This window comes from Numenius arquata, chromosome 8, assembly GCF_964106895.1.
Source record: "Numenius arquata chromosome 8, bNumArq3.hap1.1, whole genome shotgun sequence".
In the NCBI taxonomy this organism is placed as follows: Eukaryota; Metazoa; Chordata; class Aves; order Charadriiformes; family Scolopacidae; genus Numenius; species Numenius arquata.
This window is the reverse complement of record NC_133583.1, coordinates 59,964,577-60,088,129: the sequence shown is the minus strand read 5'-3', so window position 1 is coordinate 60,088,129 and position 123,553 is coordinate 59,964,577. Positions and strand designations below refer to the sequence as shown.

The window sequence follows — 123,553 nt, the reverse complement described above, 5'->3', positions numbered from 1 at the left end:
TGACTCGACTTTCTCGGAGGTTGTTCCCTTTCTCTGGTTGTACTTACACCCTTGCCTTTCCTTGCCAGGTGGAGGGTGAGTGGAAAGATTCCTGCACTATGCTTTTCGGTCTAGTTTCCCTTCCTTGTTATCGCTATTTTCGTTCCATTAGTGGCAATAACAGCGGAGAGCACTTCTTCGGGCAGCGCTCCAAGAAGCTGGTGGTTTTGCCAGTGTCAGCTATAAAAACGTAGAATAAAATAGAACAAAACATAATTGTTACTGCTGGCTCCCAGCTTCTGAGAGCGGCACCATCTACTGCTGCCACTAATGAAACCAGCCCAGGGATAACCACAGTGAGGTTTTTCCGCGGCATTTAGACGAGGCCGTTAATGATTCATCTTGGAGCTGAAGGTGAAACTTCCAGCTCTAATCCACGTTCCACCTCTGCCGTCAAATTCCTGCTTCTCTTCTGCTCAGGCCATCGCTATTGCTATCGACTGCTGCTTTCTGATGGGCATAGAATTGCATTGTGTTTAACTGAAGCCTTGGTTAAACCAAGTAGGTCTGATTATTTGATGGAAACTCTTCTTTTACTTCGGACATTTATTTTCCCTTAACGTATTATTGATCAACTGTTTACTGATAATCTCACTGCAAGTTTGCAGAAGAGAGGTAGAAGTGATTAAGCCTGGAACGTAGCAGGCAACCGGTTGTGCAGGCAAAGTCAGTGACTCCCTTTGGAGACTCCAGTTCACCCACAGTGTTAGATACGCCCCGAATCTCCGCCACTTCAGGCTCCGTCCCGTTCCCAGGCAGAGGATCTGCGTCTCCCAGCCTCAAAAAGCACAGCCCAAAGCATAGCAACGGTGCAGGGGCAGGGAAGCATCGGGCTTTTCCAGGGAGATAAAGCTGGCGGTGTTTCTGCGCATGCGCTGGCGCACACGCCAATTATGTCTGGCACTTGACTAACGAGGCAGGGGCCGGAGGGCCGCACTCTTGGACTCCAGTGTCTAAATTCCACCGTAGCCTTGGCTTCGGCAACGTAAGCCCTTCTCTGGGCCAAGGTCCTCCCGTGACTCAGTTCAGAGGACATAAAGTAGAGGAAATAATTACCTCTCATCACGTAGAAGTGCTGCAAATAAGTAATAGGAAATACTTTATGGCACTTATATTGCTTTTTCATAGTTGGGGACCATGGCAAAAGGGGAATTGTACAGCAAAACAACCCCACAGTTTAGCAAAGAAAGTGCTGTAGGAATTAATATTCCAAACATCACTGGAAGCGTAGTGCAGGCTCCTTTGAAAATCCCAGCCGTAGCTGGAATTCTCTTTTAAAAACAAATGAAATGGGTAGCTAAGGGCTGGGAACGCTGCAAATTAATCTTTGCACTCGCGTACAGCCTTTTGGATTACCTGCACTCTCTTAACTTGATCCAGGTCTTCTGTATCCTATTTTTTCCCCACTTTTCCGTATTTGCTGCCAGCTCACTACCGTAACTTGTACTCTGACAAATCGACTTTCTATCCTCATCACCGGTTCTGGGTCACTTTACGGAATAAAGCCTCTGAAAGCGACAGGCCACATTTTGCCCAGTTATAGTCACAACTGCTGCGGCGCACGTGAACATCTCCTGAATTCTCATCTGTCTTCTCTCTTATCGCCAAGGGCAAGGGGAAAGATAGTATTTCATGGCTTAAGTGGCCTTATAAAATGCTCACGGGCAAGTTGTAACATACTCTTCTTTCCAAATCGCATTTTTTATCAAGGCAACAACGTAAACGAATTAAAAAATTGTCTCGATTAATTTTTGAGCAATATATTCTGAAGTTGTAAACGGCTTCTGTCTCTGGGCAGAGCAGCTGGAGAACCTGGTTGTTACATACAGGAAAAAATCAATGCACTTCACAGTTCTCAAATACCAAAAGCATTGAGTCAATTTAAGGTTAGTAAACACAAACCAAAGGCAACGCTTATTTTCATTTCCAAAGAACTTGTTCTGCAAGAACGACAGAAAACCTACAGGAAATTAATATAACTAAGTTTCAAAAATGAAACAAGTGGAAAATTAGTGGCCATAAAGTCTCGCGGTTATAGGTAAGGAGGACACGGGGTACGAGTCCAAGCCAGGCAGCGAACTGCTGCTTTTATGATCCTGCTCCTCAGTCAAGGCAGTAAAATAATCACGGGGAGGGAAGGCCATGGCAGCACCACCTGCAATAAAAACAGAAGAGCTGTCCTGCAGCTTCTTAGAAACCTGGATTACATCCAGGTTCCCTGCTGTATTTATCAGGGTTTTGTTTTAAATGAACAGGATTGTTACCAGCGTTATTTATTCCTGCTGGGCCGAGGTTAGCCGTCAGCATTTGAGGCTGGGATTTGGCACATCTCTTTATCTGTGTTTTTCCCATAATTATTCCTTAATAGCAAGAGCTTTGGCTCTTCTCATTACTTCTAGTATAAGCAAAGTTGTCCAGACCCCACGAAGCGAGAACAGTTTGTGCGCCCTGGAACAAAAGTGATGGAGCAGCAACGAGGTGCTGCTCTAGGAAAACTGTTAAAAGTTTTTAAAGGTGAAAGTTTTTAAAGGTAAAAGTTGCCGTGACTTTCTGCCAGCTGCTTAAAGAGAAGCGTAACGCAGGTATTTCTGGCAAGGCTGCAAGAGAGAACACTACAAGCAGCTTCTGCCTGGTGTGTAATTCTAAGAACAACAAAAAAATCCACTGAAAACAGCACTGTAGTCAGGAAAGTAATTAATATTATTGCGTTTCACAAGGGATGTGCTTATTCAAATAGCTTTCTGATACATTTTGAACAAAAATTATTTGTCCCAGTATGAAAAAGTAGTACAGAAAGTGCCAGTGTGGGTTAATGAATGTATACATACCTGTGTTTAACACTGCAGTTTAATTAAAGCTGGAATTAATGATGTGCTCCTCACTGCAGATGTGCTCCATAGCCTTACCTGGTGTAAATTAACCTCAGCACCCGAGCAGGCAAGTGCGGATCAAGCCGAAGGTGTGCTTTTCTTTATTCCTGTTTATATTACTTTATACGCAAGGAAACTATTTTAATGTTGCTTGACATAAAAACCCCTACAACTGGGGAGCAAATAATCGAGTTAAGGAACTTCTGCCGCATAACGAGCTTCCTTCGTACGTCTGCAGACGGGCAAAATACAATCTGAATTCCGCTTTAGGAGTCAGTGACTTCCAGAGCCGCTTTTGTCCTGTGGTAACAGCTTTTGGCTGAATTCCACCTTCTACACCTTACGCTCCCAGATTTGAACAAGTCACGTCCAAGCCAGAACTTCAAATCTGATTTACCTCTGAATTTTAGTGAGAACGCCTTCATGAGTTCAAGAAAAGCAACAAAGCATCTTGTTTGATGTTTTGTGCAAACCATTATTGAAACTTGCGTATAGTTGAACATACTGAAAGCTATTTTCCCTTCATGCTTAAAAATTCTGCTTCTTGGAGGGGCATGTTGTTCTTTAGTCTACCATTATTAACGATAACGCATTATTAAGATAACGCGTTTTCTTCTCCAGGCAAACCTGACAAAACAGCCCGTTTGTCCGTTACCCAACAACCAGCGTTACTTTGGATTCAAAATTAGAAATTCTAGCAAGTTGGGCCTATAAAAGGACACACAAACCGTTACAGGGCAGCAGACTCAGCCCTTTGAGAACATAAAGCAGCGCCTCATGGATTTCTACAGGTGCCTGGTCACCACCCCCTCCTCCCCCCCAGCCCATTCCTACCCCAACACAGCCGAACGGCAACTCCAGTGCAACCCAGTTTCCAGTAGCACGGAATCAAAAACCCAAGTGATGGGCTTTGGTGAGTCTACTCCGTGGCTGAGCACTTCCAGAAATGTTCATTTCCCACATAACGATCAACAGGCTAACAAAAAAAAAAAAAAAAATTTAAAACATATATCAATTCTGTTATTTATATGTAAAAATGAGATCTTTTGAGTGTTTATAAAAACAAGAGGAATCTGACCAAATGTTTCACTCCTGTTCACTCATTCAGCCAGAAAATGAAATTGAGACAGAATAATTTCAATCTAGCCAGTTATCCACAGAACTATACTTTATATACAGTTTATTTCACTAGAGATTTTAATTTTATACATAGTATAAAGGGGTATCCTGATATCACACATATAGTTATTTTACCGTACTGTTTAAGAACCAATTTTTTTTACATAATCCAGTATTAAGTACCATATTAATTAAAACAAGTGATTTTTTAAAAAAACCTACATATAAATGGATGTTTATCATATGCACAGTGCGAGAATGTTTTTATATCATTGTAATCACAAAATGTGAAGCTAAGATACAACACTGTGATTTAAAACTAATTCCTAATTGTGATGCTCCGTGTTGTAGAGAGATTGATTGCTCTTTGTTTGAATTACCAAGCAAAGTTAAATTCCAGACAAACAGCAGCAGCTTAAAATCATGATTTCAGAAAGACCTTCCACAGTAGCCCAAGTTTTACAAAACACTGGTTTATCCCTACTTCTGATCCTGACAGTGTCCTAAGGAAACAGGAGAATGGCACAGATTTCATTTGGAATTATCCAGTAACTAATGCTAAATAAATTCTTTATTACTTCCACACAGGAAACCTTTAAGGATGACCGAAGAGGTAAAAGACGGAGAGGTTTATGGGCAGAATTCTCAGAATTTTAGTAAGGCAGTACAGGATTTCTCCTCTGCAAATAGGAAGAAAACACTGTCATATAAATCAGGTTCTAATATTTAGAGAAAACAATTGTGGAAAAGAAAGCATTCATACTGTAAACACATCAGAAACGACTTCTTCATTTTCCCTTTTGCAGAGTGGGGCAGTGGATGAATATCAGCTAATAAGAACCAGATGTCTTCCTCGGAAGAACCACTTCACCAGCACAGAATATATGTGGCAGTCGTTGAGAATTGCTAACATGTTTTCTCCCTCCCTCCCTCCCCCTCCCAAAAGTTTCAAGTTCAATAAATAGTAGAAAAATAATCCTTTACTTAAAAATCTTGAGATGCATTGTCCCAGGTTCCAGACAGCAATTGTCGGAGCAGTGAACTTTCTACGCGTGAAACGAACTGCAGAGAAACCACCAGCCTTTCCCCCCCCTTCCCCGCCTCTATCTGGCACTTCTTTAGCCTTCAGCCGCACAGATTTCTGCTCTTCCAGTTAAGGAAACCGAATCATCGCTGGCTCTTTCAAGCTCGCTCTCTCTCTCCTCTTGGCTCAGCGTAACGAGGCTTCCAAAGCACCAGCTGCTGTATAAACTCGCATCCCCATTTCTGGAGGTCTAACGTGCCTCCTGCTCCATTTTCTTCAACGTTACGGCAGGTCCATTCATCAAGCACGTTTCCCTTCCATTTCAGAGCCGACCTTACATTTATAAAAACGTAAAGCTTTTTCTGCCTTACGCAGTTTACTCAGGAAGTGAGTTAAATCTGGTGAAAAGCACGGAAGCCGAGCTGCCCGTGGCTGCGTGGATCGTCATTCACTAGTTACGCTCCCATCGTCGTCGTCGTCCATTAGCACTCGGCGTCCACAGTGTGTACCGTGACCGCAGCCTGCAAGTGGTGGCTGTGGTGGAGCGTGGGGTGGTGCAGCCGGTAGTGGTGGAACTTGTGACTCAAGAGGGCAGCCGTCTGAGGCGGCGTGTCCAGGTCCAAGTCTTCGTCGTGGTTTCCAACGTCGACGCCAGCCGACAGCGGGTCGTTGTTGCACGGAGGGTTCTCGCTGTCTTCCTGAGGACTCATGGTGCTGTAGCCTGGAAAAGGAATTGGCAGGACCAACAATTAAAAGCCAGGCTAAAAAGGTCAGTCGGTGCCGGCTGCTGCACCCGTCAGGCAATCAGACACAGCCAGTGCTTTACGGAGAGTAAATTAATAGAATTAACTAATACTTTAATTAATAGAAAAAGGAAAAAAATAACCCAAACAAACCCATCCTCTCCTGCAGGCTCATAACAGATCCCTTTCCCTGTCACCACCTTTGTTTATAAACTTTGGGGTCAAATGGTCTGTGCCACCTTAAATAGTAAAAACCAATCATGCGTTCAAGCAGTCCTGAGTAGCATTCTCTAAGCAATCCTGCTTCAGCAGGGGAGTTGGACTAGATGATCTATACGGTCCCTTCCAACTCTAAAAAAATTCAGTGAAATTCAGTGAAACAGTTCCTTAGGGTGCAATTGCTCACTATGATTTGAAAAACAAAATGTAACAGAATTTTTCTTGGCAGTTGTATCTTTTAAGATATTACTTGGACTTTTACAGAGAGAAGAAATAGGTGGGATCCACCGTGACCTCTGGTCCCATCAAACCACATCTTTCCTAGGAAGGATCACCAGCTGCTGTATTTGGAAGCAGGAAAGCTTCTCACATCATCTTGTATAATCACAGTATTCTCTTTTTAAGGGGAAGAGAGCACTTCTTCACCTGTGAGAGTCTATTTACAACCCCCAAACACATGTTTTTAATGTGGGTGAGCTTCCCATACAGTTAAGTCTATTGAATCCACCTGGAAGCGTTTCACGCAGCAGGTCCATTAAGGCAAACAGCACTGACGCTTCCACAGCGCAATTAACTGGAGGCTCTGCTTGGGCTCCAATATCTGCTACCGGACTCTGAGAAGTTAAAAAACACCCCAGAGCAGCCGTCTATAGGAGTAACGAGACATTGCATTCTCCGGGATATCCGAGGAAATGATGTCACCAGGAAGCCAGCTAACGGCTAAACCCTCGCTGGATGAGATCGCGCTTTCTCAGGGAGATCTCCTGTCCCTCTCTTTAGAAGCAGGTGCCGGTAGTTACTGCGAGGTTTGGATTTCCCACTGAAACCAGCTGTTACCACTCAAAACCAGTTTGCAGCGCAAACAAAACCACCTCAGTCTTTCTAAATGCAAAACACACAAACAAAAATTTAAAAGGAAAAAGATCTTGCTTTAATTGGAAAAATAATCCATCTCGGAAAACTTTGGCTGAGAGCTGAAAAGCCACTAGCGCTTCTCTGAGCATCTCGGTCGGGTTTTCAGCTTGAGACACCTAAAAGAAGTGTGTTAAAAATCTGAGGCCAAATCCTCGCAGCTGGGTCTCATTTCCCATGCTCTGAGTCACGGTCTCTAGCTGGCAGAGGGGAACTGGGGAAGACGACTGGGCAGCCCTTTGAAGACGATGGAATTACAGAAAGTATAAATAGAAGCCCACGTTTCAGAAATAGGTAGAGAGTTCCCCTGACGTGGGGACTGGAAAGATGGGAAGGATTTGCTGGGATGACAAGAAATGGAGCAAAAAGAGCATTAGTGGAGTAAATCTGCTTCAGCACAGGTCATCCGGCCCCAAATCCAGGGTAATTCCTCCTCCAGCAAGATCGGCTCTCAGGCATCTGTTCATCCATGTTCCAAGGCTTTGGCCTTCAGATTTCCTGTCCCTCAGCAATTCCATTAGTGCAACCACCCTCTTAATAATTGAACCTGTCTGCTGTAACACCAGCCACTATGTCACACATCTGTGACACGGGGGACAGACTGCCTTGTCTGACCCTCCTCTTCATTCATATTAAGCCTCCTCACGAGTCAGCAGCACAACACCCTTCAAGAGTGAAGAAGACTCAGTCTCGGGGGGCGTATCATAATTCCCTGAACCTAAACAGGGTTGAAGTGTGTGTGGGGCAAACACACGGCTGAACACCCCTCATTGCTGTACGTGTACACAGTCAATGCTGTCATTATTCTCGTAAAGGTGACACAGATGTCCTCTGCGGTGATGGTACGGACTCAACGTCCACCAGAAAGGCTAAGGAGGCACCTGACTCCTTGGTCTCTGAATCTGTGCTTACTTTACCCCAGGTGTCCAGCACGTGTTGCTAATATTTTATGAAACACGTGCACGTCACATCAAAGAGACGAGCGGTCGAGATGCTGACTTGATTGCAAGGGTCTTCCTTTCTCTTGTTAAGTAGGAGAGGTCCGTTATCTCAACTGAACACGTGGATTATTCAGGTTGGCAATGGAGAAAGAGCGTGGTAAATGCAGTCCCGTTTCTGTCGGTCTGAATTCTGCTCCCGCAGTGAAGCTGGCAGGACCCCAAACCAGCCAGGGAGAGCAGAGCCTTTAGCTGCTGCTCTACCGCCTCTCTGAGAAAACCAGCTCCTCGCTGGGCACCATCAGCTGACGAGGGTCAAAACTCCTCAAGCGCGACGCAACAAGGAGCAAAGGTTTTTTGGTTTGGTTTGGCCGTGGCAGCTTTATCTGCAAGGGGCCAGACTTCTGAAGGAAACCCAGGAACCGCAATCATTAACCCGGGGCCAGGGCAGGGATTCAAGGTCTTACCGTGGTCGCTCTCCGTTCCCGATCGCCCCCAGTAGCGGCGTCTGCGTTCGGGGCTGTGGGCGTGACGCTCTATTACCGCCGCTATGAATCTGGTGTTACTGACTGGGGGGGAGAGAGAGAGAGAAACAGTTTTAAAGAAAGGGCTTTTACTGAACTGTTATCAGCGGGACAAATCAGGCACAGGGGAATAGGCTTTCTGCAAACTAATTCTTCTCAAATGCTACTTCTTTTAAGAAGATTGTCAAGTGACGGAGGAGTAGGAGTAAGGACCTGGAGAAGCAGTAGATGCAAACCACGAAGTTCAGATACACTTATTTTTCAGTCTTTGAGTGTTGACGCTCAAATCTTGGGTATTATTTTAGTTCTGGTTTGGTGAGGACCCAGGGAGAGGGATATGCTCTGATTCTGGAGCCCTCCCAGCGTTTAGGTGCACGGGCTCATCTTACAGGGCAGCGGTATGACATGCAAAATGCTGCCTTTACTGAACAGCAAAGAAGTCCAGACATCCCAAATCAATGCAAATAAGATTTACTGCCGCATTTGGTGAACATTCATGCCAGGCTTGGCCTCTGCTTTCCAAGGCTGAAGGAAGGGAGTAGTTTTCCATACCCTGTGCTGTCACAAGTGCAATTTTTTTAGCTGATCGGAGCTATTTCTGGAAGTGGTTATGATGGGGGGGGGGGAGGGGGGGGGCATGAGGGGCAAACCTCCTCCACGTATAATCGAATTTAGTCTTCTTAAAGTAAAGAAATGTAATTTTTCAGCATGAGACTAAAGGTGCGCTGGGTAAGTTAAAAATTGTCCTATCATTTTCTGCTGCTAATCAGCACAGGGGTTCCTCCTGTATTTTTTAATTCTAGCATATTAAGAAAACAAATAGCTCATTTACTCCTAAGATTTTTTTTTACGGCAAAGTGATTTGGTACTTACTGATGCCTCTGTCTTCGTGGCTGTCATCGTCTCTCTCGTCCCTATCATTTTCCAGGTTCGACATACGCACTGACATTTCTACACACCATTACAAACAGAAAAATGCAACTGTTAAGAGAAAAATTTTGGGTCATCTTACTAACGGCTGTCACCCTGGTAAGATCGTGGAAGCACTTTGCGTTACTGTGTGAAGAGATCTGAGGTCTGAGCTTGGTGTGCTCTTTGTCCAAGATAGATGGGGACAGGAATTCTAGGAATACGATACACCCCCACCTCCCTCTGCAAGGAACGGGCTCTAAAGTTTTGAAGACAGTGAAGTGATTCAAAATAGAGCCAGGGTGTAATCAAATATGGAGGTAATTAGCCCTGATCACACTTCTCCCCTCTTTCTACCAGTATCCTTTCTCCCAAACACAGTTTTGTCTCAGATTTCAATGGTTTTATCTAATCTATGAATAGATATTCCATGAACACATGACAGGGAACACAAGTGACGCTGGGCTTAGCGCTTTAGCTCTAGAAAAAGTGTAACTTCAGCTTCCTGACAAAGCTGCATCTTTTGGGGCAGTCTCCTCCGGCAGCAGCAGGTCTGGCTGCACCCAGGAGAGGGCAGCAATACACAAGCACCCTGGCCCAGACCTGGCTTTTACAAGGATCGTTAAAAAGGAAGTAAAATGGGGTGAAGCACTGAAACAAAACCAAGGAAAGAGGGTTTGGGGGGTTGTTGTTGGTCGGTTGGTTTGGTTTTGTGGAGTTTTTTGTTTGGGGCTTTTGGGTTGTTTTTTAATTCCCACCCTACTATTTCTCTCTCAAGAGTTATCAGCTCACCCTGGGCGGCCAGAGGTGACATGTGCTGGTGACTCCTCCGATGGATCTGGTGGCGGTAGGCGTACACTGCTAGGACAAGCACCATGATGCAGCCCATAATTCCTCCAGCCACTGGGCCCACCGGTGCGCTTTTGATCATGTTCAGAGTGATCACCTCATCTCCTAAATCAAAAGGGACAAAACAGGAAAAAAAACCCATAAATTCTCTGCAGAAAGGTTTAAATCAACATATCTTAAGTTTAGAGAAGATCTTGAAGGTTTTCTTGGTGTTTAAGTGCCCACCGGCAGGACAGGACACTTTAAATAGGAGAAGAAATTCAGAGAGGGCACATCTTAAAGATGGGAACGTATAGCTCGGCTACACATCTATATTTTCAAAACTGTGATACCCACAACAGGCCTGATGCTACTTCTTTACTGCTTGATGCACTATTTCTGCTAATTTACCTCCAGCGTAAGAGATAAACACGTGATGTGAAGGACGCTCCGGCACTGACAGTGCAGGTTATCCAACACAAGCAGTTCACTCAGCGTCTCTTCAGAGCGGCAGAGTTACCTATTGCTCCCAAGTCATCCACGTAGGGGCTCTTGGCTCCCACAATGCCACCGAAGCATTCCTTCTGAGGGGCACAGTAGGACTTATCCAGATGGGTCTTCCCGTCGCTGTCTACCATACACCACTCGCAGTCCAACACTCCAAAGCAATCCCTGAAAATCAAAACCGACAGAAGACCGTGTTTACTTTCAAGTTCAACACTTCCCCTTTGGCACAGCTCAGTCTTATTTTAGGACCGCGAGACAGAGGGAAGCCAAAATCATCCCTAAACCCTCACATAGGGAACGTTTGGCCACAAAAACCTTCTCATTAAAATTAAAAGTACCACAAGGGAACTTATACGGGGCAGCTGCAACTTCAGCACACGTCTTCCAAGTCTCTTTGCTTTGGTTTTTGCCTCCATCCCTCAGCCCGAGCAAAGGAAGAACTTCCTACTTGTAACTCCTCCAATAAGCCATTTCTCAGCACGGAGAAGTCCGACTCCGGTTCCACCCTCTTTCTGCAATCCTTTGGGAGACGGAAGAAAGGATTTGGAAATCCTGGTCTGAGCATGATGTGTTCTAGCAGTCTCAGTCCCCTGGAGACCGCTCCTAACAAGCACAAGCTAAATAAGCCCTCGAGCTCCTCTACATAATGCCAGGAGTAGAGCAGAGAAGCAGGAAACTGGGAGCCGATGGGCAGCTCCCATCTCCGATGGGACCCAAAGGCACCACCGCGACTGTACTGTCTACTTTCTGTCAACCCTTTCATCCACACCTCCCTCCAGAAGGCAGACAAACCCAGCGGCACTAGCCGTTTGGCCAAGAGGAAGAATTCCTTCTCCTTTCAATAGGAAATCTTCCACTTGCACAACCCTCGGTGCTCAGAGTCACAAGTGTGACGGGGAAGCCATGTGTTTGCTGTTAATGGTGTAAAGTGACTCCAACAGGAATACTGAGGTCTTCTTCTGCACTGCAGTGTAATATCACTGGTGTGTGCTACAACGCCTCATTCTGGCATCATACTGCTTTTTTTCTTTCAAACATGTAAGGAAGAGCTATTTTCACTTAATTATTTCAAGAACACGGTGTATTTAGAGGGACGGAGGACGCCGCTTTACCCGCTCTCTGTTCTCTGGTTGCACTGAGTGTTGATGCACTGCGGGAGCGCGTCCTGTAGGCTCGGGTCGATCGCCGTGAAAGTCATTGGCTCCTGATGAACTTCACAACTCGGATTCCTAAATTGGGGCAAAAAGTAAAGCCTTATAGAAGCAGTCAGAGCACAACCACTGAAAAACATCATGATCAAGGGACTGGAGCATCTCTCTGCTGAGGAAAGGCTGAGAGACCTGGGGCTGTTCAGCTGGAGAAGAGCAGACTGAGAGGGGATCTCAGCGATGCTGAGCAATAGCTAAAGGGCAGGTGGCAAGAGGATGGGGTCAGGCTCTTCTCAGTGGTGCCCGGGGACAGGACAAGGGGCAACGGACACAAACTGGAACACAGGAAAATCCTTCTCAACATGAGGAAAAACTTCTTTCCTGTGAGGGTGGCAGAGCCCTGGAACAGGCTGCCCATGGAGGTGGTGGAGTCTCCTTCTCTGGAGATTCCAAACCCGCCTGGACACGTTCCTGTGCAACCTGCTCTGGGTGGACCTGCTCTGGCAGGAGGTTGGAGGAGTTGACCTCCAGAGGTCCCTTCCAACCTCTACCATTCTGTGATTCCTTTTTACCTATTACATATAATCTGCTTAATTACACTAAAAATACTGTCTTATTCTCTCCTGTATCACCTGTAATTTAGCATAAACAATTAAGTAATTGTGTTAACTTCTGTCCAGTGCTGTTCCATCAGAGGAGGTGGGTTCTCACCTGCTTTCGGCGTTGGTGAGGTTGCCGGTACATTCATTTACCTCCAGAGGGCACTCGCAAGGGCACTCACATTCGTTCTGTTCCATTCTGCAGGGGCAGAAAACGCAGAGAAAACGCAATCAGAGATCGCGGGGTGATTTCAGCCCCACAGCGCGGCTCCCTAACAGGAGTTGGCCACAGGGAAGGGTGTTCAGAAACCTTTCTCCTTCCCCGGGGAGCACTGGGATTGCTCTATTCTGCTCTGGGACTGAGGACAATGTAGTAACGGAGCCTCTCTGATCTCTTACCCACCCCCTGAAATTTAAAAAGGAGACAACCCCTGGAGAAGTCTCAGATCTAGATGCAAGGATCCTTCTTGCCAGTGCAACAAACACCTGATGATGCCGGTGGAGGCGAAATCTGCAAGTGCCAGGGATCCCTCAATGAAAAATTATGCCAATCCACGTAAAATCGAGGGTCTGCGAGAACAAAGGGCCTGGTCCATTGATAGCTGTCCCCGAGAAACCGAATCTGTCGTGCTCTTTTAACTTTATCTACCCAAATGTGTCAATAACAAACTACCCTGTGCTTTTCTACAGTAAAAATATGGCGAAGGATTAGAGGTTTGCTAAATCGCCGCGCCTCTTACAAATAGCACAGGTAAAGTAACGATATTGTTTTCACTCAGCTTATAAAATAACCCTGTTTTTATAAACGCTGCGTCAAGAAGGCGGGAAGGCGGCAGTGCCCGGCCCAGCCCCTTGGTTCCCCACGCCCCGCTCACCGGTGGCAGTTGAGGCAGAGCCTGTCCACCATGCTGCAGGCACAGAAGGCCAGCGAGTCGCAGGTCTCGTTGACGATTCCCACGAAGGCGTTGGTGCCCGGGATTCTCGTCAGCCTGTACTTGGAGCAGTGGCTGCCATGCACCAGGTTTGTCAGATCCCCCTAGGTAAAAAAAACCAACCAGTAGTGTCAAAAGCGTAGCAAGAAACGCGTTGTTTTAGGGAGCTGAAGGCTTTGCCCCCATCCAAGGAAACCTACAGAGCTGAGGGAACACAAACACAGGAGGACGCCGCCTTCCCAAATAAAATTCTTCATCAACCTGTTGAGTTTTGCTTCCAAAGTCTTGGGCGGAAAGACTTCGCTCAAGATAGAAAAAAATAAGACTATCTTGTAAAGACTACGAGCTGTGGCAGCAGCGCTGAGCCCAATATCCCGCCGGCAGCAGGTTCCATTTCACTCCTTCACATCGCTCCCCGACCCCTCCCCACTGTCCCAGTCCTCGGTGACCTCCACAAAGAGGCTCCTCCTCCGGGAAGGCACCATCACGACTTGTTGAAAACTTCCTGGCACATGTACCATGAAAAAATATACAGGGCAGCACTGCACAGCTGTGACTTATTTAGTGGCCAGGCTCATTCCTGATGCCTATTTCCATGCCACGATCCTACAGTTTTGCTCCATCCTACGCCATTTCCTTTACAGGGACACATTTTTGATTTTGCATTTCAAGTGTGGGGAAAATATTTCAGCCTCCCTGACATAAACCAAGGTATTCTGACATAACTTTCAAATATTGTTTGACACTCGTTTCCCACCTTTTCCTCCCAGCAATAATTGAAAAGTATTCTTTAAAGAGCAGCTTCCCCCCCAGAGCTTAACATCTGTTGAATAATCCCGCAGGGACCTTGTGGAGGGTGGATCTGCGGCGCTGCAATCGGCATTCACGGCACAGGGAGAGACAACAGCCCCGGGCTTAGACCTCTCGGCTCAAGAGGAAGCTCACACAGGCCCCGCAGAGCACCCACATCTCCAAAGGCTCCACTCTGGCAAGTGATACTCTGCGAACGCTCATGCCAGTTGCACCAGTAAACGCATTTATTTGGCCACTCAGCTGAGAGGTAAGGTATTAGAGACCTCTGTGACCCGTGTAGCAGTGACACAGGTCAGAGTTGGAAGCCAAGGGTCAGGTCAGAGGATCCAAAGCAAAAAAAACATCTACGGCCGGAAAGCCCTCACGCAACAACCGAGAACTTCTTTTCATGAGGCTGGATGAGACTTTGCAGACACCAACCACAGTTGGCCAACGATCACATCCATAACCCCTCGTAAGTCCACTGCCTCCTCGCGCGAGCGCGGTCTGTGCAGGCCAGATCGCCGATTTGGTGTTTGGAGAGGGGGAACGGAGGCCAATCCACATGGAATTCTGGCTTCCAGCCTCCTCTGCTGAGCCTGGCAAGGATCCGCCTTTCCACCGAGAGAAACCCAACCCAACCAAAGTACATTCAAAAGCAAAATAAATCAGAAAAACACACTCACCACTAAGCTGGTATTAAATTTATAAAACCGCTGAACTGTTCTGTCACTGAAGCTGTTGCAGAGGTTTTTCTTGACGAAGTTTGGGTGGTTCAGAATGTCATTTGCTACCAGAGGCTCCTACGTGGAAAAAAAAAAAAAAGGAGGATTTTATGCCTTTAAAATCAGACACAAACAGCAGATTGCCTTACTGCCTCAGAAAAAAAGAAAAGGAAAAATGAAGAAAACTAAGAAAACCAAGAAAAAAAGGAGCCAGACCTTGTGCGTAATGTGCTGTTGCTCCACCGGCGCGTGTCCTTTGGGATCGATGAGGGTCGGGTGTGCCACGAGGTACCCTCTGTCCTCCATGATGAAGCACCTGCCCACAACGAACAACACAGAGAGCCCCCCGTTAGCCCTCCTCGGGCTTTAGAGAGATACGGCGAAATAAAACAGGATCTTAAATTTACAGCTAGAGGAAGAATTTTTCAAGGCTTCCATTTATTAAAATAACAGGGCCATTAAGCAAATTCACTGGAAAATGTCTCTGAAGAATGTATCGGGTATTTCCCTGGAGCTTTTAAGTCCGTTACTGGATTTAAAGCCTGGACTACAGAGAACTTGAAAACGGAACCGATTAGAAACAGAAAGGAAAACTGATCGGTGTCTTGTCTGATCGTGGAAGATCCAGAAATAAATTAAGCATAATGAACTCGGAAAGGTTTAACAGTTTATTAATCCACTGTGCTACTAATTAAACAGAGATTTCACACTCTCCTTTAACGACCTCCTGCCTCAGAATTCAATTTTAACGGGGAGATAAATCACTCCCGTTTCACTCTCAGCCTTCCCAGCCTTTCCTCTCCCTTTTCAGCTCTTCCCATTAAGTTTCCCGTGTGATCTCAGGGAATTGATGTCGGATCCGTGCCCCTGTCTAGAAACCAGAGCGCTGGGAGGTTTTAATCCGTCCTGTTTTCGGCACCTCCCGTTTCCATAGCCGCAGACAGCCGCGCTGGGGAAGGCGGAGGAGCCGGCGGCACCGGGGGGACGGCACAGCCTGCACCAACATCAAGAGAATCGGTGGCCACAGAAGGGAGACGGGAGGAGGTCAATGCGGCCGCTCAACACTCCCCAAGCGCCCAGCGGGGTGGCAGCCACGTCCTCCGGCCTCCTGCCACTCGGGGCGGCTTTAAACTCCACCATTCCCATGGCAGCCAGCAATGTAAAGCTCTACCTATACATCAGCTCTCGGAGGGAGAGAGAGGAGATAATTTACAGCAATCAGCACAGAACAGACGGGACTTTAGGTATATAACGGAGGCATGAAACTATAAGTTGGAATTTTTTTTTACTGCCTCAAACTGTTTGGGTCTTGCATTAGGAGTTCACGTTGCAATGTTGAATTCTCTCTTTTTTTTTCTCCTATAGGGAACAGGAGAACGAGTTGGCTGGTGATTTACCCCAAAATGACTGCAGAGAGAAAAAGCTTAGTGGAGATACATTAAAAAACCCCAAATGCCTCCCAGAAAGTTAGAACAGTCTCTCTTAGTACCCACGTGCGGTTACGCAGGGGCTCTGAGCATTAGATCCGGCTTCTACATAAGAATGGTCTAACACAGAATTTAACAATATGCTTGAAATTCCTCATTTAGGGAAGGTAGAAACAGAATCAAGCATCTGATCCCGTTGATTATTAATAGTTCTTAATTAGGGGAAAAGAAATGCCAAACCAGAAATCTTCGTTGGTTTTTTTTATACACCATAAAATATATAAAAAAACACCCAAATCCAAACCAGAAAAGATCTGGGAGGATGACAGAAAACCACTTCCCTCCCCAAATTTAAGGTTTAAAACCAAAGAAAGAAACAACAACAACGCCCAAACCACGTTCTCAAGTTACTCCGGATCCAACCCAGGGTGGAAAGCAGAGAACGCACACTGGAAGTAACAAAATCCTAGAATAAGTGAAGTTGGGAAGTACCTTGGGTCGTCTGATTAAAGGGAAAAAAAAAAGGCTTTAGATATTAACTGCACGGAAGGAACAGTTTACCTTATTTTGTTTCCCCCGTCCTGGTTACAAACTGGCAGCAGGTCCATGAGAACCTTGTAGAAGTATCGCAGGGTGAAGTCAATGCCCATCACCGCCACCGAATGGCCTGAAGACATCTGTGTGCTGCACAGAGGGGAGGAAAAAAGGGAAAATGGCTTTCATGGCTGTATTAATAATTAATATTTTAATTACTCAGTTCTCTGCTTGAAAGGGGGACTGGGTTCCTCGGCATATAAATGGCCAGCTCAAATCCACACCAAAGCTCAGTTCACCCTCTTGTGCTTAAATGAACAGTTAAGGCAGCTGGAAACGGGGAGAACAGTGTCTCAACAGCGTTAGTTCTTTGCTGCACATCCTGAAGTCTCTCCACATAAACTGCGCCTCGAAGAACCAGCACGTGGAGGAGACTGGAGACAGCCCAGGACCGGATCACACCCAGGAGCTGACACTTCTCCCCATGGGCTGTTCTCCCTCGGCTCTTACATACGCCCCTACCACCTACAGACATTTAGTATTTAGCAGCACAAATGAGGATTAAAAATTCCCCACCCGCACAAACGAACGCAGGACACAGATCCTGCATTTCCAGCAGGAGGTTCATGTTCTGCACAACTTCTCTTTGCTCGGCCCCCAGCGTCAGGAGCTGAACCTCTGCTGGGAGGACAGGCTGAGAGAGTTGGGGGGGTTCAGCCTGGAGAAGAGAAGGCTCCGGGGAGACCTTAGAGCCCCTTCCAGTCCCCCAGGGGGCTCCAGGAAAGCCAGGGAGGGACTCTGGATGAGGGAGGGGAGCCATAGGAGGAGGGGGAAGGGTTTGACACTGAAAGAGGGGAGATGGAGATGAGATGTGGGGAAGAACTTTGCTGTGAGGGTGGTGAGAGCCTGGCCCAGGTTGCCCAGAGAAGCTGTGGCTGCCCCATCCCTGGAGGGGTTCAAGGCCAGGTTGGAGGGGGCTTGGAGCAACCTGGTCTGGTGGGGGGTGTCCCTGCCCAGGGCAGGGGGTGGCACTGGATGGGCTTTAAGTTCCCTTCCAACTCAAACCATTCTATGGTTCTATGATACGAAGCTTCCATAGACATTTTGCTAAATCCCTAATATTCCGAAGTGTAGGAGTGAGTATGAATTTCAGCCAGAAAACAGAGCTGGCCAAGCTGCAGGCAGGAATGAGGTTACCCTGCAGCAGGTGGTGTTCGGGTGCTGGTTAACGAGCACCGTGTTAAATGCTTCCAATCCCATTCTACCAACAGGCCCGTGATCTGTGCCAGCGGGAATTACACAGGAGTAATTCACGTTAACCTGACACTGCCTCCCCCCGCCTGCGGAGCGCCAGGTGACATCTAAAACCATTTCACTTAAATGTTGTGATTCAGTATCTTTTCCCAATGTAGGGCAACCATAAACTAAATATTTAGGGATGGGGCAGGACCCAGACTCCCTGTGGATGCCCCAGCACCGGCACCAAGAGCTGCCGTGAATTGCAGTCTTTCGCCCGTACAGCGAATGTGCTTGTGTTCCTATTTTCACACACCAGTTCGGGGATATACACGGTTGCCTTAGCAACCAGTACATCAAAGACCAACAAAACAGGCTGATGTATGGAAGTGGATATTCTTACAGCTCTATAAAGGTAAGAAAGTGCTACTTTCCCTCAGCCATATCCTTTTAATTTTCCTCACCATCAGTGAAGCAACTGAAGAGCTCTCCTGGCCGAAGCAGAGTCTCGACATTTGGCTGAGACTGTCTGGATGCCGAAAGTTCCAAATAGAAATTATATTCTATTTACATTGTTATTTTTGTGAAACTTCCTGTCCTGGCAAATTCCCACCTTCCCCTCAGGGGAGACATCCAGGTACTCAAGACCTCCTGAATCAACACACTTGGACTAAGGTGCAAATCCCCACTGGGCAGCTGGGCATCAGGGCAGGGAGGTTCTGGAGCTAAACCCTTCTAACGTGATAACAGAGTTTAATCACTACTATTTATTACGGCAGGTTATGACGCGGCGGTGGGGGGCAGCCTGAGGCCGGGGTGGCACGGCCAGACCAAGCTCCCTCTCACCCCTGAAGGACACAAAATGATGGGCTCTTCCTCACATCACGGGGCATGCCATTTTGCACTTATGTGGGCTTGACGCTGATGAGAAAGGAGACGTGTTTGACTTGCTGCTTTTTAAATTTTACTCTCCAAAATAGGACTAAAAACGTTTAGAAAAAGAAGCTAACGGAGCGGCACAGCTGGACTATCCAAAGCAGAGGCTGCCGGTGACCCCCTGTCCATATAAAACCCCCTCCGTCCACTGGACTGAACTTCGTTTGCGTTTAAAGAGGTACAGTGAAGATGTAGTCAAACCGAATTTGTAGATTTATAAAAACTGATTCTGAAAACCTGCAGTTGATTTATTTTTCCCATTACCCCTTCCCTGGAGAAGGAATGGGCAAAGGGATGACAGGGAAGCAGCACAGACACGTTTAAGCGTATGCGACGAGGCATCAAGCTGTGAACTTGCTGCTCTGTCCTAACAGACTAAAAGCCATCAGGAACGCTGTAAATATTTTAGCTTCGTTTTGAAGCATTAAATCCTTCTGGTTGCTGGTGCAAGCTGGGTTAAATAACTTCTTGCATGGATCTTCTATTCCCAGCCTCCAAAAAAGAAATCAGATATATGTAAAATGGGAACGAGAGAGAGATAAGCGTCAGTTCCAGATAAACTAATGTTATTTAAACCCACAGAGCAGCTTCCAACGCGAGTCATGTCTACATTAACTCCACCGATTCCGCCCCCAGCCCTCTGTTTTGGTTTTTTTTTTAAAGTAAGACCTCTTTGGGGATTATAACCGCATGTGACTGTGAGCTTTAGAGGTCATATTTACCCAGGAATCACACTCCCATCTGCCAAACTTTGTTTAACCGTTCTTTAATCACGTTCTAATAACCCACGTGAGCTTTAAGTTCTTCAAACTAACCGAAGCGTCACTTGCTAGATAAAAATCTGAATTTTGATTAATTGCACTTCTCTTCTTACCAAAGTGCTTATTTCCCTGAAGTGAATTCCTCTGTGAGAAGCCCCACGCAGGCATCAGGCCTGATAATGCTCCTGCCAAAAAAGACAGGCAGATGTCCCGTGGTGGGAAATCCCAAACAAAGCCGAGACGTCTCCGAGGAGAGTAGAAAAGATGAGTCCTGAGCTCTGCTGGCTTTGGGGACTCTATTTCCCAGCGCAACTTTGTCCTGGTGGGGTCTTGGATGGAGCATGTGCAGAAGCCATATGGCTCAGCAAAAGTCTTGGAAAAGACTCCGTGTAAAAAAACAACTGAGTAACTATAATGTCTGAAACTTGGGCCTCCTTTAAACAGCCTACATCTCAACCCAACCTCAGCCTCGGGCTGGGGGCCTGGCCAGGAGGGACCCGAAACAAAGAAATTCTGGTCCTGGAGGAAAGGGTCACTTCAGCACTGACACAATGTTCCCAGAGAGACTGACGCCACTTATCCTGGTGGGAATATTCACTGTACTGAGAATAAAGGGAACACCTTCCAGTCCCTCAAGGGGCTCCAGGAAAGCTGGGGAGGGACTCTGGATGAGGGAGGGGAGCCATAGGAGGAGGGGGAAGGGTTTGACACTGAAAGAGGGGAGATGGAGATGAGATGTGGGGAAGAACTTCTTTGCTGTGAGGGTGGGGAGAGCCTGGCCCAGGTTGCCCAGAGAAGCTGTGGCTGCCCCATCCCTGGAGGGGTTCAAGGCCAGGTTGGAGGGGGCTTGGAGCAACCTGCTCTGGTGGGAGGTGTCCCTGCCCAGGGCAGGGGGTGGCACTGGGTGGGCTTTAAGGTCCCTTCCAACCTGAACCATTCTAGGATTCTATGATTCTCTTGATCAACTTTGAATGAAGATACATTAAAATTTCCCCTTTCCTTTTTTCAAGCCATAGAGGACTAATTAATAAAGAAAATGTTTCTTCCTATATGGCTATAATGTTCTTTTTGGTTTGATCCCAAAGGCACAGGCCGCTGTTTCCACCCCGATTTGTTTTCTGCAATCCTGTAAGGGCAGCTGAAGGTTTACAGGCTTCTCCTCAGTTCTTCTTACTCCTGAAAGTCCCTGACCAGAAGCACTGATTTCAAACAGCCCAGGCGAGGAGCTCCCCCAATTCCTGGAGTATGGACGGGGCTTTAATTAAAAGAGTCTTGCGGACTGACCTCCATTGGCAGTCAGGTAGATCCTCTTTCACCTCTTATTCCCTTCCAAACATCACCCTGGCACACAAAACTCCCGAAGTGTTACCTGTGAGTAACTTTAGGAAATGCAGAGATTTGCTGTCTTGGTGAAAAAGTCTTTGGCTACCGGTAGAGAGGGAATATTTCATCAAAAGCACTTTAAAAACGGGCTTGGTTTTCAGTTCTTGAACACACAGGAGTCGTTCAGCGTATTTCTCTCCTACCCAAAGCACATCTCAATAATCAAGAGTACTCTTGCTTGACACAAACCTCCAAAAGCCACAATTTACCTGGAAGAATGGACTGTGTGACTGATGGTGACGACGTAGCCAGCCCCTCCGACGTCTAAGTAGGGCCCAGTAAAGGTAATTAGTCCTGGATTAGCCACAGCATGCAAGTACCTAAGGGCAGCCAAAAGAAATACTCATAATTAGTGAAAAAGTGTTACTGTAAACTCTGAGACAGTAACCTTGATTTTGCAGAAACAAACATTGAATTCTGCACACAGTGAACAATGTGCAACCAAGTTACTATTTCTTAATATTAAACAAGTGCCTACGTATGATTAGGACCCAGACCTGAACCAGACTTGGCTCAATAAATGGTTCCTCACGACATACAACTGCATTAAAAAAGCTCAATTTACTTCTTTATAGGATGTGTTTAATGTCACTGTATGCATTCTTCCCCAGAAAAAACGCATGCCTTGGTGCCAGTTTGACTCAAAGCAAACACCGGCAAAACGATGATGCTGCAAAGGCAGGAGAAAGGACGCCCCACAGGCAGGATTCCAGTGAAAATCTGGAAAGATGTCAGAAAGTGATTACGAATTGCGATCTCTTTTAAAATTTACTGTCAACACAAAATGAGCCACGCCGTGTCAAACATCTTCCTACCCTCACAAGAAGGTTTATAAAACATTCCAACCGTTGGAAACGCTTTTGTGTATGAAAAAGCTATTTGCTTTCCAGCTATTTGCTTTTTAGTCCTCTGGAAGTGACTGAATTCTACTTTATTGCTAGTGATTTTTTGAATCTTCTTTCCAAAATATCGCCATTTGGCTTGATATAAAAAAACAAGGCGCCGTGGCACGCTGCCCACGGAGGCTTTGACAAACCCATGGCTTGAGAAAAACAGTCAAGTGTAAAAGCAAAAAAAAAAAAAAAAAAGAAAAAAGAAAAAACCCTCCCCAAAACTAGTAACGAAAATAATTTGAGAGCTTTTAAAACGGAGACGAGGGCTTGTAAAAGTGCCTTCAGTTCATTTAGAACACGAATGCACCCTCACTGCAAAAAAAAGAGCAAAATTCCATCATCTGTCAGTAAAAACATCAGGAAGAAAACCTGAAGCTAATTAGTAGCTACAGTAATGATTTTTTTTTCAGGGCAAACACGGGTCAGGAGAGGTAGTGCCAGCGCCAGGAGCAATCCTGAGCCTTCCTGGTACAGCCGGAGGGCTGGGACCCAGCGCTCCTCGTGCCTTTCCCGGTGTCACTGCCCGGCAGCACCTGGGTGACCCCTCAACAAAGCCCCCGCGTCAAAGCACGCTCCCGCGTCTCAGGCTCTCATTTGGAGTGTACACAAATATTTTCCCAAATCAGATCCCGCTGCATAATTAACAGGGCACAGCAGAGCCAGCAAATTCCTGCTCTAAATTAGCAAGAAAACCCGCTGTAAACAAACAAAAAGTCTGAAATATTAACAACCAAAAATGGCACAAGGAGCTGAAAACACCCCTGAATCGGCTCATCCCTAAAGGGGCTGCTCATTTTCGGAATATTTATATTCCCATCTGCCATAGCAGAGATAGGAAACAGAAACTATCAATTAAAATAAAAAGGGTTGGAATTAGAGCCAATCAGGGTTTTAACTGGCTGTATTTAAGCACCGAGCTTCTTAGCCGTGATGAAAATATTTCTAGTTAAATAGTTTAGAGCCGGCCATACCCCCCCCCCCCGCCCCGGGCTATGAAATCGATACCAAATATTTTCCTTATCGCCCTCCAAGATTATCCCAAAGCTTTGATAAACGGGACCCTAAAAACTCACCATTGTCTCCTGGTGGGATCAAATGCTTTGTCCATGAGGGAACCGGGGTAAATTCGGAGCACCCCATTGGGGGTTGCTATGTAACGCCGCACAATATAACTGTTCAGGCTACTAATTTCCATTTGGGTCATCCATTCATCTGTGACGTGACTGGTAGCCATTACTTCATTTCTGACAGAGAACTGCAAAACAAAGGCGGGACCTGGCAGGGTTCCTCTAAGACTTGCAGGAAAAGATAATAAGCCGCTGGCGGGGTTTCCTAAAGAGCCATCAGAGATCATCTAAACTCAATTACTTGTTTAAAGTCTTCTCACACCAGACGGATCTGGCACATTCCAAGCAAAGGAAAAGCTTATTATAATGAAATATTGTTGTCGTTATCTCTGCAGCTTTTGGAGTTTGCTTTTTTTACTTCACATAAATATAAGCAGTGCTTCGCTTTTTCTCATTCCTAAGAACACAAATTTCTCATTCCAAAGAACACAAAGATATTTCTGCTACGAATTTGCCGTAGCTTTAATTTTTCTGCGGTTTATTTCAATAGCTGCTGATCGACTTTTTTCCCCCCTCTCAGGGAGGAAGCCCTCTCCCTCCTCTCTCCACTCTTCTGGGCCTTGAAGCCCAGGGCCACCTCTCCAGGTGTGGGAACACTGCTCCAAACCACCACTCCAGAACCCTGTGAGATGGAACCATCAGGAGATGGATGGTTCAGGTAGTCCCCTCCTGGATGAAGGTGTTGGACGTGAGGACTCCAGGGTCTCTGGGTGTGCGATGTGAGAACACCAAGGACGTGAGGACACTAGGGTCTCCAGGGCTAACTAGAGCGGTTAGCACCGAGGACATACCTTAAGGCCGGGGTTGGCGATCAGGCGCGTGTTGTCGCTGAGGTACGCTGTGTAATGCTCCACCATCCGTTTGGTCTCGGGCTGGCTGAGATGTTCGTAGGGAGAGGAGAAGCTGCCCGCAGAGAGCATCACTGTAGGGCTTTCTAAAACAGCAAAATACAAGAAAGTTAAGGACAACGATTCGCACATATTGCACAGTAAACACACTCGGACCACGAAAGGGTTTCCTTTGCCTGTTCCTTCACTCGCCCACACATCAGAACGCGAAGCGCTCAGCTCCTTCAGGTCACGGGTGGAAGGACAAAAGGCAGGAAAGGTGAAGTTCTCCATGCAAACCAGAGCGCTCAGCAGCACAACTTCCCTCCCTGGGCACTGCCACAACTCAGGCTGCGCATGAGCTACCTTTCTTGCTTCAAAACACAGAAGGCCCAACGTTTGTCCAGTTATTTGGGAGACGTTAGCGCCCTTGTTCTCAAAGTCTAAACAATTTCTGAATTAGTACTTTTCAAAAGATTACAGGGGCTGTTTTCCCTTAAGAAGAGATTCTGTGCTAAAAAGGAAATTAATTATCCATGTTTATGTTAGATACAGCAGAGGAAAACAAAACCAAGTATTTTCAGTAACAGATAATGAACAAGTGGAGAATTACAAGTGCAGAAAAAGGAGTTATCTATAACAGCGTAGCTGTCTGGGGTGATTTTCAGAACAGAGCAGAAAGTAAACTTCCATTGTGCAGAAACTGCAATACCAGACAGCTTTGCCTTTTTTAAAAAAGAAAAATGATTCTGATGATGCAGGGCCGAAGGTTGCGAATGGCTTTTCTGAATATCTGACCCACGGAACCCAATTTCCCTATGAGTAATGGTCTCCAAAGGAAAAATTTTCCTGGAGTATGTGAAGTGTTCTGCTTTTATTCACATTCCTCTAAAACACATCACCATCCATCCAGCAGCCATATGTACTGCAGTCATCACTTCTGAACTTATATTACAGTCCTTCATCTGCTCCCCAGACCAAATATCCCGATGCGATTGCATTTTGCTTTGCATGAAGTTTTCCCACTCGTCAGCTTAGTACTGTGTTTTTTTGAATATTTTTCCATTTATATCTTGTCTTTCTGGATAGAAGATAATCAAGACTAGGCACCACATTAAAGAAAGAAAAAAAACCCCTGTATTTCAAACAACTGGCCAAGCAATTTCCATAGGGTTTATCAAGTTCCTCCGTAACTCCCCCAGTTTAATCTCACTTTGCTATTTGTGGGACTGCAATATAGCTACGAAAATATCACAACTGTGCCACTAATGCCCCCTGAGACTTTCAAACCTTGCTACAGACAAAAACACTTAATTCAGAACTTCTCACAGATTTTAGCAAAACCCCCAAGATTAATAGTTAAATATGAAAGCTTGCAACTTATGATGTAAGAAAACCTCTATGTGTTCTTAGCATATATTATGTTTTTAATGTTCTCTATCCTTTCCAAACAGTAGAATTTGTACTGCCACGGAGACTCTCCCTCTTCCCAGTAATGTTTGAGCAACTATGGAAATTAGTCAGGTAGAGTAGAACTGGTTTAGTTTATCAAAAGCAGGAATGCATCAGCAACCCGAGAATTCTTAAGCAGGTAAGGAAGGGTCTGGAAACCATCATGCCACAGGAGTTCTCAGTTTCCCCCAAAAGACGTAACTTCTGACTTCACCTGGATCGCTGGTATTAAATGCTTACGGCAACGAAAAACTTGCCTAAATCCAAAGAGCAGTCCTGCACGAGTGGCCTGGAATTCATCCTACTTATGTTATTTGTCAATAAGCTGCTTTACAGCCAGGAAAACAGAACTTGGTTTTAAGCTTGGTGAGACATCTCTCACTCTCTCCCTGCTCCACCTTCAGGGAAGTTGATCGAGGAAGACTCATGGTGCCTTTATCTCGTGCCCTGATGAGCAGCCCCCACTGCATTCACCCATCGAGCTGAGTAGCTATGATCAATGAAAAGCTGTAAGTATCATAGAATGGTTTGGGTTGGAAGGGACCTTAAAGATCATCTGGATCCAACCCCCCTGCCATGGGCAGGGACACCTCCCACCAGAGCAGGTTGCTCCAAGCCCCCTCCAACCTGGCCTTGAACCCCTCCAGGGATGGGGCAGCCAGAGCTTCCTGGGCAACCTGGGCCAGGCTCTCACCACCCTCACAGCAAAGAAGTTCTTCCTAATTTCTAATCTAAATCTCCCTCTTTCAGTGTCAAACCGTTCCCCCTCCTCCTATGGCTCCCTTCCCTGATCAGGAGTCCCTCCCCATCTCTCCTATAGGTCCCCTTTAGGGACTGAAAGAAGATAATAGCTGATTAGAAAATCAGCCTTGGAAATAAAAGCCTCTCAAGAGGAGAGTATTTCCAGTGTTTTGCATTTTCTGCTGCCACGCTCTACAGAATCACGCACGAGGTGGTGAGGAGGAACCGGGAGACAGCTTTACCTAAGGTAGCCAACTGCTTGAAGTGCAGGCAGGCGTTGGGCTGGCCCAGCAGGTCCAGTCGGTGGTACAAGAGCTTGCTGCTGGGGACCGTGTTGAGATTCTTCAGCTGTTTAACAGGTATTTCTGGCTGGATTACCACGACACACAGAATAAAGGATGTGTCCTGGACCTGAAAAACACAGCCAAGTCACCAAACAGAAAGAAGAAGGTGGAGGTGGCACGGAACTTATTTTCTATTTAGCATTTATTCTCTTGTCTTTAATTGCTCATCTCGTCCACTTCTGGAAGACAGCACCACACTTCATCATGCTCTCAAGGATCACAATTCCCACTCTCTCTAAAAACAGACAAATCCTTTCCAAAGAAGCTATTACGGACTCGCTCCTACAGAAAACAGAGAGAAGGACTGTGCAGATAAAACTTTCAAGCCCCATCAGTCTCTGATTACAGCAACTCAGATCCATACAGCCACATTCCAGCCTGTAACTACCCTGCATGTGTTGAAGCCCCTAAGTTGTACAAAGAATACTCTTCCACAGTCTATGCACAAAATAAAAAGATTTAGTTTGCAGGAAAAAAGATTGCATTAAGACCTTCATTTTATTCCTCAATTTGCACTAATTTCTAACACTGTTTCGTGGATAGTTTTTCAAGTGTCATTAACAGAGAAGAGGTTCACGGTTGATAATTCCCATTATGAAGAATACAGACAAATCAACTGTCAAAAATGAGATTTTATCATTACCACTCTTAAATGTGGGCTGCATGTGTCACATGCTTTACTGGTGTGTACATTTTAAGGATCCTATAGCACATCAGAGTATCAAAACCTGGAGTCGCCCAGCTGCTCTACAAGGCTGTTTGATATTTAATGTAGCATTACAACATCAGAAAATTAGCTCCAGACACCCTCCTATGTGAATTTCTGTTACACAATGACAGATTTAATTTCTTAAAACTGCTCGGCTTAATCTTTTAGGTTGGATTTAACTTAATACTGTGAAATGATCCACAAGTACCCTCCTAACTTTGTTGGCACAAAAAAGCAGCCAATTATTTCTGCCATCAGTGTAATTCACCTGGATTATATTTAACCTGAGATTCCCTTTTAATCCCTGGGTCAAGATCAGTGGTCAGATACGTTCAAAAGTTAAACTGAAGGAAGGGAGACAGCCGCGAGAAACTCTCCCGAAGCTCTTCCAAGTGGTAATAAAGCCTGTTGCATGCACGTTGTGCTCAGTTCCAACGAAAGCTTCCATAGAACTACCATGTGTAAGAAAAGTGTTCAGTTACAACAAACATCATCACTGGCTACTGATACAGTTCTGAAACAAGATAGTATCAGAAGGAAAAGCTGAAATTTTCCCCATTAATTACGTTAATTAATGGATTGCATTACTCTGCCCCCTAACATAACAACAGCATTAAGCAAAAGAATGACTTAATACCAAATGCTGCCTCAGCACTGTGGTCTCTGGTCGGTATTTACATGTCACCCGGTTGCGGTGTGACATCCAGACCAGTATAGATTTACTTCCACTGGGAAAGCAGGAGGATAATCTCTGTGTGACTGCACATTACAGATGTCTGATGAAATGGGTGCCTTCATGGAGAAAGAGCACACGTGTCCTACAGACACCTCTCTGAAGATGACACGGGAACAAACCTGATGTGGTAACTTCATTGGTTCTTCACTGTAACAAAAGGCCGGATGGATGGGCTGAGACCAGCAGGATGAGGTTCAACAAGGCCAAGTGCCGGGTCCTGCCCTTGGGTCACACCAACCCCACGCAGCGCTCCAGGCTGGGGGCAGAGTGGCTGGAGCTGCCTGGCAGAAAAGGACCTGGGGGTGTTGGTCGACTGTGGGCTGAACATGAGCCAGCAGTGTGCCCAGGTGGCCAAGAGGGCCACCAGCATCCTGGCCTGTATCAGGAACAGCGTGGGGAGTAGGACTCGAGAGGTGATCGTCCCCCCTGTACTGCTGCACACTGGTGAGGCCCCACCTCGAGTGCTGGGTCCAGTTTTGGGCCCCTCACCACAAAAAAGACACTGAGGGGCTGGAGCGGGTCCAGAGAAGGGCAACAGAGCTGGTGAGGGCTCTGGAGAATAAGTCTTAAGAGGAGCGGCTGAGGGAGCTGGGGGTGTTCAGCCTGGAGAAGAGTAGGCTGAGGGGAGACCTTCTCGCTCTCTACAACTCCCTGAAAGGAGGGTGTAGCCAGGGGGGGTCGGTCTCTTCTCCCAAGGAACAGGCGATGGGACAAGAGGAAATGGCCTCAAGTTGTGCTGGGGGAGGTTTAGGTTGGATATTAGGAAAAATTTCTTCACTGAAAGGGTTATCGAGCCTTGGAATGGGCTGCCCAGGGAAGTGGTTGAGGCACCATCCCTGGAGATATTCAAAAGACGAGTTGACAAGGAGCTCGAAAGTTTTTTTTTTCAAGGTTGGACTAGATGATCTTAAAGGTCCCTTCCAACCTATGCGATTCTGTGATTCTGTGAAAAACACTCTGCCTTCACGCAGGTTCTGAGTCATTCAAACCTTTCACACTTCAATATACAGCAATACTTCATGCTTAATTATAGTCAACGCATTAACGAACTCTTCAATATATGAACTTACTCTCTGCCATCCTGCCACAGCCTGGCTTTTATCCCTTACCATTTTCCAGGCGTAGCTGACGTTGTAGGCTTCTTTCCCAACTTCTCGCAGCTTGTTCAGATGCCAAGAGAGCGAGGAGTTCACAGGAACCGTAATGATCTGGCTGCCCAGGGGAATGCTGGATTGGCAAATACGACATACAGCATTTAATTAAACACTGAGGCAGCTCTTAAGCAAAACCCACCTACTGCACATTTATAAAAACATCATAAGATATGAAGAGATTAACTGTTACCTGTCCTAGGTGAAGGAAAAGCATACGTATGCTGAAAATGCACTCATGATCCACCACATTTTGAGTTAAAACACATACTCAGATAAGGCAAAGGATAAAGAAAAGCCCAGACCAAATGGTGGGAAATCTTCCTGACACGGAAGAGAGACATTACCAAGAGCATCCCCCAGACCAGCTGTGGAAGCCACTGCTCAGCACACCAAATGGTAAAATGGAGAAAGTTGGAGAAAAAAAAAAAACCAGAACTGTTCTGCATTTGGGGGGATAGAGGAGAATTCCATCCAAGTATCCAGATATTGCAGGAAAAGGAACTTTACCCTATTTTCTCTTAAAATTTCTCTAGAAATACTTCTAGTGCCCTAAGGACTGCTAACGTTTGGCCTTGCAGCTCTGATTCCTTACCTCAGGATGTTCTGTCGCACCAGCTCAAATTTAGGAATGTTCTCATAATGGATAATGTCCGTGTGAAGCGGCGGTTCGGAGAGCAGGTAGGGCCTGGTAAGGGAGGGGTGCATAAGGGTGTATCCTAAAAAATAAAGACATAAACCCATCCATTGAATGCATTACAACAACTGAGCCCAGGACGAATATTTATAGGGAAAAATAAAAGAATACAGTAACTACCACAGAGTTTTCGCAGAGACTTAACAAATGGCAGTGAACAAGCAATACTGGCGTTAAAGGAGCTGCAAATGAAGAACTAGTTGCAAGTGAAAGAGAGCTCGAAGAACCAAGCAATAAAAAGAGGTCGGGATCAGAGGAAAAGAGCTGAACACACATATAGAGCAGTTTTGCCTTTTGCCCTACACGTCTAGGAAACCTCGGATGTTACACAGAAAATCTCCGCAGCGAGTAAGTAATCCCACATCAAAACTCCACTACAGAAATTTCAAGTCATGAACCCACCTACAAACTCCAGTAACTCTACCCAAGTAACTCCAAAACTAACCAAACAACATGCAATCAATCTTTCAATAAATATAATCAACCATTACTACAGACTACATAGAGAAATGAGAATTAAGAGTTTCCTTTTGACGGTTAATGACCTCAGCGGGACTAGAAGAGATTATCTGAGCCAAAAAGTTACCTTTATTATCGATGAGGAAAGTGTAGGAGCCCAAGGAGTCTTGATAATAGGTGACATCTTCCAAGATGTATGCGAGATTAACGTCCACTCCAACAATCCCGAGCAGCAGGTTTCCAAAGTAACAGGGTTTACTTACAGTCATTATCAGGCCTTAGAATGAGAGAAATAAAATAAAACCATCAGCAATAATTTCTAGTTAATCATTTTTAGAGGAAAGAGAGCGTGAGCTTTGTCGTTTCAACATGTTATACCGTTAAATTTTATATAGCATTCCTTGCTGGAATATGGACAAAAACTGCCACAGCTACAGGGAAGCTGAGCAGGTTACCTGTCACATCTGGCTGTTCTTAGCCGCTCTCCCTAATTAGCTAATTTCTATGTTTCTGATAGTGACCTAAGGTACATTTAATCAATTTCTTAAAATACACACCACAATTAATGCTTTGGGGTGTTTGTCACTTTACAAGTGGATGCCTTCCAGATAAGAAATGTATTCGCCTTAAAAAAACAAACTAGTATTTGGTTCCTTTAACATCATTAAAGACAATTTAAAAAATAGGGGGAGGAGGGAGGAAGAGAATTTGTACTTGTAAAGCAGCAACAGGGATGAACTATATAATATATAGTCATATAATTGCATATTCAGAACATTGAACCTCTTCTGCCTAACTAAAGCAATACGGCCACCTGTACTGGGAATCACACCCCGAATTACACAACGGTTTGAGACACATCTTGTACCTGAAGTAAGAACTCCCAGTAATACCTTATTTCTCTTACTTTCTACACCACTGCTATTTGGAAACTCGGTGACTTTTTTCCCCCCAATCCAATATAAAACTCATTTGCATGTATAAGCTTTTAAGTACACTTTGATATTTATGTAAGACAAACCTCCTCTATTGCACCATTTCTAATCCTTGTGTTGCTCAAATTTTCCATTATGCCGGGATACAGCTTTGTGAGAGAGTAATAATACCGCTTAATTGCCGAGGTTAGGAAAGGCAGAAGCAGCGAGCAGTCTGACTCAGAGGACATTTGCTCAGGAACAGTCCGAGATTTGTTTTGGGACCCAACACAGAAGGCAAACGTTCAACCTGAACTCAGCAGCCCTTGAAAAGTATTCAGCGTAACCCTCAGCTGCTCCTACCTACCAGCCGAGACGAAGAATATGCCGAGTCCTGAGTGAAGAAATACAGAATTTGCTCAATTGTCACAGCAATATAAAGTCTCCGCTGTATTTCCAAACATCACTGTGACGGTCACATCTCCTTACAGAGCCCTGGAGCGGCACTAGAGGAATATCAGGTGAGGTGCCCAAGAACCCTCCAGCTCCAGCCCTCCAAGCGTGTACCCTGAGCTCTTGGAAGGGCACCAGATCCCAAAGGAAATGGACCAGCAGCACCTGCAGCTTGCAACGATGACGCCTGCAGGAGCAGGGCAGTGATGGTGCCTCTGGACTGGGCACTGGTGAGGCCTCACCTCGAGTGCTGTGCTCAGTTCTGGGCCCCTCACTACAGGAAGGACATTGAGCTGCTGGAGCGTGTCCAGAGGAGAGCCACCAAGCTGGTGAGGGGTCTGGAGAACAAGTCATACGAGGAGAGGCTGAGGGAACTGGGCATGTTTAGTTTGGAGAAGAGGAGGCTGAGGGGGGACCTCATTGCCCTCTACAGCTACCTGAAAGGAGGGTGTAGAGAGGTGGGTGTTGGCCTCTTCTCCCAAGGGAATAATGACAGGACCAGAGGAGATGGTCTGAAGTTGGGGCAGGGGAGGTTTAGATTAGATATTAGGAAGAATTACTTTACTGAGAGGGTGGTCAGGCACTGGAACAGCCTGCCCAGGGAGGTGGTGGGGTCGCCATCCCTGGAGGGATTTAAGGAACGTGTAGATGTGGCACTTCAGGGCATGCTCTAGTGCCCGAGACTGTTGGTTTGTGTCTGTTTGTGGGTGGGGTGGGGTGTGGTTGTGGGTGTTTGTTTTGGTTTGGTTTTGGTGTTTGGTGTTCTGGGATTTTGGGTTTTTTGGGGTTTTTTTTGTTTTTGTGGGGTTTTTTTTGTTTGTTTTTTGTTTTTGTTTTTGTTTTTGTTTTTGTTTTGGTGGGTGTTTTTGCTGGTTTTGGTTTTTTTTTGTTGGTTGGACTCGATGATCTCAAAGGTCCCATCCAACCAAAAATATTCTGTGATTCTGTGACGCTTGAGCAAGTGTTAGCTCCGGCTGTGGGACCCAGGGCCGGGCGTGTGTCCCTCTGCCAGCACTGTGAGAGCAGCCTAAGACCCATCCAAACCTCCAGAACCTGCCCCCAGCAAGAACCCAAAGCATCACCCTGCAGCGAACGCTTACCCCGAGCACAATTTAAACTAATTTCTGCATTTCCTACATGTGTGTCACCTCACACACATGGCTGGTATGTCCCAGAAGGCTCTATCGCTATCTACACCTCCGGTTTCTCCGTAAGAGGTGAGATCTGATCAAGGTGAACACACAGTTTTTGTTAATGTGGCATCTAATTGTAAGGTAAAAGGGCAGATCCATGCACCTTCCCACCACCACAGCGCAAATGAGGAACTGATGAGAGAACCAGACTGTGGACATCTGAGGCGTTAAGATAATTCTTCAGGATGCATTCACAGTCTGTGGAAAAACCATGACCAGGTTTCCACTAAATTCAGTGTATCCTTCACCCCAAACTGGCTGGGCCATCACCTCCCAGTTCAGGCTTCTCTCTGCCCAGCGCTGGGGTCACACCAAGTGTGCTGAAGCTAAAGGAAGAGCTAAGGATAGCAAATTCTGGACACTAATTAATAACATGTCTTCGCTGAAAACATACTCAGTTTAAAAAATGGTGCAATGGCGCAGCATGGTCACGGCTGTCATTTCAATGTGAGAAGATTGTTCTCCTCAAGTACAAAGGGCTTCTTGCCACAAATTAAATTCCAGATGCTGTATACACACACATATATAAGAATAAATTTCACCCCTAAGAATCCTACCTGAATCTATCTACTCCATGTCTTATTAGCACTTTTTCATAACTAGACCTTCTGCATATAAAAAACCTGCTGGCATAGAAGGTGAATTTTATACTCGCCTAGGGAACACATCTAAAAGCATCACCTTGTAAGACTACAGTAGATTTGAGAATATGTAAGCACAGGGAACGTTATCTCTTATGTTTTTGTATCTAAATTCGACATAAGCACTTACCATCTCCCATTTCATCCGAGAAAGGCAGACTGAAGACTGCCTCATCGATCATTCGGTTGGGGAGGTTGGTGTAGAAGCGGCCAACAGTGGTCTCCAGGTTACTCAACTGGTTTAGGACCATCATGCTTCCCTTGGTGACGGGCAGGGCCGTTCGGTCCGGCACCCCGTACTTCCCCGAGTTCTGCTCTGCCAGGTCCCGCAGAAAGGCCAGCTCCTTCAAACCCGTCACTCCCTCTGCAACAGAGACGGGAGAAATAGAAGGAAGGAGACAGAAGAACCTTAATTTCCATCAGGACTTTTGTACCTTACTCCAGAGAACTGTCAATAAAAGCAAAAATGATCCATACGCTATACTGTAGCACCGAATATAGTTATCTAAGCGATAAGTGCTGAAAGACTAGTCTGGTTTTAGGAAAAGTAATTAGCTAGTACAAATTCTAATGAGATTGCCTCTCACATACTGTTGCACGGTGCAGAAATTCAACATGCTGTTCACATCACCGCTTTAAACAAAGATCTTCTAACAAAGACTTATGTGACCCATAAATCCACAGGACAGCTCTTTGTTCTCCACCGGCGGCTACTCCACATGAAGGCCCAGGAGCATGTTCTATGCCCTTGGAGATAACGGGCTTTGTTCTTTAGCTTAAACATTAAAGTATCACATTTTACATAAGTCTTGGGCTCAATTCCTGTGGATGAATCAAAGACTTCTGTACATATTAGGTCTCAAATGAGTATTTAAATTTTCAGTCAAATAATATATTTGCTTAAGCATTCGCTTCCTTGGCTAGAGCCCGTGTGTTATTTTTGGTAATATAACATCAAGCTGCCTTATTGACAATGCTCTGCTGGAAAAAGCACAGACCATCAAACTTCCCCGTGTGTGATCTTCGTATTTAACTTCACTCTTAAGTTGGGTCCTAAGTTATTAAAGCACTTCAGATGACGTTTGATGTTACACTCATGCTCCCTGGCTAATGACTGAACCAGGAGTCATGAATACTCTCATTTTGCTGCACCAGGAACCACGGGCAGCATCAGGAAGGTTTACAGTTGCCAGAGTTATCAAATTTAATTCAGTCTGGTTGCCATTAGACAATTTAGGCAACGATACTTTATATCCTGAGCAGCTGCACTGTGATACATAAGCATATAGTGGCAGACAGGTTTATACACCAAAGAGGTAACATCTGGATGCAGCCTCCGGATTACACGGGCCAAAATCCATTAACAAACTGCTCCCAATAAGGCGTGGAATTACATTTGGACGAGCTTAATAAACCAGCTGCACAATGAAAGGGAATTTTCATCCATGGGAAATACAAAAAAACATTTCTCACCATTCATGAGCGCATAAGTGAGAATCATTACTGAGTTATTGAGGAAACTATTTTCTTCATTGATGACACGTAGAGTAGCTTTTTTATCATCTTCCGAAGAATCTTTTGATGTAATCCCAGCCGAGAGATAAATGATGACCATATCAGTATCTAGAAAGAATTAAATATATATATATATATATATATAAGTATCAGAGAATGCATTAGATTTTTAACTCAGGAAAGCCACGTGGTAAGAGTCTTTACATCTGCTTACAACCGTGTATTGCCAACAGTGACATCTGCAAGATTCATGGGAACCTATGATGGAAAAAACACCCTGCGGGCTTAGGAATTATACCCTGTGTTATTAAACTTCCATTTAACGAACACCTGCTTGATTCAGTGCCTACCAGTCACCCAGAAGCCCGGTGGCTTGTTTCTCCTGAGCAGACCCCACCGGCACCTTCTGTAACCAGGCATGAGGCCAGGATGCAGCGTTCTGCAGAAGCTGCTCTAACTCCACAGGGATTTTGTCTTAACAAAAGCAAAAAAACTGCAAGTTTTGTCTCCTGATGGACTGTTCTTCTCCTGTCCTGCAGTTCTAGAGAGTGGAAAAATCCACATGAAAAGCACACGGTGCTTTCCCAGCTGTTGCTGCTGCAAGAGCAGCGTAGGGGGCCCAGCATCGCTGTTGCTGCTCCTCATCCTCCCTTCCAGGAAGGTTTGGCAGAAGCACAGTGGTGGGCACCCCAACAAACGTAGGTGAGAAACTCAAAATCCCTGCAAAAGACCTTTTTCACCCACTACTGCTCCTTTGCACCTGCATTAGTGCTGCTGCAATTGAGTCCCTGACTCACAGCACGATGGCTGGAGGAGGCCACAGGCCTTCTAGCCCTCTACTCCGCTCTGGGGAGACCCCCCGCCCAGTGCTGCCTCCAGCTCTGGGGCCACCAACAGCAGAAGGACACAGACCTGTTGGAGTGGGGCCAGAAGAAGCCACGGAGATGCTGGGAGGGCTGGAGCCCCTCTGCTGGGAGGACAGGCTGAGAGAGTTGGGGGGATTCAGCCTGGAGAAGAGAAGGCTCCGGGGAGACCTTAGAGCCCCTTCCAGTCCCCCAGGGGGCTCCAGGAAAGCTGGGGAGGGACTCTGGATGAGGGAGGGGAGCCATAGGAGGAGGGGGAAGGGTTTGACACTGAAAGAGGGGAGATGGAGCTGAGATGTGGGGAAGAACTTCTTTGCTGTGAGGGTGGTGAGAGCCTGGCCCAGGTTGCCCAGAGAAGCTGTGGCTGCCCCATCCCTGGAGGGGTTCAAGGCCAGGTTGGAGGGGGCTTGGAGCAACCTGCTCTGGTGGGAGGTGTCCCTGCCCAGGGCAGGGGCGTGGAACTGGATGATCTTCAAGGTTCCTTCCAACCCAAACCATTCTATGACTTTATGAAAGGCACCCAACACGTTCATATGGTGTGGGTTAGAGCATAATGTTTGCAAAACGTGCTGCAACACCCCGCTGTTCCTCACCAGCTCCTTCTGCATGAGGTGGAACATGTTTTTCAAGCTGAGTATGCTCCCGGAGAATGGCCAGCCTCAAAGCCTTTGAACATGTAAATTCAAATCACCGCTCACACACTGTCCTGTTTCATCATATTATATCTTGGTATTAAAAGTATTTTATTAAGACACTCGCAGGGTTCATACACCACCACATAACCTGAAGCACATGAGGTTAGTTGGTTATATACCAGCTTTGTTGTCTCATCTGATTTTTTGTGGTTTTGATGTGTTTTTTTTTTAAATAGGTATGAATGCGTTGACTTGTACATTTTGTTACCGTGACTTGAAAAGCATTTCAAGCCAGAATTGGCTTTTGATACAAACAAGTTAAGAGGAGCTGTTAATTTGGGAGGAATTTCTGCATTTTTTAATAGAATCATGAATTGTCGAGGTTGGAAGGGACCTTAAAGATCATAGAGCCCAACCATCAACCCAGCACTGCCACCACTAACCCATGTCCCTCAGCACCACGTCTGCCCGGCTTTTAAACACCTCCAGGGATGGCGACTCCACCATTGACAACCCTTTTGGGGAAGAAATTTTTCCTGATATCCATCCTAAACTTCCCCTGGCACAACTTGAGGCCATTTCCTCATGTCCTATCAAGTTATTTAGAAGCTAAAACTAGGGGGAACAAAAGCAAAGCCAAGTATTAATACAGTTTTGGCTGTAATTTAAGGAAAATTGTTAGTGTGTTTCCCAGTCTATAGCACAGCTATTATACACTGCAGCCAGGTGTCATGCTGCAGCCTAGAAGCTTTGCAGTTCCTTACACTTTGGGATGAGGGTCTGCTGAGCAGGATTGCAGTAAGAACCGGCATAAGGCAGGAAATTCAGAAGTGTTCAAGGGCACAATTCCTCCATCTCAGACCAGCAGTTCCCTTCTAACTTTTCCAGTGCGAATTCAGGGGTGAGGCTGTATCTCAACAGCTTCCCCAACACACCCACGCATTGTTCTCCAGGAACAGGATGTTAGAAAATTAACAGTGAAATGAATGATACTTTTTTTTCTAGGTTTATTTTTCTTTTTTAAAAAGATGAAAAGATTATTTACAAGAAAATGAGACACGTTTTATAAACATCCTCTTCTCAAACCTATTGTGTCTCACCCTATGAATTCTGAAATTTCCTATATACACATTAGGTCTTCAAAATCTTTCACACGAGAAAACCTAAATCCAAAGCATTTGCCTTTTCTTCTAACTTTCTGTACTTGTGCCCCAAAATAATTGTTTGGTACAAAACCTAGTAAAATTACGTGTTTCCACATTAATGAAGAACATGCCAAAACCTTCTAATTGTAATATGCAAATAGTGCCAAACAGAAAAGATATGTAGGAGGATGCTGCAAGATCCTCCAGCTGATGTTCTTGGAATAAGTACTGATGCCTAATACATCTTATCCCAGCCATTTTGTATTTTTTTACAATACAAATGGGGGTTCAGCCTGGAGAAGAGAAGGCTCCAGGGAGACCTCAGAGCCCCTTCCAGTCCCTAAAGGGGCTCCAGGAAAGCTGGGGAGGGACTCTTGATAAGGGAGGGCAGCCATAGGACAAGGGGTAATGGTTTTAAACTGAAAGAGGGGAGATTTAGATTTGATGTCAGGAAGAAATTCTTTGCTGTGAGGGTGGTGAGACCCTGGCCCAGGTTGCCCAAAGAAGCTGTGGCTGCCCCATCCCTGGAAACATTCCAGTCAGGCTGGATAGGTCTCTGAGCAACCTGGTCTAGTTGAAGATGTCTCTGCTCATTGCAGGGGGATTGGACTAAATGACCTTTAAAGGTCCATTCCAACCCAAACTATTCCATGATTCTATGATCAAGTAAATGCTACTTAATAAAAACATGTGCTGCCTTTTTTTATTTTATTTAAATATTCAAGACTCTACTAGACTCCCTTGGCCTCTGTCGAAGTGCAAATCTCAACTAAAAAAAACATTTGCAAGGCTCATAAATACTCAGGATTGGACAACAAGGGACTTACTTCCTTGGAGTTTTGTGCCATTGTTTGTATTTCGTATCAACTGGAAAGCCTTTTGAAATCCCACCGCGTGCTGCGTAGGGCTGTCGGATGACTTTATGCTGCTAACGAAGGTGGACATCTTCCTTTTTGTCTCACTGGTGGCAGGAGACAGAAACGTCTTATAGCACTGATCCAGCGAGCAGGTCCTTACTGTGTCTGCCACGGTTAACACAGAGATCTTGGAAGAGAAGAAACTATATTGGATTACCTTACCATTTATAATTCCTTACGCACCAATACAGGAAACACAATGATAAGCCAACCGAAGAGATTCCGTGGATTTAAAATTCAATTGTTCAAAACTAAATGCTCAAGGCATAAATCCATCAAATTTGAAAAGGATTAGACTTATGGTATTTTCAAGAAAAAGAGACTTCAGTCTTTGTTTCTCAGGCGAAGTCAGCTTCACTCTGCTCCTACCTAACAGTTAATACACTGTTGCAGGCAGAAGCCTAAGTGAACTAGAGATAAATGAAAACAAAATCAGCAGAGAGCACTCTCAGGAGAGCCATGAGTGCCTATAGAAAAGTGGAGTGCATACAGAACATTAAAAAAAAAAACCAGCCCCAAAAACTCTAAGAATTTTTCACAGGCAAAGCCTTATGTTGTTTTAATGTTTCAGTCAAAGCGAGCCAAAGCTGCCATCAATTTTTATCCTGTAAATAAGTTAATGCATGTAATGGTATCACTTGCATTAATATAAACATAACATCCCAGTTTTATTAAATGAGTGTCAGACTTCATTATAAATTATGACTGATGCAAGGCAGTCATACAATTAAGCAGTAATTATATACCTGTATAACAGGTTTCATAACCACTGAGCTACTGACCAAGTTAATAAACATCGTAAATGTATTTTCTTCATTACAGGTCTATATTAAAACAAATACTTTTGACACTTAAATTAAAATACTATTAATTCTGCTTAACTATAAGGATTGCTTTACAGTATTAAAACTCTCTAAAAGCACAGAAGTGTTTTTTCCTGTACTATTAATGACAAGACAAGGCAAAGATTATAATCAGTTATTCTTCAACTTGATTTGACTGAAACTCCCTTCCTATTAAAAAAAAGACCCAAGCAGGAAGAACAATAAAGGTCTTACTAACAGAGAATTGTTGAAAGCAAAGACCAAACCGGGGACTGCAGAAGCACTTTGTGGGCCCCTGGTTGCAATCCCTACTTAAAAAAATTACAGGTTGAGGGACTCTCTCATTGTTGAGTAGAGTATCTGTGGCAGAGCAAGCAATAAAATCCAGATTTCTTGGCTTTATCCTTTCCCTGCTGGTATCACGATTGTCGGGGAATCTTCCAAACGCTAATTATGTTTCAGCTCACTCCAGTACAGCAGCAGAATAAATAATTTCCGTTTTCATAAGCAAAAAAGAGAGCCTCAGAGGTAAAATGAGTTGCTCAAAGCAATCTAGTACCTCAGAAGTTGTCAGGCTCGGAGAAAGGTTCTCCTAATTGCATACTGTACCACCCTGCTGACCATCACCTAAAGTCTCTGCCAAGATGAAGGAGTCTTTAAAGATTACTCAGAAACAAGATTTTGCCTTAGATCAGTGGTTTTCACTTTTTTTTTTCAGGCTGCGGATCCCCAGATGTTTCCCCTGCAGTAATACAGGCTTCCAAAAGCGCGTTCAAAGTCTTCATCACCCATTAGAGGTAAACCACAGATCCCCAGGAGTCCATGGACCACAAGTTAACCACTTTGGATGAAAATGGAAAACACCGAGCATGGTTGAAACCAATGAAAATATGCTCATGGCGTGGAGAGAGCTTACCTTGTCGTGTTCATCGATAGAGCTCAGAATAACCTGAGCAGCATCTTTGGCAATCTGAAGCTGCGTCTCCGTGACCGAAGCTCCGTGGTCCACAATGACAACGATATGCTTGGACTGAGGTCGAACAGTAGAAACGTAGACAGGCCTGAAGGAGAACAAAACCCAAACCACCGTCTTGAGTCATCTTGTCATTTCCACTAAAATGTTTACGAGTGAAAATAGTTGAGAATTCAAAACAAAAATATCCCACCAAGAAACAATGAATTATAACAGGTATTTTTGCCTTTACAGAATCACAGAATGGTTTGGGTTGGAAGGGACCTTAAAGATGACCCAGTTCCAACCCCCTGCCCTGGGCAGGGACACCTCCCTCCAGACCAGGTTGCTCCAAGCCCCCTCCAACCTGGCCTTGAAGCCCTCCAGGGATGGGGCAGCCACAGCTTCTCTGGGCAAAGGAAACTTTGACTAGGAAAGATGAGCAGAGAATCCGAACATACAGAAAAGGTCCTCTCTTTCCCTCTTTTTTTCAAATTTTTTAATGAAAATCAGGTGTTGGATCCTTCTCCCTCCGTCACAGGAACTGCTTTCAGTTAGGAATAAACAATTCTGCTTACAGAGCAGCAGTGTTTGGGATGACTGTTTGTAGCAGCTCACATCAAGTTCTCGATTAAGCGTTTGACAAGGAAGAAATGCCTGATGATAAATGCTGGGTGCCGGGAACCTTACTCACACGTGAAACTGCGTGTAACAGCGGGTATTTGCTGGTTACGCGACAAGTAAAAACCTGTGCAACTGCGTGGAGCTGCATTAGCATAAGGTGTTGGGTTTATCGTAATACGGGAAGGCTTCTGGCCAAGAACGGGTTTTCTCCTGGGGCCCTGGGATGCATTTTCACACGGGTCGTGCTCCACAACCCCTTGGGTCTGCGCAGTTTTAAACCCCGTGGCCAATCTGAGCTAACGCTGGTGAAGGCTCTTGGTGCTGCCGTGCGTCTATTTGTGCTAATATCAAAAAAACCATGTTTTCAGTGAAGCCGTGCTCAGATCCAGTTCAATATTGTGAGAGACGTGAGAAAGATTTCACAAGCTCTCGCACCAAGGTTTCAACCTGGAACAAATTAGGAAAACCTTCAGCAAGGAGGAAGAATTAAAAAAAGGACAGGACTCTCTTCCCTCTTTAGTCCAGACCCAAAACTAGTTTAGAGTCAAGTGAGAGTTTTATGATGTAAATTTTATTATATCAAAGGCAGCCAGAGAAATCTTATTAAGAGTAAAGGAAATGCAGAAGATTTTACACAAGGCACTGCAATAAACAACTGGCACAAATCAGTTCTTAATTGTAAAACAGCCTGCAGCTCTACACTGATATTAATACCTAGAACTTAAATAGGGCCTTTGATCTTCAAAGCACTTAAGTATTAACTAATTAATCCATCCAAACTACCCTCTGAAGTAAATACTAGCAAAAAGACATCCCTTATTTAGCCATGGAGAAACTGCGAGCGTGATGTAGCAATTTAGATGAAATCACCAATGGTTTCAGTGTCAAAATTCTGATCAAGAACTGGGGTACCCCCGGCTCTCGCGTCTGCAGACCCCACCTTTCCAAGACCGCAGAGAACTTCATCAAGCCCAGACGCTTCAAGCTTTGATGACACACGGAAGATAACATCTGTAAACATTCGATTGCTCAACAGGGACAGGGAACCAAACACTTTTTAGTCCCTGCACACTGGGCTACTGCCCTGGTTTCAGCTGGGACAGAGTTCATTTTCTTTCTACTGGTGGTTGCGTTTCAGATTTGGTATGAAAGGAATGTCAATAATACGTATTGTTTTAGTTGTTGCCAAGGACTTTTTTCCCACGGAAGCTGAGAAGAAGTCTATTCAGAACAATGGAATGGCAAATGGAATATTCTGTACCATAGCCCTTGTGCCCAGTATATAAATGGGATTAGCTGTGGGGTGGGTATCACCCCACACTCGGGATGGTGCCAATTCATCAGGCGGTGAGAGTGACTCGTGTCATCATTATTATTATTATTATTATTATTATTATTATTATTATTGTTATTGTTATTTTCCTTTTCTAATATTCTTCTATTAAACTGTCTTTATCTCAACAAATGAGATTTTTTTCCTTTCCTCTTCTTCCTCCCCTTCCTGGGGAGTCCCATAATACTGGCAGTCCCATAACATTGACAGCAAAAGCCAGCGGAAAAAATACTGCGCTGCCACTGCTCTGCTTCCTGCCTACAGAATAGAAATATTCCCCTCAGCAAAAAACCCCATGTCACCATTTTATCCTTTTTTCTACAGTTTTCTCAGTAGAAAGTAAAAGTTTCCACTGCTCTCCACAATGTGCCGCCTGAACCTTGGGTGGAGACTGGAAAAATGCTCCTACTTATGCCTTTTCCAGTATCCCATCCTTCCACCCCCCTCCCCAGAGCAATTCACCTGCCAAATCGGTAGAATACACATTCACTACTTTATTAATGGGGGTCAAGTATAAGTCAAATACAAGTCCAATTTTGCCTATGGGCTGACCTACAATTTACCAGTTACTGCTTATTTACATCTTATTTGATTTGAGAGAGGTGAGGAACCTGTATGTAATTTCCTTTTACTTCAAAAGCTTCTTAAATGGGAAAACTGGTGCTTTAAAAAACAAACCTAAGAAAACCCAAGGGGGCCCATTAAAAGTCACTCATGAATGTTGTCGCCTTGGCACAGCGTAACGCTGAAATGAAACCAGTGCTCGAGGAATCCAATTTTAGTGCTTTGCCCACTGGATGGCAAGGAGACACATCCTACCTGCTGCGGTGTTCATAGCTGCCTTTGCACCGGAACTTGTGGGCTGGGAAAACAGTGAAAATGCCTTCTTCCGAGCTGAAATACTGCCATTTAATTCCTGGGTTAGACTTCAGATTATCAGCAAGAACTGCAGGTTGGAGAGAAAAAGTAAGAAATAAAGTAGAGTTACAAAGGGAGATCAAATCTGGGAGGTTTGTTTATTCAAGGCCTCTCTCATATGCCCTTGGAGAAGAATAACCTGGGTCCCAACACCAACTGTAAGTAGCTCTATTTGAGGATTAATAGAGCTTCACGTCTGACTTGCAAACAATTAAAGGCTTTTGGAAACTTAACACTGGACTCGAAAGATTTTGTTTAATATGCGATGACAATTCCTGAATCTCTGAAGTATAACTGGGGCCAAGAAGCCTAGGCAGGAGCAAGGAAGGAAGAGATTAAGGCAATTATATATAATATGCATACATCCATACATACGTTTACATGTAGTGATCAACACATTGTCCACATGGAGTTTTCATAAAGAAAAACCCTAATGTTAAAAAAAGTTGTGTGTTCTTTACACTGAAATAACACCAAAATATTAAGTAAGTTTGCTGCTGTAACCCAATCTGTTCAACGTTACCTATTCTGACATCCGTTTAAAAATATCTACATGAACATTTAGTAAAAACAGTTTTACACACAAATGCGGGGCGAGGAAAAACTCACTGTACAGAAATAGTTGGAAAGGTTAAAAAAAGGGAGAATCTTTTGAATCTTTCTTCTTTGTCCATCGTGTTGTCATGTTTGTGTAAGGGTATATAGGTACAGCTCCCACTCTTGGGATTCAAGAATTTCTCCAGGTTTCTCATTATCCCTGCACCATAATTAACAAGGCCGTGGGCCCCTCAAGTCCTGCTTGTTAGGAGAAATAGCCACTTTTCAGGGAAAACACAGCCCTTCCCCTCAAAGGGTTATGCAGTGGTCACATTCCCCAAGCACTACCTGCTGGGTGGTGGCTCCATGCTGGTTCCACCCATCCTCACCAGGAGCATCTCCCTCAGGTTCCCATTTTCGAGCTCATAAAATTCAGGCAGAACGATAATAACAGTCCTCAGCAGCTACAGAGCAACTGTCCTCCAAGTCACTCAGAAGCTCCTCTCTGGCAGGTAATTATTAGTAGCTCATTGCATGGCCAAAAAGTGAAGAACAAAGAAGGTAAATGACATATTCCCAAGCTGTGTAGTCAAGCAGGAACCGAGGTCAGAATATAATCGCTGGGTACAGATCCCAAAACCTCCTGTAGTTTATAGACCACACTCATTCTGTCTAAAATATACCTGCTTTCCTATTAAAATAATCTTTAAGGAAGTGCTGCTTAACCCTAATAACTCAAAAGCTATAGCTTAGCAATATTAACAAAACTGACTACATATATATATAAAAATATATATATATAGTATTTTCTTGCCATTTCTCCTTCCATGTTCTTTGATTACAAAACCTGCCAGAACGAGCTCTGGCTTAGTGTGCTTCACCTTTGGCTGAGGCATTTCCCTTCCGATTGATACTGAAAATAGTTTCATCTCCCGAATCTCGGTCATCATCAAAAGATGCTAATATTTGGGTTGGAAATCACTGCAAGGCACATCTCAGCCCCCAGGCAGACATCCTACGACAAAATACCCACGTCGAGTAACAATTTGAGTTCAACATCCTCAACGGTTTAGCACTTTCTCGAGTTTCCCAGACTGGCTGCGGCCGCGATGTTCTCTCCGCATTCAGCTCAGCGTAATTACCCCGTAAAAACCACAATCTTGGGGTTTTTTTCTCTCCCTCTGCCTTTTGCCACTGTTTTTTTTTATATTTCCACAGTGTCTGAAAGTGCCAGTGGAAATGCTGGTTGCACCATGCTGGATTCTGTGCAAAGATGCAGCTTTGCACCACTGTGGATTTGAAGAATCTGGTGTCTCACTGCGTGAGATGAGGAGGAGGAGCGAGGAAGAAACAAGAGCAAGACATGAAATGGTTGATGAGAGGTTTCCCAGTGGGTTAATGACTGAGTCGGGGGCCAGCACTACACTCTGCTCACACCTCTCGCTTTCTTCTCCTTCTCCAAAAAATACCAACTCACTCCTAACAAGGACATCAAAGCTCCTTTCTCCCTCTCCCCTGTGCATCACCTCCAACCTGGTGATGCTCATGGGAGCAGGAATCTTTTTTTCTCAGGAATTTTCACACTTTCAAAGACACCACCCATGATCTCGCAACCAAAAGCCAAACAAATTTGCGAGTATTGTTTGTTTCACTCAAGCTCCCCCATAATTTCTCTTAGGTCCTTGCATTGTTTTTACACCTGATACGATACCAGTTTAGCAGCACCAATTCTGATTTGTACAAAGAGCAGGTTTCTTCAGTCAGGGACAATGGTTTCTGTGTAGCAGGGACACAAAGCAATGTGAAATTTTAATATTGGCAAAATTAGGCACTATGGAAAACTTTAGGCAAAAATCAGTTTCAATTAAAAACAAAATAAACTTAACACACACAGAGTTTCTAGCTTTTTTAACTAGGACTACCAGAAATTCCTCTCCTCAACCCCCACTGAAGCACCCAACCTCTTTTCCTCTATGAACTCTCATCTGGGAAAACCCAGATTTATTTCTGAACTCAGGGAGGGTCTGGCAGCCCCGACCCTCCAGAGACGGTGCAGCACCCGGTGCTCACAGCCCCCAGAAGTTCTCCTGCCCGGGAGCATGTTGCACGGCCACAGGTGTGGGAATCCAGGACAGTATTTGATAAACCTTTACAAAAAACTTAGAAAAAGGCTAATATAATCACACTTTCACAGAATCACAGAATCGCCTAGGTTGGAAGGGACCTTTAAGATCATCTAGTCCAACCTTGAAAAAAAAAAACCAAAACCCAACAACAACCAAACAAACCACCAACACTAAACCATATTCCCGAGCTCCATGTCAACTTGTCTTTTGAATATCTCCAGGGATGGTGCCTCAACCACTTCCCTGGGCAGCCCATTCCAAGGCTCGATAACCCTTTCAGTGAAGAAATTTTTCCTAATATCCAACCTAAACCTCCCCCAGCACAACTTGAGGCCATTTCCTCTTGTCCCATCGCCTGTGACTTGGGAGAAGAGACCGACCCCCCCTGGCTACACCCTCCTTTCAGGGAGTTGTAGAGAGCGAGAAGGTCTCCCCTCAGCCTACTCTTCTCCAGGCTGAACACACCCAGCTCCCTCAGCCGCTCCTCTTAAGACTTACTCTCCAGACCCCTCACCAGCTTCCTTGCCCTTCTCTGGACCCACTCCAGCTCCTCAATGTGTTTTTTGTGGTGAGGGGCCCAAAACTGGACCCAGCACTCGAGGTGGGGCCTCACCAGTGTGCAGCAGTACAGGGGGGACGATCACCTCTCGAGTCCTACTCCCCACGCTGTTCCTGATACAGGCCAGGATGCTGGTGGCCCTCTTGGCTACCTGGGCACACTGCTGGCTCATGTTCAGCCCACAGTCGACCAACACCCCCAGGTCCTTTTCTGCCAGGCAGCTCCAGCCGCTCTGCCCCCAGCCTGGAGCGCTGCAGGGGGTTGTTGTGACCCAAGGGTAGGACCCGGCACTTGGCCTTATTGAAACTCATCCCGTTGGTCTCAGCCCATCCAGCCAGCCTGTCTAGATCCCTCTGCAAGACCTTTCTACCCTCCAGCAGGTCGACACTCCCACCCAACTTGGTGTCAACTGTAAATTAACTGAGGGTGCACTCGATCCCCTCGTCCAGATCATTGATAAAGATGTTAAAGAGAACCGGCCCCAGTACCGAGCCCTGTGGGACACCACTCGTGACTTGCCACCAACTGGATTTAACTCCATTCACCACCACTCTCTGGGCCTGGCCCTACAGCCAGTTTTTAACCCAGTGGACAACTGGGTTTTAACATAACTGGGACATTAACTTTGACACAAATAAGGCCACCAAAGTCCAGGCACACCTTCCCTATGGCTGAGCTGCTGCTTCAGGTGATCGCGTTGCCTCACAGGAGGGAGAAGAGTATCGACCATTTAAATCCTTCTTTTTATGTCTAGCCCTCAGGTTTTCATAGTTCCTGGGGGTTAGCGTGGAGGCTGTTTTGCTTTGTATAAAGCGGTGGTATTTTTGGTATTTAAGTTTTTGTTATGGGTTACAGAACTTGAAAAATGTATATTTTTAAATCAAACATTTCAACACTCATTTAAAGCCTGGATGAAACAACTTGCCCAGTTTAATTTCATCAACAGCATTAAAATAAATGAGTTTATAATTAAAAGGAGTGGGTTTTTCTTAAAATCATTGCTATAGTAAAGATAAACTTCTCATTCCCACAAGACCATGATTTGTATTTATTTCTCCACGAGAGTATCTAGATTTAAAAGTGTTCGTTTTCCCCATAAAATAATTGGTTTTGAACCTCAAACTAACTCCTTACAGCCTTGGTGCCCCTCTCTGCTATTCCTCCTTTTCACGAAGTTCTGCTCATGTTTTCCTTCAGCTACTATGTTAGTTCAGTAATACCCTCCCCTGAGACTACCAATTTAATCGTAACTTTGCTTTTTTTCCCCCTTTTTTCTTTTTCCTGTGACCACAGTAGACAATCTCACAGCAGATAAGCCCTGGCTGAAAAAGACATACTTTTTAAGTGCACTTTTCTTTTCCATCCACTAAACCTGTAGAACGCCTGCAAGAACGTCCTCACTTCTTGGTCCCTGCCAGGACACCCAGAACATGCTCTTTTTTAGCCCAACCTCCCTTACCCCCAACTTCCCACTCCATCGGTTCCTTGCCTGTACTTTATTCTCAGCTCCTCCTCCCAGCAAAGCCAGTCTCAGGACAGTTACACAATCAGAAGACCCCCAAAAAACCATACTGTAAGGCGGGTTGCCTTATAGCCTATAGCTAAAGGCTAAACTTGTCAAAATTACCCCCTTGGCAGCACCAGCAGAAACGTGTGCAGGGCATCTCACTGGTACTCAACTTTTCAGGCTCTGTATGTTTGACCTGTAGTTCCCATTTAAACTCAAAAAGTAATTTATTTTTTTCATTTTCTGGTCAGGTTAAAGTGATTTTTGCAAGGATAAGAAGGTAACCATCCCACTGTTCTTATACAAATTATTAAGTATTTTGTATTACTGAGTACACGTAATGATTTTGCTCTTCTAAAATGAGCATCACCACTAAACAAACACCCACCCTTGATAATCACGCTACTTGGAAGAGGAAGCCAAGAGTCCAAATCTTCTAAAGGCAGAAATCTTAGTGGAATGCCTTCATTCCAGACACAAACTGGGGATATAAATGGCCACCTGGGAGTGGCATTGCCTAGCCACACCAAAACCTCTGTCCCCTCCACTCACGATGCAGCGCTATCTGACCCCAAATTCTGCTGCAGACAAAGTCGGAAGGTATTAACAGGAGAGTATTTGAAATGATCGTTCTCTCCAATTATAAATATCTCACAAGGCAAAAAGGACTTTTAGAAAGAAAGCCTTACGTGATAGAGTTTATAAAACTTCAAAGGGAATGCGATATGATAACACTTAGCACTTCTAGATACCACTTTACATCTTCAAAGCGTAGCCAAATCATTAACTAATTAATCTTCAAAGAACAGCACAAACAGTCAGTGAGAAAAAAAAAAAGGAACTATTGAACATAATTGCTCATTATAAGAGAGTTTCTTCCAGTCCTCCTCTTTAGCATGACATTTATTGAGCCGCAGACATCACAGTTCTCGCTTCGCAAAAAAAGGAAAGTTTAATTTTCTGTGCAACACCCGGACTGCAGTTCTTCTCGGACACGTACCTCCGTTAACAATCATCATCATGAAGATACTTCAGCGTTACACACAAACACCAGCAGAAAGCAAACGTGTTTATTGTACAAGTAAAGACATTCTTTAACTCTCCAGACCTACGAATCCGATCCAGGATTTTCTGAGTCAAACTGTATTCTGGCCCGGGCATTTTCACCAGAAATAAAAGGCCCTGCAGCTCAAACCCAATTAAAATTCTGCTGATGGCACAAGCCAGGAGGGAGCCCAGCTCAATCCTTGGGAGCTCTTTTGACTCTGAAGGGCAAAGAAGTAAGAAAAACCTTTCATTTTAAGGAATGAGCCCAACTTCCTTGATTAAAACGATTTGGAAGGGGGGGTATTAACTCATCTGCTCAAATACTTCCCAACTATTTAAATTCACCTGAGCTATCAAAGTATAAGCAATGTCAGGAACATGACCAAGTTACTCCACATTTTAAATCATCAACACCTTGAATAAGGCACAGACAAAATTTATTGAGCAACTTGGTACCATCTCTGCACATTGCTGGGGAGCAGCACTTTGCTAAAGCTGCCCGACTCCAAACAGGCGTTTCGGCGCTTTGAAGGATGAGAAGAAGAGAGATTTACTGGTTCCTTGCTTATTAAAAAAGAAAAAAAAAACCACCCCGGAATCTTGATAACATAATGCACTGGGCTCTGGGTAAGATTTTGTTGTCTAATAAATAAAGGACTATTCATACTAGCCAAGACAGATCTCTTAATCTAACTAACCGAAGCCTGTGATTCCATCTGAAGAATAAAGCCTCTCTCCTTATCTATTTTGTAGTAATGGCTAAAAGTAATCCAAACGGAAAACTCCAGCCAAGATAAAACAAAACCTTTTCAAGACATTAAAAAAAAAGTCATCTAGTATCAAGGAAAAAAAAAAGGGCAAATCATTATTGTTAAGGGTTGAGAAGAGAGAAGTGTATCTTTTTTCTTCCTCTTTTTCCCAAGATTAATGTGGGGTTTCTTCTCTTTATATTATAAAAATTCAATAGAAAACTGGAAAAAAAAAAGCGTTCTTTATTTTTGAAAGTTCCTTGAGCTCCATTTCCCTTTTCAGCCCGTTGTTCAGAGCAGAAGCCGAGGCTGCCGTCTGCGCCCAGGGCTCTCCCAGGCTCCGCTCCTGTGGCTCGCCCGGAGTCTGCGGTGCAAATTCCAATCCCTTCCAACACCTCCCACCTCACCACTTGGATCCCACTTTCTTACGCTGGGCGCAGAGCAGGCCAAGAGTAACATTGAAAGAGTTGAGATGCGAGGGCAAACACGGCAGAGTTTAAATTTATGTTTTGCTGAGAGCTTTTTATAGGCCGGATTACTTAAACTGCAAAATTCATGTGGGAAAACAGAGATACTCATGGGATATGTTTATTTTTTTTTATATTAAGAATGAAATGATCAACCCATTTGGGAAGAGGACCTGGCTGATGGACAGACCAGGCTGGTTTTGGAAACTGTGGGCAAACTAGAGAAGAGTAGAGGAGGTCCTGCTGCTGGGCTGGAGGAGCAGGGGGCTTCCAAACCCTTTCTCAAGACGCTGATGCGCTTGGGGACCCCCGCAACGTGCTGCATCCAGTGGGAAAGCCTGTATAAGGTGATTTTTGGGAAGCTTCCCATCCTCCCTGGAAGTCTAAATGAGCAAAGCAAGGCAGGAGAGAAAAAACACCATCAAAATAGCCAGATGTACTAATAACTCTCAAGCTTTTTAGCGCAGAAAAGTAATTCAGGCTGAGGTAGAGTCTGAATCCAAAGTGCGACAGTGATTCCTCACTAGCGCTACGTGAGGACATTTCTAAGAGAAGTAAGAAAAATATGAGATTAGAGGAACTTCTTTCTTGTTTGATCTTTATCCTCTTTCAAAGGCGGTTTTAGTTTAGAATAATGAATACACACACGGAGATTTACTGAGAAACAGCTCCTCTGCAGACCAAGTGCTCTGTCCTAAACGTAAGCGGTTTCACAGAAATAGGTCACTGCAGAAATAAGAAAAAATTAAGAGTTTCAAGAGACAGATGACACTAAGTAAGTACTTTTAAGAACCATTTCTAACCTGACAGCCATCTCCACAGCTGTAAGGATGCTGGTGTGCTGACAGCACTCTGTCCTTCTGACCAAAACTGCTCCCCAGTCTGTTTATATCCCCAATCTGTTTATATCCCCCATCGGTCTCAAGACAACTATTGTCTTAGACCATGGATTCCTGTGGGCAGAGACTGCTTTTTTGGCACAACAGGTCATGGCCCATGGCTACATAAGCAAGCGCTAGAGATACCACCACCACAATACCCTCCACTTGCAAAACAAGCTCCCAGCCTCCTGCCCCTGAGCCTTCCCACATCCAGTTCATTCCAAACCCCAAGTAATTCTGCGGTGATCCAGGGATGCTGTTTTGGACATAGGCGATGTCCAGCTTCACACCAGTGTTATTCTCCTCGATCCCAGCAGCAACCCTTCCCTGAAGCCACACCAGTGTCCCATTCCGTGGCCACGGTGGTGGAGCTCATATGGTTTAGATATTCTCAGCTGAGGACCAGGGAAGGGAAGGTGGGAACTGTCACCTCACAGACTTTCAAACACCTTTGCACAAGGTGTCCAGGACTAAGGGTATTCCTTGTAGCTTAATTCCTCATTTCACTAGGTGTGTACCCACTACCAACTTTTGTTTCTCAGATAAATTAGATGGAAACAGGTTTTTCTGCATCAATCCACTCTCTCCACTCCAGTTCTCTCCTACAGGCGTTTTCTCACTAATAAAAAGCCTCCCCCCAAAGGCTGTGTTTCTGAGAGCTGCTGACAGGGAAGCCGGAGGAGAGTCTGCTGTCAATAAATCCTGAAGCTCTTCCCCATTCTTACGATCACTCCAATTCCCTCTTCTCTTCTGCTGCCCTTTTCTGCCAATGCCACTTTTTGAAGCTGCTCCTTTCATCAGGGAGCTTTCAAGCCAGAGGCAAGGGAAGCGGAGACACTCCAGTCTTACTGCCGAGCCAGGGCAGCAAGAAGCTTGAACACGCGCTCGCTTTGTTTCTGTGAGAATTCAAACCAGACATTTAAAAAATGTTTAAGGGAAAATATAGCTTATTTGTCTTCCATCACTCAAGAAGGAGGAATACTTCTTTAATACTTTCTTACATGTATTCTACTTAAATAAAAAAAATACTAAGTGATTCATTTAATGCTTTGCTGTTATATCAGTGAGAGAAAACTTTCAAAAATTATTTTGATTAATCAATAACTGCATGTGATTTTAATAAGTTGTTTGTATGGGTTTCTTTAAAAATAAAGAGATAGCTCATGAGTAAAACAAAGCCCAGTGAAGCATAAGTGAACAAAGACTGCCTGTCTTCAGGATGGAAAATGCTACACAAATTATGGTGATGAGACGCGTGTCAGGAAATTAGCCTGTCTGGCCAGCACCTGCAGTCAAGATGTGGTATATAATGGATAGGATGGAAAGGAACCTATGGGGACTGTTCATTTTGCTTTTGGCTTTTATTTTTTCTTTTTAGATTTCATTAAGATAGCAATTAACCAGAAACACTGCAAAGGTCTAAGAAGGGACACATAAGAGAGGCTACATGGAAATTTGGGGTTCTTTCATCCTGTTTATTGAAAGATATGCAAATGCTCGGTGCATGGTGAAGGTGGGATGGTGGGTCTGCCACTTCATCACTCAAGTTAAAAAAATAAATCAGTATTTTATTCCAAAAGACACTTGAGAATTAAAATTAAACCCCCACATTATCTCAAGTCTGCATCACTTGTCAAAAAACCAAACCCAAAGCCAAAAACTTTACGTTAAACGAAATTCAAAGCCTACAGTGTTCTCTAATTTAGAGCATCATAAAAAGTTGAAAACCAAGATGGAACAGCTGGAAAAAACTATGATTAAAAACCTGAAATCTACATATTATTTCAAATCCACCAGGATGCAAAAAAAAAAAAAGAAAACCTTACTGCACCGGAGGACCAAAAGCTGAATTTTTCAAGGATAAGACGTATGTATTTTGGTTCTAAGCATATTTCTAGCTCTTTAAGCGTGTCAGGCAAATGTACTGACTGTCAAGATGGAAAAGCCCTGACAAGACAAAGAAAGGAAATATTTTAGGATGTCCTTATATTTCATAGCTTTTGCATATCACTGCAAACGCAGCCTCACATCAGCTGAACTCAGCTGAGAAGATCAGAGAAACTTCTTTGCATGGCCCCTTCAGCAGCTGACACTACTGATGCCAAAGCAGACAGGCCTAGGAAGGAAAATGCCTTGGAAAAAAGCAATAAAAAGAAATAAAAAGTGCATAAACCACAACAAAATTATCCATGGTAGGCTGGAATAAAATCTTCATGACATTTTTATAAAGTACTTAGACTAAAGGCATTACTTTAGGTATCATCTTTCAATCATGAAATCTCAAATTAAGAGCAGTGTGACAGTTTTCAAGGGGAAATAAAAGCTTGTTGCTATGGCAATCAATGCTAATTCTCTATGCCAAGGAAATGTTACAGTCTAATGGGGAAAAAAACCAGCCCTACAACAGAAGGAAAATACCCCAAACTATACTACTTACCAGAATTTAAGTCCCGTCCAGGATTGAAGGCTCTGCTGTTGACAGTGGTAGACAGTCTGTCGCAGCTGATCGTTCTAGAAACGTTGGTGTTAAAATTTCCATCGAATCTGAAATGAGAACAGCAGGATTGGGACTCTACCACCACCTATCACACCTGCACAGCATTTACAACAGAAACGCATCTTTTTGCAATTTCAGTAATTATTTTGGAAACTCCAACATCATACATATTTTAAGAGTCCAAGAAAAACCGTGAAACCCAAAATTAGGGGGGGATAAGGTCATCAAGGCTGGATTGCGTCTGCTCTCTATGATGATATGGCATTTGCCTTCACAATATTCCTTGAAAGATGGGATGATAAGAGAGCTCTCCAGCTTGGGAAACGTGCGTAGCATCCAGACATGCCATAAGAAGTGTTTCCTCCAGTTGTCGAACCAAATTTTTCCTTGCTTGAGGCTCCTTCCCCAGGACTATTATTTCATCTTTCACTTTGAAAAGATTTATTCCAAGCGTCTTGCGTGAAGAGGATTTCCTCTTTGTGTCTTTATGAAAAAGCTCTAGTGGAGCAATGGTAAACCTGTTCTCTGTACCCAAACTTGAGGATTTGCATTCAAATAGCGGAAGGAACTTGAGGTTCTGTGACATTTTGGTTAGGTTAAATAATTCAAATACATTCATAACTCTAATGCCAAAAGTATTCTAGTGCATAGATCTCATGACAATAAAATATAATTAAACCAATGCCTTAAGAAAATTTAAAGGGTTTTAAAGGGTTATAAATAACTGGAAACACTTCTGAAGCTTTCGAGGACTTCAATGCAGTTTTGTATCATTTACACAGGCCAATTTTATTTCTTAACATTTTTGTGACCTTGAACATTTTGATGACATTTGACTTACAGTGTGATTTTTCTAGTATTTCAAAAAGCTATTTACTTCCTATCAAAGAATTTTTGTACCATCAACCTGTTCCAAAGAAATGACAATAAACCACAAGCGATGACTGTGTAACATCCCCTTGTGGATGAAAAGCCTCGACCAGCCTTTCTGGCATGAAAGCTGGTAGGACACGAGTCTTGGGAGAGAAACTGGGCAGAGCAGGGGTTTGCTCAATACTGTCCAGATTAAACCAGGAAATTACACTCCCAAAAAGCTACATCAAAAGATATCAACCAACTTAATTAATATTAACGGCACATCAATCACTGGCTTAGATCTATGCACCACCCACCCAGTGCCATTCTAATCACAGACTGATATGGGGTTGGAAGGGACCTCTGGAGATCATCTAGTCCAACCCCCTGCCAAAGCAGGTCCACCCAGAGCAGGTCCCACAGGAACGTGTCCAGGCGGGTTTGAATGTCTCCAGAGAAGGAGACTCCACCACCTCTCTGGGCAGCCTCTTCCAGGGCTCTGCCACCCTCACAGGAAAGAAGTTCCTCCTCATGTTTAGATGGAACTTCTTATGTTCAAGTTTGTGTTCGTTATCTCTTGTCCTGTCCCCGGGCACCACTGAAAAAAGACTGGCCCCATCCTCCTGACACCCACCCTTGAAGTATTTATAGGTGTTGATCAGGTCTCTCTGTCAGTCTTCTCCAGACTAAAAAGACCCAAATCCCTCAGCCTCTCCTCGTAAGAGAGATGTTCTAGTCCCTTCATCATCTTTGTAGCCCTTTGCTGTCCCCTCTCCAGCAGTTCCCTCTCCTTCTTGAACTGGGGAGCTTTCCATGCTCCATTTAGCTCAATGCACACTATGTTTGTGCTTGAAGTTCTTTATATTCATTCTGTCAAACGCACAGAATTGTTTAAATTAATGTTACATTTTTTCACCACACACACACATATATATGTATACATACCAACACACCCACGTATATACACTATCACATAGCGGAGGCCCAAAACGTTGCATGATAAACAAGCACCGTTCTCCTGGTTGAAGAGTTTAATTAAGAACTTGAAATCCAGTAAATTGTAACTACTTCAACAACCATGGAGCCTGGTAAGAATGGAAAGGCACTGAGTTTCTGGTTCTTTCCTTACAGAGCGCTCCCTGTAAGGGCTGGGGCTCGTAGACGCAAACAGACAATAAAACAATGCACTTCTAAATCATCCCCTTAAAATAACAATTAGCAGAAACAAAAGCCGCAGACAGATGGAATCGGTTACCACAAGGAAATTTCAAGTTATGAGCACAGGAAGCCAGTCTTTTTAAGCAAACTAAGACTCTCCTAATCCGATATATTTTCTTTCAGCCCGATTCCAAATAATACCATTCTACAGAAGGCAGCCCCAAGCCAGGCAGATGCAGGATTCGCCGAGAGTCTCCACCGCTTGGTTTATGGGGTCCTCACACACGGGGCGTAAGAAAACCTTTTCTGACTTAGAAGCGAAAAGTAAGAAAAAGGAAGGTATCTGTTAGTAGGCTTAAGATCACCACCTCTGTACGCGACTGGATCCACTTTCAGAACTTTTAGCATTACAAAACCAGGCAAATGCTCCTGGGAGGAGCGTGGGGCTCACCACGAGCAGCTCTGCCGTTGCCTACACAGGCCACGAGTTTGCCTTTTTGTTCAGGATTCATCCCAGTACAACCATTAAGGTTGGGCTGATTTTTTTTTTTTATTATTTTTTTGCTTAAAGCAGAGATTGAACTTCTGAGCGAAGAGCACAGCACAGCCTTCTCACAAGTTTGGAAATTTGCCCTTCTAGCATAGAAGTCACTTCCTGAGAACTTACTATTAAACTCCTTAATGGTTTTTCTGAATTATAAATAAGTAAAATAGCCTTTTATGCAAATGCATAACAAAACCTTAGACACTGGTTTCTTCGGTCTTAACACCAGATTAAATTTTATGATTCTAGTAGAGTCACGAGAAGTCCCATTTTACAAAGTTAGAGCTCATCAGACTAGAGGTTCTACTTAAGAAGCTCTAATCAAACTGAATTTCTGAATATGCAAAACCTGATCGTTATTGACTACTAACTGCTTGATTTTAATATCTTCACTGCCACGTAGAAATATCAATGAAAACATTGTCTCCTTAAATGTGCATGGCTTAAAATTAGGTGAATCTATATCCATAACCACTACCAGTGTTATTCCTAAAGGAGATGAGGGCGGTTACCAGGGAACAGGTAGAGCTATGGAGGCACCAACATCTTTTGATCCCTTCTCAAACTCAGACTTGAAGAAAAAAAACCCCAAAAACCAAAACAAGGGAGTCATATTTATTCGGAAATAATTCACTGCCCTCCACACACTTTATGTAGAATAAATGCAGTTTAAACATAGATCTATCAATTTTGGTCAATATTGTTAATATATGTAAGTACTGGGGAAAAAAAAAAATATATATTTTTAAGTTGCAAACCTTCTACTGTACAAATGCAAACGTACATGGAGAGCGCAAGTTTTTGTGTCAGGGAGTCCCAGAGCAGTCCGTACCCAAATTCTATCTCTTTACCAATATTTTACATCCCTCAGTCTTTTGACACAGTGGCATTACCATACATAAACACAAACGTTTAACTCCGCTCGCCCTCCTCCATCCCCACCTCACACACGTAATTATGAACTTGCTCGTCACTGGAACACCTTTAATTGTGGCGTCTGCTTAATGCATCAGTACCACTCAGTGAAAAACGCTGTCTGCAGCAGGAACAAGACCAGGCAGGTGGTCCGAGCACTCCTTGCTCTACAAAAAATACAGCGGGTTCCTTATTGGACCCAGATGTTTGGGGCTTTTTGGTATTTTATGCAAAACAGTATAATCAACAGCACTCCATGGGCGCTGGTGTTTTGATTCAAGGCGCAGATGAGGCAAAGAGGTTTTGATGACCTTCTGCATTGTCCTCGCTCTTCACAGCAGACAGATATGGATGGACAGACAGACAGAAAGGTCTCCTGTCCTCCTGATGGGACCCTGCGCCCATAAGGCTGTAAGATCAAGAAGGGATGCTGTGTCAGACACCGAAAGCAGCCAAACCGTGGAGTTCTGCACGGGCTCATCCGCTCTGCCAGGAGCTGCTTGGTGAAATTATTGGCAACCTGCTCTCAGAAAACTCCCCAAAGTCCTCTCCATCAAGGAAAAGACTTGACATTTCACAGGAACATCATTCTTGGATCAATGCTGTGGCTTTTCCTATCCCCATTAAAACGTAACCACTTCAAAAAATCACAGCTTCTACCAAGCAAGCAAAAATGTTGTTAATTTTTTTGTTGGCTAAAGACTCTCCAGATTAAGATTGACTGATAAAGGATGGCTTTTGCAAAAACCATGTTTATCTTTGGGCAAAACCAGATGGAGAAGAGCTAGAGACTGCAAATTAAATATCTCCATGCTAAAGGAATATTTCCGAGGAATACTAAAGAACAAACTCTTAGGGAAAGATAATGACTTTTCAGGATGTTAGTTAATTGTCCCAGTGCTCCCATCAAAATCTATTAGTGATGGCAACAGGACACCTTGTTAGCAACTAACATTATTCATGTCTGAGAACACAGGCGGTAAATGCCGGGGTTTAATTCCAAAGCATCTGGAATCTTCCTCTCCGTTTTATTTTATGCCAAAAGTCACCGCTCACACTCACTCAAAGTGACAAGCGCATTCTGACACGCGGTTCTCAGACTACGACTCGCTTTAAATTACCTGGCGGCGAAGCTGTACGTATCTTGATTCAAAAAGTTGAGCGTGTTGCTACGTCGCTTCTCAGAACACACAGAGCTGCCAAACTGAACTTCAGGTCTCTCAGTCACGATAAGATATTAACAGGGGGTTTCGAGCGGATGAATCCTGCCTTCTAGGAAGGCAAAAATAAAGTTATCGCCCTCAACCGCCCCACCATGGGTGCTCCTGCAGCCCCAAACCCATCGCCACGGGCCAAGGAGATCAGCATTTCGGCTATAAACACCCCGTTTACACCGCACTTTCTCTGTTGAAGCACTTTAATGCAAAAAACCAACAAATTCCCTCAGCTTTTCTCGGTAAGCAAGTTTTATGTTACCCATCAGGAAAATGAAGACATAGATGCTGAAATAGTCTGCAGCAGAGCTGGAAAAGGAAAGCAAGAAATTACTGCAGCCCAGCCCTCCCTTCCTTTCTCCTGCTCCAGCACACAAGGAGCAAAAAAAGAATACAGTTAATGGGAAAACGATATAAATAAAATATGCAGAAGAACAATTGCTTTAAACTCCATAAATTAAAGACCAGCCCTCAGACAGACCTGTCATCCTAGAAAAAAGGAGTGTTCCAGACTGAACTACGTGGGGTACCTACCTCATATCTCTTTTTTGGGTGCAGTTTGCCTTAAAACTGACTTTTTGCACCTTGCAATGGAGGGTATTTTTAAAGGGTGACTGGTTCCATGATACAAGGACCTCGAGAAGAGACCAGCTCCCATCGCAAATGTACGTCCTCAGAAAACCAAGACCAGAAACCGGACAAATTTATATTTTGCAACCATTTTAACGGCATTGGAGAATTTTCCATGTGCTTCTTCTGGGTCCCTCCAAGTCGTTTCAATTAAGAATGCGCTATTAACCTATTTGGCAACCTTTAACATTAAAGTAACAATTAAAACTAAAGCCTCAACCCTGCTATGTGGCATTTACAGTAAATGTTTATATGCTTGGCCACAATCACTGGTTTTACCTTTCCTATGACATATTTATACCTTCCACGTTTTCCACACGAGTTTCAAACTGTACAACTCTTCCCATCCCTTGTTTTGGAAGAAGTTAAAAACCCAGAAACTTTAATATTTTAAGATTTGCAGACAAGCATCGATCACCACCCCTTCTCTGCACAAAGCTGACTCAATTTTTACCACTGCCTCCCACTTTTCCCAGCACCAAGACCAGGAGGTGGCCAGTAACAGGGATAGCTGGTCGGGTTCTCCGCTGAGATTTGGCCCCAGATGTCCTAGGTGGTGCCACCACAGCCAACACTTAGGAAGTTCTCCAAAATCCTTACCAGAAAAACAGGCCAAAATCTAGATTTAGACGTAATTAGGTTTTGTACTTACTTAAACGAGAGGAAAAGGCATTGGCTGAAATTCAGTTTCAAGACGGGCCCGCATCCCCCACCCCCCCTTTTCCCTCTAAAAAGCCCTTCCTTCTGGATTCACTTTAATGAAACAACCGATCGAAACGGCATCCCGAGGGAGCAAACAGAGCCGCGACTCCCACTTTGATCTCTTCCCCACGGAGAAACGCGCTCCCTGCCCAGCTTGCAAGATGTTCAGTTGATTGACGTCCGCTCTGATGTGCAAAACTGCTTTGAACTTCAGACATTAAATTCCCATCAGGGCTGCGCTCATTTTTATTCTCCTTCAACAGGATTTACAAGCAGGAGATCAGCAAGTGGAGGAGATAAAATAAATTTGCAGCGGCTTTGAATCTTACATCAAAACAGGGCTCGAGTGAGCTCCAATTGGATTTTGTTTGGCCTGAATTTCCAGTGTAAATCAACCTCTTTTTTACAATTTCAGTTTAGGGGGGAAAATGAGGGAGCTGCGCATGAAAAAGACGCTGGAGCAGCTTCTGAGGGGTTCTCATTGTTTTAAGACCCATTTTTGTCCCTCCTTTTCCGTCCATACGAATTTCGAGTTGATTTTAGTGTGCAAATGAAATTACATAGGTTCAATGAAAATTCAGCATTTCCTTTGAAATTCACGACTAGGCCTGTTTCCCTGATGGTAAAGCAGGATTATCACTCATACTTTACATAGTTAAATATATGTTTTCCCACTGCATCTACACAGAACGCTGGAAAACAATGTTTTTTATGAATAAATTCAACCAAAAAAAAAGCAGCTACTGATGATTCCGTTAACAAGTTTCTTCTGGCAAGGCACAGAAGTTGTTCCAATTATTTCAACTGCTGCTTGAAGGAGTCAAAGTATCCTTGCTCTCAGATGTAAAGGAAGCGTATTATTGGAAGGAGGACTGAAACCCAGTAACACAAACTATTCCAAAACCCACTTTTTCATGAGAAACTCAGCCACATTTATGAAGTAAGAGCAATAATCTAAGAGAGCAATTTCCTAAATACCTGCTACACTTTATGGACAACTCAAGGTCACGCCAAGACCAGCACCATGCACATCCCTACATTTTCTAGAAACCCACAAGCATTACTGTAGTCTGATACTCTGCAAGAACAGCAAATACATCTTAAATTTCATTTATTGTGGCCCACCCAGTTCTCCTTTGGAAGCGCAGCTCTTCAGATATTGCAGCAACTGAATGGGATTCCCGTTATCTCCCACTTGACTGCTGGGGAGTGGAAAGATAAACACTGAGAGAGCCGTGATAAAATTGTAATGCATTAGCAAATATTTAACCATCTGTTTAAAAAACAAAAAAACCTAGACCACTTCTGAAGGCGCTATCGCAGTCAGGGAGTAAATGATTTTCAAAAATAGGTTTGTAAACTCACTTATGCAAACAGCTCTATTAATGTTTGTAACGCAACGCTGCCAAGTGCTATGTTTTACCAACAGATATTTCTCCATTCCATCTCCTTTCACAAATTTAGATAAATGCATTCCCTGAGCTCTTACCGGCACGGGTAAATAAAGAACAAAAATAGATTTCCAGCTGCCTTGAAACATATATAGATGTATATTATATGGATGTTAGGGTAGGTCTCAGGAAGAAGTTTCCTGTCAGAGTGGTGAGACCCTGGCCCAGGTTGCCCAGAGAAGCTGTGGCTGCCCCATCCCTGGAGGGGTTCAAGGCCAGGTTGGCCTTGAACCTTTGAGCAACCTGGTCTGGTGGGAGGTGTCCCTGCCCAGGGCAGGGGGTGGCACTGGATGGGCTTTAAGGTCCTTTCCAACCCAAACCATTCTGTGATTCTATGATCTGTGAGCAGCAGAAGCAAGAGCATTAATGAATGGCAACGCACCTCTAAACATATGGTTTTTGGAGACCTGTGACAACTTTCCATAAAAGCCAGCAGTGGAATTCATTTCAGTCCTCCAGGGTAGAAGCACAGAGAATGAGGGATGTTTCCACCAGCACACGTGTGTATTCATGTCCCATCTGCAGGTGGCATCATGCGGGGCACCTTCCTTCCCATCTGCAGGTGGCATCATGCGGGATACCTTCCTTCCCATCTGCAGGCCACATCATGCGGGATACCTTCCTTCCCATCTGCAGGTGACACCATGTGGGGCACCTTCCTGGCACTGCGACTCTGCCCTTCCCTCCCCGCTCAGGTCCCAGTCGCAGGGAACTCAAGGAAACCATTTCCCACCTTCTCTCACAGACACACGAGGATATGAAACGTTGCAGCACGGCAGAGTGTGACAGGTCTTAAAACTGGGCAGGAGTGGAGGGGGATCGAGATTGGGTTAGGGAAGAGTTTTTGACTCCCTTTCAGAGAATCATCTCTGCTTTTTTGTTAGAGAAGCTGCACAGGCAGCTGTGTGTTTCCTCGCAAACGCACCTGAATAAGAAGTTATAGCCCCTTTTTACTTTTGGAAGGTGATCTTACTGCAGCTAAGCAGGGCTTTGCTATGTCAAGAAAACCACTGGAGTGTACCCCATGGCACCAGTTCCGTAAAGTACATACTTGGAACTGCATCTTCACGTGTACTTATCGTGCGACTATAACCTTCACTTACCGGGCAAAAGTGGGACTATATAAAGCTATTTCTGAAAGTTTCCTCCAAGAGCCCAGCTAGCAACAATCACAGCTTCTCCTGAAAAAGGCATTTTGAATACTCAAATATTACACAAATTATCAGACATATTCTTTCTTTCTGTGTGGAAAGACTTTGATTTTCTTTTATCTGCAAATATTCAATATAAACCACCTATTTGATCTACAAGTTGCCACCCAGTCCAACACTATCTCTATGAAGAAAGCTATTATTTCAGCTGTCATTGTCAAGTCCAACCACACGGACTTGCGGAGTTACAACCCCACACAAACCTAATGCTTCCAAACCTGTTTCCCAAAACTCATTTCTTAAGTCCCTATTTAAACACTTTTCACAAGTGACATGTACCCTGTAAATTCCCACCGAAGGTGCAGGGAAGCTGCAGGTGCTCAGAACTTCTGATAAATAAACACTATTAATTCTTTCCCCTGCCCTCTTGCTGACACTGTGCTATAGCCCCATCTGCACCCCCTGCACATCAGGCCACTTCAGTTACAAGACTTCCCAACAACCTAAGGAGGGCTTTCTCGGGAATGAAGCATCTCGGGCATGACAAACAGGAGACACGGTCTTGTACACAAAGGTATTTATCCTCTTAAGAAGGAAGATACTTCAATTAAACACTGTCTGGTAAGTAACCACCCAATTCCCAATCGTGATAGGGAATGTCTGGAGACAGAATGAACCTGTTTCTCATGGCTTCTTCAGCAGCTTTTATTGGTGAGGAAACACAAAGCCTTATTTTTCCAGCAGGGATTTCTTCAAGGATTAGAAGACGCGTGACACTTGACATCCATTTTCCTTATCTCCCATCAGTTTACCCATCCGTTTTGCTAAAAGCCCGGAGCACTTTATCCGTATTAACTCTGTCTGGTTGGAGGGATGCCATGGGCTGCCTCTTCTCAGCTGCTGCAGGCACTTTCTCAACGTGGCACAGCTCTGGGAAAAGGAGCAAGGCTCCAGGCTCTGACTCCACCGACATAAATATTGCCCGGATGGTCGGGCAGAGACGGGGTCTTCGTACCATCCTCTTCAGAGCTTGTCTGAAAGCTGTGCTCTGTGGTTGCTCTTCTCAACTGTTGTCTCTCCCCTCCATTGCCATCATGGCTTTTTCCATTCCCAACCCTTGAGTAAGCAAGAACTGAAAGTGCAAACAGCTGAATCTTAAGCAAGGAACAGCAAAAGCTAAAGAAAAGGACATAACGCCTGCTCTGTCGCTCCAATTTAGCAGTCCACCTCTACTCAGCAGTACCTGCATATATACTCAAGCCAATGATTAATTTCCATTGACACAAGCACGTGTTTAAACGCTTTGGTAAACCAGATGAGCACAAGCATATGATTAAATGTTTGTTGAATCAAAAAAAATCCCTTGGAAAAGCCCCTCGCCAGAACCATTCAATAGCCACCAACTGCGCTGCCTCGTCAAGTTGATTTTGCATATTCTAATTTATTTATTTTCCCCACTTTCCAAACCAAGGCAGTTCCAATGCACAAACCTACCTTGGTGGGGAGAAGAAATACATGATTTTAAGTACTTAGCACTAGTTAGCTCAGTAGATGTTGGGTACAATATAGCAACCGAAAGCACAGCCAGGCTGTTAATTTGAATTCAGAACTAGTCGCTACGGACTGGAATCACAGTCACATGGAAACTCACTCTTTGGGAAACTTTGGGCTCTTCACTGTAAAAGCCAACACCACATAATGGCAATAAAATACTGTTTTCCTTGGCACATCTCACTACTCAACTAAATGAGTAATTTAAATGCTATGTTCAATTTCTATCCCAGTTTGTGCTTTCTTAGTCCTGTTTCACATCATTTATTTATACTCCCCAGGTGTGGTATTCTCACAGTTTATCTCAAGAAACACAGCAACTGCCGTCTAAGCCAATGCTCAGCTTTTCAAGATAAATACAAGCAAATACAAGGCCAACCGTGGCTAATTTTGTTAATGCTAACAACAAATATAAACTCAATAAAGATACCAAGCCATTACAAAACCCTCAAAATAAATCCTCTCTCTCCACAACAGTTCATCATCTCTACTTTACACAGATAGTGTAAATACCTTCCCACGTAATTTTTCCAACACAAACCCATTCCTAAAGCGATGTCACTGAGCAAGAGAGCGGCGTCAAAGGCTGATGGAGGAATCGCTTGACAACATGAAGTGCCCCCATCTAGAAATGTCATTGTGCTTTTAAAGGCTGAACACCGTGCAATAAACAACCTTAAATATTGAGGGACAAGCCTTCAAATCTACTTTAAAAATATACCCTGAAGATAACACGCTTCTGACACTGTTCTTGCACCTCATGTTTACTCACATAAAGAGGCCACATGATGAAACACCTCCCTACACCAAGAAGAAGAATACACAGAGTTAAGCAGTTGGAACACAAATATTTCACAATCTTCCTGAAAGAAAAAACATAGCCCTAAGGACACACATATTTTCAAGGTACAATCTAAAGCAAAGTATCTCCTCAAAACAGAAAATACCACAGACAAATCTGTGTATTTTTCAATGCGACCTTTTCTGTAGCAGCAGCTAATAAATGCTCTAAACCAAACTATTCTAATTAGCGTTGCTCTAACTCCAGCACTCCTGCCCAACACTAACATACATTTTATAAGCGTCAAGGAAAAGCTGTCACCACCAAAAGCACACCTAACGTAACCTCTCACAAGTGCATAGCTGGACCAAATTAGTCCAGAAATTAAAAGCGGAAGAGTTCAAGTAAATCAGTAGCCTCCAAAATATGATCCCAGTATCCAGGTGGGAGATAACTGTGTCCTGTGTTTCAAAAATTAAGTCCCAAATCCACATTCAAACACTGATACGTGTGTTCCAGTTCCCCCAAATCTGACCATTAAGTCAGGTATCTTGACGTTTAGTGTTTTCTGTCAAAAATCTCAGTCTATGTATTTCTCTGGACAACAGAAAAAAAAGCTACTGGTGGTTTCTGATCCAGCAAAGACACTTGCCCCGCTCGCCGTTTCCTCCCTTTGAACCAGGCCTAGAAGTGACCAAGGGAGAGAAACGGGGATGCTAACGAGCAAGCAATCTTTTAATTTTTATGGAAAGCTTCTGCTTAAAAAGAAAGTTACCTCATCTGGGCGTTTCTACTAAAAATGAATCTCTCTCCCGGAGAGGCAGGGAGACAAGGACAGGTTCTGAGGCAGCTGTCGAGGCCGAGCAGGGGAACGGCGTGAGGTGCCCTCCTGGCATTTCAGGAACAAACCCTCCTGCCCCTGGGAACTGTTTTACTTTCCCCTTTACAGGCTTGTGACAAACGTAAGACCTAATAATGCCACCCTGGATATCTGCGTTAGCTTTTTTCCTCTGATATTTTTAACCGAAATGGGGAATCTCCCAGAAGGGAGATGCCATAGAGATGGCAAATGAAAAAAAAGCAGCAGGAGAGGCAGAAGGGGAGAAATGACAACCAAAATGAGGGCAGAAGCATTTAGACAATTGGGCAATTAACATAGCATGGCACCAATAACAACTCTGAAGTTAAGTTTCACAAGAAAAACATGGTTTTACATTCCTTCTTTGTATGACTTGCAGACAATTTCTGAGAGACAGCAGTGTTCCGATAAGCCACCATCCTTCAACCATAAATACCCGACCACGTCTTACCGAAGCGCTGTCTGGAAGGTCCTGCAGCCTGAGAGACTGGTAACCACTTAATATTTAATATTATCAAGCCAAATAACTAAATAACGAGAATCGTATTCATAGATTCATAGATTGGTCCAGGCCGGAAGGGACCTCCAAAGGTCATCTAGTCCAATCTCCCCGCAGTCAGCAGGGACACCCCCAACTAGACCAGGTTGCCCAGGGCCTCATCGAGCTTCACCTTGAATATCTCAATTTCTGTATTGAAAATACAGAAATACAGAAAAATCTGTATTGTACAGCCTGAACGAGGAGCTCTGCAAATCGAATGTTCACCTCTCTGCTTTGCCAGCTGTAAGTAAGTGGCTTTTTAAACCACTTACTGTGAAGGATCCTTATGCAAGTCCACTGCGGGTAAAGACATTTCTACACGACTTCCACCCTAAGTGATTTTGGAGGACACAGATTCATACCACCTATTTCAACACAGCACACACTTTACGTCTTTATATAAACAAAGGTTAATGCCATACTTCAGAAAAGGTGAAGGCTTTCATGAAGAGAAGAGCTGTCTTGTAGTTAAATTGCAGCAAATGTTTTCAATATTTATCACCCACATTACCTTCCTCTCTAAAAAATGTTTTAAAATCAGACTGAGACATAAACAACGAAAATATACTCTGTAATCAAGGTTTGCATTGTATAATAAACTGAGAGAAAGTTACTCTTGTTCTTCTCTAGCACAGATGGGAGTGTTTAAGATGTTGATTGTATAAAAGAAATTATTACACTGTTATTGGAAAAATCAGAATTTTTAATCACACCTTCCTACAAATTAGGAAACCCAAAGAAGTCTCTGCATAATACAACATGATTAAAGACAATTAAATTGGATTTAGGCTACTCAAAACTCTTGTATTTAAAACCAAAACAAATTAAAAGTGAACTAATTCACTTTTCAAGCAATGTACTCTATTTCGGTAAATCTCTCTGTGTATCAATCAGGAGAATGTCAACTCGATTAAACTGCAGTGCAACGTTTTTAGCATGTGATGTACTGACCAACTCGTGATTTTGGTTACTGCACTTCAAAGGGGTGAAAAAAAAAACAGCGTCCCATGACCAGCTTCAGAAGAGTTATTCAGGATAAGCAGTGTCTCAGTGCAAAAATATCTTGGACGCAGCCAGATTCATTTTGTATAAAAGACTATTCCATGCAATTAAGGGCTGTGCAAACTTTTTTTCCCATTCTGTTTCATGTTACAGTCCATCAGAGCTGAGTCCCAGTCCTTGTTTAGAGCTCCTCGTTAAACATACGCAGTAGAAACGTAAATGAATATGACGACAAGATAAGGAGCACCTTTGGAGTACAGTCTCCCCCTCTTTTCCAGAGTTACCAGGTGGCAGAAAGTACAGGTTATTTTAAAAAGAAAAATTTTCACCTTTTTTCTTCACATCCTAAATGACAGCATAAGCAATTTCAGAATTTAATACTTACTCCATCATAGAGGGGGGAATTGTACAGCAGTCCTGGATCGCAGTCAAGGGCGACGTGAGATGAGCAGTATACGACGCTTCCACTACTTGCTTGTTACGGTTCACAACATCCAAGTAACGGTTAAACTTCTCACGAATTTTTTTTGCCAACTGAAAAAAAAAAATAAGGAGGAGAAAGGTGAGAGTTAGGCCCGTTTCTCTGTATTACCACGTTCCTTATTAACAAACTTGAATGGAAAGTAAAAACTGAGCGTGTTAAAGGTAACTGTTGTCTGATTTGCTCATTGTACATCTATTTTGATGGCAGAGGCACTGTGAAGTCAAGTAATTAATGCTAGTGACCACAGAAAGAAGTGTATACAGAAAGATAAAATACATTTACCATCTAGGAATGGGTATTTGAACATTGAGTTTGGCATAAATGAGAAGTGACATTTCCATTATATCTAATTTCCCTTTCATTAAGACCTGACACCTGGATGTGACTCTACCTACTGCCTTACCACTGAAATTCTCCAATAGGTAGAGTCACAGAAGTATTTCACAACTCCTTTCACGTAGCGATTTGAGCAAAATAAGCCATCCCAGTTCTTGCTTTTTTTCCTTTGTATTTCCTGCTGTTTTCCTGGGAGCAGCGCAGTCTCTTAGCTGAGCATCTTCCAAGTGATGGATCTAGCAGCTCACTCTGGCTAGTCACAAAATACAACAGCTTAACTACAGACTTCAAATAACGAAATGAAAAATCTGTAATTGACATTATGTTATAATAGAATGAAAACAATGACAACTGTCTTGTACAGGTGAAATTCTTCCACAAGCCTTTTGTTGCCAGAGGTCCCTCTGATGAAGACAGCCGCTTATAAATCAGGACAAAGTTTCGAGGTGTGATTAAGCCTCCTAAGAGCAGATGATCGTATTTCTCTCCTTTCAGAAAGCGACAACAAACAGATTGTCATCCCTCCCCAACAATTCTCAGGACTTTTAAAAAAAAAAAAAAAAAAACCAAAACCCTAGAGTGCCTAACTTTAGAAATAGCAAATTGGGGATTTTAGCCCTTCTCTTTAAATGTTTCTTAAAAATAAAATTAAATTTAAAAAAAAAAAAAACAAGTCAACAAATTTTTGCAAACAAATACTTCTGAGCTCTGCATCTGGGTTTGATGGTGTGCGACTCGGAGGCACGGTTGTGCCCGGGCTCTCCCTGTGCCAGGCAGATCTGAGGCAGTCTGAGGCAGTCCGGAGGCACACGGTGTCACCAAGGGCCACATCCCAGGCCTAGTGAAGCTCCTCCGCTGCCAGCTAAGAGCTCGCTTGTGTCTAGTTCATTAGGCACTTCACAATGAGCCCCACTAATGACTTTGGAGAGGAAAATTGGAAAGGAAAAAAACTGTGGCTGCAAATGTTGAGCAAACGTGACAGTAAACACAGTTACTCGGAAGCATCAGGTTTTACAAGAAACTTTTACGGAGACTTTTGCTCCTGGTCTTTCATTCCAAGTGAGAAATTAATGAAATGGCTCGGGCACACACAAAATTTGCTCTGGCATATTCAGTATCCTTTTCACACTAACCTATGTATTACGCTTAATCATCCACCAGACGCATCCTAAACGAAAGAGAACCATCTCTAAGCACTATCCTGCAGTGTTGGATACTGAGAAATAGTGCATTTTGCATTTCTGCAAACTTTTTTCAGAGCTGAAGTTGCTCCTTAATTCCTACCACTTGTCTCTCCTGCTCCCCGTACACTCCGAACTCCACGGGGATGATTTAACGGTGCTGGGATTTGTGCGCTGAGAAACGCTGTCAGATCCCCTGGACTGACAAAAGTCTTTCCTAACTATTATTAATAGGACATTTCATCATTATTTACTTCGTTATGTGAATAACAAGGCCCACACTGATAACAGAAATGCCTTTGCCTCCATTGTTCCCAGAAAATGCTGTAGCTCAACAACAGGTCTCCTTAGAGCACAGGTTTTAATAGGACCTTGCTCAAATGACTTGCAGAATTACACCTAATTAGTTTTGTAGAATGATTTATTGCCAAGGCACCAGAGGACTACTAATGGTCTCCACCGTGTTAGGCATCCAACACTATTAAATTGCTCCCAGTTGCTAGATAATAAGCCGAAGGGTAGTTCCTTTTCTGTTTTCTGGTAAACTTTCTTTTTGTCCAACCGCACTCCTTGAGAAGTGTATTTTTCTGGAAGGTCTGAAATATACACAAGCCAGATTTCCTAAATCGAAGCATTTAAGTTTCATGGTCACAAAGTTCCTCTCCCGCTTTGGGCAAATGAAACACCTGTACTTACGCACTATGTAAGCCAGATCCTTGAATCTATACATTTTTTTCTCGGTTTCCCTACCTGAAATCACAAAAAGGGAAGAGAGCTTAAGTTCGCAGAAAAAAAAAAAAAAAGGACCACACGACCATCATTAGCTGCCACAAAACTAACACGGAGCATCAGAGCAAAAGGCCTCTCGTTTGGAATCACGGCTTTTCTCTGATAAACGAATGCTGTACAAGATGAGGTTTCGGCGTCGACGAGTTTTCACCTTCCAGGTTGAACGATAAAAGCACCCCCCAGCCTTTGAATTTTCCCCTGCTGTGCGGAGGCTGAAGATCTGACAGATCTGTTTTTCAGAAAAGCCCATACCTCAGAAGCTGATAAAAAGCAAATGCTTCGTACCTAAACTGTATCTGCCGTGGAAAAGCCTCTGAGCGGCTCAAAGTCATTACGTTACTTTTATCAAATGGGATCCAAGGCTTTAGTCGGGGCAGAGTCGAGTGAGTGTCAGCAACAAGGGCCCTGAAGCCTCCCAGAGCTTCAGACATCTATTCCCTGTCCCCGGACACGAGCACGGTTGGAAGAACAGAGTTTATCTAATCTGAAGAACCCTAAAAACACTGCCCTCTGACAGCAAGAGAACACTCCCGACAATCCAAACCACTTTAAAAACGGCTAACTCCAAAAAGCCACCAGCGGCAAGGCGACCCGAAAGCCATTTTCCATTGAAATGTATTACAGTGGAGAAACCAGGTGAAGAACCTAAGGGTAACACAGCAATCAGCTGCAAAACTACTAAAACCAAAGGGTTCCGATTCATCAAATCGAGAAGTACAATCCAGATGAAGCCTAACAAAAGTAACTTCATTTTTCTTCCGTAGCTGGGCTTCGCTGGAGCGTAAAAATCCGCGACAGCAAACAGACGTTCCAGCTCCCGGTGATGAAAACAACAAGCAAAAATAAAATAAAATAAAATAGATATTTCCTAGCTCCTCGTCTCTGCCTCGCGTGCCCGTGTGTGCACACTCACTTCATCAGCTCAGAAACGTTATTCACTTCCCAAAGTGATGCACGCGGCTGCTGGAGCTTGTCAGAATAAAAAGCTGCAGGCTTCAACCAGCTTCTTGTTTTTCTAAATAAAAAAGTCTAAAATCTTTAACCAAAAGATGACTATTTTCCCCAACGTACTACCCTGCTTTTTTTTTAACCTGCCCAGCACTGAACAGTCGTTGAATAGTGATGGATGCGAGACCCACACTGGTTACAAAACCTCAAAGGTATGGAAAGAGATTACAAATAACGGAAGACAGAGCCTTGAACTATACAACCATCCTAATATAATTATTTAAAACATTTTTAAGGAAAAATGGAAAATTATATCCCCAATCAGGCACCTAAAAGAGGAAGGCAGCTGACATCCCACACTCGGTACCTACCCAAGGGTATTCCTAAGCATGCCAGACACTTCCCGCTCCCACAGAAATGCTCAAATTCACCCATTTTAATGCAGACTGAAATAAATGTGGATACCTCGAGATTGACGTAAAATGACATAAAATGAGTGTTTTTCACCCCATTTTAAAAACAAAGCTGGGGGGTGGTTGCTCAGCATTCCTCTTGTCTTTTCTTAAGATTTCTGTATTTTCTCCTTAATTTTAAGGAACCGAATAATAAGAAACGAGTGCTCGCTCCAAACAATGCAGCCCTTAGCTCGATTTTTTTTTTTTTTTTTTAATATCTTTTTTTTGTTTTGTTTTGTGGCAGCTGGCGTGCAGCCAGAACATTTCAGTTTGCAGACAGGTTGGACGGTACCACCTGTTTCCATTACAGCAGCACCCGTGGGTAATGCACTTCAATTGTCACCATCTCCACTGACAACCTTTCATCACAACATCAGTGAGTTTCTCTGATTTTCCCAGAGACATTTTCCTCATTTGCATAGTTCCCTCGAGCTTTTTTTTTTTTAAGGCTTCGTTCCCCTCAAAGCTCCACAGCTCTGAAGTCTTCCCTTTTCAGGGAGCACTGAGGGAAAGCAGAGCTCCAAGGTTAGGTTTTATTTCTGGCTCTATCTTGAAAGCCAAGGTATTTTTAATGTTTTCAAGACTGTATATAAAATATGTACCAATGAGGTTGACAGGCACGGATGCTATAATGGACTCACAGCCGGAGATTTAACACAGGCTCCTCGAAAAGTATTCTTTACACATTGAAGAATTTGGTTAGTGTTTTTATTTTTAAATCCCCTCTGTGAAGCAGAAGAACCTGGAACAAAAGTACCTTTCTCCAGCATCCACTAGGTTTTCCTCTTGCTGTATCACAACTTAACACTACTGTGCATCCACAGATTCCTATTCTACAACATTTTTTAACGTGTTTATTCCTAACCTGCTTGGGTCTTGAAGAAATCACTGCAACTGTACAAACCCAAGAGCACAGGGGTCAGCAGGAACGTGGCTCCAGAAAGGATCGTGGGATCGCCGTTAGCTTCTTCCCCCACCTCTGCTTTAACAGATTCAAATCATTGCTGCTCCTCTGGATGACGCTGAAAATATACTCCTGAGCATTCAATCAAGATGCAGGAAACTACTTTCCAATGTGTGTTTATTCAGAGACCGGCTCTCATTTGAGGTTTTCCACTGGCCAGTGACGTTGGCAAGGCTTCCCAAGGCTTGCTCCAAGGAAGATGTCAAACACGGTGCACAACAAAAAACAGAGAAAGGGCCACATTTCCTGAAAGTCGTTCTGGAAATCCATTAAACACAGTATGCATTGCCTTTTATCACGAGGCTCACAATTAATAGACATAAAATTCAACATTGTGTGAGTATATCACTTTTTTTAGGCAGGGAGATGTCACGCTCAACAGGAAAACCCAGATTTTTCAGCACGCTGATGTATTTCCTCTCAAAGGAGCTGAAGAGCTCTTTGCCCAGTCCAAACCCAACCAAACAAAAAAACCCAACCCAACCTCAAGCCCAGCACACCGACATGCCAGCCACATCTGACCACCCTGCACCTCCCCGGCCAAGAGGAGAGCAACTATGGCAAGTGCAGAGCTTTCCCTTACTGCTTCTACAAAACCTAAGTGGGCAGAGCAGCACCCGGGGCAGACACAGCAGGACCCTGTTTCTACGAAGAGCGTTGCTCAGGAGATCGATGTTTGGTTTCTCTGTGGTGTTTGTGCAGGAATCTGGCTCTGGAGCAGTGTGAGAGCCAATGCTGTCAGCCGTGGGGACCAACCGCTGATGCCCAACACGGCGAGACAGCAGGACAGCAGCCAAGAGCATCCTTCCTCCCACCACGAGGAAGAAACTTTCTTCTAGTTTGGTGACAGAGGGACCAAATGCGTTCATCTGTCTCACAGGTACGAGCACTGTAAAGCAAGGTGGGCCTTTGATGGCCCATGTCCTCCACCAGCACAAGCGTTTCTGCAGGGAGCCTGTCCTACCAAGCTGAGGCATAGCTTACTTTTAGAAAAAAAATCCCATTTTGGTAAAAAAATAAGTAAAAGAAAACAGGTGATGAGGAGTCCTTTCATTAGCACAACTGCAAAGGGGCTCTTTAAAGTCACGTATCATTAATTATTTTTGTAACAAACAGATTCCCTGAAGACAAGAAGTTCTTGTGCATAGCTGGTGTCTGATGTGGTGCTGGCCTTAGCAAGGGACATGCAGAGAACAAAACACAGTGGAGACAGCCGTGTCCTGTCCCACAGCTTATTAAAAACCCCACAACTAACCAAATACAAATCAACTGGCAAAGAGAAATGAGGAAGAAGGAGGAATGGCTACAGCTCGATGTAATCCTGTCACGTGGCAGTTGGTAAAAGAGGAAGCAAAAACCCAAAACTAAACCAAGAGAGGTCTGGTTTGGAATGTAGACTTAGAAAAAGTGATGCATTATCTACTGAGGGTTTCACAGGGGCTGTGTGGAAGTCCTCCAGAAACTCAGAAGATGACAGCAGCCCAACAGCATCAGGATCCCATGAAAGAAACCCATAGTACTAATACCACCTGGGATTTTTATTCGCCTTAGTCTATTCCTCCCCATGTGCCACAAAGTCAACAGCTTTTGCAAAACAGTTATTTAATTTTTAGAGAGCGCTCTCCCAAATTCAGCGAGTGCCTGTGTCTTATTGAACTTCCATCCTTTACCACATTTTCACAACTAAAGCTGATGTTGTCTATAAACACTAGTTCCATAAGAGTCAGAAGAGAAGAACCCTTCACAAGCAAACAAGCACGTGTCCTTCACTCATATATTTAAAAGTAGCTCCTGCCACGGTGAAAAATCCTCAGCAGCTGTGTTCCACTTGTGCAAAAGTTCTAATCATTCTAACTCCAATGACTAACATACTCTTCACTGAATTTGCCCAAGTATGACAGCAAAATCAATGTATGAAATAATTTCTGTCCGTCAGGAGTGTAAGAGCAATGCAAAGCAACACTCTGAACAGTGGATCTGTCAGTTTGTAGCCAAGACATGGAAAAAAAAAATCCCAAATTTGGATAAAAAGTTCTCTGGCAGATTGACAATAAATATGTGCTTATTTTAGAATGATTTCTGATTTTTTTGTAACCATTTGATTTAGAATCATAGAATCATTTAGGTTGGAAAAAACCCTTAAGATCATCGAGTCTTAGCTTTTATAACTCTGAAATATAAGCATTTCTGAATTAAAAATATATTTTATTGCAAGAAGAATGCTTTGTATTACCCCACGACATTTTTGTGGCAGACACAGTTTACTTAATCACAAATCATTAAAGATTTCAGCTTTCAGGGATTTTATATATATATATATATATATATACACACCATTTCTCAAAAAAATACTTTTGCTAACCTGGTTCTATTAGAAACAAAACTGCATACCTGTAAAAACCAGTGTTTTGCCTCACAGTTCTGTTCCTGAACCTCCCAACTGACTTCCTTCAATTCCTTAGCAGCTCCTAACAGATTTATACAAAACTGATTCTCTAGGTTATTACTGCTATTTTTATGGATGATAATTATGCTCTGGATGAGCTAGGAGGAAGAGGAATGACAGCCTTCAAGCTCTCAACACAGGAGTTACATGGAGAGAAGGATACTTTAAGCAAGGAAAAAACTCATGACAAAAGGCACATCTCACGGCTTGTGCATTCACTTATTCTAAATTAAAATCCTCCCTCCATCCCTCTCCTTCCCAGCCTTCAAAGAGGAGTGAATATTCCCAGGAGTATTCCAGCAAGGTGATTTTCAGCTGCCATGTGCACATTTACAATTGAACCATCTCAACTAATTCCTTTAATTACTTTACTTGCTACTGCTTCTTTGCCCGGGATGCAGGGACAGACCGAAATAGAAGAAATGCGTATGAATTCCTCTCTGCAGAGACGTCGATGCTGCTGTGCCCCAGTTTCTCCGCCAAAGTTCAGCGCATCAAGACTTTTCTGCATGAAGCTGGTAAATACACTCCTGCTCAAGATGCTGTCACCATCCTCTCTCCTCCTTGAAGCCCAGTTTCATATTCTCTATACTTCAAAACCCAGATGTCTGGCAGCACGCTGAATACACACTGACATTCTTGAAAACAGCTAATCTAGATTTTTCCCCCTAATAAAACTGATCATTTTCCACTTTAATTATATCACTAGTTCACACCACTCAATTTTCATATCGTACTCAAGTTCTCTGATATTGAAAGAATTTACAGGAAAGGAATCCAATTTATGTTTGGCAACCGCCATCCAATTTTTTTAATAACCTATTCGAGGCAAAAAAGGTTTTATCTGTTACATACTACAGTAATTCTGTAACTTTAAACTTTAAAAGTTTAATGGCAAAAGGTAAACCATTCCTTGTGTGCCATGAAGAAAGCCAAGAGTATGAAATAGTTGGGCCTGGAGGCCAACAGCTGTAGTTTTTCACTTTCACAACAAACCGAAAGTCATTATTTACAGTTTTGTATATATAAAAAAAAAAAAAAGACATCCCCCACAACAATCCAGTGGTCTGCCAGAAAAAAATCCCAGCTGACATAAACCCCTAATTAATTGCCTTGGGGTATCAGTTGCTAAGAAAATGTTAATGAATGACAAAACCAGGAATGAGCGACAGGGGATTTCATTTGCTTACATTTGTTTGCATTTGCTCAAGACGATCCCCTTCGATGTACTACTCTTACTCATAAAACTCCGGTTATATTGCTTGTGATTCATTAGAGCTAAAAGACCTGGTTATTAATGAAACAGAAGTGCTCAATTATTCTTCCATCCACTTCACTGTTGAGCTTTTAACCACAGTAATTACGCTTCACCGGGGCCTCGTTTTTCTCCTCTGACAGCTCCGAATTCATCACCCTACCTACAGTGTTTAGACAGTTATTTATATCTACTTAGGGTGAATACGTACATCTGTGGCTGGGAAACAAGCGGTGTCTTTTCCTAAGTGGAGAATCGATAGTCGAGACTTCAAAGAAGTTTTAATCCAGTTTCTTGGTTTCCCAAAAACACTTTTAGCTTTCAAAAGCCATCTGATACGGATAATCTAGCCCACATGGCCCTTTTGTGGTGCACGGACCACCCAGAAATACTTGAGAAAAACGTTACCCCAGCGCGACGTCAAAGCCAGAGAACCCTTTTTTTAAGATGTTGGGATGGTTTCGGATTTAAACTTTTAAACTCGGGTGATAATTAGCCTTTTTACGGTTCCTTTCACAGAAGTACCCACCTGTACGTGCTCAGAGGGAAGCCGAAGCCTCCCGAGGGTGGATGGTGGGCTCCAGCATCACGCCAAGCGTGGCACATGTCTCCTCTCTGCACCATCACTGATCGTGCACATCCAACCTCGGGCACAACATAAACCACCCCCCAGCCTCACCAACAGCACGATGCCTTTGCCCAGGCCAGTTTCTTTTATGGGGGTTGTAATTTGGACATCCGATTTTTATTTATTCATTTTTTATTTACAATATTTCACCAACACATCAACAAAAAAAAAAAAAGACGTAAAACTGAAAGAGGAGAGATTTAGATTAGGTATTAGGAAGAAACTCTTTGCTGTGAGGGTGGTGAGAGCCTGGCCCAGGTTGCCCAGAGAAGCTGTGGCTGCCCCATCCCTGGAGGGGTTCAAGGCCAGGTTGGAGGGGGCTTGGAGCAACCTGGTCTGGTGGGAGGAGCTCAGGGCAGGGGATGGGACTGGATGGTCTTGATGGTCTTTAAGGTCCCTTCCAACCCAAACCATTCTGTGATTCTATTATTCTAATAGGAACACACATCAGAATTGTATAAATTAGGAACAATTATACAAAATTAACTACTCGAAGACACAGCCATATGTATCTGGACCTCCAGGGAAAAAAGACTTACACTTACATCAAGAGAACAGGATGTCATTACCATATAACCTCTTCTTAATTATGTGTTCTCCAATTAGAGGTTGTCAAAAAAGAAAAATAATTTGCAGGGGGGTTGTTCTTGGTAAAAAGGAGATTTAAAGACTAATTGAAGGGTTCTAAAACAATATGAACAGCGTATCTGCCACCCCTCATGTCATGACATTCATACTGGTGATTGCTTAAAAAAAAAATAGAAAAAAAGAAAATAAAGCAGAAGCCTAACAATCCCGGGAGAGAATAAGGATAATTATTAGGGGTATGGAAAGCCTTCTGCACAATTCCCTTCAGAAGCAGAGTGGAAAGGTGGCGTAACAAAGGCAGGCAGCGGAATCAAAATGGGAGGAGAGGATGTCCTGCCGGCTAATTCACCCCTCCCTGTATATTTTTTACTCTTGTGTTACAGGTGATGATCTCAACTGTGACAAATGAAAATCAGAAATGTGTTTCTACAGCCGGATTGAATATGGAGGTCAGACTCCCACAAAACAATCAAGCCTCAGGAAAGACTTGCACGAGATGTCTCCTAACTAACCAGGGCTAAGAGAAACCTCCTGTAAAGCACAACATCTCTTACTAGGGTTAAGACACTGTTATTTGCAGGGTCAAGCAATTGTTAATGCCACAATTAGTGTAATTTACCAAGATTAATGCCTTGCTCTGGTTTCTTCTGTTGTTTCCCACACCCATCTGTACCTCACCAAACAAACACCTAATACAGACACAAGCAGTACCAAAGGTGAAATGAAATTTGTTGGGTGTTTTCTAAATATAAACCTTGCCTTTTAATGATAGCACTCACGGGAGATTCATCTTAAAATCTGTACATTCTCAATCTAACGACCTAATTTAAATACGAGATCATTAATCACATGGTCTTCTACTTACCAAAGTTACCTGTTAATCTAATGACACACTTCAATTTAATGCCTGTATGGGACAAGGCTTCTACGCTAAAGACTTGGTTTATGTTTAAGAGAAATCCAGTGTTGTCGGAACTTTTCCCGAACTATTCCCAATTCCTGCAAATTAATTTATTTCCGATGTTGATCAGAATCTCATCAAAAGCCACCACATTTCTTCTGAAATAGAAGAGGAGCTGAGCCCTGCTCTCCCAAAGTTTAAATAGAGTGTGCAGGGACTCAAAATCCCATTTGATCCAGCTCTGCTTTGACTTTTTCCTTGGGAAAAGAACGTCTGGGAATTTTACTATTTACAGTAATACCCTTTCCACATTCATAAACAATATTAGTGTTTCTGCCTTGAATTAAAGCAATTTTAAGAGAGACACTTCCAACATGAAAACTCGTCAATTAACATGAGATACAAGGGCTCCAGCTCTGGTTTTTTGTTTCTAAGGGAAGAACCCACACAAAGCAGATGGAAAACCTTTATATGGCAATGAAAAACTGTCGTATACATAATCAGCCCATACAACAATAAACGGAATAGAATATAAATGGAGATGGGTTATCTGATGTGCTGGACACTAGGGAAGTGGCTACAACAAATGCAGATAAACTGTAATTTCTAAATTGCCTCTGCCTTTGTGATGGCGCCAGCGGGAGGTGGGAAGGGGTGTTCGGACTCACCTGTTGAACTTCACTTTCTCCATTCGATATTTTCTCTGTGTACACAAAGGAGTTGAATATCCTCTGCAAGAAAAAGCAGAGAGGACGCGTAAGAGACCTTTTGTCATAAGTATCACATTAAAGCAGCTCCAGAAGGCGCATGGGTGAGGAAATCTGTGTCAGAAAAGGACCGTTTCACCTGGGAAACCTATTGCCAGGTTTACCTGAGGGGAATCACGGCTCCATAGACCTGTTTCTGGCTCTGTGTGAAGAGGCTGGTTTTGGTTTTGATGGCAAACACGTAACAGGTTTTTTTTTTCCAAAACATCTGTTAGTTTACCAAACTGACAGAAGGTGCTAAAAAACATATTTCCCAATTGAAAGCCAGTGCCCGCACAAACTGTGACTGTTCTCTAGCGCTAAACATTTAACCCAACATAACAATTTTTAAAAGCACTTGTTTCCGCTAACACACAAGAGGCTGTCAGCCCAATTTAGACATATTTGGTAACTGGAAAAGAGGAAAATGAGACCCACTTTTTAACACAACCAAATCGGGCTCACTATTCTTGCCCAATCGGGTGAAAAAGAAGGTATGAGAAGGTAGAAGTGAGAGAGCTGTGCCCTCCCCTGGAAAAGCTGCCCATCTGCTCCCAGACGGATACAAGTCCCTCCATCCACTGTGCCTCCGCAGGCAGGGGCCACGCTGTCATCACCATTTACCTACAGCGGGTACATGGAGTTAAAAACACTCAATACCTTGTTAATATTCTGCTTCCAGACTGAAAAATAAGGTTGGGAGGATTTGGGGTTACACCGACGGCATTCCTGAAAAATCCTGAAATTTTTCTCTACCGGCCTCAAGGGGAGCTGGGATTTCAGCGACGGAGCGGGTTCCACGTCTATCAGTGTTATGTCAAACACATGACAATACATCAGCAAGAACATCTGTAGGCACGGCCACATCTGGCGAAGGACGGTGATTCATCCAGACCCTGCTGAGTCCCTCCCTTGACGTGACAGTTGTGAAATTACCCAGACTCATGTTTACAGCAAGACAATAACTCAGAGTCAGCTCTCCAAATTATTAGCAGTAACAACTGCAGTTACTGAAGAAGCCTAAATTTCATCCAAATCCACGACTCCAAGAGTTTTCTTGATGCAGGTTTAGTTGATTTCCTCCCAGTAAGGCTGTCTGCAGCTATAACTGGCAAAACCAGCCTGGAAACCCCTTTGGTGTGCTCTGCCCCACTTACCATCATCACTTTCCCTTATCCCTCTCCCTCCTGAGGGCTTCAGGAATTTCAAAAATTTGAACTCTTAATTCTAAAGGAGTATTTGGAAGGGCAGCAATAAATCTCCTCGGTTTACAAGTCCCGGAGAGCCAAGGATGGGGGGGAGAAGGAGGGAAAAAAAAAAGCATCCACTCTTAAAAGCTGCCCGTACACTGAGACTTCCTCTTCTTCCAGACCTTTGTTTAAAGTTCTGCTTGGGTACTTTAACTACAAACATGCTGGCTTTTATTCCCCACCCCCCACCCCCCTTCAAGAGATGAAAAGATAATTTAAACATCAGAAGAAAATACATTAAAGCACGTCATTTTGATGCAAAATGTTTTAAATGAATTGAATTTTTCCCTCCACGCGGCATTTAGGCTCCAGACATCAAAAGGAGCGAGAAGGAAATAGACTGTCAGCTCCTGAGAATGGAGCTTTCTGTCCTTAACACAAAGCTGACCCCTTCCTCCACCCCTTTAACACGTCGCCGTGTTTATGGACTCTCGAAATAATGCCAGAGAACATTATACACGGTTATATACGAGCCCCAGTGCCAGCAGGGATTGATTTGGCCACTGGGCTAGGTTTTTAACCTATTTTCGCTCGATTTATCATTTAACCAAACTCTTCCGAACGGTGTTCATTAAATGCTCTGCGCATGTCAGAGAGGGGGGAGCGGGGGCCCGTTAGTCAAACTGCCATCACAGACACCGAGCCGAAACCAACAGTAAAAAACTCAATAAGGCTTGAGAAACCACCCAGGAACACGGGAGCCGTCACACAGGGAGCTCCCCGGGGCTACGGGTTTAACTGCTCGGCCCCTGCCCAGGAAAAGTCCCGTTACTCGGGATATCTGCTCCCTAATCAAGAATTCCTACGCAGAACTTCACCCGGAGCCAGAACCATCTCCCTGTCGTATTTAAGCTAATTTCACTAACTTAAAAAGTGATCTAACTTTCAGTAGAAAACCAGAGACAAGTGGCAACCTCCAAATGCAGTTAAGGAAACGTCGCAGACCCGAGGGTACATCAGCTCCACGATCTTACAAAAACAGTCTAAATATTTAGGAGAACTTGCCCATCGTAGTTTACACAGAGAATTAGCATCTGTACTTCATTCTTCCCACCCCTCCTTATTTAATTGGATCTGCCGAGCAGATGGCAGCAGGCTAAGTTCACTCCAACAGGAACAATTAGACACGTGTTTAATGAGATGCTCGCCCGGGATTAGTTGCCGTAACCCATCACCACTCGCTCTCACAACCCACTGGGGCTGCAACCGCCCCGCTGGTTCGGCCTCCAGCCTGTCCCCCACCAGACACGGAGACATCTACATCCCCACCACCGCTCCCAATGCCACAACAGCATTTTATTGGCTTTTTCTCCATTTGCCCCCCTCTTTTTCCTACCATCAGCTAGTTTAAGCTTATTATCATCTTCGTAGATAATCAGGTTCTTGCTGATACCTTGACTGACATCTTGACATTGGTCAACTACATGAAAAAGATTCATTTTCTTGGGAATCCTCAAATTCCTTTAAACCCAAAATCTTTAGAAGACAACAGCTCTGTTCTTGTAACACACAGCAGAGGGCAAAACTTCTCGCTCTGTGCTGTCCACTACTTATAGAAACACAGAATAGAATCACAGAATGGGTTGGGTTGGAAGGGACCTTAAAGATCACCCAGTGCCACCCCCTGCCCTGGGCAGGGACACCTCCCACCAGACCAGGTTGCTCCAAGCCCCCTCCAACCTGGCCTTGAACCCCTCCAGGGATGGGGCAGCCACAGCTTCTCTGGGCAACCTGGGCCAGGCTCTCACCACCCTCACAGCAAAGAAGTTCCTCCCCACATCTCATCTCCATCTCCCCTCTGTCAGTGTCAAACCCTTCCCCCTCCTCCTATGGCTCCCCTCCCTCATCCAGAGTCCCTCCCCAGCTTTCCTGGAGCCCCTTGAGGGACTGGAAGGGGCTCCAAGGTCTCCCCGGAGCCTTCTCTTCTCCAGGCTGAACCCTCCAACTCTCTCAGCCTGTCCTCACAGCAGAGGGGCTCCAGCCCTCCCAGCATCTCCGTGGCCTCCTCTGGCCCCGCTCCAACAGCTCCATGTCCTTCTGCTGTTGGTGGCCCCAGAGCTGGAGGCAGCACTGGGGGGGGTCTCCCCAGAGCGGAGCAGAGGGACAGAATCCCCCCCTGGCCCTGCTGGCCACGCTGCTGGGGATGCAGCCCAGGAGGCAGGGGGCTTTCTGGGCTGCCAGCCCACGTTGCCAGCTCATGTTGAGCTTCCATTTCAGGTTGAGAACTGCTGCTTCACAGTCGTGCTCCAGCCCCTCACGTGCCACAGCACACCTGCACACACACACACCTGAGGAGCTTCAACTCCTCCAACCACTTCGTTTCATCAAACAGGTTTCCACAAAGATTTTTGACGTAAAAAAAATAAAGGGAAACAAAAGCAACTTCCCCCCCCCCCCCCCCCCCCCCCCCGCCCCTTCCCCCAATCCAAACTCTGAATTAAATTTCAAGATTTGGTTTCTAAGCGGGCGTTTTGTCAGAGCTTTTCCTTTGTGCTGGCACAGCTCACCCAGCAGGGCAGGCAGACCTTGCTTCATCCACCTCAGCTATTGCCACCACAAAGCATCAGTTTTCAAGCACAACAGTAAAAAGTAAACAAAGCTCCAAACTTCTTCAAGACTTGGGAGTTTTGAAATGTCTGCGTTTTCCACACTTTGTTCCAAAAGCAAACTTCAGAAATGAGATTAATTCCAGATTTAGCCATGGTCTAAACTGGGAAGTCGGTGAAGTTGTAATTCTCATTTCAAATTACTCAAACGTCGGAGATGCTCAGAGAGAAATATCGCTTCTCAGGCTGGCTCTATCCGTCACCTGCTGCTTTATACTCGCATTTAAACTCCGGGGGGGCAGGCGGGGGCTGAGCACAAAGCCCTGCGCCATCCCCGGGGCCCCCGCGCCTCCGGCAACACCTGAATCCTGCAGCGATGCTCAGCACATCACTTGTGCTCTTAATCCTCCCCTTCCCTTATCGAACACGCCGCTCGCATTTAGCTACACAAACACAAGCCGAGAAAGAGAAAATCACGGTATCTGCAGGGACCGCTGCGGGATTTCTGGCAATCTGTGACAGCTCTGAGACACACAGGCTTCAGGAGAGCCGAGCGATGTGTCCCCATGAACCTGCAGAGGACAAGCACAGCCTGGATGGAATCCTGACAACCCTGGGGTTTGGTTTATAAATACATATTTTCACATCTTGCTTTCCTAAGCTCCTTAATTATCTGTCTGGTTCAAAGCACTTGCAACCTCCTAGAAAATATTCTTCCATGTTATCTCGATACATCCTTTAATGATTTTAACTGCTTCTCGGTGCCACCAGCCAGCACCACTTTTAGCTTTGAGCAACAGGACAAATATTTGACGAGCGAGATAAAGAGGGAAGCGATGAGAGGATGGCAGGGCAGGGGTCCTCGGGGCTGGGACGGGGAAGGTTTGGGCCACCAGTGGCTAATGGCTCCCACAGGTGGGGTGTGACAGTGATGAATGGGCGCAGCACCCAGACCCACCGCTCCGGGAAGGACCGAGTCAGGTTTCCCACCAAGGCAGAGATAAGGGGAACCTCGGGTTCAGCATCATCATGTGCCAAAGCAAGGCTTAGCAGAATTTTAATTCATAATTTGAAGCCAAAGGCAACTCGGGTTTAAATCCGGGAGATGACTCTAAACCAAGCTTAGAATAAAAATATAAAAATATTAACTGGCCTGTTCCCTGAGCTCCTTGAGATTAAAATAAACTCAGCAGCACTGAGGGTTGCGTCTATTGATGCAGTCTCACTGCAGCGAGAAAATAACTTCAAAAGGCCCCAGTGCGACTGCCAGCACTGCATCAAAATAAACAAAAAAAGCCACCACCCCCAAACCCCCCCAAGCAAATAAAAGCACCAACTGCTCCGCAGAGCACTCAACCATTTGCACATCACTTTATTGCTAGAGGAGATATGAATCCATCTCCCTACCGACAAAAATAACATTTTTAGAGACAAAGAGAATCAGGAGAAACAAATACAGGATTAGTAAAATATCCACTGAGCTGTAAATACACTGCAGCTGTTTTAGCATCTATACTGCAAGACTTTAAAAAGAAAAAGCAGATTTAGGACCTAGACTGCTGCTACCTGCCATATTTGGGTAATGACAGGGTGAAAAAACTCTACAATATCAAAAAAAGTATGCAAAGCAGCAGTAGCAAAATGTACATGTGTCAAATATACACAGTATTAGCTCAGCAGGGCTGCAATATTTTTAAAACTTCAAGCAGCTACTAACCAGGGTCTGTTTCTTATTTTAAAGGTTAATGTTTTAAAAAGTGGTGAGCAAACAAATATCTTACAAATCCTTTTTCTGATGAAACTCACCGAGTGAGACTGTTTTGAGGGAAACCTGTGGCTTCTGTCTGGAGTTTATTTTTGCAGCGTCTGAAGCCCTATCAGGTTATGTTTTGTTACCATTTTCTAAAACCGAGAAACATTAAATAGTGGGTTCCCATGAGATGAAGGACACGATCCGTGTTTTTCTCTAAGAATTTACAATATACATATAAGAAGTTAAAGCAAATCAGAGGAAAACACAGCGAAAGGCAAACCCGGCGGGATGAGAGCGATGACGGCAGCAGCCTGGTGTTACAAACCCTGCTCGCGGCAGCTACAGGACTCAAAGGAATATCCCAATATCACACTGCGAACACCTTTCTTTCTCTGTGGCTTTCAGAAAAGTTTTCAGGAAGAATTGAATCAATTAATGTTTTTTTTTTTATTGTTATTTACAGGTATCTTTACCAGACAGGTAGACAAAGAACTCACAAGCTCCAGGTAGGTGCTTTGGTGGGGGTCAGAGCACAGGCAGCTTCTCTGTTCAACACAAGCAGCATCTTTAATTAAAAAAAAAACGAGGAAAAGCAAAGACTCCTACAGGTTGTGATTCTGCGGTCCTAGGCTGGTTCATCTCCTCCCACTGAATGCTCAGAGAAGCTCTCTGTGTTACTCATGGGCAAAGCTGGTCCATGCTCAATTATCTGCATCACTGGAGTGGTGTTAAACCACATCACCATTTGAAAGACTCCTTTGGCAGTTCCATTTAAATGATTTTGCTTATTTTACATATAAAATTTATAAAAGATTACTTGCAATGAGGAGGAATTTGTGGGGGAAAAAAAAAAAAAAAAAATCAATTGTGTGGAAAAAGCTGAGACTACGAGACATAGCTTTTCCATAAGCAAAGTGAAGGAAAACACTTTGTCCAACACAGAGGACAAGAAAAGAACTGGGATTCAGTTTTTATCTTAATTTTGATGGTTGAATGCATCCCAGTTAGCATTTATAATTAGTCTCCTACCATTAGCCTGTGGGAGGTAAAAGCCTTGAGGATAATTTCAAGAGTCGTATTGAGAAGGGGAGATGGTAAGTAGGCGCGACATTGCTTGAAAAGGGTCAAAGTAGAGCACAATCCTTATAAACCTGTTTCCTCGGAAAACTTCAGGCATTTGCAAGGAGACAAAACTATGGAAAACTGAGGAAGTGCCAAAAATGCAATCAAGAACCGGCAGATTTTTTGTCTTCTTTTTCAAGGGACCAGAGAAGTGGGAGGAAAAAAGAGTGAGAGGGGAAAATACCCTAAGAAAATTAGTTCCACATGTTAAAAAGATTATTCATTTAGCCAATGTAACTTGACTAAGGTTATGCTCATGACAATGTATATGGCAGTATTTCAGAAAAAGGAAAGTCGTGTTACCCAACCTTAAAATATAAAGCAGATGGTCTTCTCAATAGGATTGGATTTTTTTCTCCCTACACTTACTCCTCATTCCAGCCTCTAGGATGTGAAACTTCAAATATTTATATGGGTTTTTTCAGGTTGAGAACTTTTTGGTTACTGGACATTTTTCAACTCACTGCATTTTGTTGGTCCTCTTCCCTTTAAAGAGAACATAAATTTGAGCGTTTATCGGGAGCAAAATCAACCCCAAACTTCATTCTATTCGGAGAACTCCAGGTTTCATTTTTCTGGTTTGTTTTCAAGCTCACGTCAAAATGACTAACAAAAAATGGGGAAACATTTAAGCAGCAAACCAGTATATGTAAATAGATGCAATCCAATAGCAAAAAGAGCATATCATTTTAGCATAATTACTGCGCTTATCCAATTTGGTCATGAATTCAATATACAACAAGTATGCAGAAAAAACATGGTTCGATTTATGTAATATTCCAGCTAGGAACTGTGTAATTTTAAAGCAAGGTCAAAAAAGTCCCCAAAACCGAAGGGACATAAAGACACTCACTGAGAGAACGTGATTTTGTTTCCTGATGTGTTTAACACAATCGAGGCAGAAGCTCTTGGGTTTTGTTTGGAGAAAGGCCGCAGCAGAGGAACACTGAGGCCGGAGCGAGGAATTAGAGAGATCGACTTGAATCAGAAAAAAAAAAATATATCCAAGAACGACAAGTTTAAACATAGGAATTTATAGATCATAAATCACAACACTAAACTTCTGTGCATAAAATGAATGGGCTGATGCTAAAGTAATCACAGCACTGTTTTCTTTAAATGTCCAAGAGTATCATTTTTCAGGATCTCTCAGCAGGAACCATCAACATACACACGATAAATATCATGATAACAGCCTTCCCCTGCAACTGCTGCTGCTGAGCTTCTTAACGGTAACTGTCTAATACAGCCTGCACTCAGAAAGTCAAAAGTTTAAAACTTTTAACACAGGCTGCAGTCAGTTCTCAGCTGTTTCCACGCAAGGCACCAACACTTTTTTCAAGAGAAAAATAATAGATGAGTAACAACCTGAAAAAGACTGTCTGTACATAAGTACCTTCCTGTATGAGTTAGCGTCTGTAATAAAAAGTACAAGAGCATCCTCTATGGTAATATTATTTGTATTAATAAAGTAGAAGAGTTTCAAGGTCACCTCTTTACATACCTCATTTGCATTGTTTTTCTTTGATATAATCCACACCCTTCCTTTTTTGAGCGGAAAGGAGCAATCGCAATTCTTTACACTCTAAATTCTTAGGAGGTTTCATTTCTCAATTAAATTTTACAAGCAGTTAAAAAATTAACTTAAGAAGATAAACACTTTGCATCAATTATTATCTTAATCGTTGTCTCCAACCTAGGATGTAAAGTTATTTGAAAATAACTGTGACATTTCAAACTGACCCAGGACTTAAAATTGACTTGAACTTGACTCCCCTCAGGCTGCCCACCAGAGGTGAGTTCCGGGACACCAACCCTCGGGCGCCAGACCTCCCCAAACCTTCCGAAGTGCTTTGAGACCTCCAAAGCCAAGGAGGACGCGTGGCCCGGAGCTGCGATACCTGCAGAGGGTGACACCCCCGGCTGCCGAGCTGTGGGGGTTAACTCATCCCCCTGTTTTCACACGGCTGGTTTTGGCACGTTGGCTGGAAAACTGAGCTCCTGACAGAGATTTACAGGACAGCGTATATATTAAAAAAATCTTCCTGTTTAATGTCAGCATATTTTATAGCTCAGAAAGAAGTAATTGCTGGGCTATATCCCACCCGGTTTATGCAGCGACTGTGGGAGCCAAAGGAGTACAGACGGGGAAAGGATCCGCGTTTCCCTACAAACAGAAGTGCATCCAGGGCAGCGGAGCACATGTGCAGGAACACGCTCTCGTAGCCGCGCACGTTACACGTGCAAAGCTTTCCCTACACGTGTACGATCACATGCCAGGGAACGCCGTCTGCTCCTGGAAGAGCTGCATCCAGGGGCTTGGCGAGTCCCATACTCAGAGGTATCCAAAGCCACGGGGACGCGTGACCCAGACGAGCCGGGAACAAGGACCTCAGGAGGTGCCGTCCCACCTCAGCTGTTCTCTGACTCTCTGAGAGTCCCAGAGCTGTGACGCCCCCCACCAAAACTGTGGATCAATCGCCAGATGCTTACAAACGCAGAGAAGAGTTGGTTTAATTTGCACTCTGTCTGACCTTGAAATTTGAAGTCCCCTGGTGCTCTCTCTGAGCTTTACAAAACAACATTTCACCATACGTAGCCGCTAATGAAAAAAGAATTACCCAACAACCAGCACTGGAAATAGGATATTTCTCCTCTCGCTTCCAGAACAGGGGTGAAATGAAGTCAGGGAGCAAGCACGCTATCGGACTAATTACCTGACAACTTCTCCCCGTTGTGTTTTGTGAGCCAGAAGACCATCTGACACTACCAACAAGATTAAGCAGATCTACAGAAGTAAGCACTTTACCCTGGACCCCTAAAAAATAACGTACAGATGCAAAGTAGCAAATAATTGCTCGGTCAGTAAAGCAAAGATGATGATCTCTGAAATAAACTGCTAAACCACTTTTCCAAGTGAATTGTTAGTGCTCATCCAAGGTTGGCGATAATCCTCACGTCCCGCAGGACAGTGGCCAGAGGAGCAGAACTGGCCCATGGTATCCAGCAACCCACCTTCAGCTGGCTCCTGCTGGATGGAGGTCAATTAGTCCCCGGGACTAATTTTCCCTCATTCTTTCATAGAGTTGTGGTCCAGCATGAGTCACCCCTCCACCAAAACAAAACCTGGAACGGGAGCCAGCCCATTAACAGTTCTTCCTTGTGTTCAACTTGTTATCTCGGGACACAGAAGGAGGTAGAGCAACCCGCAGAAAAGAAATGTAATCTTCTGGAAAGAGCAGAGCCATTAGATGTTATCGGTTCCCAAAAGAAAAAAAAAAAAAAAAAAAGGAAAAAAAAAGATTGAGACTAAGGGAAAGCTCATGAATTGAATTCCTACAGCACTTCAAAGCAATTTGTGCATGAATGCAAGCATTTATTCTTCTAATTAAAAAAGAAAAAAAGCAAGCAAAATAGCAAGACATCATTTACATGAAAGAGGGGGGAGTATAAAAAAAAAAAACAAAACACACACCAAAACCAACAGCCAAAACTCAAACAAAACCTCCAGTGTTAATCAAGAGCAGAGTAGATTCCAGCCCAGAAAAAGGAGAGAAAGCTCCAGATTTAACGAGGGAAGGCACTGAAGAAGAGCAAAACTTGCCTCAGCGTTTTCTGTAGCATTTCTGCCAAGCCACCCCACCAGAATTTCTACATTCAGCCTACGGGAGCAAAAAATCATTGGATATTTTGGAAAGCAGAGTCCTTTATCTTGCACCCTCATTGTTTTACAGACTGAAGAGGCCGCAAGCCAAGGCTGCGGGGTCCTTGACCGTGGGTCCCAGGAGATGGGACGATGCCACCAAGGCAGCTGCTGAGATGGAGAGAGCTGGGGCCAGAGGGACCTGCCCCAGACCGAGGTGTGCTTGGCACCAAGCAAAAGAACTTCTTCATATTTTGCTTTTTAGTGGTCTCACTTTGTTTTTCCAAAGGAAGTCTTCCTAATAAAAATAGGAGGGAGATGGCGCTCTGGCGTATCTCCCTTCTCCATGTCTATACCAGGTCTCCCCCGTATAGACATCCTACATATCAACTGCTTGTCCGTTTCTCCATATGAAGAACACCAAACAATTCAAGTTCCCTTAACATTAGAGGTGTCCAGGTGGGGGCTATTCAGGTATTCGCAATTATTTCAGTTAAACAGAGTCCATGATTTGATATAAAGCACAAATTTTTGTAGACACTACGCTGGTCTCCAAGACTCCCTGACAAATGTTGTCATTATTCAGGGAGTCATTTAACCAGGTCTCGAAAATATAAAAACAACCTCAGCTCTGCTTGTTTTTCTTGCCACAACTTTAACATAGTTCATATTGCAAGAAAAGAAGACTAAGTAGCATTAAAGACTGATGAAAAAATCAGAACACAAACCAGAATTTCTAATCTGCTGCTCTAATTATTTGGATCTTGGCAAGCCAGTATTGATCATCTTAAATAAATACAATAATACACACCATGAAAACAATAGTGTCATTCGCTATAGTGGAACAGTCTACAGTATTTCCTAACTAAAAATAATCACTTCAGCCCTCTAAAAATTAGTTTTGCTGAAATTGTTATAAATATATTTATCTTTCAAATACTAAGTAGCAAGAAATTAGACTGAACCTCAATTTCAAAAATCAGAGTATGTACTCTTCTGATGAGCTGCTGATTAACAATACCGAGATGAACAACACTGGAGTGATTTCTGTGTTTGAAAAGGGATGCTACAAATTAGCAGTCGAAATTTGCAGGAACTCCCCTCCAAAAAAAAGTCTCTAAGCTTTCACCCATCCAAAGGTGACACCTCAGATTACAATGCAGGATATTTTTTAGTTTCCAACATAAGCACCTTTTCCTCAGTCAGTGGAATCTCTTTTTGCAGCTATTCCAACGCAGGGGATACTCCTCGCCATGTGGTCAGATTCCTGCGGTTTCACATTAAAGCCGAACATCCTCAGAGTCGCTGCAGGAGGAGGTTTCTGCTGGGGCCGTCCCAGATCTCCCACTGGTTACCCTGGAGTTTTCAAGAGAGAAACCCGCTACTTCCAGACCTGCACTACTATGAGCTCCTGTAAGCAGTTATTTTTAAGAAGACTTTCCAAAATATACTCACTATAGGATAAGGAAGGTCGATCATTTGATGAGAGCACCAAATACATGCCCACATAACACTGAACAAAAGTATTTATACAGATATTGAAGGTAAATCAAATATTTATTTCTCAATCTAATTCCTTTTCACTCACAGAAGAGAGATGTAATTCTTTTAAAAGAAGATGTATAAAGACTTATTCTTCTAATTTATACTCGAGTTTGCAGACCCACATGCTGTAGATGGAGTAGCATCACCTGTTCTCCATTTCCTGAATTCCTCCTCTGATCTTAAAGGAATGACAGTATTCAATAACTGTGCTCCCTTGGCCCTTTGAAAATACCCTTATTTATCTCTAATGTTCCATTTCTTTGTGAAAATGCTGAGAAAAGGAGCAAGAACGCTGCAGGTTGCAAGGCCTTAGTGGGTTTTTTTTGGTTGGTTGGGTTTTTTTAAGAGATTACCAAAAGAGAAGAAAGCACGTTCTTTTTCTAAGAAAACCTGGGATCCTTTAACTGAACATTCATCCGCTTCTGCAGATTATTTAATGAGTTTCATGTGGGCCCACCCAGGTGTCAGCACAGCGGTATCACCCAGCTGTGGGGGACAGAAGAGCCCAAGAAGATCCGGAAGATGCTGCGCAGGAGGCTCTCGCATCCCTTCCCAGCACCACCACTCCACCCCGTGCCAACACTCTGCAGACAAATATCCTTCATGTTCGACCTAATCATTTGTCAGAAAATGGAAAAATAAACCATCCACCTTCCATCCACCCTGCTCAATTACCTGCTGCGAGGAGCTACCTTTTGTAACTCACTGGTTTTGGTGGTCAAGATGGAAAAGCATCTTGGTTTTCCACACAAATCACAAGGTTAAAGGGCCAAAATCATAAAGCACCTTCACATGATGTCACTAATGATATAAAAAAAGGATTGTTACGGTACCTAGTCATGAAATAACGAGTCCGTGATCATCCTCATCTGAATTATCCTTTTACACTCCTAGAGAGGCAGGAAAATATACACCCCATCAACCGCTTTACCCGAGTTATCCTCGACTGCCAGTCGTTCCGCACTAGTTGAGGTAAAAGTTTATTTCTAGATATTTAGAAAAACATCAAGTTTTTAACGGACTGTATCAGTACACAATCTTGTCATAGGATTAATCACCCAAGCCTCCAACTCTGGATGGAAAAACCATGCGTTTCTCAGACTGGATTTTTAACGTGGCCAATATTATTACTGAAAATATAGGAAAACCTGCAAGAAAAATCACAATGCAAGAGAGCTGCAAAGCAAAGCAAAGCGGAAAAAGAAAACCACGTTTGGGATGTTTAGAAACAGCCTAGATTATTTATTTATTTTTAAGATAAGTTTTTCTTCTATTTTGAGTTGGTTTTACCCCCGTTGCAACCTTCCAAGCCCAGAGACAAGGAGAGTAGATTGAACTGAGAACTGCACTGTCCCAGCTCTAGAGGAGAGAATTAAGATCTAGAATTGACTGGCATCAGATTTATGTTTTGCAACCTAAAAAACCATATAGCAAACACTATAAAGAGATAAGTGCTACAAACCTACAAGCACGGTCTGCGGACCCTGCACACCCACACAATCTTGGTCACCATCGCACAACACAGCAAGGACAGGAGGAACAGAGCAGACAACAGAATTTGGGAGCAGATTTCCATGGTAAAAAAGGAATTTAAACTGGAGGGAACCAACTTTTCAGAAAAAAAAAAAAAAACAACCCAGGAAATTTATAATGGCAGTATTAATTCCTCTTATGACGTGACGTCATTGCCAGTTGGGTTGTACCTATTAGAAAGATCAAAAAGGGACTCATGTGTACACTCATTGTTAAAATTAAAACAATGACAGAGGCAATTATTATTTTTGATTCCTTCTGTAAATATTATTACAGGCTGCTTTTTACAAAACATTTACAAACTATGAAGTGAGCTCCACTGCTCCCGGTAAACGAAAATAATTAAAACAATTTCTGTTTCAAAACAGAAGAGCATTATTTGACCTTTTTAAAATCTCGATTCATGTTTAACTTTGTCTAAATAAAATATTTTGGAACCTCTGGAGAAAAGGCTGCTTATTTACTCAAAATAAATCTCTGCTGCGATTTCCTTCAGAAGATACTGCTTATATGAACTCTCTTATTCAAGAAGCACTCATGCTGATGTGTAGTGTCATCTTCATTAAAAATAATCAAGAATCCCTAGGCAGACATTTGCACTTGAAATTATAAAATCTCAATGTTTCATAGAACTGCAAGGTTCCCTACCATTCATTCATATTTAATTTTTGAGGATGCTTCAGTGCACATAAAATATTTATCAGTCAAAGGGGTTTTCAAATTAGAATGTTTAATATTAGCTTCTTCCTCAAAATAGTTTTTATTTCATTTTCAGTAAATCAGCCAGGTTTTCATGTGTTAAATTTTATCAAGTTCAGAAATAGAAGATGTCAATGAAAAGCCTGTACTCGCTCCATGCTGCTGCATTTGAACAAACAGGATTCTACTAAACCCCACAATTCTTTTAAAGCATTATATAATAATTCCCCTCTTTACGAATACATGATGAATCGTGCTGAAAAGGCATCAAAATATCACTCTGGTGGAAGCAGCAGATGTTAAAACCGAGCACGAAGCCACAAGCTCGCCGAGTCTCATTGGGTGCACGAGTACAACAGGACCGAGTGGCAAACCTGAAATTGAATTAAGGATTTAAGGCTGTATAGAGACCACCTCCAGCTTGGGAAACTAAAGAAATTCCCTTTCTTTTGCTTTTCTGTGCAATTATCTATGTGTTGCACATCTGCCTGAACCCGGGGAAATGACACTGTAATCCACTTTGGGATCAGGATTAGCGAGTTCAGACACCAAGGAGAAATAAAGGCATTAACATTACTTTGAATGTAGACAGAATTGAAGTAGATTAATGCTACTCAGGGAATAAATATTCCTGTTGTCAAACACAGTTACTACGCTGGTATCAGTATTTGACAGTCAGAAGGGGGGGGGGAGATTTATTGGACAGGAAAATTTTCATTATGCTGATAGTGAAAATTTATCTTAACAAATTAATGAATAAATGTTAAGTTTAATAGATTAATAAGTCGCTGATACTCACAAATTAACTTCACTGCCCTGTTTCGGCATGTAATCTGTATTTAAATTTCCAAAAGCTTTCCATGGCACAATTTAAAATGTGTTTTTTCACAACACAGTTTTTGCTACACAGAGACAGCGGGAACAGACAGACCTGTGCTGAAAACAACGCTTCTGTCTCCCCTCCCCAGCTCGACTTCAATTCTTTCTATGTCTTTTCGCTCTGAAATATAACAAGGACACTAACACAAGGCTAAGGTTACAAAATCAAAAGCATCAGGCAACGTAGAAGTTCAAAAGATTCCAACAAGTGATGTCCATCCTAAAATAGATACGATAAAGCGCAGTAAGACGAAGCAATGGCATGAATTTCAGGGTTAGCAAGAAGTCACAGAGTATCCAATTTCTTAAAAAGAAAAACAAAATCTTCTGAAAATCCTGAAAGCCGCAGCTCCACGCAAGGCAAAGTCCTTTCCCTAGTGTCTCATCGCACATTAAATCAGGGTTTTAAACAATATGGTGTATTTCTGCTTCTCCCAACACTTGCAAACGAATGAATAATAAGCGGCAATATGAAGCAGCTGTATCTTACTGTGGAGGATTTACAGATTTTCACACTATGTATTTTTTTAACTAAAAATTACGATGTGACAATTATAGCAATTTTACCAAGTACTAAGTAGACGCCACCGAGTCACACCTGTGTCTTCTACATTTCCAGGTGACATCCCTGTCTTTACAACGTCCCTCGCCCCCATGTGCCAGACGTGGCTCCCGCCTGCTCCCTCCTCCGCCTCTCACTCACCAAGGGAAGTTTCCAGTACGAGCATTATCTAATAAAAACATAAATTATCCGGACAAAAAACATACTGCAGCATACGCTCTGTTCCACATGTTAAGAATTACGAGGTGGTGACCTTCGCATCAAACTACAAAAAATTGAAATGCTAACCAAATCCTCCCCGAGCACGCAGCAGCCGGCCAAGAAACATCCCAGCATATCATCTGAAGATGAATGATAATTACAGAAGTTTAAACCAATTTAGGAAGGCATTCTATTGGATAAACATAGCAATCACTAGTTGCTTATGTTAATTCCATATTTTTTTCATATATTTGCATCCAATTTCCACCTGTCCATAACCACAAGCTATTATTCTTATAAAACTGGTTTGAAAATCTGATGTCTTGCTGCAAGTTTCTCCTCTATTCGACCAAAGCACCAAGGACACGGAGGTTTCCTTCAAAGCATGAAAAATCAGAGCAAAAACTTTACAATCCTTTTCAAAGTATAGAACGCATTTGCATGACAAAATTTAACAATTACAAGGAATTGGATTTATTTTTTTTTTTTTATTTCATTACGCTAGCAATAGAGAGAATGAAGCAGAGAATCGTTTCCAGATGGTGTCCTGGTTTGGTTTGGTTTGTCAGCTCTACAGGGTTTGGGAAGGTTTTGTTACTTGATCCTGGAGTGTTAACAATTCAGAGGCCCTTTTTTCCAAACCAAAATTAAATACGTACCTTCTTCCTACCCTCTCTAACCTTCGACACACCCCTCCTTGCTCAGCTCCCCAAAAGTTTCTGGGTTAGTTTTGCTGGTATGGAAAGCAATGAAAAAAGAAGCCAAAACTTCAATGACCGATTGCATCTTTGGTTTTTATTTGCAAAGAGAGAGTTATCTTTAATCTGGATAATTAAAAAGGGAATTTCAGGTGTAATACCTGCCCCTTACTCCAATCTGTAATTTTATAGGGGAAATTTCAGCACTCCTCTCACTTAAAACAAACAAAAAACCCAAAAAGGTGGGAGTGTCCTACAATAAAGTGTTCAAATACATAAAGTGTAGAAGAAACCGGGTGAAAAGAAGGTTCCTAAATTAGTTTTCTATGTTTCTTGTTAAAAGAGTGGACAAGAGAGAAACATTTCTACAATGTCAATACCATTTTAAGTTTACAACTTGCCAAGTTACTTAGTTTCTTTAAGAGTTTGGCATGTCCTGTTCAAGCACCAAAACAGACCTGAAAGATGGAGGGAGGAAAATAAACACAAACCAAAACCAAACCAAACAACAGCAACCAGAAACAAAACCAAAACCCCAAACCCTGCAAGATTCAACTGCTGACAAAGCCCTTATGTAAATGTATATATTGGTTAAAAAAACCCACCCAAAGCATACTATTTATTCCATCTCTCCCAGGAGAGAAGGCACACACCAACCTTGGCCATGGTAGGCATTTGCCACAGCCACAAGTTTGAAGAGGACCTTCCAGCTGCCTGGAACAGTTTTCAGCTCCAGAAACGCTTGATGGGTAGAAGTTCTCTCCTTAGCAGGAACCTGTGTCTTCTGAGGTCACCACTAACCAGAACTGACCCCAAGCCCTGGTTGGGTTTCCACAACATTCTCCTCCTCTGCAGACCAGAGTCAATCGAAACGCCATCAGATCTAAGGACTACCTTTTAGAATCACGAGTCTTGCACACAAAGAAAATTTCAAGGTCCACTTTTTCACTCATTAACCTCTTTCTGGATGAAAATAAGCACAAAGATGTATTTCAAACACTAACCTAGTGCACGTTCAGCCCATGGGACCAGGCTGGATTTAGTCCCCAACCCACACATGGGATATTGGGTCCTCAGCACCAACCATTCTGCACCACCAACTTCCCCCACTGTGCTGAAAGAAGACAGATGCACCCAGTAAAAGGCCTGGAGGAAGCGTTATAGCTGTGTTGAGGCTTGCACTTCAAGCAGGATTAAAACGTCTTTTTCTCTCGCTGTGAAGTCTGCATTCAGTCTTTAAGCCTGGGATAATAACCCTTCATAAAGCAGTATTTCTTTGTGATTTAACAAAACAAAGTTCTGCCCGGAAAACATTTCATAGGGTTCTTTAAACCCTTTCCCCTGTTGTTTTCTAAGTCTTTGTCACAAATACTCTCGCATCTTTTTCTCCTGATAACATCGCAAACAAAGGCGTTTTACAAATTCAGAAAGTCACTAGTCAATCCAAGCTACGCCAAAATACAACAAAATACTATTTTTAGCTGTTTCGTGAGTTGCACTTGGTTCTGAAAGACCGAGATGGCTTGAAATCCTCTCCCAACGTTAGCACAACGTGCAGCCAAGGGACCCCCATGCAATTTAGCTCTGCTCTCCCCTTGGCTCCCCCCTGGGAGCCCACAGCAGGACTACCAGATGCTAGGCCTATGCTGAAGGTAAATTCCAGGTGAAAAGCTATGGACGGGTCCAAAGTCCTTCCAGGTTTGGAAGGATCCATAAGCAAAGCATGTGGCAATATTTAAAAATAACTCTCACTGCGAAGAGCTCTATATTCCTACGATGTTCAGTAGGGTGTCCCTGAGATGCACTAAGGTTACTCAATACCGGGTGTATCTTCCAACCTAGGTATCTATCACACCTCCCCCAACAGCCTATCTAATCTAAAAATAAATCAATCTCTGCTATCAGGCTTACGGGTCTTCTTACATCTCTCTCTCTGTATTAAACACTAATAAGGAAACCTTCCAATTTGTGTTTTGTGAACACAAATAGTTAAACAACAACTTTCAATCTGTTTTGTCACCCTACACGCTTCACTCTGGTGTAACCAGTCCCACTCAATGGTTATTGCCCGAGTTCAATCCCAGCAGCTCAGGGAGCTGCTCCGGCAGCAGCAGGGCGAGGAGGCACCTCTCGGCAACGCGCTTTTCACACCAAAGTAAACAAGAATGAGCCTCTGAAGGACGAATTCTTCCAGACTGGCATACAATAATTACCTATCTTAAAACTGGCAAGTTTTAAAACACAATGATTCTTTCCGTCAAACAGTGTAGTGTTTTTTTTTTTATATATATATATATCTATATATATATCTATAAGCAGTAAATCTGCCTTAAGAAATACCCAACTTAGCACTTCTGCTGTGCCGGCACTACTGTTTGCTGGGGCTGTGCTGAACCCCTGCAATCCCAGGGATTCATTTCAGGGATCCAGCTTATACTAGAGCCCCACAAATAACTGCACCAACACAACAACCAGTGAGGCAAACGTCAGCAGAGAGACAGAACAAACAGCCAAGGAAAGAACCTCTGAAGTTCTTCAGCTGCAACACCAAGAGATGCGCTGACACACAACGGGGGGGGGGGGGGCACGGTGCAAAGCAACTTCCAGAAACCAGCGTAATGCAGCTGGGAACGCAGAAATCCAGAACTCATCACACGGCATCTTGCAAGAAAGATGACCTGCTAAAAACAATACTTACCAAGTGGTACAGCTGATGAAATCTAAACCCCCATCAGGCGGTTTTTAACTCTAACACTCATTTACTCATTGCTTTGTGCTTCGCTGGAAGCACACAAGGCCCTTCCAGTGTAAATAAATCACATTTGCAACCCCCTCGAGGCACTTACACCATTACAGTGATGGAGACCAGTACTGGTGAAAATGAGACCTGGGTTCCCATTTTTTTTCTCTCAACTTTATCCTCCCTGTGGCTAAACTGCATTTTGCTTAGTCTCCAATCTATCTGTTCTATGGCCTCTTGAATAGCTGCATTTAAGACAAACACCCTCATTAAGCAGTTATTGTTCCACCTGTTCCAAAGATAAACATTAAAAAAGATACAAAAAAGATTCCGTATTTCCTGTCTGCTAAACATTTTCCAGACAAAGTACTCATGAGAATAAATGCATTTTAGCGGGGCTCTGGCACAGCATCTGTATTAAATACTTGTTTTCTTTAGCACTGAATTTCAAAACTATAATTAAATTGTTGTTTCTGGAACATCTTGCTACCGTTTTTCGTTTTCGGGTTGATTTCATTTAATCTCAGATAAAACAGGTTTGCTACAAGGAAGGGACAGGGAAAGAGGGATGACCCCCAGGGTGGCAGGAGCCAGGACTGTCACAGCTGCACAGGAACACACCACCCTATGCCTCCCCCCTAAAACAGCGGATCGACTTTATTTCAGCCTCTCACAACACACGTGTAATGACTATTATCTGAGCAAAACAGTTGAATATATACTCTGGGATCAATATTAAAATTTCAGCCTTAAAGGCTGAAAAATAAAGGAGCGCCATAAGGAAACTCCACACCGACAGCACAAGATTGGATTTCAAAATTTCGAAGTGCACAGAAATTTCTGGCAGCTGCAGAGACCGTACCTGGGAAACAACACTCTTGACACCGCACCGTCACAGAAGAGCAGGAAACACCCCCCTGCCTTCATAAATAAATATTTTCCCATGTCTAAAAGCAGGGAACACCTATTTCTCAAAATTCTCACAAAACGCTCACCAAAATTCTCACATAAACCACAATATTAAAGGCTCTATCAGCAGAGAGAGCTGGAAAGAGTCGGAGAAAACCCACCGGGATTATTATATGAGAAAATACTGAAATTGCAGAGCACAGCCGGCCTCCTGCGAGGAGCACGATTAGCACAGTAGTTTAATTCCCGCGCATCGCTCCAGCCCACCTGCATTCCCGCCGCGTCAGACCGCGGCCCTTTCTTCGTATATTAATTTTACATGCTCCTCTCTGGCAGGCAGGCAGGCAGGGAGCTAACGAGCAGTCCCCCAGGCTTCGGCTGCAGAGGAAAACTGGCAGCGGGACCACAGCTCTTGCCTAATAAGATCTTCATACGAGAAGGCAGAGGAGCTGCCCAAGAGTAGCAGTCAAGCTGATTTTAGAGGGTTTTATTTATTTATGTCGAAGCAGCCCCCTTCAGATGCAGAAGTTACCAGCGCATGATGGTGTGGCGAAAAGGTCTTACACCAATAAGCCAGGGCTCTGCCAAATTCCTCCAGACCCATCTCCTGTTGGTTGTTTACCGATAGCACGGCAGATTTTTTAGGTTCATGAACCACTGAAGTCTTTGTGAAAGAGTAGCAACTGTTGGCTTAGATACCTTTCGTCGGGGAGATCCTAATCTCCCGTATTCAAAAAAGGTTTGCTTTGATATTTAGGAGATAAACCTCAGACTATTTCACTTGGTTTGAAGTATGCCAACCTCCATGCTGTATTTTGCATAGAAAGCTGAGAAAAAGAAAACAATGCATGGAAATAGCACTAACCAGCTGGAAATACTTCCAGGACCAACAGGGTACCATGCGGCCATGAAGAGCACACAAGGTCCCAAGACGACAGTGAACTCAAAACATTCCTACAACTTTCCCTTCTAGGTATTCAAAACTTCATGGGAAAACAAAGGTAACCCACGCACAGCAGCAAGAAACACATTGGATAAGGCAATTATCTTCTCCATCTAGACAGAAAAACACCTACTGAAGAAGGAGCAAGCCATGAAAATCCATCCAACAGTTCATGAAAGCCCAGGCTAACCTCAGGGTGGGGGAAAGGAGTCTTGTTTGACTGCATGGATGGGCGCAGCCAGCTCAGAGAGCCCAAAGGACGGACCACAGGCCTGGTGGCAGTGGAGGGGCAAGCGAGACCATCTCCTCTTAGCAGGGAGGATCAGCTCAACCGCTTTTGTAACCCTCCTGAACACATGGTTTGCTACTGGCTGTAGGATGAGTCAGTTTGACAGATCTCACTTCAGTATCTGGATAGGACAATTTTACAAACAGCTTAAAAACAAACAAACAAAAAAGTCATCAATGGTAGCAGACTGCCTATGTTTTAATAAATATGAAATATAACACCTACAGATGCTGTAGCAGAAGCAAACACTCCCACTTTACTTAGAAACCGCACCCTCATCAGTCACATCTCGCTCTACAATTCAATTTATGAAGATTCCTTCAGGACTTTTCCCTCAAATCAAATATAGATGCCAGACACCAATTAGTACCAGGCTTATAAGTTTATCAACTTACAACACTCACTTTTGGAGGAGAAATAATTTGTTCAGGCATCTAGAGTTCCCAAACTAAGTGGGATGACAGAGAGAAAAATGAACAAGGCAGGACCGTATGAACTGTACTCTCTTTTTCTATCCCATTACATGGATATAGGGAACCTGCACTCACTTCATATTGTGTCAAGTCCTAGAAAGTAAAATAAACTTCATTTAAAGCTGTCTGAATATCTAGCATTTAATCTGCTTTATTACCCGAGATTAGAACCATTTACCAAAAAGAGTCCTTGTGCCAAGTATTTCACCCTCTTTTAAATATTTGTCACCTTTGCCACGTCTTGGAAGGTTATTGTCCACTGCAGAGATTGCATGTATGTTAACACCCTGATCAGCATCTCCATTATCAGCTGAAGAGATTTCTCAGATTTAAATTTATATTCCAAAAAGACAAATTTCTACATTCTACTTTTGCCTGGTGACATTTTTAACACACACAATTAGAGGAATAGGAAAAGGAGTGATGAGAAGTGAGAAGGTCCATGAACTACCCTCAAATGAGCTGCAGTTAAGAGCAGACCTGGCTCCACACTGCTCTGACCACATGTCTCTCTGGGTAGGAATGTATAGAGCAAAGGAAACAGCAAAAAACCCCTGAGTACATTGCCATTTTTTTGGGATTTGCCAAGAAAGAAACAAAAACCCACACCACATTTTGCACAGAGCAAGAGGTTCTGTTCTGATTTTACAAATCCACTATTTATTAACACATTCGTTCCAGTTGATTTTTATTTTAAATACATGCTCCTCCCCAAAAGCCACATTTCTGCTTTCAAAGATTCTTAATTTTCCTTTCACTAAGGCACTATTATATTTCCTTGTCCTTGGAGAGTTTTATCTGGGATTATACATATGTACCAAAACACAGCTGTTCCACTTCTTTTCTCCTTTATTTTTTTCACAGAGAAAAACCTGCCTCTATCAGCCACCCAATTAGCTGCTCACTATCAAAAGACTGCTTTGGCCTTTCATCTTCTCGAAAACTGGATTCAAGTGAGAGGGTGTCATGGAAACTGTGTCTCGGGTCATTTCCTGTTTCTGTTTTTAGTCACCAAAAATAAAATAGTAATAACAATAATACTGAGCTTTTTTCTGATTAAAAAAAAAAAAAAATGAATACTTATTATCCCAGTCTGCAAAGCATACAGTGGCTATGTAAAAAAAATAAAAATAAAAATAATATTATTCTCATGAGAAATCTTCATCTGACAAACTAGGAACCTGATTTTCAATTCAGTGGTCAACTAACTCTCCCGTGAAGAGACTGAAGATCAAACGTGAAGAACACAAAACCTGCAGCAACTATGCAATGGAATTAATGATTTTTTTATAAAATAAAAAATGAAATCTCTAGCTTTCAGATGGGTATGTTTTTTATAGTCCACAGTACTACCGTACAGCATGCACTCTGGGTGTTTCTCTAAGTATTTCATTAGGCAAGTAGGAGAGAAAACTGTTAAATAATTATATAGGGGATTGTTATCAAACCGCAGAAGTTTCAGGTGCTTTAACTACTCCAAACACCTCCTTTTAGAAACCAACAATCTCAATTACCTCTTGCTTTTGCAAAAACAGCTCAAAGCTTGCTGAATTTCATTCTTACAGAAGAGTTGCACTTGGCTGGTAAAGCCATAAAAAACCTTCTGAAAGACACCAAATTCAAAAAGATGACAAATTTCAACCAACTGCTTGAGGTTACAGGTAACATCGCGTCGGTGCAACCAGCCCACGAAAGCCTCCTGAAAGGAGAGATTTGCATGTATTTTTGTTTATTTATCTGAAACTAGCAAGATATTAACGTGAATCTTTATCCCGAACCCACATGTAACGTGCTAAAATAAAGTATATTACTCGGGTGATTGATGGGAAATCCCTGCCCCGTGCTCCCGATGCAGTTCCTGCCAATATTCATCAGAAATGATGTAATTCCCACAAGTTCTGAACATAAAACTCTCACAACACCTTGCAACGTACAGTTCTTATCTATGAGATCAATCTCAATCCAACTGATCCTTTTAATATTGACATGGTTTTGAGGAACCGTAACTGGGAGAAATTTGGAGCAGGGATAGTATGGTAGAAAACTGCCAATTTATGTATATTCACGTTATTGAAGAAACAGCTAATTTCTGACTCCAGCAACCGATGCTGCCATCTCCAGTTTCTGAACCCCACAGGACACAACTCCTCATTTCTTTCTTAAATTAACACACTACAGGCACAGGCTCTTAGAAATTCCAGGTTCATTCTATCTAATGAAGCAAGGACAGAACTCAAAACTTAAAAAAACCACATGGGAATGCTCACAAACTAGTGAGCTTTTATCCTTAAGATGGGGGACAAATAAAGGTAAATAAAATATAAATAAAAATCACTCAATGGTTTAAGAATGTCTTAGTCCTTTGCCAGATTTTCTTCCATTTTGATGAAAAAAGGGAGCCTATAGGGTTGCACATATACCCATGTAATGTATTTCATCCAAGGTAGAGTGAAATGGGGGGGGGCTAATAGGAAAAAACAGAGGAATAGCTCTTACAGGAGGCATTAAATCAAGGATATCTTTTATATATATATATATCTCATAATATATATATCACTTAGCTTTTCTACGGTAAGAGGAACTTGAGGAAAGTGAGCAGTACCTGGAATGCATCCATATATAAACACACCTAGAAAGGGATTATCATTCATTCAAAAATTAACAGGTTGGTTGTTCATTTGATTTTATACAGAGAAATGCTACGTGCCGGTGCTGGGGCTGCTGCCATAAAGGTGTTGAGTGATTTGTCTCAAAAAAGCTTTTTTCAACTCTTCAGATGAAATTTCCAATCAGAACAATGACATCAACGCATAAGATCTCGGTTTATCCTGAGACAAGAACCACACGTGGAGTATTGTGTCCAGTTTTGGGCACCTCAATCCAAGAGAGATATCGAGGTGCTGGAGCGAGTACAGAGGAGGGCAACGAAGCTGGTGAAGGGCCTGGAAAACAAATCCTATGAAGAGCGGTTGAAGGAGCTGGGACTGTTTAGTATGAGGAAGAGGAGACTGAGGGGAGACCTCATCACTCTCTACAACTACTTGAAAGGACACTGTAGAGAGGTTGGTGCTGGTCTCTTCGCACAGGTAATTATGACAGAAAAAGAGGGAATGGCTTCAAGCTCCAGCAGGGTAGGTTTAGACTGAACATTAGGAAAGAATTTTTCACAGAAAGAGTGGTCGGGCATTGGAACAGGCTTCCCAGGGAGGTGGTCGAGTCACCACCCCTGGATGTGTTTAAGAGATGTTTAGATGTGGTGTTGGGGGATATGGTGTAGGGGAGAACTTTGTAGTGTAGGGTAAATGGTTGGACTCGATGATCCCAAGGGTCTCTTCCAACCTGGATGATTCTATGATTCTACGATAAGAAGTGCTTTCAAGTCATACAGGAACACGGCGAGAGCCCAGCCCACTGCCTTTCACCCCTCACTTTGGCCACGCATGTTCCTCTTGCAACATATTCCAATTTAATGCCTTCACACCTCTTTGAAGGTGCCTGGGTGTAACCTCATCCTCAGCTTTCGCTCTCAGCCACCAGGCAACCAACTGCTTCACCCTTTGGGGGAACCTGCAGGCACTCAAGCCAGACACGGACCTACTTTTGCTCTTTCTTGACATGATGGAATCTCCAGTTGTGACCACAGCTGAAAAACCATCAACAAATAGGAGGAATCGGATAAAGACAGGCAGCTGGGGTCCAAGGCAAGAAGCAGAGGCGAGGGACACGGCAAGAGTTACTAGTATCAACACACATCTGTCTGGAGGTACCCAACCACCAGCAGCCCCCGGCTCTTCCTCACCTGGCTGTTTTGTTAGAAATACGTGAGCAGCACTCGCACAGCAGCAAGAAATTACTCAATAGACAGAGCACACCCACCTTTCCCATCGGGGACAGACCATCTGACCAAATTAGAAACCCAAGCACATCTGTCCAGCTTTATCATCCTAATTAAAAACGTGTGGCTTTTTCTTTTGCTCACCTATTTTATTTTTTATATATAATCTTCACTCAGATGGTTCCAATCTGCAATGCCTTTTCTGGGTCCTGGCAATGGGACTAAGGTGAAGCTCTCTCTGTTTGTAACCCCCCAGAGCACATGAATCAGCAGCGACTGCAATAGGAAATGTCTTTATCAGCGAACTTCAGGATATTTTTTTTTGGTGAAATTTAGTCCTTTTTGCTAGTAGAAACTTAATAAGATGTCCGCTAGATTCTTGTTGTCATGAAGACTTTTGCCAGGTCAAAGTGAACATATCCGTGACCTTGCAGCCTTATTTTTTGAGAAAGAAAACCGATTTCTCGCCAAGAACCTGCGGTGCACCACAGACAGAGAAAAATACCAAAATCCAGCTGAGGGATTAACTAAAAGATGAAAGATAACATCAGATCTCAATTTAAAAAAAAATTGAAATAAATAAATCAAATGCTATTCTGGTAAGTGGCCATTACAGACAAATCTGATCCGTGGACCAAACCAGAATTAAAGGGACTACCTGGGCTGGGAAAAGTTGTCTCAATTTCAGCGAGCCCGGGAGCCGCTATTGTCACCGCAGCCCCCGTTGCGCTGCCGGGGTAGCAGAGAGCTCATTGCGAATGCAAAGCCCCCCAGCTGGGGGTAGGAAGAACTAAACGTGTTAAATGCTCGGCTGGTGAGTGCCCGCACCAGCAGCCCCCGGCTCGGGGAGCGGGATTCCCTCCCCCACTCCCATCTCGCTCCCCATTATTCTCCGTTCAAGCTGAAAGCCAGAAGGTCTTTTCCTCTGCCGCTCGGTGTCAGCCAGACTTGGGAAGCTCCGCAGGAATTGCTGAGAGATCCAGAAACGCACAAAAGCCTCCTTCCACAAAGCCCCCTTTCATCTAGGCAGTGTGTCTATTAAATACGTCCTGTTAATGTGCATACATTTTTATAAAGAGATTATAAAGGGAAGACTCAGTCACTAACTCAACTGCACAATAAGATTTTTAAGTCTATTACTAGAAAACTAGGGTTTAAAATGAGTAGCTGGGAATGTTTCACAACTCCTCTGCAGTAATACTCAAATAGGTCTGGTACCCACAACGGCAGATGAAGGTGTACTTTGTGTGTTTAAAGAAATGAAAGCCTTAATCTGGTGCCACGCAGGCACCTCCGACCATGACCACTCTGCATCCAGTACCGTTCAGGGATAAAATGGAAAGGACGATTCAAGCCCTGACTGTACCTGCACCCAATATGATGCTCGGAGGACAGTAGCATCTCTGCTCTGGCGGGCTGGAAAAGGAAAGTTTAAAAAAAAAAAAAAATAAATAAAATTATGGTGTCGGGCTGAACCGGTGAGCTGCCACTCCTGAGCATTTGCTCCTGCTCTCATCAAAACCAAAGCACCAAACAGCCACTTTATCCACTTTCTCTGTTATACTCCCTTTCTACATCTGTTTCCTCCCTTTCCCTTGCCCACAGGGGCTCAGCATCTCCCAAAGATTTTGAATAACTAAGTCAGGTAGATACAAACTCCTGCCAGCCCTGTGAGAAAGCAAGTTATTTTCTGTCCACCGAAAGGCCAAAAAAAAAAAAAAAAAAAAAAAAAAGAATCTGCCTTTTTTCTTTCTGCATCAAAGCAAGGCCACAAGTTGACCATCTCCACCAGCGTGGGTATGGCTGTAGGCCAGCTTCACATACCTGCCTCGCCATGCTGCCAGCACACAGGCTTGCCATAGCAAGGTTTTAATATTTTAAATATATTTTTGGACAGGCAGGCAATCAGACCCGGGGCTCGATGCTAACACTGCCTCCAACCTTATTTTCAAGAGCAAAAATCCCAAAAAGGCCGTGAATCTGTTTTCAGTGTTAAGAAGAAACGCTGTCTCCTAGCAGCGGTGGCAGAAACCCCAGTCCGGCTCCTCGTTGTGGACACAGAGAAAGAGCCGATGGTTGCAAAACTGCGTCCTTCCAGCTCCCGGCCAGTCCCTCGGGGAAATCTTTTCATCGCAGGCAAAACTTCAGGGGATCTGTTAGCAATCGTGTTATTTCTTGCGCTGGCCGAAGAGGTGTGTCCCTCTGCCACAGCAGAGCTGCCAAGTGACCACCTCGGCCCCTCGCTCAGTCCTCGTCCAGTGCCATTGCTTCCAGTACACTGGTGGTACTGGAAAGCAAGGAGACAAGGAACGGCAAAAACAACACAAAAACAAGCAAACAAGAGCTGAGGAAATGGTGGAGCGATGCTGGAAGGCAGCAGAAACCCAGCTCTGCTGCACCTTCCGTCTGCTGGAGAGAGCCTCAAGTACAACTCCCTGGGAACCCCCTGCAATTCCCAATGGGGCAAGGTTTGGGGTTAAAGGTCTTCAACACGCAATTATATTTTTCTGTATCAAAGCTGCATCAAGATGAGTATTAACAAAAACCAGGTAAAAGCCTGGAATAAGCCTGACCTACACTATACGCACACCTCTCATCTAACTTGGCTTAGAGGGGACAACAGCTTACATCGCATCCCCAGAGGATCCCAAAACAATGCACTTCTCTACTAACATTTTTAATGACTGTATTATCCCTTTCTAGCTACTTATTTTTTCTCTTCTCCTTTAGCATGAATTTTCAGGCTCTAATAAATCACTCGGGTGACACACTCGCAGCAGAGAGCACACTCAGCAGGTCTTACTCTGCGAAAAAGCCTTCACATCACAGGTCTGCATTCCTTTCATCCTGACTCCAAGTCTTCTTCCCTTCCCAAAATAGCTGCCGCACCTCTGCTCTTCCACGAGAAATCCTCTATTTCAAACACCGAAAACCATGGCGATGTATGTTGGGTTTCATTTATTTTGGGAGGCTGACTTTCTATTCTTGGACACGTATGAAAAAGCGGCATTTGAAAGTCTGAGGTTGCAATTACCAGGATGTATTTTTTTTTTTTTAATGTATTTCTAGACTTACAGTCAACAACTTACTGAATAAATACATAAATATGAAGGGGGAGGTAAAATTACATTTACGTGACATCATAGTGAATCAATATGTTTTAGTTCACTAGATTCAATCTCTTACCAAACAGAAATAAATGACTACTCATTTCTATTAAGCTACTTATCTACTATTATGGTTATGTTGGGGTTATTTTAATTTTGGCTTTGCATCCAGTAGTTTTAATGAAAATATAGTATCATCAGTATGTCGGTATCCAAAATGTTAAAAAACAAACACAACTTCTGGAACACAATCCCGCAGAGAGCTCTGCACAGCACGGGTACCTCTGCCAAGAACAGCTGGATCTTCAGCAAATTTTTAACAACTTCAAGACCATCAAGCACATCCCTCCAAGCAGCTACCAAAAATCATCTAGGGCTGCGTAAAATACAACACCAACTGAGCTCAAAAGGAAAAGGCAGAAAATTGCAATTTTAAATTATAGTTTCATTTGAGTCAAAAATAAAAAATGAAAAATAGACTTAACTTTTTGCCAAATCACACTACTGAGCAGTAACTCACAGGAGAAGGTAGGCTACCTAAGTGACAGCGGCTTTATATTTGAGAACTTGACATTGGTGAAACTCATCTAAAGGTAAACAAGTTTGAAAAGTTTGCAATTTTCATCCTCCTCCTGCAATGTATTTGAATATTAAGTCCTTCAAAAAAAAAAAAAAAAACTAAAAAAACCCCAAACAATCATGACCTTCTACAAGCAAGACACAGGAGACCGTGTATCCAGGAATAACATTTTCTAATTTTAATCTAACAGATCAAAGACTGAAATTTACAGTTTCAAAAGAGCTGCCTGACCACTGCTGGATAATGTGACAAACAAGCCATCCTCAGTGCTTATTCCCATCTTCCTGCCTGCACCAGAAAGTACGGTTTTCCCTGCAAAATGTTTTCTGTAGCTGAACTCCACCGAACCAGACCAAGGGAATAAATCCCACATCCCACCTGGCAGTCCTGGATAGCCACTGGCAAAAGAAGTGAAAGACGACTCAGAAATTCGCATTACACACGATTCTTAGGGGAAAGAAGAAGGAAGTCTAACTACCTAGACCGCAGTTGTAGCATATTTAAATTAAATATCCTTTCATTATTAAAACTGCTCAAATTAAATATCCTTTTGTTTTACCCTTCATATGCCTTTCATGCAACACAAATACTCTGTCTCTAAAATGTTGGTTTGACCTCTCTCGAATACACCAGTCCAGGAGGGTTGGACCATACCTGCCCCTGTCAACTGGGAGCTGAACCTGCAGAGTATCCATCCACTTCAGCCTCCACCGCTAACAAAATACCCAACTGCGATTTTCAGTTGAAGTGGACTTTCTTCTTCCATTTTACACTCCTTGCAACCATGAGAGATCCTCCTCCTTTCTTCTCAAAATGGTGTTTAGGTCTCCAAAACAAAAAGTCAGATACCTTGTATGACTTCTGTATTGGAAAAAAACGAGGGGAACTAACACACTAGTTCACTGACCACGAGCAAAACAATAAAAAAATCCTGAAAACTACTTTCTTCTGTACCGATGTTCCATCAGCTTTGCCCACATGTTGATTTGCAATGGATGGGCTACCACTGAAAGAAAACACTTCAGGCAAACCTAATTTTGCTCCAACAAAGTGCCATACCAAGGTGTTATTGTTGAGTATTCCCAAAAAGCGCTCCTCACCCAATGTTTGCCAACGCACACAACATCTCAGCATCTACTTCCCTCTGGAAAGCATCACACGACCGGTTTTTCTCTTCCTTGCTGTTTCAAAGCAAAATAGCGCTAGTGCAAGTTAAATACAACCAGTTTCTGCCAAGGACTTGGGCTTTCTCCTGTTCCCAAGGCAGCAGCCAGGTTTGGGATCACCCATCAGCGAGCTGAACCATCCCACACCGCAGGACACAACCTGGTACGCAGCAGACATGGAATGGTCCCCGGCCAGGAGCAGCTCTGCCGTCACCGCGGGCCACACCATCATACAGATGCTGCTGAACACATCATCATCCCAATGCTGCTTAACACCCCTCCTTGCGACTGTAGCACTATTTGACCAGTTTTCACACCAAGCTGCCACCACACTGTAAGGGGGAAGGAGAGGAAGAGAGGATCACAAGGATGCAGGGATCACTCAACTGATCTTCCTTGAGCTAACACGGCTCCTGGGAAAGAACTGGTGAAGATCACTGCTTATTTGGTTAAAACCAAGATATTTTGCTAACTTGCCATTCATTTTAGAATTATAGAATGGTTCAGGTTGGAAGGGACCTTAAAGATCATCGAGTTCCACCCCCCTGCCCTGGACAGGGACACCTCCCACCAGACCAGGTTGCTCCAAGCCCCATCCAGCCTGGCCTTGAACCCCTCCAGGGATGGGGCAGCCACAGCTTCTCTGGGCAACCTGGGCCAGGCTCTCACCACCCTCACAGCAAAGAAGTTCTTCCCCACATCTCATCTCCATCTCCCCTCTTTCAGTTTAAAACCGTCCTCCCTCGTCCCATTGCTTCCCTCCCTGATCAGGAGTCCCTCCCCATCTCTCCCATAGGCCCCCTTTAGGGTCTGAAAGGCTGCTGTAAGGTCTCCCCGGAGCCTTCTCTTCTCTTCGTACCAAATGCTACCCTCACACAAAAGGAAAGTCTGCTATGATAAAATCTTACACTCCTGACACACACAACCTGTGCCTCCTTTATTTTCCAACAAATAAAAGGCAAAGAGACCTCCCGGCTCTCCATGTGATCTTCCCAAGGGCTGGTGAGCCTTTTCCAGCCTTGGCTCAGAGCCTGGACTCGCTCCAGGCAAACAGGCTCCCACTATAGTTATTTCTGGGAGCCTGTTCCTTCTCCCCTCCGCCCCATCACCACAAACACCTCCCCAGGCTTTGTCTGATATTACGTCTGAGGCGAAAATACGGCCCAAGAGAAAATATTTCTAATAATTCTTTTGCTGAAAGCGAGAGAAGGAGGGACTGAACCAGAGACAGGGAGGTCGTGGGAGCACCCCAGCCCTTTGGTGTGGTACCATCATATCACCACCATCAAGCTAAGCTCACCTTCGCACACAATCTGGTCTGAAATCCACCAAAAAATGGCATAAAATTACTCTCATAACCCTACCAGGATGAACATACGAGAAATTCTGTTTAAGGCATTCCAGCTTCTAGAAACCTTTATGGCAACTTCCAGATGTGTCTATTTTAAAGGCTTTTTCCCTGGCCTCATTCCCACCTGGGACGATGGCAAGCATAGCCGAAAATTCCTCTTGCATCGCAGGAGTACGTGCGAAAGATGGCCAAAAACCGGAAAGAAAGCACTGGCTAGAGAGCTCCGCAGAAATGCCAAAAGTAAAATTACAGCTTTTCTCAAAAAAAGCTGCTACGGCTTTTCTGCTCTACAAGTAGAACGGCTGCAGCTTCAAATCCCATAGTCAAAGCTGGGGAAAACAGCGTTAGTGAAAAAGCTGGTTTTATCAGCTGCTTCTGGCTGAGAAGCTGGCAAAGGGAGAGGTAATAGTTTGTTTTTACTAATGATTGGAATTGTGCAAATATACTTTTGCAAAATCACTTGGGAGACTCTACAGAGACCTTCCAGGCAGTGGATACAAGCGACTCCATTAAAACTTTTCACGGGACTGGAAATGAGTATTATTGACTTATGACACCGTGACTATTTCAAAAGTCAATTCAGATTTTCTCTGCTAAATTAGACATACGGTATCATATGGAAATCTGTACCAGGGAAGAACACACAGAATGCAGGACTGAAGCAACGACTTAGTGTGCACAATATTTTATATTAGAAAGGACATGCCTTCACAACAGACACCAGGTAAGTATCAATGTTATTAAATTCTGTTTTCCATGGGAAAGAGAGCACAAGGATATCCTTTCAGATTTCATTAACGCTGCCTGTTACTGAACAGCTACAAACTACAAGAAAGCAATGACTGCGGAATGCAGCCCCTCCATACTTTATAGTTTTACGCTTTATCCTGCATTAAGCCTGCGTTACAACGAGAGGTAGTATAATCATTAGCTGAAACCTCAGCAGACTTTTTGACACACAAAACAAAGGCTGATGCATCAAACAAATTACTTAAATTTCAATTTTTAAGCTATAATATTCACGTACAGGGGAAAAAAAAAAAAAGTTAGTATCTTCCTGTTCAACTACATACAAATATATCATTCCTGGGACATTATCCAACCCTCACGGAAGTCCCCAGCAAAGCCCCCACAAGCTCTGACCTGTGAAACAGGCTTCACAGAGAGCCAGGCTTCCACTCGGGTAACCCCATATCACAGCCCTGAGCAGCTCAAACCATGCAGTGTCCTGACAAAGGACATACAGAAATTTGGAATAATTCCTTATAGCTGGGCGCTTCCACACGTGACAGGGCTCCAACCATTTGGGGATGTGACGGGGCTTTGAGCAACCTGGTCTAGCGGGAAGTGTCCCTGCCCAGGGCAGGGGGTGGAACTAGATGGCCTTTAAGGTCCCTTCCAACCCAAACCATTGTGTGATTCTGTGATTTCTTTGCCAGTTTTTCACCAATAATTCACGAACAGAAAACAGCACTTGTTAAACAAAAACACCCACGTCTTAACACTTCCTTTTATCCACGGATATAAAATAACTGGTAAAGACACAAAACAAAAATATGTTGTAATACTTCACCTTTCCTTCCATTTTCAAACACCTCTTGCCCTTCTGTCTGAAAGAAGGTGAAGCATTTGATTTTATTTGACCGTAAGCATTACATTTTTTCTCAGCGGTGCCTGGCCACGCTACCGGTAGCAGAGCAGCTTCTCTGCTGCATTCTCATCACCAGGCACTACCCGTTGCTCCTCTGCGGAATTGAGCCAAGAAAAAACCTGGGATAACACACGCTGTATTTACTTTTGCGCCGCCTTAACGTAGGTGTTATCAGCCCTGCCACAGCTCAAGGGATTCCCAATCGCTTTACGCCGTACTTGGATTTCTTGCTGCTAATAACCCCTCGGGTCCCCGCCAGGACTGGCAGGGTCCTTCGTCACCAGCAGTGCAGGGGACAGCTAATTATCTAGCAACCCACCTTGCTGCACCGCACTCGGCAACTTTTATCTGCACAGGGCAGCTGCGTTCTCCCCGTTTGAAGGGGAAACGTCAGCCTTCGCTAATGCAACAAGACTCACATCGCTAACGACGTCCCGACACTTTGAAGGAACAACTCAAAGCCTAATTAAAAATTCAGATTCGGTCTCCTACGCGCAGCCATTTTCGCTGCCCTTCCACCAGGACCTCTTCTCTATCTTTTTGAAATGTTTCATGCTGGAAGAAAAAAAAAAAAAAAAAAAAGAATCTGTGCGGAACAGGATGAAAAACTGCTGCAGTCGTGGGCTTTCAGAGAGCCTTGAAAAAGGCTGCTGGAGCTGGATTCAAACCAAGACATAATCATGTAAAACAGATGAGAAGCCACTCCACTGGTTTCTACTCTGTAATTATTACTAAAGCGCACACTACTGCCAAGTAATAATTTAAAATTTAAAAAAAAAAAAAAAAAAAAGATACAGTCAAACATTTATCAGCCTTCCTTACTTACATCTTCTTATTGTATTTCAGTTTCATAAGCTGGAAACATCGTGAAAATAAAAGGGAAAAAAAAAAAGGGGGGAGAAGTTGTTTTCTGTGCTGTCATTTGGTTGAGGGTCCGCAGCAGAGGTCCAGGTTTCAGAGCTGGCGCTGGAGGACTCGTGGAGCTTTACCTGCAGTCACCGACAGATTTATTTATAAACAGCCGTAGAAAGAAGTGGGAAAATGTGTGAAACCCCCAATTTTGGAGATGGAGAATTACAGTTCTAGTATTTCAACTGGTCTGCAGACCAGCTCAAAATGGGATTTTTCTCTCCTAAGTCGTAAATCCACTGTCATTAGCCAGAAGACCATCCCATTAGGAAAAAAAAATACTGTATTCTGGCAGTGTTCATTTTCAAAGAGATCGAATAAATGAACAGTTCCAGTGACTACAATTCTCTGCCATCACTCAGAAATCTTCAAAGAACGTGGATTTTTCAGACGACGGTATCAGGGCACCCTCCTCCTATAAACCCAGGGACATCTCCCTGTCTCCATGTCATTCTGGTCTGCGCACAATCTGTTCTTCTTGAAAAACATATGGCCAGGCAAGTTATCAGTAAAACAGATAAATAATACGCTTGCCAATCAACCTGGAGAAGCTTGTACTGTGTTGTTTATTATTTTACACGACATCAGCTGAGCAAGTATTAATATTAAAAAATAAATAAAATAAAGCTACACAGGGAAAAAATGACCAGCAAACTGCTGTTTTCAGAATCAAAATGCACTTTTTTTTCTTCCAACCTCCAAGATCAGTACCAGATAATGAGAAAGGGCTTCCTTCACAGAGTAAGTGTAAAGGATTAAGATGGCAGAGCTGCCTTCAAAAATATTCAAGGCCCTCTGGGCCTGTAACTTTTGTTACTATCTGGCTAGAAACATCAACATGCATTTTGAAAGTTATAGAAGCACTTAATGCTTTTCATCTTCAAAGCACTGCTTAATCCTTTCAATTCTCACTGCCAAGTACTATAGCCCCATTTTGGGGGCGGAGATGTTACCTTGCCCCCACACTGTCAAAAAATAGTGCTCACCTTGGACGCCCCATGCAGATTCAGAGGGTTAAACCTTGCCAAAACCAAACAAAATGCTTGCAAAAGTTCTGATTCATTCTTTTCCTGCCTTCATCTCCCAACCAAAGGATTTCAGCTGTTTCAACCAACGACCTACTCTGTAATTTCAACGTCAGACAAGCCAGGCTCAGACGAGGCAGGTAACAGAGACGGTGAAACTCCACCAGCAGACCAGATCATGCCACAACCGCCAATTTAGTTATAATTTTAGTATAAAGGGGCGCTCAGCTTTTAATTACTGCTGAGTGCCGGCTCTGCCCAGGAGAATATATTACAGGACTGTCACACGAGCTGCTCATTCACCAAGCTCCAGCACTCTGTGAATTATGCCATTCGGCTGTTTAAGAAGTAGTCAACTGAGTAACGACAAGCGATACAGCTGCTCAGAGTGGCGAGCGGAGATGTGATTGCACACCGTCTCCCAAGGATACAGCCTGCTGCCAAAAGCTGCTCCCGGTAACGACACGGACACCATGAAAATGTGCTCTAACTAGCCAAAAAAAAGAAAAAAGAAGAGAATAGTTTCAGGTGACGGTAGGTGCAGTACCTGCATCCTGCTGCACAGCATCCCCGCCACCGTCACAGCGCAGCACCCTCCGTCCCACGGGAAGGAGAGGGAACAGTAAGAGACCACGGTGTGGCTGTTTCTGGTTAATTCAGTAGAAGTATTGACAAACTTTGGGAAGAATTGCTCAGGGCAAAAAAAAAAAGGCGCAAGCATGCACACGCACACACCACCCCATACCCCGACGCATCAAAGGAAATACATGCCATATTAAGATACAGCAAAGGGTTTGGCAGAACTGTCAAATGGAGCGGGAACATTAATTAATTGGTGCAATAGAGAAAGTCAGACAATCGATGAACGTTCTATATTTAACCACTCCTGGAGGAATAACACCCAGGAAGGTAAAGCACGGATACCAGGAACTCTCACACCCTTCCGCGCTGTGTTCTCGCTAAGTGAACAAATGTGATCCAAATGATACAAATGTGTATGTTTTAATTTGAAACTTACGTACAAAACTGTTAAACTGCCGTTGGACGCATTCAGCGAGTGATGCAGCTTAGGAGTTGTCACCTAGGATACATTATCCTCCGCTGCTCTATGCAGTACCACTCAAGGAATAAATTTATACATGAAATCCAAGCACTTACACGGGCGAGAAAACAAAGCATTACTTAAAGGTAATAGATAGTGCGCTGATGCACTCATGCAAGTGTCTATAAATAGAAAGCTGTGGTGTGAGTGCCAAAAACAACTGTCAGGCTGATGCTGGCATCAGAGATCTCTCTCCTCCTCATTCTTCCTGTAGCTTCAGCCTTTATTACAATCCAGACGTACATGCACATCGTTCCTCTCAACAACACATTGCTGTTGGATTAATTACATGAAATACTGGTAGAAGAAGAATGTACTGCAGGAAGTTGGTACTGCACAGAGGGGATGGATCTCATTTATAGCACTGATGGCTGCTCCAGCGCTAATCGAATTTATTTTCTATCTCACAACTTCCATATTCGTTAAACAGGCATTTAAGGCTCAGAAATTTCATGGTTCTCCTCTTACCTCTTCCATTGCTCCTCTAGTGTCCGCTCTGGAGGCTCCACCTCATCCTCCCTTCCTGCCTTTATGGAGGCTCCATCTACAATTTCCTCTTTTCCAGCCTCAAACACACCCAAACCAACCTCTCACCTTCGCTCTATTTAAGCATTCCCACCTGCTCCTTCACTCATTGGATGCTTCCTCCCCACCTCCAGCTCCTGTCCTTCCTCCGAAGCCCTCTCCCACAATCACGTCCTGCTCTGGCGGCTGGTGACACCACCTCCTGCCTGTTACCAGGATGTGCAGACGTGGGAGCCACAACCAGCAAGGACCAAAGCACGAAGGGAGCACCCAAGGGAAGCGTAAAATCCTGCAGCTTCCTCCTCTACAATCGATGAAACCGAGTAAAACCGCAGCTCCCAAATGGTTGGGTATTAAACCTTCCTCTCGCGACCGCAACTTCCTCTCACCAGGTCCCGATCCGGGGCCTGCCTCCACATCGCCCTCTAAACGCAGGACAACACCCTTAGATTTAGATCCAATTAAAGCCCAAAAGCGCTGTCGATCTTCCACCGAAATCCTCCACTAACTACTCCTTCCTCCACTAACTCCTTTCTGCCCGGGCCTGCATCCCTGTCTGCATCGCCCCAAGCATCCCCGCCGTGCCCACACTCCTGCAGCACAGGCCACCCGGCACCCATCATCCCACCGCCGCTCGCCAACAGCCCCGCACAAGCGGAGAAAAGGGTAATTCTGCGCCAGCTACACCCGTCCCCGCCTGAGCAAGCTCGGGAAAATTCTGCCCTAAAATCGAGTGCGAAGTACGGGCTGCAGTGACACATGTCATAACATTTTTTTTTGTTCTACTGTAGGAGGTCAGCAAAGAAGCTTCGAAAAATCAGGGGAGGTTTGTTCCCACCGGTTTTTAATCTTAAACAGCTGTAATAATGTTACAGGGGAGAGCAAAGGACAGGCTGCGCATTAGCTTGATGGGAGTTAAGGCAGCCAAAATATCAAGCATATAAAAATAGAGCTCAGTATGAAAAGGGTTTTCAGAGTTTAACTGCCAGTTCCACCGCATTAAATTACTTTGGGGCCTTAAATATCCAACTAATAGTAAACACAGCTTTAAGGTGATTTGCATCCTTCTGCACCAGCATTCGGATTGTTCCCCAGTTCCTATCAACGGCACAATTCCTGGAAAGAAATCCTGGCTCATCCTACGTTTAGCTAGTGTTTCGCAGCAAGGTAACCACCTATATTTTTACGAGTTGCTTTTTCGAAGACAATACGTGTTGAGATGATCGTATTAGTTGGGTTTTTTTTTAACACCAAGGACAGATCTAGCCATGCAATTATACGGACTTAATTTGCATCAGCCAGAGACTGCACCATTTACAGGATTATGCTCGTATCTTTTGAGGGGAAATACATACATGCGTATGCACGGCACAGGAAAAAAAAAAAGTGACTTCCTTGAATTCAGTACATCAATAATCTACCTTGTTAAGTGAAGTCATTTAAATCCCCCGTCTTCTTAGCATCAAGGACAAGAGACGGCTCAGTGTTTCCCCGGACAAAACGCGGCCCTAGGAGGCCAGCCAACACAATGATGTTTCAGAGGTGAGAGAATGAAGCCAGTTTAGAGAAGATAAAAGGCCATTTGGGTAGAGACCCCTGCTGATCCTATGAAAGTGTCTCCTTTTCAATTTGGGAGGCTTTTAAAACTGCATTTGCCACTGACCATACCTTCCCCTGAAAGCCGCCGGGGATCTGATTTCGCTTTTCCCCCCCGAGGGAGGGTCGGCGGCCGATAGCTGTATCGCAGGTACCAGCACACCCTGCAAGTCCGACCAGTCCCTTACACAAAACACCCCGCTACGATGCAGCCTCCACGGCCGAGATGCAAACAGCTCCTCATCGCCCACCTTCACCCAAATCCCGACAGTGAATCACAGCACCTGAATCAACTTGTCCAACTGCACGCTCGGGCCGGGAAGCGTTTCTTTACCCCGATCGGAGCGTTTTCGGGCAGGACCCGACTCATTTCAGGTCCCTGCCAGCGGGCAGAGGGATGCTCGGGCGGGAAGCAGGGTAGAGCCCAGCCGCAAGCCTGACGGCCGCCCCTCTGCCTCCGGGACTCGGGTCGGGGCGTTTTCTGCCCGCTTCTATCGTGCAAATTACAAACAAACCAGGAGTTCCTCCGTCCTCCCCCACCTCAGCCCGCCTCCCTTGCTCCGCCACGGAACAGCCCGGGGCTGAGGGGAGCCGGGGCCGTGGGGGGGGGAAGAAGGGGACCGGGGAGGAACGAGAGGAGCGGGGCCGGCGGGTAATGAGGGGAGCCTGGCTGGGGAGACCGAGGGGAGCCGGGCCGGGGGCGATGACGGGGGCCGGACCGGGGAGACTGAGGGGAACCGGGGGCGATGAAGGGAGCGGGACCCGGAGGAACTGAGGGGAGCCGGGGCCGACGAGGGGAGCCGGGGCCGGCGGTTGAGGGTGGGGAGACTGAGTGGTGCGAGGCTGGGGGCGATGAGGGGAGCCGGGGCCGGGGGCGATGAGGGGAGCGGGACCCGGAGGAACTGAGGGGAGCCGGGGCCGGCGGCTGAGGGGAGGGAGACTGAGTGGAGCGAGGCCGGGGGCGATGAGGGGAGCCGGGCCGGCGGCTGAACGGAGCGGGACCGGGGGCGATGAGGGGAGCCGGGCCGGGAGGGCCGTGCGGCCCCTGCAAAGGGGAGGGAAAGTTTGCAAAGAAGAAAAGAACCGCGGAGGGGGAAGGCAGGACAGACCGGAATGAAGAAAGAAAGGGCAAAACAGGAATCGGGAAGAGCGTGTGGAGGGAGGAAGGAAGGAAGGAGGGAAAACCAGGCGAGGCGCGGGTCGGGCCGGGCCGTACCTGCATGGTGACGACCCCCAGCTCCTCGGCGGCGAGTTTCCTCATCTGGGTGGCCAGAACTTGCGCCTCGTCCAGGATGGAGAACTCCGCCTCGGCGGCTCCCAACCCGCAGACCAACACCAGGCAGAGGAGGCCGAGCGGCCCCCGGCCCCGCGGGCGGCGGCCCCGGGCGGCGGCGGCGGCGGTGGTGGTGGTGGCGGCGGCGGTGGTGGTGGCGGCGGCAGCGGCGGCCTCCTGCCTCCCGCCGCCCCGCGCCATGCTGCCGCGGCGGGAGAACGGCGGGCACCGCCTCCGGCCAACTTCCCCCACCGCCTTCCCCCCACACACCCCTCCCGGCCCCGGGGGGGGGGGAAGGGAAGGAGGGGGGGGGTGTTGGCCGGTTAGGGCTGCGGGGCGACGGCCATGAAGGTGGTGGTTTGAAGGGCGGGGGGGAGAACCGGAGAGAGAGAGAGACAGACAGACACACAGACAGACAAACACACAACGGCGGTGGCCGCTGCGGGGACACTGCGCGCCGCGGCCCCGCCGCTGACTGAGAGCGGCGGCGGGAGAGACGCAAAGTGCGGAGCTGGAGGAGGAGCGGGAGCGGCGGGGCCGGGATCGGAGTCGCCGACGGGGAAAGGGAGGCGGCGGGCGGGGGCAACGCGGGGCCGGGCCGGGGACCCCCCCTCCCCGCTCCCTCCCCTCCCGCCCCGGTCGGGGCGGGAGGGGAGGGAGCGGGGAGGGGGGGTCCCCGGCCCGGCCCCGAGGGGGGGGACACCGGGATTGGAGCCCCACCCCGAGCAGCGGCAGTGTTTGTTGTCCTAAAAAAGTCAGCCCGCTTTTCTTCTTTTCTTCTTATTCTTTCTTTTTTTTTTTATTTTAAATCTTTTTAAACCGGAGTTCCTGCCTCCTCTCGCAACCCCGAGTGCAAAAGTCGCCGGTCCCCGTCCCGCCATCGCCCGTGGCAAAAGCCGCCAGGAAATGTTTGTCGTGCAACAAGGGATGGAAAAGAAATTAAGGGAAGGAAGGCCAAGCCATGCCTAAGCCACTCGGTGGCACGCGAAGTGACATCTGTCCTCCTGGGAAGAGCGGCGTGGGGAACGGATAACAAGCCGAGATCCCTAGGGAAGCATCCCCTATGAGAGATGATGAGCTGGGGTAGGTGCAAAGCCACCTTCTGGGCAGAGAAACCCCTTTCCACAACCTCTGCTTGTAACCCAGACAGCCATGGAAACTTCTTCCCCCCGCACCGGGTCATACGTAGCAGCATCTTTCTCAGTCCTTCATCTTCCTCACACCTTACACCTTCCCTCCTTTAAGGTTGGACCAGATCATCCTTGAGGTCCCTTGCAACCCGGGGTTCTATGATCCTATGACTGATTCGGTAATTCTCATCACACACCTCGTTAGAAACACGCCAGGAGCCTTGCATGCGCATTGGGTTGTATCAGGAAAAACTTACACAGGTGAATAAAATTTGCCAAATGAAAGCAGGAGACCCTTTATGCAGCACCTGGCAGCGGTTCCTGCCCAGCAATCAGCGAGCCCGAGAAGCCAGATACCAGACACACACAAAATACATACCCTCTAGATTTACTCTTCGCTAATTAGCACTTTATGTTATGTCATAACCCCACAGGTGTATATAACTTTCAAATAAATCTGACCGGTAGTGACTACATGTCTTCGATACCCACCTCACTAGTGAATTTTAACAGAGTCCTACCAGAATCACTCATGCCCCATAGCAGTAAGTTCCACGAGTTAACAATTCATCCGAGAATTAATACAAGGATATATTACTTTCTAGAATCATGTTCTATTTCCTTGAAATGTGGTTTCTCTCTGCTTTAACAGTTGATTTTTGGACTTCTCCCAGGCGCTGGGTGCCAGCAGCAATTCCCCATCCCACTTGGTTGAGAGTGGGATCTGGGTCAGACCCGAAACCCTTCTCCGGTGGGAGAGGGCTGTGTCCCGGCAGCATCCGCTGGCGTCTCTCAGGGTCAGGCTTTTACCCGCCGCTGTTCTTGTAAGGGACGTCAGCAAAACTCTCTTTCATTTGGTTTTAATAAATGAAATTTAATTCTTACTATGCAAAAGCCGTATCAGTTTATCCTTGGCTTTTGTTCACTTAGGTGATTTATGGGTCTAACGTAAATATTTTTTTTTTCCAGTTTCCCTGACTTCTGGCAAAAGCCATCTAAACCAAAATGACGCCTCTCAAAGCTGCCATAATCAATATCTTGTATTTCCGTTGCTGAAGTAGCATTTGCTACCTGAAAGACAAGGAACTTTCTTTCCATCATACTGAAGCTTTTTTGGACTTCTGTTGGAGTATTTTCCCTGGGCCCATGAGAGAGAGAGGCAAAATTGAGCCAAATTTGCTCTTAGCACTAGTCAGTTTTGCATTACGTTTTATGTTTTTTTTATTAGATTCACTAGTGTAGGACACAAAGGTTTTAAATTATAGTGAAAAGCCAAATGGCTTTCAAATATCTTGGCTAAACTACCCATATTTTTTTTTAATTTTATTTCTGACCTTAGCTGCATGTTGGAAAAGAAATCTCCATCTCTGTAAACTTTGTTGCGTACAAAAATTATCACATCACGGTCACAGCTGGAGCTCAGTCAGCAGCTGGCTGTATTAGCAACACCACTGGATTTCCAGTTATCCAGGTCACCCAATTCATGCACCCTGTCATGAAATCACTAGGTGAATGCTACAAATAGTCTGCCTTTTTTTTTGTTGTTTTGTTTTGGTTTTTTGACAAACTAACCTCAGGAAATGAATGAGGCAATTGCCCTTCTGGTTCCAAAGCCCTGGGATCCTGCTCATGGCGAGGGAACCGACTGAACAGGTTTAACATTTTCGTGTACAGTCTGAACTCATTTAAAACTCTACAGCCCTGGAGGCAAACCCAGGCTCCTCCTGGAGTTCCCATACGCTTGGTGCCCACACCGCTGCCTCCCCAGACAGCAGCAGTTCCCAACCCTTCCTTCCAGCCTGCAGCCTCCTCGCCTCCTGGATTTATGGAGGTGATGTGGAAAGCAGACCCCATGCAGAGTTGCAACCATCAGTGGTGCCATTTCTAAATCAATTGTACACGCACTCACTTTCACACATCCAAATATTTAGAGAAAAATAGGAAACAACCCCCGCCAAAATGCCATAGGGGAAAAAAGGATAGGAAATCTAAAAAAAAAATAAAAAATCAGATTGTATGATCTTTGGAGTCACAACACATCAGTTAAAACTGCCAATTCGCACAACCTGATGTTTATCGCCCTCTCAACCCAGGCTGGTCTTTGACACATTTAGATTTTAGGCTGACACAGTTGTGGATTAAATCTGTCTCCTCTCGCTTTAGAAGAAGCCTTGGAGAAGAGGAGGATTGCCCTTGCTTGGTGCAGTAGGGTTGTGGTGTCCCCAGAAGCAGAGTGTATACGTGCTGTGGGCTGGAGAGGGACAGGACCAGTAAGATGCAAAGAGGAGAAGAGATGAAGCCTCTGCTTCAGGCATAAATAATGCAACCATTAAGATTTACAAAAATGAGGCCACACTAGAAATATGTCTTTTTTTTTTTCTTTTTTCTTTTTAAAGAGCAAGAAAAGAATGAATCTGGAGTTTAAGTGCTGGAGTATGGGAAGGAGAGGAACATATGTCAGATATAAATCCCAGCGCCGTGGTGGGAGTAAACATGCTCTTGACAGCAGCATACGCAGATGCCGAGTAGGTCAGTATGTGGCAACGCTGGAAAATAGAACCAGTGAGATGTCTCTAGAATAGCTGGCACGTGTGATGGCACCAAAGAAAAACACTATTTCTGTAGCGTATGATTCAACACGGTGTATTAATTGCATGTATCCCACTGTAGAGACTGTGACGTTATTGATGTATCTTCTGAAGTTCCCTTACAGGTAAATATTTAATTTATATTCTAAAAACTGTAATCTGTGTACAGATCTGTATGGATACAGAGGTCTCTCCTGCGGTGCCCCTAGGCTGCTGTGCCCGCTTCGCTTTGCAGCAAGTCCCTGCACCCTCCTAGCAAATCAGGAGCATCACATGTTGAAAAAGCATGGTCTGACCTTCGGAAAATCTCCTTGAAAGTGGCACTTCTTTTCTGATACTGATCTTCATGCCTGCAAGCGATAGAATATACACTCAAAAAATCATAAGGTAGTCAGAATTGTATTTGGCTGCCTCATGCTTTCTGTCTGATGCTCTCTCCCAGTTCATAGCCCGTTCACTCACTGGTTATGTGCAAACTGCACATCCAGCAACCCCCGTAAAGGCAGAGCGATTCTCAGTCGCCCACCAAGACAGGAATTGAGAAAGTCTTCATGGCTCTCCCCTATAACCTCAAAGCAAAGACTAAATTTAATCTTTTGGTATAAATGCAGATTAAAAATAGAGAAAATGGAATTTTGCACGAAGCTGCTACTTTTTGCTTTGCTGCAGTCTTCCTCTTGTATCTCCCCGTTTTGTTTCCACTTTCTCAGATCTGAATCCTCTTCTATTTGCTTTCATTTTGACTGTGGTCACCAGTAAACTGTACACAGGCTAGGTCTGAAGGGCTTCATTTCGCCATGTTCGTTTTCATGTTTAGTTTCCCATCTCTCTCATTATTTTTTTTAAATGTTTTCTTTGGAAGCTACATCTTTGTGTTAGTTTTGGCTACGATTCTTGCTTTCGCAATTAAGTTTGATCTTTGCTCGCTCATGAGAGTTGATTGTTGAACATACTGACATATTAGGATTAAGCCAAGGGTAGCATCTCTTATTGTTTGGTTTAGCATGGAATATTTCAAGTAGCAACCAATTAATGCATCTGGAAACTGCCTCTCTGAACCTTGTTTCCTTGTATGGGGATTACAAACTGTGTTATATGTCGGAAATAACTGTCCCTTGAATATCTGTCATTAATTGCTGATGGGGAGAGCATTTCATAGAATCAAAGAATGGTTTGGATTGGAAGGGACCTTAAAGATCATCTGGTTCCACGCCCCTGCCCTGGGCAGGGACACCTCCCACTAGACCAGGTTGCTCCAAGCCCCATCCAGCCTGGCCTTGAACCCCTCCAGGGATGGGGCAGCCACAGCTTCTCTGG

At 44.2% G+C, this 123,553-nt stretch overlaps 1 protein-coding gene across 1 annotated transcript; it reads right to left on the bottom strand.

Annotated features, from left to right (window-relative positions):
• Positions 1-4,061: 4,061 nt before the first annotated feature.
• Positions 4,062-118,719, bottom strand: CACHD1 (cache domain containing 1). The gene is made up of 27 exons (XM_074152065.1): positions 118,462-118,719; positions 78,536-78,598; positions 67,278-67,426; positions 53,479-53,585; positions 43,070-43,196; positions 40,258-40,402; positions 38,428-38,644; positions 34,916-35,065; positions 33,573-33,806; positions 30,369-30,518; positions 29,681-29,804; positions 29,044-29,161; positions 26,388-26,556; positions 23,917-24,059; positions 23,072-23,253; positions 21,315-21,425; positions 16,817-16,939; positions 15,045-15,144; positions 14,790-14,906; positions 13,255-13,415; positions 12,492-12,578; positions 11,745-11,861; positions 10,646-10,797; positions 10,090-10,251; positions 9,262-9,339; positions 8,332-8,433; positions 4,062-5,773 (listed from the first exon to the last, which is right to left on the bottom strand). Exons 1-27 carry the CDS (start codon positions 118,717-118,719, stop codon positions 5,535-5,537), a joined length of 3,885 nt encoding a protein of 1,294 aa, XP_074008166.1. The 3' UTR covers positions 4,062-5,534.
• Positions 118,720-123,553: the final 4,834 nt, after the last annotated feature.

What these genes read in the sequence shown, in the direction of transcription:
- CACHD1 (XM_074152065.1), bottom strand. Translation starts at nt 118,719, where the DNA reads ATGGCGCGGGGCGGCGGGAGGCAGGAGGCCGCCGCTGCCGCCGCCACC. An exon ending in TGGGGGTCGTCACCATGCAG is followed by an intron (nt 78,599 to 118,461) that starts GTACGGCCCGGC and finishes TTTTTCTTGCAG; the next exon opens with AGGATATTCAACTCCTTTGT. An exon ending in CTATCGATGAACACGACAAG is followed by an intron (nt 38,645 to 40,257) that starts GTAAGCTCTCTC and finishes TTCTCTTCCAAG; the next exon opens with ATCTCTGTGTTAACCGTGGC.